The sequence below is a fragment of the Carica papaya genome, chromosome 3 (assembly GCF_054855325.1).
Source record: "Carica papaya isolate Zhongbai chromosome 3, ASM5485532v1, whole genome shotgun sequence".
NCBI classification, from domain to species: Eukaryota; Viridiplantae; Streptophyta; class Magnoliopsida; order Brassicales; family Caricaceae; genus Carica; species Carica papaya.
In genome coordinates, this window is record NC_142311.1 from 34,126,617 (window position 1) to 34,242,744 (window position 116,128).

At 35.2% G+C, this 116,128-nt stretch overlaps 21 protein-coding genes, 1 non-coding gene and 1 pseudogene across 39 annotated transcripts; 14 read left to right on the top strand and 9 right to left on the bottom strand.

Moving 5' to 3' along the window:
* Positions 1-2,253: 2,253 nt before the first annotated feature.
* Positions 2,254-3,591, top strand: LOC148268592 (LOB domain-containing protein 2-like). The gene is made up of 2 exons (XM_088214707.1): positions 2,254-2,993; positions 3,342-3,591. Exons 1-2 carry the CDS (start codon positions 2,378-2,380, stop codon positions 3,359-3,361), a joined length of 636 nt encoding a protein of 211 aa, XP_088070833.1. The 5' UTR covers positions 2,254-2,377; the 3' UTR covers positions 3,362-3,591.
* An 11,913-nt stretch (positions 3,592-15,504) lies between these two features.
* Positions 15,505-17,995, top strand: LOC110806565 (glucosidase 2 subunit beta-like). 4 transcript variants are annotated; one of them, XR_002538307.2, is made up of 6 exons: positions 15,505-15,728; positions 15,851-15,964; positions 16,112-16,207; positions 16,430-16,621; positions 16,750-16,867; positions 16,957-17,995. XR_002538307.2 is itself a non-coding variant. In XM_022031464.2 (6 exons), the coding sequence occupies exons 1-5, from the start codon at positions 15,629-15,631 to the stop codon at positions 16,816-16,818; spliced, it is 597 nt and encodes a 198-aa protein (XP_021887156.1). In that variant the 5' UTR covers positions 15,505-15,628; the 3' UTR covers positions 16,819-16,867; positions 16,957-17,995. The 4 variants fall into 4 exon arrangements, 2 of the variants coding, with proteins under 2 accessions (XP_021887156.1, XP_021887157.1); XR_002538308.2 differs by having other exon boundaries at positions 17,035-17,995; XM_022031464.2 differs by having other exon boundaries at positions 16,724-16,867.
* Positions 17,284-17,895, top strand: LOC148268593 (pentatricopeptide repeat-containing protein At1g06270 pseudogene; annotated as a pseudogene).
* Positions 17,746-22,177, top strand: LOC110806554 (LOB domain-containing protein 2-like). Of its 2 annotated transcripts, XM_022031453.2 has the most exons (7): positions 19,245-19,384; positions 20,351-20,543; positions 20,673-20,786; positions 20,936-21,031; positions 21,257-21,448; positions 21,551-21,694; positions 21,786-22,177. In XM_022031453.2, exons 2-6 carry the CDS (start codon positions 20,444-20,446, stop codon positions 21,652-21,654), a joined length of 606 nt encoding a protein of 201 aa, XP_021887145.1. In that variant the 5' UTR covers positions 19,245-19,384; positions 20,351-20,443; the 3' UTR covers positions 21,655-21,694; positions 21,786-22,177. The 2 variants fall into 2 exon arrangements, with proteins under 2 accessions (XP_088072843.1, XP_021887145.1); XM_088216717.1 differs by lacking the exons at positions 20,351-20,543; positions 20,673-20,786; positions 20,936-21,031; ... (1 more) ...; positions 21,551-21,694; positions 21,786-22,177 and adding exons at positions 17,746-17,886; positions 19,744-20,010 and having other exon boundaries at positions 18,762-19,384.
* Positions 22,024-26,124, top strand: LOC110806552 (Pentatricopeptide repeat (PPR) superfamily protein). Of its 8 annotated transcripts, none has more exons than XM_088216716.1 (2): positions 22,024-22,155; positions 22,738-26,124. In XM_088216716.1, the coding sequence occupies exon 2, from the start codon at positions 22,919-22,921 to the stop codon at positions 23,960-23,962; it is 1,044 nt and encodes a 347-aa protein (XP_088072842.1). In that variant the 5' UTR covers positions 22,024-22,155; positions 22,738-22,918; the 3' UTR covers positions 23,963-26,124. The 8 variants fall into 8 exon arrangements, 2 of the variants coding, with proteins under 2 accessions (XP_088072842.1, XP_088072841.1); XM_088216715.1 differs by having other exon boundaries at positions 22,026-22,155; positions 22,249-26,124; XR_015818081.1 differs by lacking the exon at positions 22,024-22,155 and having other exon boundaries at positions 22,324-25,821; positions 25,918-26,124.
* LOC110806555 (senescence-specific cysteine protease SAG12-like) lies at positions 24,542-26,034 on the bottom strand. Its single transcript, XM_022031454.2, has 2 exons — positions 25,578-26,034; positions 24,542-25,314 (listed from the first exon to the last, which is right to left on the bottom strand). The coding sequence occupies exons 1-2, from the start codon at positions 26,032-26,034 to the stop codon at positions 24,722-24,724; spliced, it is 1,050 nt and encodes a 349-aa protein (XP_021887146.2). The 3' UTR covers positions 24,542-24,721.
* A 2,452-nt stretch (positions 26,125-28,576) lies between the features above and the next one.
* LOC110806576 (basic leucine zipper 34-like) lies at positions 28,577-31,659 on the top strand. Its single transcript, XM_022031479.2, has 4 exons — positions 28,577-29,448; positions 29,543-29,633; positions 29,726-29,852; positions 31,362-31,659. Exons 1-4 carry the CDS (start codon positions 28,922-28,924, stop codon positions 31,526-31,528), a joined length of 912 nt encoding a protein of 303 aa, XP_021887171.1. The 5' UTR covers positions 28,577-28,921; the 3' UTR covers positions 31,529-31,659.
* Positions 31,660-32,331: 672 nt separating this feature from the next.
* LOC110806574 (glutamate receptor 2.8-like) lies at positions 32,332-37,595 on the bottom strand. Its single transcript, XM_022031475.2, has 5 exons — positions 35,666-37,595; positions 33,777-35,008; positions 33,370-33,685; positions 32,882-33,279; positions 32,332-32,789 (listed from the first exon to the last, which is right to left on the bottom strand). Exons 1-5 carry the CDS (start codon positions 35,925-35,927, stop codon positions 32,445-32,447), a joined length of 2,553 nt encoding a protein of 850 aa, XP_021887167.1. The 5' UTR covers positions 35,928-37,595; the 3' UTR covers positions 32,332-32,444.
* Positions 37,596-37,954: 359 nt separating this feature from the next.
* On the bottom strand, positions 37,955-40,642 carry LOC110806575 (uncharacterized). Its single transcript, XM_022031478.2, has one exon. The coding sequence runs from the start codon at positions 40,625-40,627 to the stop codon at positions 38,309-38,311; it is 2,319 nt and encodes a 772-aa protein (XP_021887170.2). The 5' UTR covers positions 40,628-40,642; the 3' UTR covers positions 37,955-38,308.
* A 312-nt stretch (positions 40,643-40,954) lies between these two features.
* On the top strand, positions 40,955-42,586 carry LOC110806578 (PLASMODESMATA CALLOSE-BINDING PROTEIN 5-like). The gene is made up of 3 exons (XM_022031481.2): positions 40,955-41,437; positions 41,633-41,660; positions 42,193-42,586. The coding sequence occupies exons 1-3, from the start codon at positions 41,107-41,109 to the stop codon at positions 42,347-42,349; spliced, it is 516 nt and encodes a 171-aa protein (XP_021887173.1). The 5' UTR covers positions 40,955-41,106; the 3' UTR covers positions 42,350-42,586.
* A 910-nt stretch (positions 42,587-43,496) lies between these two features.
* LOC110806591 (E3 ubiquitin-protein ligase ATL41-like) lies at positions 43,497-44,569 on the bottom strand. The gene has a single exon (XM_022031493.2). It carries the CDS (start codon positions 44,349-44,351, stop codon positions 43,671-43,673), a length of 681 nt encoding a protein of 226 aa, XP_021887185.1. The 5' UTR covers positions 44,352-44,569; the 3' UTR covers positions 43,497-43,670.
* Positions 44,570-45,390: 821 nt separating this feature from the next.
* On the bottom strand, positions 45,391-46,698 carry LOC110806581 (transcription factor TCP10-like). Its single transcript, XM_022031484.2, has one exon. It carries the CDS (start codon positions 46,465-46,467, stop codon positions 45,733-45,735), a length of 735 nt encoding a protein of 244 aa, XP_021887176.2. The 5' UTR covers positions 46,468-46,698; the 3' UTR covers positions 45,391-45,732.
* Positions 46,699-47,610: 912 nt separating this feature from the next.
* On the top strand, positions 47,611-49,188 carry LOC110806570 (senescence-specific cysteine protease SAG39-like). Its single transcript, XM_022031471.2, has 2 exons — positions 47,611-48,417; positions 48,526-49,188. The coding sequence occupies exons 1-2, from the start codon at positions 47,988-47,990 to the stop codon at positions 49,113-49,115; spliced, it is 1,020 nt and encodes a 339-aa protein (XP_021887163.1). The 5' UTR covers positions 47,611-47,987; the 3' UTR covers positions 49,116-49,188.
* Positions 49,189-50,446: 1,258 nt separating this feature from the next.
* Positions 50,447-50,517, bottom strand: TRNAG-GCC (transfer RNA glycine (anticodon GCC)). Its single transcript has one exon. It is a non-coding gene; the product is annotated as a tRNA-Gly (tRNA).
* Positions 50,518-50,563: 46 nt separating this feature from the next.
* LOC110806571 (dual specificity protein phosphatase-like protein) lies at positions 50,564-52,361 on the top strand. Of its 3 annotated transcripts, XM_088216720.1 has the most exons (4): positions 50,607-50,830; positions 50,934-51,080; positions 51,567-51,896; positions 52,004-52,361. In XM_088216720.1, the coding sequence occupies exons 3-4, from the start codon at positions 51,608-51,610 to the stop codon at positions 52,156-52,158; spliced, it is 444 nt and encodes a 147-aa protein (XP_088072846.1). In that variant the 5' UTR covers positions 50,607-50,830; positions 50,934-51,080; positions 51,567-51,607; the 3' UTR covers positions 52,159-52,361. The 3 variants fall into 3 exon arrangements, with proteins under 3 accessions (XP_088072845.1, XP_088072846.1, XP_021887164.1); XM_088216719.1 differs by lacking the exon at positions 50,934-51,080 and having other exon boundaries at positions 50,564-50,711; XM_022031472.2 differs by having other exon boundaries at positions 50,723-51,080.
* A 147-nt stretch (positions 52,362-52,508) lies between these two features.
* LOC110806569 (senescence-specific cysteine protease SAG39-like) lies at positions 52,509-55,836 on the top strand. Its single transcript, XM_088216718.1, has 2 exons — positions 52,509-54,739; positions 54,864-55,836. Exons 1-2 carry the CDS (start codon positions 54,298-54,300, stop codon positions 55,454-55,456), a joined length of 1,035 nt encoding a protein of 344 aa, XP_088072844.1. The 5' UTR covers positions 52,509-54,297; the 3' UTR covers positions 55,457-55,836.
* A 3,374-nt stretch (positions 55,837-59,210) lies between these two features.
* LOC110806568 (protein trichome birefringence-like 39) lies at positions 59,211-62,432 on the top strand. Its single transcript, XM_022031470.2, has 5 exons — positions 59,211-59,609; positions 59,710-59,881; positions 61,117-61,292; positions 61,370-61,528; positions 61,890-62,432. Exons 1-5 carry the CDS (start codon positions 59,275-59,277, stop codon positions 62,179-62,181), a joined length of 1,134 nt encoding a protein of 377 aa, XP_021887162.1. The 5' UTR covers positions 59,211-59,274; the 3' UTR covers positions 62,182-62,432.
* A 153-nt stretch (positions 62,433-62,585) lies between these two features.
* LOC110806567 (uncharacterized) lies at positions 62,586-64,876 on the top strand. Its single transcript, XM_022031469.2, has 2 exons — positions 62,586-64,369; positions 64,445-64,876. The coding sequence occupies exons 1-2, from the start codon at positions 62,753-62,755 to the stop codon at positions 64,619-64,621; spliced, it is 1,794 nt and encodes a 597-aa protein (XP_021887161.1). The 5' UTR covers positions 62,586-62,752; the 3' UTR covers positions 64,622-64,876.
* A 155-nt stretch (positions 64,877-65,031) lies between these two features.
* LOC110806583 (phospholipase A1-IIbeta) lies at positions 65,032-66,835 on the top strand. Its single transcript, XM_022031486.2, has 2 exons — positions 65,032-65,939; positions 66,130-66,835. Exons 1-2 carry the CDS (start codon positions 65,352-65,354, stop codon positions 66,724-66,726), a joined length of 1,185 nt encoding a protein of 394 aa, XP_021887178.2. The 5' UTR covers positions 65,032-65,351; the 3' UTR covers positions 66,727-66,835.
* A 604-nt stretch (positions 66,836-67,439) lies between these two features.
* On the bottom strand, positions 67,440-68,423 carry LOC148268595 (signaling peptide TAXIMIN 1). The gene is made up of 2 exons (XM_088216721.1): positions 68,013-68,423; positions 67,440-67,777 (listed from the first exon to the last, which is right to left on the bottom strand). Exons 1-2 carry the CDS (start codon positions 68,114-68,116, stop codon positions 67,654-67,656), a joined length of 228 nt encoding a protein of 75 aa, XP_088072847.1. The 5' UTR covers positions 68,117-68,423; the 3' UTR covers positions 67,440-67,653.
* Positions 68,424-75,798: 7,375 nt separating this feature from the next.
* On the bottom strand, positions 75,799-87,947 carry LOC110806564 (diiron containing four-helix bundle family ferritin protein, putative (Protein of unknown function DUF455)). Its single transcript, XM_022031463.2, has 7 exons — positions 87,436-87,947; positions 86,418-86,659; positions 86,240-86,336; positions 76,595-76,778; positions 76,411-76,492; positions 76,252-76,321; positions 75,799-76,161 (listed from the first exon to the last, which is right to left on the bottom strand). The coding sequence occupies exons 1-7, from the start codon at positions 87,829-87,831 to the stop codon at positions 76,084-76,086; spliced, it is 1,149 nt and encodes a 382-aa protein (XP_021887155.1). The 5' UTR covers positions 87,832-87,947; the 3' UTR covers positions 75,799-76,083.
* A 196-nt stretch (positions 87,948-88,143) lies between these two features.
* On the top strand, positions 88,144-93,523 carry GTE4 (global transcription factor group E4). 3 transcript variants are annotated; one of them, XR_015818089.1, is made up of 6 exons: positions 88,144-90,669; positions 90,799-90,844; positions 90,920-91,054; positions 91,191-91,266; positions 91,682-92,982; positions 93,108-93,523. XR_015818089.1 is itself a non-coding variant. In XM_088216722.1 (6 exons), the coding sequence occupies exons 2-5, from the start codon at positions 88,930-88,932 to the stop codon at positions 91,250-91,252; spliced, it is 1,983 nt and encodes a 660-aa protein (XP_088072848.1). In that variant the 5' UTR covers positions 88,145-88,592; positions 88,719-88,929; the 3' UTR covers positions 91,253-91,266; positions 93,108-93,523. The 3 variants fall into 3 exon arrangements, 2 of the variants coding, with proteins under 2 accessions (XP_088072848.1, XP_088072849.1); XM_088216722.1 differs by lacking the exon at positions 91,682-92,982 and having other exon boundaries at positions 88,145-88,592; positions 88,719-90,669; XM_088216723.1 differs by lacking the exon at positions 91,682-92,982 and having other exon boundaries at positions 88,155-90,669; positions 90,941-91,054.
* Positions 93,524-100,947: 7,424 nt separating this feature from the next.
* LOC110806592 (Pentatricopeptide repeat (PPR) superfamily protein) lies at positions 100,948-109,137 on the bottom strand. 3 transcript variants are annotated; one of them, XM_022031496.2, is made up of 4 exons: positions 106,665-109,134; positions 106,478-106,585; positions 106,218-106,268; positions 100,948-104,711 (listed from the first exon to the last, which is right to left on the bottom strand). In XM_022031496.2, exon 1 carries the CDS (start codon positions 108,983-108,985, stop codon positions 106,766-106,768), a length of 2,220 nt encoding a protein of 739 aa, XP_021887188.2. In that variant the 5' UTR covers positions 108,986-109,134; the 3' UTR covers positions 100,948-104,711; positions 106,218-106,268; positions 106,478-106,585; positions 106,665-106,765. The 3 variants fall into 3 exon arrangements, with proteins under 3 accessions (XP_021887188.2, XP_021887187.2, XP_088072850.1); XM_022031495.2 differs by lacking the exon at positions 100,948-104,711 and having other exon boundaries at positions 104,834-106,268; XM_088216724.1 differs by lacking the exons at positions 100,948-104,711; positions 106,218-106,268; positions 106,478-106,585 and having other exon boundaries at positions 106,999-107,139; positions 107,330-109,137.
* Positions 109,138-116,128: the final 6,991 nt, after the last annotated feature.

Consider the following 116,128-nt stretch of genomic DNA (forward strand, 5'->3'; position numbering starts at 1 on the left):
CCTATTTAAGCTAATATGTGGCGCCGACGTCAGTGTGTTCTAACACGCGACGTGCTCCGGTTCGTCGGGGCTGATAACTGCACCGTCCCACATGGCCTTTTTTTTGTATTTTGACCCATTGTTTCCAATTTTTCTTTTAAAAATATTTTTCAAACTCGATTTTTTACTTTTTGTTTCAAAATTGCTTTCAATTACGTCCCTAACATATTTTTTTCTCAAACAATTTAACAAAATTAATTTAATTTAATTTAAAAATAATTTTTATTTATTTTTTTAAATGCCAAAATTGATCTCGGTCCAAATCTCAAGGCCAAGTATTACACATTTCTTCTTTTTCAAAATTTATGAGGAATTTTAATATTAATTAGTTTTATTTTGTAACAAAATTATATGCATGAAAAAAAAACAGAGAACAAGAACAAAATAATTTATTATTTTTTTAGAATTAAAAAAACTAGTAAATATAATTACAAAGTAGACCATTTTTATAAAAAATTAATAACTAATCCCTTAAACTTTAACATTTATTACAACTTAATTTTAATATTTTTCTTATTATAACATTTATCAACTATTTTTAACAAAAAATGAAATAATTATTTTATATTTATATGTTTTAAAAATTAATTTAACAATCATATTAATTAATTAATTGTCATAATTATTCGTTTAGTTAATTTGTAAATCATTCAAAAATAATTCAACTATTTTAATTTTTTAAAAAAATAAAAGAAAACTAAACTTTTAAAATAAATAAATAATATTATAAATTAAATTATTAAAAAATTAATATTTAAATTTTAGAGAATAATTTAATAATTAACTCGAATTTTTATATGTAATAAAATCTTGTGTTTCTTCAACTTTTGGTCATATTAATCTAAAAAAATTAAAAGTTATCACGATTCGAATTAAAAATTTGATCATATTAATCTACAAAAAAAATTAGATCTAAAGGTGTATTCTATTAACACTCTCGATTTTAGAATAGTGTAATTTATACCTAACCTTCCCAAATGAATTTCGGATTGAAATTTTTACATATATTTTTTTTAGAATTAAGTATATTTTTCAAAAATATTTATAAATTATATAATGCAATTTTCAAAGATAGTATGCTAAATTTCCTTTCAAAAGTCAAAAATTTAGATCAAATATATTTTTGTAATTTTAAAGTTTTGGAGGGAAGTGTAGATATATCTTACTATATATATTTGGCATCAAAATTAAGAATAATATTTTTAAAAAAATTGTGACATATTTGTAAGAATAAGTTGGTAACCACTTAAAAGGTTTTAGACAAATAAATAAAAAATTAATTATGTAATTTTAGGTGACCGTTAGATATAGTTATGATAATCCATTAAATTGAGTCAGAATTTTGTAAGAGAATCTTAAATTTATAATATCTCAATCAGGTTCGATTTGTCTTAATTTCAAAATCTAACTTAATTTCAGTACCTATCTTCATCGGATTTGCTATTCTATATGCGCACCTAGGTTTCTCTCTTTTATTTTATCTCTGTGGGGGTGCACTACGAATTTATTTATCTATAAGTTATTTTAGTCGTGTTATTATTTTTCTTTATACATCATGATTTTGTAATTACAAAATATAATTGGGATTTGCATATCCATTCATGAGGATATGTTTTCATTGAATTATTTTTGTATTTTTTAGTTTTTTTATGTAAATTATTATGGATTTAAAATAAAAATATATATTTTCTTGTTTAATTTCCACTAGAATTATACTAAATTTTGCTATATACGGTTATATTAGGGTATAATCACCTCATGTCTTGACAAATTTGCATTCAAAAAGGACTCCTATACATAATATGTACATCCATACGTATATATTTGTTTTAATTTTTTGATTTTTTTATTACACAGATATCTAATAAACTATGATTTGTATTCTTTGAAGTTTAGATTTCTTTCCTATTGAAAAAACCTTCATATGTTTAGTAATATTTTACCTATATACATACATGTCTCTTCTTCTTCATATTCATATGAGCGACCTAAATCCTAATCAACCCTTCCCAGAAAGCTTTTGGTATCAAGGTAACAATCTTTTCATGCCCCCATAAATCTACTTTTTCTTTCTTTAATTTTCTTATCTTCCTTTTTTTTTCATATTGTTTACAAGACACATTCTTTTCATTCTTATCCAAACAATTTTTCAAAAAGTTCGTATATATATGTGTAATCATATATTATGGTTGAATTTCTTCCCTATATGCATATATATTTTCTTTTTATTTGTTAGTATATTCTTTCCTTTTTTCCTCTCTCATGTATTGTTTAACATATATGTTAAAAATAATATATATTTTTGTATTATTTTCATGATTTTTTTGACCGCTTTAGGATGCAAGGGGATAACGAAAACAATTCAAGCAATACCATCGGGGGTACACATCCACCATGTGCCTCATGTAAACATCAAAGGAAAAAGTGCAACAATGATTGTATACTGGCACCATACTTCCCTATAGATAAAAATAGGGAGTTTCAAGTGGTGCATAAAGTGTTTGGAGTGAGCAATGTTCAAAAACTAATACGAAATTTGAAAGGCGATGATCAGAAGAAGGCTGTGGAATCTTTGGTTTGGGAAGCTTCTTGCAGGCAAAAAGATCCAGTACAAGGAGCTTATGGAGAATACAAAAGAGTCTGTGATGAACTTACATTATACAAGAATCAAATTCAGATGATGCAGTTGCCGGGACAAGGAGCTACCATGTTTAAGCTCGGGATGCCAATGATGGGTTGGAATGGGAATCATGAAATGATCAATAATAATAATAACAACAACATGCTCAATTTTAACCAAGAAAACAATAAGTTAATATTTGACTCCAACACCTACTACTACCCTTCTACTAATATTGAGAAACTAAAGAATGATCATGTTGGTGTTACTGTTACTCCTCAAATTCAACAACAACAACAAATGCAGTATCCAATTAATCAGTTCTACCTTCCTGGTAAATTTTAATTAATCCCTATATATGTATTTAAATTATACATACTACATATATATAATAAAAAATTATGTGATTAATACATATTATATTTGACCTTATTATTTTAACTAATTGATTATTTTTTTGATGACTTACTGAGACGGAGATTGTGCGTTCCTACATCATCATTAGAATATTGTGTTATGATTGGCATATATGTGTCAATTAATGAAATATATAGATTTTCAATTTTTAAACTGAGATTTAATATTTGGGAATACATAATCTACACAATTCATAAACGTATTCTTGTGTATGTATAAAATAAATCATGGTTTTTATTTTATTTCACTTGCTTAATTATTGTAGGTCAATTTGGTCCGAACTGATGGCAAGATCAAGATGATGGAGAGTGGAGAATTAGAGAAAGAAAGCATATTTTGGATGAGGAAAAACATAGGACATGATACAAGAAATTCATATCTTTGTGTTTTTTTTTTTTGGGTTTTATATCTTTTCCTTGTTCTCCCTAAGTATTATGTTTAATTTTGGATAATGTTATTTTCTCATAAAATGTAAAGGCCCGAACTAAAAAAAAAAGATTTATTATCTAAATGCGGAAGCGAACAATAAAGTTAGGATTTAGATTCCTATTGGAATGCCCAATAAAATTACGGGAATATCCATTCTACATTGACTCATAAAAAAAATTAAGAGATAATTAAAAACAAATAAAGAAATATCCTAAGGGGTTAACCTCCACTAACATTTGAAAGGAGTTCGGGAGGTGAACTACTCACAACCCTCTTACTGATCGGGATCTGGATCTTGGTCTTTTTTTATTTGAAATGGTTAATAAAAGAATGAGTTATATTAGCTTAATAAGGATATCATACTAATCACTTATATGAAAAATCGAAGGTTGGTAAAAATCACAAATCAACAAATGGAGCCCTTAATTTAATTAAATACATTTAACATTAAAATATTTATTCCATACTTACCGTTACAGGTTTTTCAAAATCAACCTATGAAGATAAATAACTAGATGACATTTTAATTTCATGCATAAGATCTGTAACTCTTCCTTTTAACCTACTTATTAAGACCCCTGAGGGTTCATAAGGATATCCCCTTACTAATAAACTCAATATCTAGATTGACAATTAATCCGGCCGTTTTTATACCCCGTCTGGTGATGGGCGCCAAACATACTATGGTCTCGATACCGCATCTGGTATTAGGGTGAACCATATCTCCCAAAATATTTCGGTATGGAACTTCTCAATGCCGTCAGACTAAGATAATGTCCACAGTAGGGTTTCCTTTTCCTAAATACGTAATAAGGTGTTGGTATGCGATTGGTGGTTGTTAGGATGATGAGGATCTATAGATGTGAAAACTTATTGGGTACCCTGAAAAATGGTGGACGGACCCAGGTAACCAAATAACTAAATAAATAAATAAACAACGCAAGAGGAACAAAATAAAGCAGATGACCGAGGACACAGTTTAAACTACCAATTTAATGCACATAATTCAATAGTAAACATTTTAAGTAATACAGGAGAAAATAAACAGTAAACTAGGGCAATCGTACACGGACCAGTTTTGGCTCTACTATTGACTTGTAATTATTATTAGAATTTTTTTAATTTTCACAAAATGTGGAATTATTTATTTTTAAGCCTCAGTTCACTATAACAGAGAATAGTGTGAGGGATCCTTACCCAAATCAGTGTTTCGAAATGCTATGCTACCTACTACACCTCCTGACGGGCCCCAGATTTTCCTAAATTTTCTCTGTAGAAATCAAAATACTCGTCACGTACTCAAAAATACTCTAAAAATCTAAAATCAGTGTTAAAAACCCTGTCCAGCCAATTTTAAGGTTCTGGAACGGCAGCGTCACCGTGCTCCAGCGCTGATTCTGTCGCCACAGCGACAGTTCACCTCAATCTGGCCGGTTTTAGCTGATTTTATACGTATTCTTGTAAAAAAATAAGTTAAAAAGCCTTGGTTGGCTAGAAAGAATATAAAAATTGAACCTACCGGTGGGGGGGGTCTCCGGGTGCGAAGGCTCTGCCAGTTCTCCTTTGTAGCTGGGGTTTCTTCTTCGGCTAACATGCATAGAAAGGGACAGTGAACACAATGGTCAAAAAATCGTGTGAAACGGGAAACAGAAAGGGGGTCATCGGAGAGGGTTTAGGGTTTTGGTCGCAGCGGCTCCGTCGAGCTTTGCTCACAGTTTTCGGTGCACCCGCCACCTCTTTTGCTCCGATATGGTCAGAGGGATGCTCGAAATTGAATTCTGAGCAGGAAGGAGAAAATTTTACCCTTTTTGGTGGTCAGCGGTGACTCTGATGCAGGGGTGGCGAGTGGTCAGTCTCCCTATTCGGTGTCTAGTTCTTCTTCTCTAGTGAGGGCATGTGTGGCTAGGGTTAGGGTTCTTTGAGACACAATATTTAAATACTCATCCCGTGTTGATCTGGGCCATCCATTTCGGAATATGTGATCCTCTCTCGTCAGTTGGATCTATCTTATTCAGAAAATGAATCTGGGTCGCATGATTAGATTGAATCTAACCGTCCGATCTCATCTAAAGAGGGAATGTAACACCCCAAGTGTATTATTTTCTTTTATTTATTTTATTTTGTAAATATTAGAATTTTATTTGATTTTTTATTTAATTTAATTTAATGAAAATAAAAATAATAATAATGATAAAATTGTTTAAAAATATTATTTGGATTTAATTGAAATTGATTTTAGGAAAAAAGGGATGAAAATTTGGATTCTGGGGGTGTTTTTGAAAAGAAAATCGGAAACCGGAGATCAAAACGTAATTTAAAAAAGTTGTGCCATGTCAGCACCGCGTCAGCAGCCGCGTCAGCGGCCCGGTCAGCAACCCCAGCCAACCAGGACGCGCTGCGTGGCAACAAAATGCTGACCAGGGGACGGGCCACGTGGGCGATCCGCGTGCGCACGATCGGACAGCTCAGATCTATTCCCGCGCGCACGGACGGCCCAGATCAAACGTGCGCACGGACGGCCCAGATTCATGCGCACGGACGGCCCATATTCAATCAGGAATGGACGGTCCAGATTGCATCGCGATGGACGGCCCAGATTTAATCCCAATTAAATCGCGATCGAACGGTCCATATTTAATCTTGATGGACGGTTGAGATTAAAAGGCAAAGGGTATAAATAACCCCACCCACACCTGACACAAAAACCCTAGCCGCCAGTGCCTCGGTGAGGCGCCGCCGTGCCGGAATTGCGATATTGGCCGAAAGGGGCCCTAGGTCTGATTTGGGATTTTTTGGGACACGTGTAGGTACTGGTAGTGCGTTTCAGTTTTCCAAAAAAAATTCAGAAAAATTAGGGACAGCCCGTAGGCGCACTGTAGAGTCGATTTCAGACCCCGAAACAAGTAAAGACCCATCACCCTATTTTCTATCACGGTATTAAAGCTAAATAAATAATTAAACTGTACTGTGTGACTTTATAGATGTATAATTGATTAAGGTTGCCAATAGAGCCCGAGTCTTATACAGTGTTGGTCTGATTATTGTTTGATCTAATTTTCAGTATTAAATGTAGCATGACGTTTGATGTAATTATGTTATGGTCTCGTAAGCATGAATCATGATTTCTTTTATTATGGTTTGTATTATGGTGAACCCGATACTGTGTTGTCTTGTTTGGTGTCAATTACTGTTTTGCACGTTTTTGTATGTTTGGATGATTGAAATTAAGAAAAAAGGCAAAAAGGTTATGTGAATTGATAAGTGGATAATGTAGACAGCCTGACTAGATATCCTGGGAGATAGTGGACGGACCGGGTCCGTAGGGAACCCTACCGGGAACGTGGTCTCTCATACCAGACGGGGTATGGAGACTTTATGTATTTTGGCGCCCATACCGGATGGGGTACGGGGACGGCCCGTTTCACCCTCATACCGGACAGGGTATGGGGACGGCCCTGGGATCAAGTTGTAAATATTAATGGTTCACGTGTATAGAGGACCCCCTATGGATCCCCAGGGATACTAGTAGGCTGGTAAAAGAAGAAATATGTTTCCTGATGATTGAAATGTAAAGGTGTGATATATGTTATGTTATAAAGTGTGTATGATTTAATGATATTATAAGGTTATTATTTTCATATGTTGTTTTCATGGATATCGCCGAGGTAAGTGGACAGTAAAGGATTTTATTACTGATAAATGAATTTGTTATAAATTATGCTATATTGGTCATTTTTGTTTTTTACCCACCTTTACTTCTGTGGCAGTGAGATAGTATGATGTCTTTACTAGACTGGTGTATCTCATCCCTTATTTAAATATTTCAGATCAGGAAGACGTTGTTCCCGAGCCCGTTCCGCAAGAAGACGGCGAAGGGGACGCCTAAAGACTTTATAGCTATATTTATAGTTTTTATATCGAGTATCTCTCTTAGTTAGTTTGTTCCTTCATGTTTTGAGTACGTTTTGGTTATTGTGTAAGGGATGTTAATCAAAATTTTTATTACGCTTCCGCATTTGACATTTTTAATACATATATTCCATTTAAATTTTTAGGGCCGTTACAGGGAACGCATCTGGGCTGTTCACGAGCGCGAGATGACATCTGGACCTTCGAATTACCGAGCATGTGGATCGCTCGCGTGGCTTCCTACGTGGTGTTGATGTTAGTGAGGTTGCCACACGACTTGCTCTGGTTTGCTAGGGCTGTTGACCGGGTCGTCCCACGCGGCCAAACTTTTTTTTTTATGTTTTAATCTCATGTTTTTAATTTTTCTTTCAAAAATACTCTCGAATTTTAAATTTTCATCCATTTTCTTCAAAATTATTTTCAATTTCATTCATAATCTATTTTTTTTTCAAAAATTCAATAAAATTAAACTAAAATAAATAAAATTGATTATTTCTATAATTTAATTTTTTTATAAATGAAATAATAAAGAAAATCATCCCAGGTCGATTTTCGAAACTGGGTATTACGACTCTCCCTCCCTTAAGAAAATTTGGTCTCTCAAATTTGTCACCCTCTCTCTTAGTTAAACAAGTGGGGATACTATGCTTTGAAATCCAATTTTAGCTCCCAAGTGATCTCTTCTCGTGTGTGATTATATCATAGGACTTTGACGAAAGGAATCTCTCTGTGGCGAAGCACTCTGCTCTTCTGGTCTATAATACCTACTAGTACCTTCTCATAGGATACATCCTCCTTGGGTGAAGGGGGCTTGTGGGATAGAATGTGTGAGGAGTCTGGGTTGTAGTTGCGTAGCATGAACATATGAAACACATTATGGACTTTGGATAGTTGTAGAGGTAGTGCTAGTTTGTAAGCGGATGTAGCAATCCTATCTAAGATTTCAAATGGCCCAATGAACTGGAGATTTAATTTTTTTCTCTTACCAAACTTGCTGATTCCTTTGAAAGGAGTGACTTTAAGAAACACTCGATCACCTTTCTCAAATTCCAAATCCCTCATCTCAGTATCCGCATAACTCTTCTGTCAGCTCTGAGCTGTCTGGATGTTCTTCTTGATTTCAACTATCTTGATTGTAGTCTCTTCTACAAGATCTGGGCCAAACAATATTTCATCATCCATCGCTTTCCAGCAGATCAACGACCTACAGGATCGACCATATAATGTCTCATACGGGACCATGTCAATGTTTGCTTGATAGATGTTGTTATAGGCGAACTCTATCAAAGGTAGGTGATCATCCCAATGGCCCCCGAAGTCTTTAACACAAGCTTGGTGTAACACCCAAGTAAAAATAAAAATTTTATTTTAATTATTTTTATTTTTATTTATTTGATTTTTATTTAATTTAATTTAATTTATTGAAAATAATAATAATAATTATTATAAAATTGGGTAAAAATATTATTTGGATTTAATTGAAATTGATTTTGGAAAAAATGAGAGAAAATTTGGATTCTGATGGTGTTTTTGAAAAGAAAATCAGAAACCGGGGGTCAAAATGCAATTTAGAAAAGTTGTGCCACGTCAGCAGCCACGTCAGCAGCCACGTCAGCGGCCTGGTCAGTAGCCCCAGCCAACCAGGACCCGCCGCGTGGCAAGGCAACGCTGACCAGGGAACGGGCCACGTGGGCGATCCGCGTGCGCGCGATCGGACGACCCGGATCTGTTCCCGCGCGCACGGACGGCCCAGATCAAACGTGCGCACGGACGGTCCAGATTCACACGCACGGACGGTCCAGATTCAATCAGGCACGGACGGCCCAGATTGCATCGCGATGGACGGCCCAAATTTAATCCCAATTAAATTGCGATCGAACGGTTCAGATTTAATCTTAATGGACGGTTGAGATTAAAAGGCAAAGGGTATAAATAACCCCACCCACACCTGACCACAAAAACCCTAGCCGCCAGTGCCTCGCCAGAGAAGAAGAACCAGACACCGGAGGAGCCGGCCGCCGCCACCAGCCTCCGCACCGAAGAAGTTTTCGACCGCCGATCGAGATAAATTTTCTCCCCCTTGCTCGTTTTTTGATGCTGAGTCCATCTATGGCCAAACCGGAGCCAAACCATGGGCCAAACGGTCGGAAAACCCAGCCGAACCCAGCGGCGCTGCCGCGCCCCTCCGATGAGGCCCTTCCTGGCCTTCGTTCGATGCTAATTTTATACCACTGTGATCACCGTTCTTTTCTCTATAGGTTGATCGGAGCCAAACATCAAAACGCGACTCACGCCGGAGGAGCCGCCGCACCTGAGAGCACCGTCGCCGGTAAGTCTCGATTTTTCGTGATTTTTTGGCCCACCGAGGGCCCTAGGTTTGTTTTATCACAGGAACTGATGCAAGTGTGGCCAAATTCGGCCGAAAACAATCAACCCGAGGGAATCGTAGGTACCAGTAGTGCGGACACGTGCAGGTACCAGTAGTGCATTTCAGTTTTCCAGAAAAAATTCAAGGAAATTAGGGACAGCCTGTAGGCGCACTGTAAAGCCGTATTCAGATCCCGAAACAAGTAAGGACCCCTCACCCTATTTTTGGGTAAATATATGCTTCAAACACTTATAGTCTATATAAATCTTAAAAGTCTCCCCATATAAGTAGTGGCACCAGGTTTTCAAATATGGATAACGACAGCAAGTTCTAAGTTGTGAGTGAAATAATTCTTCTTATAATTCTTTAACTGCCTGGACTCATATGCTATGACATCCCCATACTGCATCAGAACACAACACAACCCCAAGTAGGAGGCATCACTATACATTATATATCCACTTGTCCTACTCAGTAGAGTCAACACATGTGCAGTAGTCAACTACTTCTTGAATTCTGTAAAACTCTTTTCACAATTCTCATTCTACTCAAACTTGATGTTCTTCTTTGTAAGTCAAGTCAATTGAGCAGTTAGACTAGAAAATTATTCCACAAATCTGCGGTAATATTCTGCCATTCCCAGAAAGCTACAGATTTCCTTAACTGAAGTTAATTTTTTTCAACCAAGTATTACTTCAACCTTTTTAGGATTCACTAACACCCCATCATTTGATGTTATGTACCCCAGATAGGTAGTCTGCTCAAGCTAAAACCCACACTTGCTCAGTTTTGCATATAACTTTTTTTTAGAACTTGTAAAACCTGAGTCTGGTGATGAGTGTGTTCCTCTCTATTCTTTGAATAGATTAGGATATCATCAATGAATACAATGACGAACTGGTCCAAAAATTACCTAAAAATTTTGTTAATCAAGTCTATAAAAATGGTTGGTGCATTGGTTAATACAAATGACATGACTAGAAACTCATAGTATTCGTACCCTGATCTTTACCTAATGGTTACCCGAACGAAAGTCTATTTTAAAGAAAACATTGGTACCCTACAATTAATCAAAAAGGTCATAAATTCTAGAGATGAAGTACTTGTTCTTGATCGTGACTCTATTTAATTCTCTGTATTTAATACATAATCTCAACATCCCATCCCCTTTCCTTGCAAATGTGACTCCAACACCCTAAGGAGATACACTATGTCAGATGAACCCACTATCTTGTAATTCATTGATCTGTTTTCTCAACTCTTCCATATCAACATGACTCATGTGGTAAGGACAACTGAGATAAGCTGGGTGTCAGGCTAAATATCTATGGTGAACTCAACTTTCCTGCCTACTGGCAGTTTGGGTAGTTCATTAGAAGACACATCTGGGAAGTCTTAGACTATAAGGAGCTCTTGAATACAAACTTCTTTTTAGGTTTGCCTAATATAGAGAAGACAACCGAATTAAAGCACTATATGATAAGAAAATGGCCTTGAGAAAATAATATTTAAAACTTTTATTAATTTGTAAATGACTCTTCGTTAGTAGACTTGAATACAAGTTTTTTGTAGAAGCAATCTACAGTGGCATGATACGCCGCTAACTAGTTCATTCACATAATTATATCAAAGTCTTCCATATCTATCTCTATCAGGTCTACACTCAGTTTTCTATCTACTATGTCTACGACACAAGCTTTGTATATAATCTCTTATAGTAGTATACTACTTTTAGAAGTAGACACAAGCAGCACAGAATCAAGTTTTTTAGATAATATATTCAATTTTTTTACAAAATTATGTGAGACAAACGAATGTGAAGTACCAATATCGATAAAAATATGTGAAAGGTAATTACAGATAGTGTACGTACTTTGTATCATGTCCGGATTGACTTCAGCATCCTGCTAGGTGAGGTTATAAGCTCCGCCCTTGGTAGGAGGTCTGACCTAATTCTGATTTCACGGGCACTCTCTCACGTAGTGTTGGGCACTCCCACATATGTGGTAGGTATTGTTGAGACGATAGTAAGGTCGATCCCCATAATCCTTGCCATAGTCTTTGGCAAGTCCTACCGCGTCCTGTTGTTAGAGCCTGAGGAGGAGCCTAAATTACTGGCCTAGACCTCTTGTTTTGTTGAACCGGTATAATGGGTGTTGGTCTACGGTGTGAAACCAGGAGTCTGAAATTTTTCACTGTTGGAGGAAAGATACGAGGGTTCCTTTCAACTAGTTGTGTCTTGGCCAGAATGACTAAGTATGTGTTGAGCTCAAATACGTACAACTGTTGTCTGATCTCAGGACGGAGGCCCCACTTGAACTTCCTTGCCTTTTTTCCTTCATTCATCATACTCTCGGGAGAATACCGACTAAACTCTTGAAACTTTCGGGTATACTCTGATACAGTTATATCATCTTAGACTGGGTGTATAAACCCAAGTTCCTTCAAATACCAAAGGTGTTATGGGAGGTACTCTGCATTGAAGGCCATTAAGAACTGTTCACAAGTGACTAGAACGAGCAGGGTGGCTTGCTTGAGCTCTAAATCTTTCTACTGCGAGGATGGCTCAAATTGTGGCAGCAGGGGAGGGTCAGACAACTCCCTTATTTCCTCCCGAACTTACTGGGCAGAGATAAGTCTCTCCATCATCTCAAATAGTCGATAAACATCCTCTTGAAACGACCTATCCCTGCCTGCTCGATTTAGTGGGGGTCTTCCTCTCCTCATATCCTTGTACCTGTATTTTATAAGGAATGGTTGAGTAATAGTTTGTATTTAGTATTTTTAAGTCTGTATGTAAGGAATGGTTCCGAGGAACGTGGCTCTGATACTAACTATAAAGGCTCGAACTAGAAGAAAAAAATTTATTATCTAAATCCGAAAATGAATAATAAGTTAATGTTTACATTTGTTACATAGTAAATTAGAATGCTCAATAGGCTTACAAGAATGTCCCTTCTATATTGGCTCATAAAAAAAATCAAGAAATAATTAAAAATAAATAAATAAATATCATAAGGAGCTAACCTCCACTAATTCTTGAAAGAAGTCCGAGAGGTGAACTACTCAAAACTCTCTTGCTGATCGGGATTTGGATCTTGGTCTTCTTGATATAAAATAGTTAATAAAATGGTGAATTATATTATTCCAATAAGGATATCACACTAATTATTGATAGAAAAAATTGAAGGTTGGTAAAAATCATAGAATAACTAGTGGAGCCCTTGATTTAAGTAAAGACATTTAACATTAAAACGTTTATTCCATACTTACCGTTATGGGTTTTTCAAAATCAACTTATGAAGACAAGTAACCAGATAATATTTTAATTTCATGCATAAGATCTATAACTCTTCCTTTTAACCTACTTACTGAGACCCCTGCATATCCATAAGGATATCCCCCTATTCTTAAACCCAATATATAGATTGACAATTAACCCGGCTGTTCCCATACCCCGTCAGGTGATGGACACCAAATATACCATCTTCTCGATATCCTGTCCGGTATGAGGGTGAATCATATCTCCCAAAACCTTCTGGTATAGGACTTCTCAGCCTCGTTCGACTGAAGTAATGTCCATAGTAGAGTTCCTTATGTACCGGACTCATCCATTCTTTCCTAGGGTGCCTAGTAAATTGTCACATATATAAATCCTCATCGTCCCAACTGACACCAATCGCATACCAACGCCTCATTACATATTTACAGATTAACCTAAAAGACATCTAAGTAAGCAATATAGTTTATGATAACCGAGTAACCGAATAATTAAATAAACAAATAAACAATGTAAGGGAACCAAATAAAGTAGATAACTGAGGACACAGTTCAAACTAGCAATTTAATGCACATAATTAAATAGTAAATATTTTAAGCAATACAGGAGAAAATAAACAGTAAGCTAGGGCAATCGTACATTGACCAGTTCTAGCTCTATTATTGACCTGTACTTATTATTAGAATTTTTTTAATTTTCACAAAACACAAAATTATTGATTTTTAAGTCTTAATTCATTATAATAGAGAATAGAGTGAGAAATTCTTATTGGGATTGGTGTTTCGAAATGTTGTGCTATCCACTACGCCTCCTGATGGGGCCCTAGGTTTTTTTAAATTTTTTCTACTGAAATCAAAATACTCGTCATATACTCAAAAATACCCCAAAAATCTAAAACTGGTGTTGAAAATTCTTTCCAGTCAATTTTAGGGTTCTGGCATGGCGACGTTGTCGTGTTTAGCTCCGGCTCTGCCACCACGGTGGCGGTTTGCCTTGGCCTGGTCGGTTTTAGCCGGTTTTACACGTATTCCTGAGAAAAAATACGTTAGGAAGTCTCAGTTAGCCAAAAAAAAATTAAAAAATCGAACTTACCGTTGGGGGAGGGGGGATCTCTGAGTGCGGCGGCTCCACCGGTTCTCCTTCACGTCTAGGATTTCTTTTTCGGCTAACCTGCATATAAATGGATGATAAATATAACGGTCAAAGAATCGTGTGAAATGAGAAATAAAAGGGGGTCATTGGAGAAGGTTTAGAGTTTTGGTCCCGGCGGCTTTGCTGGGCTTTACCCACAGTTTCTAACTCACCCGCTATCCCTTTTGCTCCGATATGACCACAAGGAGGCTCAAAATTGAATTCCAATAAGGGAGAGAAAAATTCTACCTTTTTTGGTGGTCGGCGGTTGCTCTGGTGTGGCAGTGGCCGGTGGTCGGTCTCCTTATCTGATGTCTGGTTCTTTTTCTCCGGCAAGGGCAGGTGCGGCTAGGGTTAAGGTTTCTTGAGACACAATGTTTAAATATTCATCCCGTGTCGATTTGGACTGTTCGTTCAGAGATACGTGACCCTCTCTTCTTCGTTAGATCTATCTTATTCGAGGAATGAATCTAGGTCGCACGATTAGATTGAATCTTATTGTTTGATCACGCCTAAAGAGGGAATGTATCTGGGTTGTTCACGCGAGCGAGATAAGATCTCGACCGTCGGATCACTAGGCACACGGATTGCTTGCATGACTTCTCGCGTGGTGCCAATGTCAGTGAAGTTGCCATGTGACATGCTCTAGTTCACTAGAGCTGCTGATCAAGCCATCCCACGTATCTGAACTTTTCTTTTTTGTATTTTAACCTGTTAGTTTCAATTTTTTTTTAAACCACCTATTGAATTCAAAATTTTATTATTTTTTTAAAAAATTATTTTTAATTGTCTATAATTTATTTTTAAAAAAAATTTAATAAAATTAAACTAAAATAAATAAAATTAATTATTTCTATAATTTATTTTGTTATAAATAAAATAATAAAGAAAATTATCCCGATCTGATTTTCGGACTCAGATATTACATAAAATATGCTAGATTTTCATGTATTTATATATTTTTGGTGTGATTTATATACTATATTGTCATGTATTTATATATATTAGGTGTGATTTTTAGTCTCAAATTAAAGAAGATATAATTATTGTCTTTCCCATTAGATTACGCATTACTAATAATTTTAATTTAAAAAATTATTAATTTAATGGTATTATACTTGGTTTATAATTTTTAAAAATTTTATTTATTTTTTACATTGTTAAAAAATAAAAAAGAAATTACTTTTAAATAAAATATAAAAAATTGTAATATTATTTTAAATTTTTAATGAATAAAAAAATGTAATTTAAGTAAAGTGTTTAATGTATTTTGAATTAATTAAATTAAACACTAATAGCCCGTTTAACACCATGACTTGCGCCCAATTCGTGTTGAATCAAGTGTTGACTTTTGGTCAACGGACATGAAGGTACAAGTTCAAAACTTCCAAGTCCAAGAAATTCACAAAGGAAAAAGAAGAAGAAACAGATTAGTATGACACTAGTCTCTCTTCTCGACTTACCTTTGTTCTTCGTTATCTTCATCGTTGCCTTCGTTCGCTCAGACCTGCTTCCCCAGGGTGTTCATCCTATAGGTTACTTTTCTCTCATTCTCCGTTTACATATAATCCAATTACTTGTATTTTATTTTGTTAATTGGATCAATTTGCTGTTATACTATCGAATTTTGATTGTTTTTTTGCAAAATTTTGGCCAGATGAGGAGTACTTTGTGTCAGAAGTGATAAAATGCAGGGACGGATCGAAATCGTTCACCAGGGACCGTCTCAACGACAACTATTGCGATTGCGTTGACGGGACCGATGAGCCTGGTTTCTTTCTCGTATTCTTTAATTGACTTACTTTGACTTTTATTTGTCTCATCTGATTTCGTCGCGCTCTTAATTTCATTGCCTTTTCTCTTCGTCTCGTTGTATTTGTCTCCGTTTTCTTGTGTTGAAATTTGAGGAACATTCCAGGAACTGCAGCTTGTCCAGGAGGCAAATTTTATTGCAGGAATGCGGGGAGTGTACCTAATTTCATTTTTTCTTCTCGCGTTAATGATGATTTTTGTGGTCTGTGTTCTTCTCTTGTATTCTAGTTACATACTGTAATTTTTCGTATTTTAATCCATTACTTGCCGAAGAATATTGATTTCTTCGAAGATTTTAGGTTAGGTTACTAACAAAATGTCCTAAACTAAATTGCATTTCATAGAGTTTAGTTTTTGTTTGAGTTACTTGTTTTTTTATTATTGAAACTTCAAAATTTTGGTTGGCAATTCAACACTTCTGTAGATTGCTGTGATGGAAGTGATGAGTATGAAAACAGGATCCGTTGTCCCAATACATGTATCATGGGTGGGACTGTTGAACACAAGTCTGAAAGTATTGGAATCTCGGTTCATAAGGACTTGGAAATTGATAATGTTGATGTAAAAGAAACCAAGAATGGTGTCAATTTAAAGGAATTGGTTCAGACGCTTGAAGGTGTAGTTATATCTTTTATGGTGTTTTGGTTTTGATGCACTTAAGAGGGCTAATGCATGTTAGTTCATGAGATTAATGGAAGTTGTGTCTTGATGCTTTCAGGGTTGACATTTGTGATATTCCTGCAGATGTCTGCTGTTGGGTTTTTGATGGTCCTGTGGGTATCGGAAAAGCATGATAGATCTAGGAAACGCTGATTTTGATGAAGGAAAAAGAATCAACTTTTAGCTCACTGTTTGATTTTGGGTAATAGTCCTCAAAGTACTTATCTTGTTTTGCTTTTTCGGATAGAATTTTGTGTGCGCCCTTATGTATGTTGTTTCGTGGCGTTTCAGGCTATATGATATGCATGTGTTCTTCTCTTGTTTCTGATACATTGCGTTCCTCTGTTTCCCTTGTCTCAACCCAAAAAGGGGCCAGACATTATCTGGATGTTGATTCCATTAGGTTTATAAAGCATCAATCTGAGAAACATGAGGAAAATTCATTCTAATGCACTGAAGAGGTTCAAGAGGATGAAGAATTCTCCCATGCAAAAATAGAAGCTTTTGTATGTTGTTGTAGTGAAGAAATTGTTGAATTTCTTTGCTTTGCTACTACTAGTCTGGTATGAACGAAGAAGAGCTGCTTGATTATATTCCCTTAATTATATGCGGAGTGAAATGTCAGTTGCAGTTGTGTCAACCAAGCTTCCAAAATTCTTATCCTTTCTCCTCCCATTGAATCGTGTCCGCTCAATTTCCTCACCTGCATTTCATACTGTTGAAGAAACCATCAGAGCTGCAGTTGAATCCAAGACTTACGAACAGATACCTGATCTTCTAATTTCACTAAAACAAATTTCCCAAAGGAATAATCCCTACTTGCTTCTGTCTAAGTTTTCTCAAATTCGGAGAACCCATAGCTTTGATGATATGTTACAAGCTTTTCTCCCACTCAGACCAGGTTCTCGTCCCCTAATTGCCTATTCCTACCTTCTTTCTCACACACTTCAAGCTCCCAATCCTCTTCCTCTTTCTCTTGCTGTCCTCCAATGTATTCTTCGTTCTGGGTCTAGCGCTGCTCTCCAGACCCACCTTCTTTTATCTTCTGCATGGCTTCACCGACGCCGCCAATCTCACTCTGTCTCCAACATCCTACTGGAGATGAAATCCATTCGTTATTTTCCTGATTCTGCCACCTGCTATTATATATGCGCACCAAGATTTCTCTCTCAGTTTTATTTCTGTGGACGTGTTCAGGCCGCACCACGAATTTATTTATCTGTAAGTTAATTTTAATTGTGCTATTATTTTTCTTTATACATCGTGATTTTGTAACGAAAATAAAAAATTTTTAAAATCTAATTGGGATTTGCATATCCATTCATGTCGATATGCTTACATTGAATTATTTTTGTATTTTTTATTTTTTTATGTAAATTGTTATGGATTTAAAGTAAAGAATGTATATTTTTCTTGTTTAATTTCCACTAGAATTATACTAAATATTGCTATATACAGTTATATTAGGGTATAATAACCTCCCCGTCTTGACAAATTTGCATTCAAAAAGGACTCCTATACATAATATGTATATCAATACGTATAAATTTGTTTTAATTTCTGATTTTTTTATTATCCAGATATTTAATAAATTATGATTTGTATTCTCAGCAGTTTAGATTTCTTTCCTATTGAAAAAACCTTCATATATTTAGTAATATTTTACTTATATACATACATGTCTCTTCTTCTTCTTCTTCATCTTCATATGAGCAACCTAAATCCTAATTAACCCTACCCATAAAGCTTTTTGGTATTAGGGTAACAATCTTTTCATGTCCCAAGAAATTTTCTTTTTTATTTGATTTTCTTATCTTCCCATTCGATTTTCTTGTTCATATTGTTTATAAGACACATCCTTTTCGTTCTTATCCAAACAAATTTTCAAAAAGTTTGTATGTATATATATATATATATATGTGATCATATATTACTGTTGAATTTCTTCCCTGCATGCATATATATTTATATTTCCTTTTTACTTATTAGTATATTCTTTCTTTTTCTCCTCTCTCTCTCTCGTGTATTGTTTAACATATATGTTAAAAATAATATATAAGTTTGTATTATTTTCATGATTCTTTTGACCGATTTAGGATGCAAGGGGATAACGAAAACAAATCAAGCAATACCATCGGGAGTACACATCCAGCATGTGCCTCGTGCAAACATCAAAGAAAAAAGTGCAACAATGACTGTATACTGGCACCATACTTCCCTGCAGATAAAAATAGGGAGTTTCAAGCGGTGCATAAAGTGTTTGGAGTGAGTAATGTTCAGAAACTAATACGAAATTTGAAAGGCGAGGATCAGAAAAAGGCTGTGGAATCTTTGGTTTGGGAAGCTTCTTGCAGACAAAAGGATCCAGTACAAGGACCTTACGGAGAATACAAGAGAGTCTGTGACGAACTTACATTATACAAGAATCAAATACAAATGATGCAGTTGCCGGGACAAGGAGCTACCATGTTTAAGCTCGGGATGCCAATGATGGGTTGGAATGGGAATCATGGAATGATCAATAATAATAATAACAACAACATGCTCAATTTTAACCAAGAAAACGATAAGTTGATATTTGACTCCAACACCTACTGCTACCCTTCTACTAATGTAGAGAGACTAAAGAATGATCATGTGGGTGTTGGTGTTACTCTTACTCCTCAAATTCAACAACAACAACAAATGCAGTATCCCATTAATCAGTTCTACCTTTCTGGTAAGTTTGAACTAATCCCTATATATGCATTTAAATTATACATACTACATATATATAATGAAAATTTGTAATTACCATCTATATTATATTTGACCCTATTATTTTAATTAAGTAATTATTCTTTTTTGGGTGATGAGTAGAGATAGAGATTGTGCGTTCCGTTCATTATTTTTAAATTATTGTGTTATGATTAGTATATGTGTATTAATTAATAAAATAATATAGATTTTCACTTTTTAAATCGAGATTTAATTATTGAAAATACATAATCTATACAATTCATAAACGTATTCTTGTGAATGTATAAAATAAAATAAATCATGGTTTTTATTTGGATTTCACTTGCTTAATTATTGTAGGTCAATTTGGTCCTAACTAATGGCAAGATGATGGAAGGTGAATGTATGGAGAAAGAGAACATATTTTGGATAAGGGAAAGCGTAGGAGATGATACAAGAAACTAATATCTTTGTGTACTTTTTTTTGGGTTTCATATCTTCTCTTTGTTTTCCCTAAGTAATATGTTTAATTGGATAATGCTATTTTCTCATAAAAATATGCTAGATTTTCATGTATTTATATATGTTTCGTGTGATTTATATATTAGATTCTCGTGTATTTATATATGTTTGGTGTGATTTTTAGTTTTAAATTAAAAAATATATAATTATTGTCTTTCCCCTAAGGGTTTAATTTCACATTACTAATAATTTTAATTTTTTTAAAAAATTATTAATTTAATGGTATTATACTTGGTTTATAATTTTAAAAAAAATTAATTATTTTTTATATTTTAAAAAAAATAAAAAAGAAATTACTTTTAGATAAAGTATAAAAATTATAATATTATTTTAAAATTTCAAGGAATAAAGTAATGTAATTTAAGTAGAGTGTTTAATGTATTTCGAATTAATTAAATTAAACACTACCGGACCATAACTTGGGCCCAATTCGTGTTGAATCAAGTGTTGACTTTTGGTCAACGGACATGAAAGCACAAGTTCAGAACTTCCGAGTCCATGAAATTCACAAAGGAAAAAGGAGGAGCAACAGATTACTATGACAGTAACCTCTCATCTCTACTCACCTTTCTTCTTCGTGATCTTCATCGTTGCCTTCGTCCGCTCTGACCTGCTTCCCCGGGGTGTTCATCCTATAGGTTACCTTTCTCTCATTCTCATTTTACATATAATCCAATTACTTGTATTTTATTTTAGTAATTGGATCAATTTGCTGTTATACTATCGAATTTTGATTGTTTTTTTTTTTTGGGCAAAAATTTGGCCAGATGAGAAATACTTTGCGTCGGAGGTGATAAAATGCAGGGACGGATCGAAATCGTTCACCAGGGACCGTCTCAACGACAACTATTGCGATTGCGTTGACGGGACCGATGAGCCTGGTTTCTTTCTCGTATTCTTTAATTGGCTTACTTTGACTTTTGTTTGTGCTCATCTGATTTTGGTGCCGCTCTTAATCTCATTGCCTTTTCTCTTCGAGTCGTTGTATTTGTCTCCGTTTTCTTGTGTTGAAATTTGAGGAACATTGCAGGAACTGCAGCTTGTCCAGGAGGCAAGTTTTATTGCAGGAATGCGGGGAGTGTACCTAATTTCATTTTTTCTTCTCGCGTTAATGATGATTTTTGTGGTCTGTGTTCTTCTCTTGTATTCTAGTTACATACTGTAATTTTTCCTATTTCAATCCATTTACTTGCTTAAGAATATTGATTACTTCGAAGATTTTAGGTTGGATTACTAACAAAATGTCCTAAACTAAATTGCATTTGCATAGAGTTTAGTTTTTGTTTGAGTTACTTGGTTTTTTTATTATTGAAACTTGAAATTTTGGTTGGCAATTCCAACACTTCTGTAGATTGCTGTGATGGAAGTGATGAGTATGAAAGCAGAATCCGTTGTCCCAATACATGTATCATGGGTGGGACTGTTGAGTACAAGTCTGAAAGTATTGGAATCTCGGTTCATAAGGACTTGGAAATTGATACTGTTGATGTAAAAGAAACCAAGAATGGTGTCAATTTAAAGGAATTGGTTCAGACGCTTGAAGGTGTAGTTATATCTTTTATGGTGTTTTGGTTTTGATGCACTTAAGAGGGTTAATGCATGTTAGTTCATGAGATTAAAGGAAGTTGTGTCTTGATGCTTTCAGGGTTGAAGTTTGTGATATTCCTGCAGATGTCTGCTGTTGGGTTTTTGATGGTCTTGTGGGTATCTGAAAAGCGTGATAGATCTAGGAAACGCCGTCTTCGATGAAGGAAAAAGAATCAACTTTTAGCTCACTGTTTGATTTTGGGTTAATAGTCCTCAAACTAATTATCTTGTTTTGCTTTTTCCCGTAGGAATTTTCTGTGTGCCCTTATATATGTTGTTTCATGGCATTTCAGGCTATGATATAGCGGTAAGGTCCTATTTTGCTTGTTTCCGGTGCATATCTGCTCTGATACGATGGATTCCTCTGTTTCCCTTCTCTCAACCCAAGAAGGGGCTAGACTTGATCTGGGTGTTGATTCCATTAGGTTTATAAAACGTCAATCCGAGAAACATCAAGAAAATTCATTCTAATGCACCGAAGAGGTTCAAGAGGATGAAGAATTCTCTCATACAAATATAGAAGCTTTTGTATGTTGTTGTAATGATTGTATCTAGTTAATCTAACTATCTACCGTTTCCTTGTGTCTTTGTGATATCTGCCAGCAGATAATTTGAAGAAATTGTTGAGCTTTTTTGCTTTGCTAGTACCAGTCTGATATGAAAGTAAGCCAATTTACTTCCTTGATATGTTGATGCCAACTTACTTTCCTAGCTGTTTTGTAGGATGGTAATCATTCTTCTTTTTCTTCCATGTAGTTCCCTCAACTACATTTTCTAAACGAACCGTAGTCAATCCAAATTGATCTTGTAAGAGATCTGCTACAAAACAAATACCTTTATTTTTCAAATAATTTATATCGTCTGAGTGTATCCATTCCAGTTAAATGTATTGTTCAAGAATTCTTTTTTGATAAATTAAAACAGGGTTGGAGTCTTGTAATAGACGTGGAAGAAAAGAAAAGTGGGGTAGTTGAATCGGATTGTACCAGTTCATATATAGTCTGGTTTTTGGTCCAGAATGTTAAGGACTGAGGAAACGAGTTTTGATTTGATTCCGTCTTCACCAGTTAAATGGTTTCTTTAGATATAAATAAATTTGATGTATAATAAGTATATATATTTATATATTATGTATATATATATGTGTTATATACATATATATTTTAAAAAATTAAAATATTTTTTTTATAGTTTATTTCACTTTGGTCGTAATCTAACTGAATCAGAAATTTCCGTTTTGGTTAGGATCAAAGTGAATACCGGTCCACCTTTTAGTCGGAAAATTTTTTATTTGACCCGATCTGAACCGGTTGAGGCTGGTTCAGTCTTGAGTTTTGTTCACCAGTTGCCCTGCCGAGTCTCTCGTTTACGTTGATGTAAAGTAGCAGAACAAAGAGGAGCTCCTCGATTGTATTCCCCTAATTATATGCGGAGTGAAATGTCAGTTGCACCTGGGTCAACCAAGCTTCCAAAGTTCTCTTCTTTTCTCCTCCCCTTGAATCGTGTCTGCTCAATTTCGTCACCTGCATTTCATGCTGTTGAAGAAACCATCAGAGCTGCAGTTGAATCCAAAAATTACGAACAGATACCTGATCTTCTCATTTTATCAAAACAATCTTCCCAAAGGAATAATCCCTTCTTGTTCCTGTCTAATTTTTCTCAAATTCGCAGAACCCAGATCATTGATGATATGTTACAAGCTTTTCTCCCACTCAGACCCCGTTCTCGTCCCCTAATTGCCTATTCCTACCTTCTTTCTCACACTCTTCAAGCTCCCAGCCCTCTTCCTCTTTCTCTTGCTATCCTCCAATGTATTCTTCGTTCTGGGTCTCGCCCTGCTCTCCAGACCCACCTTTTTTTATCTTCTGCATGGCTTCACCGACGCCGCCAATCTCACTCTGTCTCCAATATCCTATTGGAGATGAAATCCATTCGTTATTTTCCTGATTCTACCACCTGCAATTATATTATATCATCTTTATGTGGAGTTGATCAGTTGCCGGAGGCTGTTAAAGTTTTGAAGGGCATGGCCGCTGCAGGCTGTATTCCTGATGTAGAGAGTTATGGAACTGTAATTGCTGCCATGTGCTCGGGAAGAAAGACTGCTGATGCGGTAGATATGGTCAAGCAAATGGTGGTTAAAGTGGGATTAGTTCCGTCTCAGGGCACGGTGGTGAAAATGGTAGCAGCGTTGAGGGCGAACAGAGAGATTAGGCAAGCAGTTGAGGTGATTGATTTATTGGAGAGGGAAGGTTACTCTGTTGAGTTTGAGAGCTATGAGTTAACAATTGAAGGATGCTTGGAGTGCCGTGAGTTTATTCTTGCAGGAAAGATGGCGATTGAGATGACAGATAGAGGGTTTATACCGTATATAAAGGTCAGGCAAAAGGTAGTTGAGGGTCTGGCAAGTATTGGTGAATGGAAGCTTGCTTGTGCAGTGAGGCAAAGGTTTGCAGAACTGAGGTCTTAGTCATAGCTGCTTCCATGTCTTCTTAGTGGGACATGAAGAATTTCAATGGCGGATAAAACATGTAAACAAAACCCATATGGCGTTCTCTTCTCAGGAGCTAAATGATCCCTAGTCCGGGTTTATTATGTCTCCTAAAGGTAACTGAGTTGATCATGTTTTCCCTCTGCTTTTACATCTGAGTTTTTTTTTTCCTAACAATGTTTTTTCTGTGGTTAGTACTGTAGATTGGCAAATAAAAAAAGGGTCATCCTTTTTCTTTTTTCTTTTCTTAAAGTTGAAGCTGAAATTTGAAGGATGGGACTGTAATAGTTTGCTTCTGCCAAGATTTGCTGTCCTGATTTTATTCTTGCAGACCAATCGGCAGTTGACTAACATTTGGGTCCTGAGTAGTGTCACTGATATTTCTCTTAAGTGCATCATTCACATCTTCACTTGTCTCCCTTACATTATTCATGATTTATGCTTTTTCTTGCAGTCTCTTTCACCTGATAAAAATTATAATTTTGTTATACTAGAAAATTTCCCTAGGAAAGTTGGAGGGGAAAATAATTATGAGGCTGAGGAGGCATCAAGAATAAGTGATCATTCAATTAGATTTTTTTTTATTGACTAGGCTTTTATTCCATAATGATACTCATTCCCTGCAATTCTAACGTTTCAATCTTATCAATTTAAACTCCATGTTATAATTTAGAAATGAGGTTAATATTTAGATGGAAATCTAATGAGCAGCAGCGAATAGTTTTCCAGAAAATTTGCTTAGTCCTTAGTAGGGTAGCTAGCATCCATGGCAATGCCGCAGATACCTTTCTTTCTGATAAAATCTCGTTGCATCCTGATATAGCCAGATTCACCCCAACCAGTGCCCCACGAGTTCTTCACTGTCCAGTACTTCTTTCCATTATCATCACCATACCCAACTACTGTCACTCCATGGTTGAGATGTGTTCCACAGTAGCCACTGAAGACACCATGAGAATAGAGCTGAAAGAGATATCCACCAGCATCTACTGCAACAGATACTGGTTGATTGGCAACTGCAGCTTGCAAGCTTTTCTCGTCATTTGCAGGTACCTGCTCAAATCCAGTTATATTTGCTTCGTGGTCTTTGGCTTTCTCTTTGTCACAGGTACCATCCTTTTGCATGTAAGGGTAATTGGCTTCAGTGGTAATTCCACCATTCTTTATGATGAATTCAAATGCTTTCTCCATGAATCCACCTCTGCAGCCCTCGTTGCCTGTATCTGTGTCACAGTCCACGAGCTGTTGTTCTGATAGAGATACCAGTTCTCCTGTTTTGATCTTGTTGATGCCTTCAACAGCTGCCACTGCGGAGAATGCCCAACAACTTCCTGTATTTATTAAAAGTTAGATTTTGTCAAACTTCAGTTATCATGAAATTCTTGACTTCAAGATCCATGAATTGAGTTAGATTACAAAGAGAATCTGTGTCCAGCAATTGATGTAGCCATTGCTGACAAACACACACACACACACACATACAGATGTAGTCTCAATATCCATCAAATTAAGTTAGATTTGTCTCAACATGCAAATTCATAGATCTTGTATGAACTAGGAGGAAAAAAGTCCCAATTTGTTGAGATTGCTATACCACATTGGCCTTGATCTTTAACAGGAGTGACAGTCTCTTCCTTTCTCCAATCCACAGAGGTTGGCAGCTCTTGTAGTTGGTGATCAGTGGCATTATGATGTCTCTCTTTTAGAAGGTTCTGAGGGCTGAAACCCATGTACATAGATTTAAACTCGTCATTCGTCATGTCTGCAAACTTGTTATCAGTGAGCTTGAAGGATAAGTTTTGAGAATTGATGTAATCGACAAGGAGGACATTGGATTGGTAAATCCCAAAACGCATTAGCCATTCGTCTCTACTACTGTATTTTCGGCCATTGGATTCTAGCCACCTCTCATATCTCTCCCTCATTGAATATAGGTTGTCGAAATGTTCAGTGTTGCTCTTAAACCATGCTTGTGAAGGTACCAGGAGGACCACCCAAATAAATACAAGAGCAGCAAAGGTCTGCATACTAATTTTCAACTCTGTTGTCATTTGATCAACTGGGATGATGACTATGGCTATTAGTTGAAGCTTATATGTTTGAAATATCTATAAATGAAGACTTGAATATTGCAGTTCTTATATTTTGGGTGTTGGTTATTTATTTCCTTCAAGCAATTCCAAGCGCAGACATGCATTTATCATTCATGATTTCACATGTTTGGCATTCCTGATTTCAACTGGGGCAAGTATCTTTTGGTATTACTTGAGCATTTTTCTAAGCTTTACTTCAAATAAATGGGTGGAGTGGGGGTTGGAACTTTCACTTGAAAACTCCTTGAAAGAATTTTCTTTGCATATTATTGGCATTAGGGCTTGAGCAACCGCCCGGATTGGGCCAAAGACCGATTAAGAATGAGGATTCGGACTGAATGTCGAGCCATTTTGATTAGAGAATTTGTTCGTTCTATTTCTTTCGGGCTTTCAAGTAATCTCATGAGTTCATCTACTCTAATGAGTCACTAGTCTCTTCAATTGCAATTACTTATGCTCAAATTTTACTAGCAGACTCATACATACAATCTCAACATGTTTTTTTTTTTTCTTCTTTTGTCTTCTAGAGTATCTCCCCAACTCCTAATTTAATTAATCACTGCAATAACTCTCAAAACAAATTTTGAAAATTGGTCTAGTATTACTTGTTAGTAATTATCTTGGATTAAAAATTTATAAATGTGGAACCTAATGCTGCAATAATTTGTTTTAATGCAAATAGTTGTTGCTATATGTTCTAATAACAAATCATTAGTTTAACTGAATAATTAAATAAAATAAACAGATATTTTTGTTCGTCTCAGGTCGATGGATCTTTTCAATTGGAAGATCTTCTATATGAATAATGCATATTCTAATTCACCAAATATAATTATAACTGTTTTCTTCTGAAGCAAAGATATTCATTAAGTAGTTCGCACTATTCAATTATTCGTTATTAAAAAGTATTAGATTCTCTTTCGGATAGGTTTTAAAAGCAGAAGGAAGGTTGGAATGCCACCATGCATCTATTATTGAATTCACGCGATCTGATAGTACCAATTAAGTGAACTCACTTGTTATAAACTGATTCTTTCATCTAAAAATATAATATATTTGTTTAGGTGTAATTTAGTTTAAGTATTATAAATTTACTAATATATTAATACATTACATTTTCAATTTTATTGAATCAAATGTTATAAGTGGTCTACTTTTAGTAGTATTGAAGGAATAATATGTAACAGATGATAGACAATATTATTGCAGATGGGTTCGAAATGAGAGCATAATTTGTTGGCAACTGTGAAAAAACATACTAAAAGATACGTCGTGATAAATTTGTTTATAAATATATTTTTAATTCAAATAAAAAATAATATAATTTATAAAAAAAAAATACATATATATATTTCGTGTGGAATTCTATTTAAAATGAAACATAATAATTTGTCTCAAACTTAATAAATTTAAATAAAATTTAAAATGAGCTGTTATAATTTCACATATTGAGTTTCAAACAATATCATTTTTTTTTTAATAAAAAATTCCTAAAATTTTTAATTAACTTTTAACATAATTAAGATTGGGTTTAGAACAAATAAAAAAGAAATTTCAGATTAATTTGCACGAGAGTGTTTACGATTGAAGAATGGTTAATTTCCAAGATAATTAAGAAGTAATTATGGGTGTGTAGATGTATGTAATCATGATTAATTATAAATAAATAATAATAGAAGATAAAATTGATGGGTGAGTGGAAGGTGCCAAGAAATTAAGGGTAAGGTGGGCGGGCATGGGTGTATGAAATAAAAATCAATACTTTAAAAGATTAGGACAGTGTACCCTACATGTGGCTATAGTTTGGGAACAAAGCAAAAAGACTACCCAAACAATTCACATGCCCTAATTCTATTCAACCCACTACTTATATCATCTCCATTTTTATTGTATTGTATAGTTTAAACCAATTATTTTTTTTCGGGTCGAATGATTAATATTTTTCGAAAAAAAAATGACGGGTTCGAGTAAAATTTTGTGATTTTATTCAACGATAATTTTTTGAAAATTTTTAGATCTACGTTTATTTTTTAAAAATATTTTGTCGTTTATTATATCATTTATTGTGGTTGTAAGTGTTCGTGTGTTAAGAGTTTTTGTCGTGGTTATAAGTGTGGATTAATTAATTAGTAGAATGTTTTTTTTTTTTTGTTTTGTTAATTATATAATTTAAGTGGAAAGAGGGTTGAATTGAATGAAAAGTAAAAAAAAAAAAATGATGGGGATATTTTATGAAGGAATAAAAATTAGAGGGGTAGGAATGCAAATAATGAAAATATAAGGGACTAAAAGGAAAGGTCACAAAGGCACGTGGTTGCTGATTCCGGTTCTTAAATTAAACTAGTGGCGATTCTCCAGTAAGACCGTTGAGACCACCCCCCGCCCCCCCAATCCAGCTGTACGTAGCTGTCTAAATCGCTTCTCCCATGTGACCCCACGGGCCCCACATACTTTTTCTAATTATTATTATTATATTATTATTATTTAAAAAAAAAAAAAACCAAAAAATCTTTCTCCATAACCAGAAGAGGAGGTGGGGCTCTTCAAACATTTTCATTTTCCCACCTTCCTGCCTTCCCAACAATCATTCATTCATTCTCTCAACACTATAATTCAGGTTGAATTCAATATCTATATATATGTATATATGTATGTATGTATGTGTTATCAGTTAATCTGTTGAACGCCGACATTTTGGTTATTCAATTGCTTATCCGATTCCTCGGTGTTCCTTACTTTCTATCATTCAATTCAATTTCGAAATTCTCAGTTGTTTATGTAATCTAGATTTGTGTGTGTGTGTGTGCGTGCGTGTGTGTGTGTGTATAGAGATAGAGAGAGTTAAATGGCGCAATTGCCTCCGAAAATCCCAAACATGACACAGAATTGGCCAGAGCAGAAACTGGGATCCATGGCGGCCACCAATTCCCAAAACCTTTCTTGGGTGGACGAGTTTCTTGACTTCTCCGCCGCGAGGCGTGGGACTCATCGGCGGTCGATCAGCGACTCCATCGCCTTCCTGGAACTCGACCAATGTCCCTCATCTCAAAATCACAACCACAATCCAGATCAATCCAATGGCGGCTTTGATGACGAACACTTCATGTCCATGTTCAGCGATGATCGTCTTCCCAATGCCGTTGCTCCTATACTTTCCTCCTCCAATCCTTCTACACCGTCCGATCACAACAGCATCAACGATGATAAAGACGCGCCCTCATCTGATCACCCCCCCAAACACCACAACCAATTTAAGAACGAAGCCGAAGAGGTCCAGAGCCAATGCACCACCGCCACTGACCCGAACCCGTCGATTAACGCTCCTGCGAATGTTTCATCCGATCGCATTGTCGATCCTAAACGAGTCAAGAGGTAATCAATCAATTTTCATTTTCAAATCTATACGTTCATTGTATATCCACTTCGGTTAATAATTTGAATTTGCGTGTTGGAATTAATCGATCAGAATCTTAGCGAACCGACAATCGGCGCAGAGATCACGAGTGAGGAAATTACAATACATATCGGAACTGGAACGTAGCGTTACTTCATTACAAGTATGTATACTTTTGAATTTCTTTAACGTGTGCGTGTGCGTGTGTGTGTGTATTGAGTTTCTGATTATATACATATTTTCCGGTGAATGAAGGCGGAAGTGTCGGTGTTATCGCCGAGAGTTGCTTTTCTGGATCATCAGCGGTTGCTTCTCAATGTTGACAACAGTGCTCTGAAGCAAAGAATCGCAGCTTTGGCTCAAGATAAGATTTTCAAGGATGGTCAGTTTCTTTCTTTCTTTCTTTCTTTCTTCAACCCGCCTATCCATACTTCCTTTTTTCAACTTTTTAAAAATTCATAATTTAAAATTACATACTTTTTTTTTTAAAAGAACAAATTGCAATTTGTTTTGAAAATTTTTGTTGTATATATACATACATAAAGTAAAAATTACCAATAAAATGTATCACTTAATATGTTAATCAATATAGAATGAGTTGTGTTGATTAAATTATCTTAAGTTCGAGCAAAATTATTATGTTTTTGATAGAAAGAAGCATCTCTTGCACCCCCTTAATTAGTCAGAATAGATTGAAAATTAGATCTATCTTTTCTTTTGATGGCCTGAAATTATTAAATAAATTATTAGATAATATCGTTGGATTAGTGACAATTACACATTAATTACAAATGGTTAAAATTACAAGTAGAGATATGATATTTATATATATATAAATAGTGATCCCTCTAGAGAGCTAAAATCGCAGCTCTTCTATATATGTGTATATGTACATATATGTGTAGATTATATGTGTATCTGTGTGTGATACACATAAATGAATTTGTTGTGAATACCGATTTAGGAGGAATCTAGTTCATTAGGTGTTCATAATGAACTAAACAAGACCAAAACTAGATAAGAAAAAGTACATAGATATGCTAAGCTAGTCATATAATGTATATGTATATATACATATATATTGTAGATTTTCGTAAAATGGGGATTTGGGTTAGGCAATCGATCTATGTTTTGTATTCCCAAAGAATAAAAACGTTAATAATGTATAGGACAAATCACCCTACTATTCAAGATGCTTAGAAACACGCCACGAACACACACACGCAATATATAGATATATATATATATATATATATATATATATAAAGCTCATAATTAGTGGTTTAATCATTGTTTCTCCTTTTATGGTAAAGAGTACTATTGAGATCCAAATTTTAATAATTTCTCTAGTAGAAAAGTTGTATAATATAGCTTATGGTAAGGAAAAAAAAAAAACCCAATAATTCTAAACATGTGTGTGCTTAAATATATATATATATATATATATTATATGGCGATGAGGGAAACACGTCTTCCATAAGAAAAGGTAGAAGTAGAACCAATCAATTTTGTAGCCCATCAAGAAAATGAAAATGAAATGTCAATTAAAAATGCAATTTCATGGGTCCTACAAATTTCATTATAGAAATTTCTCCTTGAGATTATTTTTTTTTTACTTGACAATCAATTCATGTAATTCACCGACAATTCTTCAACCATAAATCTGTCTTCAATAAATTTAGGTTTCCTGCTGATGATAAACATACCAATTTATTTATACTACTCTGAAAAGTAGATACTTTTGTTTTTATTTGAATTATATTATCAACTGTTATTAGAATTGATATGCCTATGTGTATTATGATTGATATTTATGATTCACTTATTGATGGATGTAGGAATTTTAACTAAAAAAAAATTTAAAATGTAAATGTGAATGGATGCAATGCAGCTCATCAAGAAGCACTGAAGAGAGAGATAGAGAGACTGAGGCAAGTGTATCAGCAAAGGAAGCTGAATAAAATGGAAAGCAACAGTGGCGCACCACCACCGGCTGATCATCACGTAAAGCCTTCTACAGAGAAAGAACAGCAGCAGCAGCAGCTTCTCAATGTCTGATCAAAATATTATATAATCCCTGCCTCCTGCAAAACCCATTGATAAAATCTCTTTGTCCCATCAATCCATAACTTCATTCATTCTATTTCTCCTTTATCAATGAATTCCATTAATATATGTGTGTTCTTTTCTGATCATCTTCTTCAGTTTGGGACTAATTTACTGTCCAGTGTTGAAGAATTCTGATATTGGGTTAGTTAGGGTATTAATATTTGTGGGATTACACAAAAAGAAAAAGTAAGAAGAGAGGAGATCTGCAAATTGGGAAGGAGTTGGGTTGCAATGGTGATGATCACGTGATGATGTGTTTTGAAGGGACCACAAGTCCCAGATTTACATGATTGGTTTTGCAGGAAGAAAAAACACATGCAACTGTGGTTCCATTCATTCTTCCCAATAAACAACCAAATAATCATAATGTACATACATACATACATACATACATACATACATATAGATACGTACATAAACATTTGGGTATGTCTATTATGCTTGAAGTATATTACCAGAGTGGTGAGGATATTATCATCTTTTCATTTTTTTTATTATATTATACAGTTAAATCTTCTATCCTTTTCATGGTAACTTGTTCTGGGGATATACATATACGTGTATGTTTGAAGCCAAAGGATGATTATTTTGTGGTGGAATGTATGAAAGTAAGAGTTGTTGTCAGGGTGATTTCTTTTTCTTTTTTCCTCTTTAAGTGTTTACTTTTGCCTGTGATATGATATTTAATATAAATTTCAGAGCTTTCTTCCACCAAATTTCTTCAGGGAAGAAAGTTGCAGATATCCCATCTGTATAGTAAATTTTTATTGTAACAATTCATTATATATGTATCGGTGACATTATCGTAGCAATTTATTTACGAAGATGGTATAACGATTAATTTCATTGTAAATGTATGTACGTATTAGGGCCAGTGGCGCCTACGATTTTGTGTTTCCCAAGCAAAGAGCCAAAAGTCATGGACATTACAGTGGTTATGGTGGCGGCGGCGGCGGCGTTGATGCCAGTTTTTCCGAACAAGGCCAACCAGAAAGAGGAGAAGAGCCAGTGAGGAGGTTCCTCCAGTTATGACAAACAGACCCCAAAAGCTATCTAATCCTAGACGGAAGCCATTCTTGTCAGAGTCTGAGCTCGAGCATTTGAATGTGGAAGTAAGAGATCTTTCCAACTTTTCAAGTGTTCCATCCTCTGCTAATCTCAAAATTGCTTTTGATATGTCACCCAAGTATGGAGAACTCCTTGGAAAAACCTACCTCAACCAAACAATATAATCATAATCAATACATGTATTATGTATAATCCTAGTATATAAGATGTGGGTAGTATACAATATATACTCACAAAACCAAAGCCTCCAACTTTAAAAGGTTGCCCAGAGGTAATAAACAGGTTGCAGTGTTTGGCTAGAAAAACTTTGATGTATGGAACTTCAAGAAAGGCTGCAGATATGTCTCCACTCGTAAGAGCTGTAGCATAATCCTCTTCTGAATTTATCTTAACAATGTTTGAAGGATCAAAACCCAAGCCTACTTCTAAATAGTTTGCGACGAATGAGTTTGCATCACACCCGACTTTTTCTCCATTCCTCTTCAGTGTCTCCACATCCACTGATGCAGCACTCAGCTGTTCCAGTGTAAGTAAAGATGCTAAGCCCGCAGTGAAGCTTTGGACTAAGATTAGAGCTGCAAATAACCAAACTATCATCGCCATACGAGACAAATTGCTGTGAAGTCTATGTCCTGTATATTTATACAAAACCAGTTAACAAGGTTAGCCTAGTTAACATATATATATGTAGTAGAAAGAAGTTAATATGGAGAGATGCTTACCATGTTGAGAGAATAGTGTGTTGAAAGCTAGTGAAATCATTGTGCCAATTTGGTTATGTATGGGTCCTGATCTGAGTTCTGGGTTGTGATTACGCTCGATCAGCCAAACAACGATGCCATTATAGATATTGACAATTCCCGTAAAGACCCACATGATTGATGTGAAGGGTTCCTTGAACAACCATGGCCTGCTTAATTTCTTTGATTTGGCAAGTACCACCATTTGTAGACCTGAAGCAGAATAGGGTTGTGAGAACTCTGCGAACTCACAGCGTTTTGCCAAGATTGCTGTGTCCCCCACAACCGCATCAAACCGCTGCAGACGTGAAAATGTTCTTTTAGTTCACATATATGTATCAATGATTGATTTGTTATATAATACATTAATTTGGAATATGATCTGATACCTTCAAACCGACTTGTTTAACCAACGAATCATAGCTACCATTGAATGGCTGAAACTCATATGGGAAATTGTATGGCAAAAGTGCAATTGTGGCCTTAAAAACTTCAAATACAAACCCAGTAACACTCTTAGAACTCACATTTATAAATTCTTTATGAGTATTTTGAGAAGGGACTCCTATAACTACTGGCTCTGAGGTGTTAGGTACAGACCATCCTTTAGGGGTTAACCAAGGTCCTCCTGGCCAATAAACTTGTCCTAGAATTATCATCGACTCGTTGTATGTACCTCCATCACCATTATTGTCGATTGTTTTCGAGAATCCTAATCCATCTGACCAGTACCCTAGTTCTCTATAACTCTTGCCTACAACATTAACTATCCCAAAAATACTTGCAGGTTCTAAACTCTTTTTTTTAAACTTAAACTTACCAGTTAAACCCTCAAAATTACAATCGAAAATTCTACCCAACAACTCTCCACCATCCCTCCAATCTTTACCACCCATTGCAATAGACATAACCTTCATGGCATCATATGCTTCCAATGCGTGTATCCCAGGTTCTGTGTATGTTTCGTTGGGAAATTGTGAATGGAACATAACCCGAAAACGAGAAAGAAAGTGTCTCATGTCCTTAGTATCATGTGAAATATAGCTCCTAACTCCAACAACACCTTGCATTGAGGAAATGATGGATTCATCAAGAACATCAATCTGATCAGTAACGGTGTTGGTGGTGATCCACACAAACTCTTTCTCCATCATGCCTAACTTCTTTGCTTCCATGAAAATGTTCGACAAGCTTGTAGTCGAGTGGACAATGAAGATTCTATACTGTCCATTTTTGAGAGCTTTTAGCTTCTCAGACAAGGAAAAGTCAGGTAAAAGAATGGGAGGGAGAGGAAGAAGATCGCTGATCTCAACATCAACTTCTTGAAGTGCTGTGATGAGGGGAGCGATGGGTGAATGGTCAAGTTCTTGGTAAATGAGGTTGACTTTGTGCCATTGCCAAGTTTTAACAATGGCGGCTATGGCTTTCATTTGAGCAATTTGGCTACGAACCGCATTAACCATGAAAGGCCAATTTCCAGATGCCCAACATGGGACTTCATTTGCCAAGGAAAGAATTGGGATTTCAGACTTATTGCCTAGTTTTGCCACCATTGCCGTCTCTCCCCATGTTCCTAATCCCATTATAGCTCTTGCTCCATGCTTCTTGATTAGAGTTCTTGCTGCATTAATAAATTAATTGTATGTATGTGATTAACTCTAAATAATACTTCATTATATTTCAAAAAAATATGTGATTAAATCTATTTTTGCAAGTCTTTTTGTGATTTACCAAATTAATCAAATATTATGGAATGTTGTGTTTTATCTACTTCAATGTTGGAAAAGAAAAAAGAAAACTTGATTACTGAATTTCAAAGCTTATTGATTTTGACAAGAAAAACAGAACAAATAAAAGCTAGTTCTGTAGTATCATGTGTCTGCTATCTATATAACTCGGTTACAATTCCACCATGGTTATTATAAATCTATATATATATATATTTACACAGCTTATATTTAATAAATAAATTTGGATTATGTAGTTTAAAAAATTAACATACTTTTTATGTTAGAAAGGACTTACCAATTTAATTTTAAAAACTTAATATTGAAAATTAGATATAGTATTACAATAATATTTTTTTAAAAATATTCATAGATGATAATTTAATCTCAGTACATATTATTTTTAAAATATATAAAACAAAACGAAAATAACACTGAGTTACTTTTTAAGTCAAATTTTATAAACGAATCATGTTTAAGTTAATAAAATTTATCTAAAATCAAAATTTATGTTATTTTTATATATAAATACAGAGATAAACCGATCTCACCAGAATAAAGAGCTCGAACAGGATCTTTCATGGAATCTCTGAGAAGCAGAGTTGGACGAGAAGAGAGATGAGGATAGAAATCCTCCATGGCCAAATCCAATGCGACCTTTTCTTCTTTGCCAGCTCTCGACGACAAATCAAGAATCGCGCCTATTATCTTCTTCCTCCTCCCATCATCATCACCTTCATATGCTTTACTGTACACACTATTCGCGAACAATATAAACAACATCAACAATATACATTGTCTATAACTCCCCATTGTTCCTCCCCCTTTTGGTCAAACATGTTTGCACCTTCTAATTTGCTTTAAAACAACCCCTATATATATATATATATATACACACAAAGCATCATATTTATTTAATCTAATTCCGATTGTGGAAACCGGTTGGAAATTTTCTTCCAAGTCAAAAAATTCTCTGAATGTGACTGTTCTAAAAATTTGATATATATATATATATATATTACGTCTATATCCATATGAAACGTAAAACATTGTGAGTTTTATATATGTATAGATATTATTAAAACAGTTGCATCGCTACCGACCATGAAGAACCAAAAAAAACAAAAAGTTGACGACAGATATGACAGCAACTTTCATGCATATTAACATCACAAACTCTAATTTAAATATGAATGTCAATGGGGGGAAGTTAGAACTTGGTGAGTCCTGTATATATGCAATGATGCAAGAAAACTATATATATATATATACTCTCTAAGTTATTGACTGTTTCAAAGTCAGTCTTTTCTCTTTTCAAGGTAAATTCATGTTGAGTTAGAGAGGAGCTAACAAGTTTAGTTTAGACTGGATCAAACTATATAAAAATTTTGAGACCAGAGTTTTTTATTCATTCAGAGTTCAGATTTAAGCCCAGTGAACTGAACCTATTAATATCTTTTTAGTAATATTAAATATATAAATAACATATATATATATATATATACATAATGTATTTAAAACTTAATTTTTTCTGAATAAATTTAAGTTCATTTTGGTACAAGACCAGACTGGATTGATAAGTTTTAGTCCGATCTACTCCAATTTTATTCCTATAAAGGTTTACCAAATGGGTTTTACAAACACCCAAAAATTTGAGTAACATTTAGTATTCAAATTTCCCCACCTCTTAACAGTATTATCATATGACTGTATATGCATTATTTTACACGTAAGAAGTTTAGTAGCAAACTTCATTCTCAATAGACTATCTACTACATTTACTCTCTGTGATTCTTTCTTCCTTTTCTGCTTCTCCTGAGAAATTTTAGAGTTCCCAGACCGCGGCAACAAACAAAAGCATTGCCTGGTTAGTTTATGGCACAATGCATACTCTGCTCGTTAATTTGGATGATCTTATGTGCGGTTTTTCCAATATGAATAGATCATATGTGTAGGTAACATGCTTTTAAAACTGTAATTCACGCCCAAAGTAATAATTCAGAACAAAAAATTCAGTATAGCAAATACGGGTGCACACAATCTGATCCGGACCAGACTAAGTATGGTTTGGTTCTCGGTCTTCCCAGAATGTTAGGACTGCAAATTCTGTTCCATTAAAAAAAATTATATATATATACATACACACAGATTGATCAAGGACAGAACATGCTCCATCTCTGTAGATGAATTTTCAATTCTCAACTAATCCGGGATATAACCGAGAAAGTCTCATTTTCTTTACCTCTCATGCCCTGTTCATCCTTTCAACAGTTCAACCAAAATGAGTTAACAACTAACTTAAAATTATCAAAATTATCAAAATTGATAAAACTAAAATCTCTTAAATGAATTGAGTATAGATTTTCAAAATCAATTCCATAAACATAGACATGCTGCAGGATAGCCCGAACTCACTCACTCCCCTGTTGCAACACAGGTCATTGCCTGGTTGTTGATCCCATCCCAATCTGCACATCTATCTTGAACCAAACCACTACTCAGATCCAGCAGAATGAAACTCCCATCTATACTTGGAATCAAATAAGAAAGGCGACAACTAGATATTACTCGATGAACTTACTCTTCCAGTTACTGTAGCAATCAAAAGAAATGAACTAATAATATAGATGAAGAATTCATTTCCTCTGGATTTAATTCAAGAAAGTTCTCAAAATTTCAAGACTGTACAGGTTCCCATATATTCATGCTATTTTAAGAATCATTCCCAATACCTAATGATTGAGTGCAAATTTACATGGCTGAACACTTTGAAAAGCACAAACTTACTTTCGGTCTATAACAAACCAAAGCCATTCACTTCTGCTTTGTTCTGCCAAATATTGAAAACTAAAAGAGTCAAAGGCTCCATATTATAAATGAAACTCTTTAAATATCACAAACTTAACATGTGCACCAACCCACTATACTCCACATGTTAACAGTGAAGAGCATAAAATCCCATGGTAGATACAAGTAAGATTAGTATCTAGCAGTTTAGCAAAACTCAATGAGCACCAAGAAAAATAGTCATGATTCTCCGGCACTGGTTAAAGATATCCACATGCACTAAATCAGAATAATCAAACTAAAAGACACTATTAAGATTAAGCAGCAAAGCCATTTTCTTTAACATACGAACTGACCTTGTTGAGTACTGAGATTTCTATAGTCACAAGCAAGTACCTCATGAGCAGTTATCCTTCACTTTGTCCAGCAAATTCTGGCATACCAGAAATCTTACGGTTTGCAAAAAATTTCTTTAGGAGCTTCATATTACTTTCCACATTAAGATATTTATCCTGCAGCATATGGACATTATCATTAAGTGCTTCAAATTTTGTGATCCATCCTACTTCAAAGTCTTTAATATTTTTCTCTATTAACATCTGTTTCATCCTTTCCTCTTCTTCTTGTTTCAAACGTTGCTTTTCAATTTCTGTAATGCTCAAAACTAAACCCCCAGACCCTTCAAGATCCCTATATAGAGGCTCATCACGCTGCTGATTGCGTGCTCTGTATTCTGCAAATGCTTTCTGGGTTTCCTTCAAAGCCCTTCTATATCCCTCTAAAAGGTTTGTCATCATATGGAGTTCATGCTCAAGCCTATAAACCTCCACATGTCGCTTCTGTTGCTCCTCCAACTTGGCCTTATGCAAGTGGTCTATCATATTATCCCTCTGCTGCAACTCTGTAAGCAATATCTGTTCGTTTACGCTCGAATTCCCACAAGCCTGCTCTTTTGCTGCATACAAAATCCTAGCTTTTCCCACCAAATGCTGGATTTGCTCCATACATGCATCAAAATCTGAGGACTTGTCATCCCATGGCCCATCGATTCTCAACCTCTTATTGGAAGCATTAATGGAGTGTCGCAAATTATCATTTCCGTGATCGATCTCCCTCTTGTCACCATTACCGAATAGCGATGAACCACCAGGAACTGTGTGACCATCAGCCCTAGATGCAAGAAACTCGCCTGACAAGTTATCACGAATTTGCACCCCAGAACTGAAAGGGATTTGTGCTGCTTCCATTGCAGCAATAAGATTTTCCGATGCAACAGCCTCCAAAGCATTATCATTTGGTGAAAGATGGAAACCTCCTTCCTGCTCTTCCTCCTCCTCATCCTCCTCTTCCTCGACGTCTTCATTCCCTTCTTCCTCTGCTTCTCCTGCTTCTGCTTCCTCTTCTTGCTTCCTTTCATCATCACACTCCATACCTCCAACATCACCAAGATTACATGATTGAAGAAAATGTTCCCTCGCATTGCTCTTCCCATCCAGAAGCCATCTCCCCTGGTCTTCCTTGTTTTCCTCAATATCCATAACATCCTGAATGACAAGGCGCTCCTTCTCAGCTTCCTTGTTTTCCTCAATATCCTGAATGGCAGCACGCTCCTTCTCAGCATCCGCTTTGGCTAAATTTTCTTGCCCAAGACTCAACTCAATTGTATGTTCCTCCAACTCCTTTCCTCTGCAAAAATCATCAGCCTCCCCAACCATCTTCACATCCTGGCTACTGCCATCCTCTTCTTCAACCTCCTTCATATCCTGGCTACCTCCATTGTCCTCTTCCACCTCCTTCACATCCCGACTACTTCCGTCTTCTTCTTCTAACTCCTTCACTTCTCGATCCTCCTCTTCAACCTCCTTGACATCGTCTTCTACTGTTGGTCCCTCTCTCAACATCTCCTCTCTCTGGGATTTGATCAAACATTGTAAGTGGGAGGCGTAGTAACAGTTACCCAACTTGGGCGCAGCCATCAACTCCTTCTCTATCATGAACCAAAACAATCCCGCCCAGTCCACCTTCTCGAAATGACCTTCCTTTATAACTTTCGTCCAATTCAATACCTCTTTGGGCATTATCCAAGTATCTTCATGTAATAAGACCCATATGGAGACAAATTCTTCGAGGAAGGCGATCGACTCCTCCGATTCTTCTAATTCCTGGAAATTATCAGAAACGCTAACTCGATCCTTCTTGACAGGCAACTTCAATGCTCTAGCCAAGTCGGCCCGGTTCACTCCTATCCTAACACCATTAACGTAGCTAGCTCGCGTGCCAGGATTAAAAGTAGCGATGAGTTGCGCGAGGAGGTCACCACGAATACTCCGATCGAAATCCAAATTGATGAAATCCCAAAGGCCAATTCGCTTGAGAAGCTTCTCATGGCTTGCAAAATCTAGGGTTTTGACAGGTAGAAAGGGAATAGGTCTTAGAATTTCGACAAGTACCTTGAGTTTCTCCAAGGATCTTTTCTCCTGAGCGGCTCGTCGTTTCTGATTCCCCTTCTTACGTTTAGAGACGCAGGCAAGACGAGAGACTGAAAGCGTTGAAAGAGTGATATGGTGATCAGATGGTGGAGAAGGCGGGAAGTCATGTCCGTTTGTCGCTTGTTCTAGAGACGGATTTGGTAGGGTTAGGGTTAGGGTTTTGTCAGGAGAATCGGGGGTCTGTTGCTGAGCCATTGTAAGAGATTGAAGCGAAGGTTGAGCGTCCGTTGAAGTCATCGAAGACAATGATCGTTCTCTCTGTAACACTATTCTCACACGAAGTGTTTTTAATTTCCCTGACTGCCCAATGAAATTTGAACACGTAAGCAAACGTTTGACTGGGGGTTTTTATTGACCGGAGCAGACTATCCGTTTCCGGGTCAATTCAATTGGATTCAATTTGGGCACAATTTAATTTTTGCAGAATTTTGTTAAATTCACACATTATTATTTTTATTATTTAATATAAATATAAAAAATTAATTAATTCAATTAAAAAATAAAAAAATAAAAAAAAAAATACAAAGAGTTAACTGGTGTCTTCTTTATTAAAAAAAAGTTGGCAGCCATTTTCGTACCGCTTGAAGACAAAGGTAAAAAAAAATAGTTTCTCAGTCCCCATCCTTACTTCCATTAAACTTGTTAGATCTCTTTCTCTTCAAAACCTCAACGGTCATTTTTCTTCCATCGAAGCTTTTCTTCTGATTCCAAGCAAAATGTTCAGCGTTCTCTCTTTCTGGCTCTTCATATTCTCTCTGGTTTCACCGCAAACCGTCACGGCCCAAAACGGGGTGGTGGTGCAGACGGAGGTATGGTGCGTAGCCAAGAACAACGCGGAGGACGCCGCGCTGCAAGGCGCAATTGACTGGGCTTGTGGCGAGGGCGGTGCCGACTGCGGCCCTATCCAGAAAGGCGGACCCTGCTATGATCCGACTGATATTCAAACAACCGCCTCCTTTGCTTTCAATGATTATTACTTGAAGCACGGCTTGACTGACGATGCTTGCTACTTTCAGAACACTGCTGCGCTCACTTCCCTCAACCCTAGTAAGTATCTCCCATGATTGAGTCTGGAATTTTAAAAATGGGTCTTGGATCTGATGTAGTAAACCCAGTTGTTGAATTTGGCCGGCAGTAGGATTTGGTGATTTGGGTGTTTTAAGTTTTTGATTTTTGCTGGGTGTTCGTTATCTGGGTATGGAATTTTTGAATTGATTGATTGTTTGTTGATTTGAATTTCAGGTCATGGTAATTGCAAGTTCCCTTCAAGGTAATGTTTCATAGATTACTTAAAACATATGCATTTCTCTCGTTGCTTCATTAATTAAATTTCCTAGTTTGCTTGATTTGCTTTCTGGGGAGAAGATAGTTGAAGGAATACTCTGAAACTTCATGGTAGAGTTTGATGTGTATTTGATCATATAAGAATTTTTGCTATGTGGGTCTTTGGTGAGGAAAAATGAAAAGTAATTTATTCAAACTTAAGGGTAGTTGTTCAAAGAAATGAACCTAACATTTTCAAAAGATTTTTAAGAAATAAAGATGGAGTCTACTTTTTTAGTTTATTTCGAATAGCGAATAGCCAATCACTCGTTGGAATAGTTAGTACTTCTTTTCTTTTATATAAAATTACGAGTTCGAGTGTTACCATACACATTTTATATGTATCTTTACTAAAATATTTAGTTATGATTAGCGTGTAAGATCTAATTTCATAGTAATAAACTCGATAGTGTTTCTTAGTAAATTATTGGAGATCTTCTGAAGTATGGAATGTGGCATTTGTGGATTTTGGAATGCAGCAAGACAATGAGCAATGGGACCATATCCGGATCGCCAACAATTATAGATATGCAGCCACATACTTCCGATTTTAGTGGTTGCAACCACATTTCGAGTTCATGGTTTTGGACATGGATTATCGGTGTCACGATTACACGAACAATTCTACTAGACTAGATATCAAAAATTTGATTCTCCATTCTTGATGGAACCACTTCGAATAGTTGATTTTGTTTAGCCTCATTAAGATCATGTTTCTAATTGTGACATAGCTATGCCTCTTGTTTTTGCAGTCCAAGTGGACATTGTTGTTGCCTTTCCTCGTGGATTTTAATTGAGATTATTCTTTGTTTCTCGGAATCAAATACATATGAATTGTAACTTACTTCGATTCTATGTTCATATTTTTAGAAACTAGAAGTGTTCCAATTTTCTTTTATAGTTATCCGTAGAAGAATTGAATTATCCAATAAATTCCTAGAACGAAAACGGGTTTATTTAAAAAAAAAAGGGTAAATAACGAAATATAATTAAAGTTTATATAAGTCATTAAATAATAAAATTAATCGTGTAAAGCCATAAATTCATAAAATGTTACAAATTTGATCTAATTATAATTTAGAATTTAGTTCAAAGAGTTTGAATACTTCAAATTTGCTTCCTTAATCCCCTTTAACCATTCAAATGAAAAGACCAAAAATTTCATTGGAGTAGTCATGGTAAGTTCTTATTTGGAGGTTAATGGATCCAAGTTCGGGTTGATCCATCGCGGCGACCCAATCATCCGGCCCAATCCGTAGACTTTATCATTATCATCGTCATTATTATTTTCGAAATCTAATTATGGGATATATAGAAATAATTAATTATCTCCACTTAATTAATATGGATTTTTTTTTTGGGTGTTATCTAATTCGTCCTTATAAGAGCTTCTCTTCATTGCCAAAATATAAGGACAAGAGAAATCACCGACTAATTTTATTATTGTGATCCTCTTTTAGTTTTTCTTTGACATTCTTAGTTGACTTATAAAAAATTCATATATATGTATGTATGTATGTATCTATTTATATATAAATAAATGATAATCTCAAAAGTAAAAAACCCATTAAAGAAAAAGAAAAACCCATTGTGTATATGTATATATATATATATATATATATGTATATCACATGCGACCACCTAATACACCCTTCTTTTTTCCAAATTCTTCTTACTTCATATGTCCTCAAACCTAATCCTTTGGACCAAGTAAACATGCACCATTTATAATTACCATATCAAATTATTTAAAGAAAAAAGGAGAGAAGAAGTAAAAACAATCTCAAATTAATCTGAAAATTAAATTACGTACAGAAAATAAACACATACAAATCCCTAAGCAATTCATGTAAATCTCCAAAATCCACTTATCCAATAATCATAAAATGTAATTATATTTATATATATATATATAATTTAGAAATTAAATAAATTACCAAAAAAATATATTTAATTATCACTGTCTTTCTAAATCACGCATACCATCTTCTTCCCCACAAGACTGGACTCTCCGTGACGATGATCTTTCCCTACTCAGAATCCTCCGAAACGAACTCAGCCGCGAGCTCGACCCACTAACCATCTTCCCCGACGACGTTCCTTCCATGCATGACGTAGCCTGTTCCAGAGGAGGAGCACTGGGCGCACCACATACAGGACCCTCCCTGGGCTCAGGCTGGAGCCGTGGCTCGGCCTCGGTCCGGCAAATAGGGCAGGTCGAGTTCGAACTCAACCATTTATCAATACAATCAACGTGGAAACTGTGGTTGCAGTTCGGCAACACCCTCGCCATCTCTTCATCCTCCAGCTCGCTCAAACAGACGGAGCATTCATCTTCCCCGTCTGCTTTCTTGAACACGATAACGGGGAGTGAGTTGATGATTTCCTGATCGAGTCCGGTTTTGGGTGGCTCGCTGGAGTTGACTTGCGGCGCCGGTGACAGAGCAAGTCTGTAAATAATGGCTCGCCGCCGAGCTTGCCGTCGAAGGGCCCATCTTGCGTATATATGAAGGGCTAAGACGAGGAGAATAACGATTGAGAGAGATATGATAGCGGCGAGCATGATCTTGCTGTTAAGATCATATGAGTTTTTGTGGGTCCATCGAGGACGGTGATCATTGTCGTTGTCGTCGGACATGGTGGGTTGATTCAGAGGAGGAAGCCGGGTTGAGTTTGTGGGAGAGATGAGAGAAGTTGTGAATAAAAAGAGGAAGTTCTTGATGGGTTTTTCTTGGAGTTCATATGGGAGTTTCGTCACCTCCGAAGACAATTAGGTTTCTAAAACAAATTCAGAAGAAACCAAAAATTTCCTTCTGGTTGACTGTTGAATCTTGACTTGTGAATTTATATATGTTCTTTTTTTCTTGAATTATAAATTTTGTAATTTATATTTATATTATATTATATTATAATATATTAAGAGGTTGTTTTGTTAAGATGAAATAATACTTGTACATGAGATTAATTAATTTTTAATTATAAATTTTTTAATATTATATTATATTATATTATATATATATGTATTATTTTCAAAGTAAAACGTACTCGTCAACCTTCCACCTAAAACATAAACTTGTTGATTTATTTTAATATTTAATCAATAGAATATTACTACATTTAATTTAATTTTTACGCACTAAAACTAAATTTCTATGAATCTACTAGAACATCTACATATTTATATGTCCAAAAAGATTTTATATGCCCTATATGTATGTGTGTGTATGTATATATATATATATATATATATATATATATATCTCGAAGTGATTTGGAGGAAAGAGGGGGTTATGGGTATGTTTAAATTGTTAAAGAAGAAGACATAAAGTAGAAGAGGAAAATGTTGGGGAAACTTTCTTTGCTGCCCATTAGGTGAGACAAGAACCCTGTCTCTCTCTCTCTCTCTCTCTATATATATATATATCTACTAAAATATATATGTATATATATACATATATAGTTAATAAGTTATATCGAGTGTTTGTAGTTAGTATAATATAGTTAGGCTATTATAAACAAATAGAATATTGCATCATAAAAACACAGTTACATACTTTCAGCTCCTTAACCAGGATCAAACTAAATTAATTCTCCATCCCTAATATGTAAACATTCTGTTTTCAAGAAATCAGTAGGAGGTTTTCTGCTAATATTAAAGAAGAAGAACATAAAAACAATGAAAGAACACGGGAAGAGCCAAACCATTAAAAAGGAAATCCAAGTCTAACAACAGAAATAATTAGTCAATAAACAAACAAAAGTTGAATTGCAGAGCTCAACTTAATACAGAGATATCAAACTGAGTATACATATATATATATATATGTATAGATATAACGAAAAAGATGATTACATGATTAAATTATAATCTTTCCTCTGCATTTCATCTTCTGGATGATCATCTGGCTAGAATCCTTGAAGAAAGTACGCATTTTTACTTCATAGAAAGTGAGGTTCAAATCATTAGTTTCAGTAAAAATGGAGAAAGTACCTGATGAGAAGACGAAACAGTAGCCCCGTTAATGGTTTGAATCAGGAGGGGAAGAAGATGGTGTATCTGAAACACCACCACTTTCCTCCTCCCCATGAATTAAAAATGGAAAATGAAAGGCTGGCAACCCGTCTGAGACATATCTAGTCCCAACAATGGCGGACCCAATTGGCATATCATCACCAGATTGCGGGAAACTGGTTAGACCTTGGCCGAATATTTCTCGCTGCGAAGCTGGCAATGGCGAGGTACTGCTCCATCCCACCATTGATCTCTGGAAATTTGAAACGAACCCCACCGGAGCTGAATTTAAAAACTGGGTCTGATCAGTTGAAGAGATATGGCTTGTATTTAGGGGAGAGTTTTGAAAGGATTGAAGAGATAGACCAAGATCTTGGGTCCGGTTAGGGTTTGTTGAGATGATTATATCTTGTGGGTAGCATTGAAAATTGATGGTTGAGGCAGGATTGTATCCAGGCGATTCAGAATAGTTTTCTTGAGGGGGTAACTGGTTGAGTTTATCAATGGCGGATTTAGCCTTGTTGATAAGCCAATCAACAGCTTTACTGGGTCGGTCATAGCCAAGTCGGTCTTGAACATCGTAGAATTGAATGGCGGTGTGAGCTGATAATCTTACCCTACGATCTTTAGGACCTTTGGAAGTGAGGATCTTGCTATGGCGATCTTTTTTAGCAGTGGAACGAAGAATATTACCTCCATTAAAGTTTAAAATATTATCTCCTCCATTGCTCTTCATTCCCATTTTCTTTCTCTACTGCGCATAATTCTGTTTCTTGCTAATCCCCATGAAAGTTTATATGTCTGCGGCTGCGGCTGTTGATCCCGATGAGCTTCTGCTCTGCAGATTCCACTGGGAACACCAAGATACCAGACAAATCTGCAGAAGAAAGTTATGGTGTTCTTTTATTTTCTGTAAACCGAAAAGGGAAATAAGTAAATATAGGTGACTCATCTATCTCTATCTCTATCTCTCTCTCTCTCTCTCTCTCTCTCTCTATATATATATATATACATACATATATATATAGAGATAGAGAGTAAATGAAATTTTTTTTTTTATCAAGTGGGTAAATTTGTTTAACTATTGTCGACCACATTTACCTATTTTAAAAAATACTTAAACTAATAATTTTATTAAAAAAATATAGATATAAAAAAAAATTATATTCATTGAAATGGGTAAAATCCAACCTCTGTTCAAAATATAATTTGACCATGCATATATATATATATATATATATGCTATAATTGCAAATTGAATAATTATAATGATGAGAAAAAGTTAATTTTGAGATCACCAAGATAAGATTAAATAATTACAGCTTGGCTTTAACTTTAATTATATTGCTAATTAATATTTTCCATACATATATAATAAACATTCTTCTTTCCTTTTTCAGAATTCAGACCCCTCACATAAAAAAAAAAAAAAAGGCTTTCTAATTAATGACTCTTTACAACCCTGCAATACTATATATATATATATATATATATGTATATGTATATGTATATAGCATACAGCTCAACCTATATTTAGGATTTGGTGGTCTCAATTTGATTTTTTTTTTTTTTAAAAAGAAAATTAGCTTGACTTCTAGGTTGCTAGATTCCAGCAGTTTAACTAAACTCTTAAATGTATCATTTAATTCTAGCCAGATCTTTTTACCTAGGCTTTTTAGTTTCCCTTCTAGGGTATGTTTGGATGGGAGGAAAATGGGAGAGAAAATTATTATTTTAATATATTTATATATATTTTTGGCAATTCATACTTTTACAGAGCAAATAAATGGAGAAAGGGGATTGAATCTCACATCTCAATTCCCCTCATTCATCCCATAACATTATTTTTAAACATATATGTATATATATATATACAAGGTTGTATATGATTCATAATTTAAAGAGATGACAAAAACCCAGTCAAGAAGAAGCCTTTGTTTTGTCATTCATAAGCAGAGAAGCTCCAATTTCATTCTCTTCTCTTGTATTTTAATGCATATATATACACACAGTATATAGAACAAAGCATATTATACGCAACCCACAATTCTGCAGTCAAGATCATTTTTACTTTGCCGGGTACTCAACTTTCTGATTTTAAAAGAGAAAAAAAAAGATTGACATTGCCAGACTACCTCCATTAACAATAGCATATGTTTTCTCTATATATATATAGTTCTGGGGATCACGAGTCATGTAGTAATATTCCAAAACTGTAATCTTTAGTTAAGAACTTAAAGAAATCTATACTTACAGCGTATTATGGCTGCAAGTTTTCTCCAGAAACAATTGTTATTTTCTCTACTCTTGATTTTGGTAGTTTGGGAAGCCGCGGTAGCTAGCCGTGATCTCCAAGACATGTCTGTATACGAAAAACACGAGCAATGGATGGCAAAACATGGTAAGATTTATAAGGATGTCGCGGAGAAAGAAAGGCGGTTTGTGATATTCAAGCAGAATATTGAGTTCATAGAATCTTTTAATAAGGCTGGAGACGAGTCTTACAAGCTAGACATCAATGAATTCGCTGATCAAACCAACGACGAATTCAGGGCTTGGCGTAACGGATACAAGAGGTATGTTCATCGGAGATCGACACCATTTAAGTATGAGAATGTGACTGGTGTTCCATCAAGCATGGATTGGAGGAAAAAAGGAGCTGTTACTCCCATAAAGGACCAAGCTCAATGTGGTAAGAAATACTAAGAAAAATAATATATACTTTGTGTTTATAAGTACATACATACATACATATATATATATATCTTGATTAATTATGACTATTAAAATGTGAGAATAGGTAGTTGTTGGGCATTCTCGGCTGTAGCAGCCACAGAAGGGATTACCAAATTGACTACAGGGAAGTTGATCTCGTTATCAGAACAAGAGCTTGTAGATTGTGACACGCAAGGCGTGGATCAGGGTTGCGAGGGAGGACTAATGGAAGACGCTTTTGCCTTCATAGAGAAGCATGGTTTAACAAGTGAAGCTAACTATGGCTACCAAGGTTCTGATGGAAAATGTGACAAGAAAAAGGAAGCTTCTCCTGTTTCCAAGATTTCAGGTTATCAACTCGTCCCTGCTAACGACGAGGATGCCTTGTTACAGGCCGTGGCGAAGCAGCCTGTATCAGTCTCTATTGATGCGGGAGGATATGCATTCCAATTTTATTCAACTGGTGTTTTTACAGGAGATTGTGGAACCGATCTTGATCATGGAGTAGCAGCTGTTGGTTACGGCAGTACTCGAAATGGAACGAATTATTGGATCGTCAAGAACTCGTGGGGAACAGGATGGGGCGAGAAAGGTTACATAAGGATGCAGCGTGGAATAGTTGCTAAGGAAGGTCTCTGTGGCATCGCCATGGATGCCTCTTATCCTACAGCCTAATTTCAATATCAGTATATACATATATATGTCATACCATCACTAGTTGTATATGAATTTTATATACGAATCTCAGTTTTTCTACATTCAGAAAGTTTCAATCTTAATTTACGATATTGATAAAAATAGAATTATTGATCGTTATTTTTTAAAAAAATTATTATTTTTCTAAAGATTTTCTTAAGATTTTCAAGATCATATTGAAAATTTTAAATATGTATAAAGAATATAAATAATTTTTGTTATCTTATAATAAAAAATTAAATTTATATTAAATTATATTATAATAATAAAAAAATTAATCTTATGTAAAATTTTATATAAATTTAAAGTTAAATATTACATTAATTAAATACGTTTATAAATAATTCATTGTTAAATCAATCAAAATTTAATAAAATTTAAAGACGCGGCTATTCCGTCGAATTTCTTAAAAAGAGTTGTTTCGAGTTCCTAAGTATTCTTTACCTTATCCATTTATATCGATTTCAGGTATATGTACTATTTTATATGAATTTTTCTATAAGTATAACATGAGTTATTTCAGCGTCGTAGTGCTTGACACTTGAACATTAGTTTAAAACATTTTCTCCGCCCCTTCTTACCTTAAAAGAGTTAGGGCATTTTGTATCATTGAACTGATAACTATCTTTCGACTAATTTAGCCTCCTCCGTCCTTTGAGATCAACAAATGTAGTACAAGAATATTCACCTATGGTCTATCGACTATGTCTTTTAATATGATCTTAGGTCATGATTTATCATCTGTGGATGAATTTTGCAGAGAAACTCTTGATTTTTCGGGTCTAGCTAATTAAATAAAATTCAATAAATGAAATATTAAACAGGTTCTTTATCATGTTTATCAAATTCAATTCTATAACTTAAATTTATTCGAGTTCAATCGAACTAATTCATAAGCTTTGATTATCAGTCATATAAGTTTGGATTTCTCTAATACAATTATTTAAATCATCGTCAATAGAAAATTTGAATTCTAATTGATTAAGTAAAATTTAATAAATAAAATTTAAAAAAGGTAATTATCGAGTTTATCAAATTGAATTCTATATAACTCGAACAAGTTGGAGTTCAATTGAAGTTATTCTCACTTAGTTGTTGCACGAGCTGAGCTTCCCCTTTACAATTTTCTAAATCATCATCAATTAACATATGCAAATAAATATATATATATATATATGTATGTATAATATTTTCCTTCACCTTATATTTTTTATTGCCAGAAAATTGTAGAAATAGAAGGATGTAAATTTATTGGTCCAATTTTATTCCCAACTTTAAAGATGAAAAGCATAAAAACGTATTTAAAAGAGTGCACCAGCCGGGAATCGAACCCGGGTCTGTACCGTGGCAGGGTACTATTCTACCACTAGACCACTGGTGCTTGTGCGAAACCAGCTGTTTCCAAACATATAAGATAGAAAACAGACTGAACGATTGACGATTTCATTCTTCCTTTCTTCTCCGTTTTTCCTACTTCAATTTCTTGTTTTTCTTCGTAGGCTAAAATTTCAGATTCCTACAAATGGATTAATAGCAAATTTTCTACTCTGAAAATCCTAAGATCGATAACTTCAGGTATTACCCTAAAATTTTTAATCTTGAAATTCACTGATTGGAAAAGAAATACATATTACTCGTGCGCTGATCTTCAAAAAGGATTTTGGTTCTTTATGGTTGTGTAAGTCACCCATTAGGTATTGAGTTTTGGACTTTGGTATTATTTTTTCTATTTAGGTATAGATGTGATGTTTGTGATTATTTTTCTTAATTCCATGATCTTATGGATTGAGAAACCAGGCCTGTGGCACTAGAAACGAGAGCTAAGGGTTTTTCTTTCTTCCTGCCTATAACAATGAACGCATAACCCAGTTCTCAAATTCATTTTCTCTTGTGAGGACGGAAAGTACTAACCAACCCAACCGTGGGTAGTTTGTGAAATATAAGGTATCTGCTTAGCAAATTAGTGTAAAATGTAGTTGCTTTAATTGCTAGGTCACCTTCAAGTTGCTTATATCGAATCTAATACATCTTCTTTACAAACTTGTGTATAGTTCTAGTTGCTTGAATTTGTAGAGTAAATTGTAGTGTTTGTGAATCTAAGGTCTTTTCTTAGCACACTGGTGAGGAACCTAGTTGCTTGAAATTGCTAGAATACGTCGAAGTTCGTCTAAATTTGTCAAACATTTGAGAGAACTAATGTCCAAAATCATGTTTGCGACTTAAGCATTATTTGTCTGAGTGTAGCTGATTCGCTTATTGGGTGCTTGTTTATTAATTGTTTGAGTTGTGGTGGCCTTCCTATTTCTATTGTTACTCATCCGTCTACGTGGCACCAGTTTAGATTTGAAGTGCGAGAAGATTAGTACTAAGTGTGGTTTTGCAGATTTCTGGTTGTTTATACTGATATTTTCCCTCTTATTTTTTCCCTAGTTTGTGCATAGGTTGTTCAAAAGAAAATATCCAACAAGCATATGCAAATGGAAGCAGCCAATGACTCTTATCATGAAACTGTCCTGAAATCTCAGATGGAAAACCCCAATAACTCTGACCATGAAACTGTTCCCAAACCACAAGTTGTACACCGGTGTAAAAAATGTCGAAGGATTGTTGCTGCAGAAGAAAGCATTGTTCCTCACCAGCGAGGAAAGGGAGAGCAGTGCTTTAAATGGAAAAAGAGGAGCAGTAACCCCTGGGAAACAGATAAGGAACCACCAGAATGTTCTTCCATTTTTGTGGAACCCATGAAGTGGATGGAAACAGGTGAATTTAAACTCAGTTTCTTTGTTCTTTTATTGCTTTTTTTCTTCTTTGCTATTGCCATGAATACCAGTTGTGATATAGATGCTAATTTCAACTTAATTGGTTAGTGCAAGAAGGTTACGTGGGAGATAAACTTCTGTGCATTGGCTGCAAAGCACGTTTGGGTTCTTTTAATTGGGCAGGGATGCAGTGCAACTGTGGAGCTTGGGTAAATCCCGCATTTCAGCTGCACAAAAGTAGATTGGACGAGTGTCGAATGTGAGACTAGCCACTCTCTTTGCAGAAACCTTAGACAAGTGAGGGAAATGAAAGCTATTGTGTTTAGGCATATTTGTGAGTAGACAGATGACATATAGTTTATAGGAGTTGAACTACCTTTTCACTTGAGAGCATTGCTTCTCAAAATCACCTACTTTGTATTGCTTCAATTGATAATTTTAATTATTAAATTCAACTTCTTTTCAAGTGTGGTTCTTATTATGATTTCAGTTTCTGCATAGAGCAGTATTGTTCAAACTATCTACGCTAAAATAGGCTTTCTTTCCATTTATATTATGTTTTGTCTAGTTTAAATTAAATAATTCTCCCGCAAAAGACCAAACCAACTCTGTTAAATCTAAACATCCTTCCTCTACCAAAAGCTCAGCCTAGAACCCTAAAAAAGGAAGAAAAAAAATATTTCAGTACAATGGTGGTATTTTGCTGTAGGAAGCAAGCTTCTGTTGGAAGCTTAGAAGCCAAGCTTCCCTCTGAAGCTTCGCTTCTGCCCGAAAAAGAAGCGTGCACAGAGAGAGAGCGAGAGAGAGAGAGAAAGAGCTGGTCTCCTGATGCAGCACCCTATCACTGGAGAAGACAGCACAGCCCTGTGGTCCCTTTACCTTTCCATGTGATGTTTAAACTTGTACTAGAGAAGGAAACTTGCAAGAGGAGGAGCAGTGATCAGAAAAAATTTCTGGTCCATGTGGCAGAAGTGAAGCAGATAAAGAGAAGCAGGTAGCTTCATGTGATCAAGGTTCTCATTGAAGATGAACGATAGAGAAAGGGGAAACTTCAAATGGATTTCCTTTGGTGATTGTGCTTTGTTTGAGAAAGACAAGGAAGCAGGGAGCAATGCCAAAGCTTGAGTTTCGGCGTTGACTTAGCACAAGGAAGAAGAAAGCAGAAATCAATGAAAAATAAGGCAGAAAGAGAACAGGAGCTTGTAGAAGAAGCCTCTGCCTTGTCTATAATGCCGGAGATCAGAGGAGAAGAAGAGATATGGTTGAATAAGGAGAATGGGCGAGAATTTAAGGAGAAAACCAGGGCAGACGGTTTTGAGTGGGAGGTAGAGAGGAGCTTGATGAATAAATAGATTTAAGGTTTTGTTTTGGGGCTTTTAGGCTCAGACTCTCAGAGAGAATGGAAAAGGAAACAATGAACAACATTTTGGGTTTGTTTTGGAGAAGATACAGAGCGGAGAAGTAGGGTTCCGGAACTTGATTCAGGTTCACAATTCATAACAATCTTTTTTCTTTTACTTTAGTTTCCTTAATCAGTGTATTCCATGGTGACTGAAGATGAGAGTTTATTTGTGATCCAGCTTTCATGATTTTGTGCTTCTATTTGTATCATTGTTCAAAGGATACATGTTACTTGTTTAAATTTGTTTCAGTTGTTTATGAAGCTCTGGGAGCAGTGTAAAATTCTATTGATTATCACTTGTCAAATTCTATTGATTATCACTTGTTGAGCTGTGGTTAAATTCATGCATGACTGAAATGCTTAACAATTATTGGATTGGAAGGTTACTGTTGCTAACTGTGTCAAGCCTTTCTCTATAGTTGAAGAAGAGATGAAAGAAAAGCTACAAATGTACCTGAAGCCTGAAGCCAAGTACTTAATGAGCTTCAAAGTTTAATGGGTTTAATGACAGGCCATAGGATTGAATTTTAAGTTGGTGTATGTATGACCTATACAAACCAAATATTTTTCATGGGACATTTTTTACTAACAAAAATTCATCAGTTTGTAAAAGTTTTGTCTATACAAACAATTTCCATTTACATATGGTTATATCAACATGTAGAACTAGTTCTGCCAATAAAAGTTGGTGAGACACCCATATACCGATGAAATCTAGACCAAAGTATGCTTAAAAAAATCTTGGCCTGGATATATACATGTATAGAACTCACATCAAGAAAGCTGTTGACCACTAATTGTCAATCTCAAAGTATGATGAATTGATGATTTCAAGGCGTGAACAAGGTATATAGATGTTTACCATGTTCTTGTCTTTCTTGTCCTCCTCCACCGAAGCGGACAAAGGAGGACATAGGATTCATCATCTGCACATCTATATAAACCGGAGTGCTTTGCTACAACCAAACCCAATTCATTTCTAACAAAAACAAATTCAGACATGGCTGCATTGAATAGAAAGCAATGCATGATGATGGTTCTTTACCTGGCAATGGCAATAGGGATGATGTCTCATGTCATGTGCCGTGAGCTCAAGGAGGAATCATCCATGTTAGAGAGGTTCGAGCAGTGGATGGAGAAATATGGACGGGTTTATGCAAGTGCTGCAGACAAGGAAACCAGGTTCAAGATATTTACAGACAATGTAGATTACGTAGAATCATTCAATTCAGCAGGCAACAAACCTTACAAGCTAAGCATTAATGGATTTGCAGACCAAACCAACCAAGAATTCATGGCATCCAACTTTGGATACAAAAAGCCCTCTGGATCAGAAACAAGAACAAGATCATTCAAGTATGAAAACTTTACCGATATTCCTACAAGCATGGACTGGAGGGAGAAAGGAGCTGTTACTGCCATCAAGGACCAAGGCCCCTGCGGTAATTACCCAGAAGAAAACATAAACCAATTTCACACACACACACTCACACTCTTACATATAGTTGTATTTAAATCATTACTTGCTGTAGAAGAAACAACTTTACTTAAATCCGAAAACTGCAGGTAGTTGCTGGGCGTTCTCAGCTGTGGCGGCAACAGAGGGAATTGTTCAATTGGCAACGGGGAAGTTGTACAATCTGTCAGAGCAAGAGCTTGTGGACTGTGACAAAGGGGGGTTTGATGAAGGTTGTGCAGGTGGATACATGGAAAGTGCTTTTGAATTCATAGTAAAAAATCAAGGGATTGCCAACCAAACCCAGTATCCATACACGGGATCTGATGGAAACTGTACAGAAGAAAAAACAAAACCACCAGCAGCCACAATTACAGGTTATGAAATTGTTCCAGAGAGAGACGAAGAGGCTTTGTTAAAGGCGGTGGCAAATCAACCTGTGTCTATTTCTATTGATGGGGGAGGATTTGATTTTCAGTTTTACCACACCGGAGTTTTTACAGGAGATTGTGGTATTGAACTGAATCATGGTGTTGCAGCGGTGGGTTATAATGTATCAGAAGATGGGATCAAGTACTGGATAGTGAAGAATTCTTGGGGAACTGGGTGGGGTGAGGAAGGTTTCATGAGGATTCAACGTGATGTTCTAGCTAAAGAAGGTCTCTGTGGACTTGCATTGGATTCCTCCTATCCAATTTACTGATCAAACAATTCTCATTTTTGTTCATTTTTCCTTTCCTAAAGTCTCAAGAAAAGAGAAACCTTTCTTTTCTAGGCTGAGAATAATCTGTTTGTGTGTTTTGATTTTCATTATCATTCAGTTTTTTATTACTTAATAATAATCAATTAGCATGTTGGAATAAAGAATGATGTCCTATGTTAAAAGATGTTCTTCTGAATGATTTAGGACATGTTTGGATGGAAGAGACTGTATTTTTACTTGGTGGTAATTTCGAAATTTTTCATGTTAGATATGATTGTATTCATCTACATATATATATATATATTAATGTTAACTTTATTTACTATCATTTGAAATAAAATACAAGCTTTTATATATACTTGGTTAGCATTAAAAGTTTATGTAATTATTGAACTTTTGATAATGCTAATAATAATAGCATATATATATACGTATACAAAATAAATGATGAATAGATTCTCTTCCCCCCCCACCCACCGGATGGTGTCTGTAAGTCCCCCGCAATAGGTGGTGGTAGGCAGATTTGACTGTGTATTTTCCTGTTTTCCAGTGCCCCCATGTACATCTATCCTCTCTGTTTCGCAGACTGAGCGGCATATCAAGAATCAAGTTCACCCCCTCTTTAGCAAATAGTTCTTGTAACATATTTGTGTTTCAGAACTGTGAGTCCTCTGTCATAATAAGATCAGCTACCCTAAGCTCTTTAAAACCATCAACACATTGACTCCCAACATAAAAAATCTCGGTTTCGAGGTAACCACAGGTCTCGCCATACACTCACTTTCTCTCCAATTCCAACCACTCACGTGAAGAAACTTAATTTAGTTATCGCAGTTTCAATAACACAGTAATCAAATATTATAATTGTTAAAATGCTATTTACCGATTTTTTAAGAACGATTTGTTATAGAATAACGTATAATTACATTAACTAAACTCAAATTAACAAATTAAAAACGACACTTCAATTGAATTTTCTTTTGAAGTACCGTCTAATTCAATCATCAAATCTTCGTTTACACCCAAAGAATTAGGTCATCATTCTTCAACCTAAGGGACCCATTTGCTGGAATTTTCTATTCTACTTTATCTTTTTGATAATTCAAAATTTGTATTTTGGCAAATTAAGCTTTAATAATTGATTGGTTGATTTCAAGGAAAGTAACAAAGTCAAAAAAGTCTTCTTTTTTAGAAATAAACATCCCAAAATAACAAAAACAAAAAGGAACACTTTTATTTTATGTTAACAGTTGTATTTGATGCAAATGGAAGAAATATATATACATATATATATGTATATATATAACATTTTGGGTCACATAATACTTCTCTACTTCTACAAAAATAGGGGTTAGAGACTTGTGTATTTTCATAAAAGTGGATGCTAAAGATTTGAATTTTATCTAATACAAGAATAATACATTACGTGTGTGTGTATATATATATATTAGATTATAGACATTTATCACAAAATATTTTTAAATCCCAATACACCCAATATCAGATAGCTGCCAAAAAACATAAACCAAAAAACACGATATACGTTCCGGTTATACTTTTGTAACTTCAAAGATTCAAATTTGTTATAATCCATCATGTAATACACAAATTGCATTATCGAACACAGCTTATAACTTTTATCGTACTGTAGTTTTTTAAGAGGAATTCTTCTTAAAATTTTAAAAAGTGTCGAAAAATAAAATAAAATAAAATCAATTCAACGGACACGAAAAATTTGTAGAAATAGTAAAGATTCATGAGTTTTTTTAAAAGATATAAATATGTGATTTACAGACTTTTACGAATAGATTATTTTTTACTTGTTTGTAATGAAGAAAAAGAAAATGTTAATGGGAAGAAGGTCCTACGGTTGCAGCTTTACGAGGCTGTAAGCCATTATTGACTTCTCTTAAGTCTTCATCTCTCAAGTTGCACTTCATATAACAATACAAAGTGGAAAAAGATGGTCACTTCCCCCTCAATCTTTATATATATATATATAATATATATATATATATATTATACATAAGTATACTGAGATTTATATGTTGGGAACTAACTTTACACACATAAAACTTATAAACACTTTGAAATTTAAATACGAAATTAAATTCAAATTTTAATTTGACCCAAAAAAAAAAAAAATTATCTTTATAATATATTTGTATATGTTATTTATATATTATAAGATAAACAGTTATATAATAAAATTTGTAACTCTTAAAAAAAAAAAAGAAAAAACAGGGCAGCTTAACCCTACCTTCTTGGTACATTTCACCATGTGAATGCTTATATATATATATATATATACACACACACACACACACACATATATATACATAGACACATACACCCTTAAAAAATATCTTGGCAAACAAAGGTACCCTTTTTGAGTGATAAAAATATCTTCAATATGTAAATATTTTATTGATGATTTTTTTTTTTAAATACAATCTACTATATAAATATATATATATATATATATAGTTTTATGGTACCAAGAACTAAACTTTGATCTTCTAGAATTAAAGAAATACCAAATTACCAAAAATTATGGATAGTTTAATTAAATTTTTTTTATTTAAACATGGTCTTATCGAACTTATTTATTTATTATATAAATACGAATAAAATTCAATTATTATCGACTATAGATTTTATATTCGGATTATAATTATTCTAATTAAAAAAATATAATATTATTTTTATCGAAAATTATAATAAATTTATTATATATGGGATTAAATAAATTAAATTAGAAACGTAGAGGACAAGTTTTAGAATAAATTTGGAATTAAATTTGTACTTAAGACTTTGGTAGTGCATGGGCGCCGGTCGTAGTTAAAATTTTTTGCTTAATTTGCGGGCAAAGCAATGGTTTACTATTTATAACCCACATGACCACTAACATATGTTCATACATACATATATATATATATATATATATATACATACACACATACATATATGAATAATTTATTGAAACTTTATACTTTTGTGAGGTTAATTTTTAATTTGTGTAATTAAAAAATTGGTGGAGTTTTTTTTTATTATTTATAAATTACAAATCCAAGTTATAATTATCAATGATTACTTCTTTAGGGAAAACCAAGTTATTAGTAATAATTATTTCACTGTTATTTTCATTATAATTATAATAATAAATTTTAATAAAATTTGTTTCTTTTTTTTTGGGTAAAATAAATAAATTAAAATTTTATATCTCGTTATAATTATTTTAATTAAAAAATATTTTTAAATCAAAATAAAATTCAATTTAATTGTTATAATTTTATTAATATATTATTAGTTAAATATTAAATTTTACATAATTAAATATTATAAATTTGTTGTTTGTTCATTTATAATATATTATATAAAATTAAGGAGATCTAATGGTAGAAAATTAAGAAGATGTTATTATAAATAACTAATGAAGTCTTGGGAAGTAAAATTAAGAAGATAAATATATATATATATATATTCGTGTATATGAGAAAAATATGAAATTTTTTATTCAAAATTCATAATTTTTAAATAAAATATGATACAATATTTTATTATTATATCATAATATTCAAATTAATACCCATTTTTCAACATTGTGATTGGATTTGGATTGGATCCAATCTTCTTGAATTAATATTTAAAATTACAAAAAAAAAAATAAATTAAATAAATAAATAAAATAAAACTAGCAGTCTTCATCCATGTGCAAATTCTCTCTCTGTACTTTTTACAGTATATAATAAGCAGTGGTTTATGGTGAGTGTCAGAGTAATTTCGGCCAAATCAAACAACAGAGATCGAAACCCAGCATGGGTTTCCCTCTTCTTCTTCTCTCTCTGTCTCTGTTTCTGTCTCTGTTCAATATTCAAATATTACTGCTACTCGGCCAGGCCTCTTCTGCACCGAATCTTCACTTACATTTCAACGCTTCCGCCATTAACAGCCTGACTTTCAGCTCCAATTTGTTTACTTCCAGGAAATGTAATTGGTTCAGAGGCAAGTGGGTATACGACCCTTCATACCCTCTTTACCCCCCTTACTCCTGCCCCTTCATTGATCCACAGTTCAACTGCCAAAAGTATGGCCGCCGGGATAATTTGTACCTCAAGTATCGATGGCAACCTTTCTTCTGTAACTTACCCAGGTAGGTTCTAAATGAATAAATGTGTATGTTATTGATGTTGGGTGTGTTGTATGAGTATGTGGGTAGGGTGGTTTTTACGTTATGATAATTGGATTTGCAGGTTTAATGGGGTTTATTTCTTGGAGAAATGGAGAGGGAAGAAGATCATGTTTGTGGGTGACTCACTGAGTTCAGACATGTGGCAGTCTCTGGTTTGTTTGATTCATGCTTCCGTTCCAAATTCCAAATACTCCTTCATCAGAAGAGAAGGCCTTTCTTCTGTTACATTCCAGGTTTCTTCATTCTTCTTCTTCTTCTTCTTCATCTTCTTCCTTGAATTTTTGTCTTTTTTTTAAATTTTTTCATATTCAAGCATTAAAAGATGGGAACGTGATTACTGGTGGTAGACTTTCTTGAATTTTCTCTTTCATTTTCCCGGATTCAAACCTTTCAACACCCTCATTTTCTACTCCCATCAATTTCAACTCAAAAACCCTCTCTCCTTTTGAACATTCAAGCTGGAAGTGAATTAATTATAGGGTTTTCTGTCAACACCCTGTATACAGCTTGCAACACCATAAAATTCTCTTTTTTTTTTTTTTTTTTTTTTTAAAGTTAAAAAGGAAATTTCTTTCTTTCTTTCTTTCTTTCACTGTTCTTTTGTTCTTCTTTCTGCGCCAAGATTTCAAAGTCGTTGATTGGAGTTCTAAAAAATAAAAAAAAAAAAGCAGGAGACTAAAATTATTACAGTTGATATCTTCTAAAGTAAACTAGGTCACTCTGTCTAATCTATGGCGTGCGTCAATCCACCCCACTAACAGTCGCCATTTTTGTTTACAGGTGGACCAAAACTTTAACTTTTACTAAACCCCAAACTTCTTTTTTTTCTTTACAACAAAAAAAAAAAAAAATTCACTTTTCTCTACATCAATTTCGTAGTTTGTTAGGTACGAGTGAGTGAATGAAAATAAATTATTTTCTCGGTAAGTTCTTTTTTTTTTTTTTTCTTGGAGACCAAACATGTGCACAGGTAGATGAACTATTTTTGTTTTCTTCTTCGTGCTATTTAATTCTGAGCTTAATTTGTAGTCAGCCAAAATACATATTTTCCTGCTCATGAAATGACAGTTAATGTTGCAGGAGACATTTCTGATCGAACAGGACAAATTATATTATTATTTTCTCTTCCGAATCATTTGGGTGGAAAACAAAATTAAAGATTTGAGTTTTACCAAATCTGAACTCAAATTATTTTTATAAAAAGTAAATTCAAATCTTTCTCGAGTTTCTTCAAATCTTTTATTGGTTCTTGATGTGGGTTTGATTTAGATTTACAGATTATCTAATTCAAATTTGATTATTGTACTATATTAGGGTTAAATTCTTTAGTTTTTTTTCTATAAAAATAGTGAATTTTATGAACCACAAGAATTAAAAATTTGGATTTAATCATCCAAAAAGTATGATTATATGAACTTAATTGGGTTTATAAATTAAACTGATTAAATTAAATACCTGTTATATGCAGGATTACAGAGTTACAATACTGCTATTTCGATCACAGTTCCTGGTAGATCTTGATAATGAAAGGGTTGGACGAGTTTTGAAGCTGGATTCGATTAAGCAAGGGGAAGCATGGAAGGGGATGGACATGCTGATTTTCAACACGTGGCATTGGTGGACCCACAGCGGAAGAACCCAGCCGTAAGATCAGTTGACTCTCGATTTGACTAACACTTCAACTTGAAAAACACCAGAGAGATTGAACTTATGAAGTGCAGGTGGAATTACATGCAAGAGAGGAACGTATTGTACAGAGATATGAACCGTCTGATAGCATTTTATAAAGCTCTAACAACATGGGGAAGATGGGTCAACCGCAACGTTGACCCATTGAAAACCAAGGTGTTTTTCCAAGGAGTTTCACCTACCCATTACGAGTAAGTATATGCGTATATGCACTGTCTGTGTAGATGATGTATGTATAAGTGTTGGGAACTTGGGGGAGATGGGTCAACGTTAAGGTTGACCCATTGAAAACCAAGGTGTTTTTCCAAGGAGTTTCACCTACCCATTACGAGTAAGTATATGCGTATATGCACTATATGTATAGATGATGTATGTACAAGTGTTGGGAACTTGGGGGAGATGGGTCAACGTTAAGGTTGACCCATTGAAAACCAAGGTGTTTTTCCAACGAGTTTCACCTACCCATTACGAGTTAAGTATATTTATAACAACCACTATATGTATTTACATGTGTTGGGAAAGTTTCTAAAGGTGAAATCTTTGTGGGAACAGGGGCAGGGATTGGAACGAGCCATCAGAGTCATGTTACGGACAGACTGAGCCATTCTTTGGGGGAAGATACCCTGGTGGTGCACCACAGGCTTGGGTTGTGGTGAATAAAGTGCTGAGTAGAATAAAGAAGCCGGTGTATTTGTTGGACATCACCGGACTTTCCCAGTATAGAAAAGATGCTCACCCTTCTGTTTACAGCGGCGACCATCCGGGTACAGATTGCAGCCATTGGTGCCTCCCTGGCCTACCTGATACTTGGAATTTGCTCCTCTATGCGGCTCTCTTTGGCTGACTATACACAGCAGTAAACACACCAGTTATGTTGTATTTATATTTGTATTTAGGGTTGATTCAGTTGGTTGATTAAATTACTAGTCGAGCCTCAAAAAGAAAACCCATTGTTTTCCAGTCTAGGATCATTCTTTTCCATGTTCAAGTGGGGAATAAGAGGCTCTTTCAATTGTAAATCTAGATTATCACTCTTGTTGTAGCATTGGTATACAACTGTGTTTAAATGGAAGTAGAAACTGAGTTTGAAACTCATGATGTTTCTTTATATATATATATGTATATATATTTCTATTTTTAGAAATGTCCATGAATGGGGTGCGAAATTGAAGCAAACACTGCATCTACAGGTTTGGATAAGAAGGAAAGTATTATGTGGGATGCACACGTGTGCTGGGTTGACTCAACACGTGTCATCATATTAGAGTCACCCCCACGTGTGATCATGAGGTAGGCTGACTCATCTTCCCAGCTTGGACTCCATAACACGTTGCATTTCTGCAACCAACACATGTCCCTTCTCCGTTCTTCAATTGCCTTTACTTTCTCTTTTTAAATTCCGACAAAACCCCACCATGAACCCATCAAGAAATTTTCTGTTTGAGAGTTTTGATTTAGCGAAAATGGCGTCGGATCAAGTCGTTCGTGTAGAAACCACTACATCTGAGCTAGAAGTTCCAGTGGAGAAAGACAGAGTCCCCAAAATGACCAGTCACTTTGAGTCTCTGGCCGCAACTGGGAAACAGAGGGAAACCCATGAGTTGGGGACTAAGTTCGAGTCTCTGGCTGATAAAGTCAGAGACATGGATGTTTCTGCTGAGCAAAAGGACACAATTGAGGAAGGAGTTGATGAAGGAAAGAAAGAGCCTTATTATGCAGATAAATTTGAAGTGTGTGATGAAGAAGACCAGAGATGCATAGAGGAGGCTAAGAGAAGAGGAGCAGAAACGGAAGGTGGAGGGAACGGGGAGAGGCAACAGCAACCTTCTTTAGAAGAGATTTCGGAGCTTAGAGGAACTGCTCAGCAGAAATCAATGGAGGCTATAAGGGCAGCAGAGGAGCGTTACAACAAGGCCAAAGAAGCTGCGAGTGACAAGCTTGGCTCTGCAGCTGAGTATGCTAAAGAGAAGGGCTCCCAAGCAAAAGATACTGTGGTTGAAGGTGCTGAAAGAGCTTCCCAGCAAGCTGCAGACAAGGGTGCCCAGGCTAAGAGTACTGTCCTTGAAGGTGCTCAAAAAGGCTCACAATATGCCAGAGAGAAAGGTACACAGGCAAAAGACACAGTCGTTGAAGGTGCTCAAAAGGGCTTAGAATATGCCACAGAGAAAGCTACTCAAGCAAAAGACAGAGTCTTTGAAGGTGCTCAAAGAGCTTCGGGGCAAGCGAAAGAGAAGGGAGCAGAGGCCAAGGATACTGCCCTTGAAAGTGGCCAAAAGGCCACGCAGTATGTCACAGACAAGGCTGCCGGAGCAAAAGACACTGTCGTTGAGAAGGGTGCCCAGGCTAAGGACACGGTCGTTGGAAAGGGTGTCCAGACTAAGGACACTATCGTTGAAGGTGGTCAAAAAGCTTCACAATACGCCACCGAGAAAGCTGCTCAAGCAAAAGACACAGTTCTTGGAGGTGCTCAAAGAGTTGCACATCAAGTCACAGAGAAGGCTGCTCAGGCGAAAGACACTGTCCTAGAAGGTACCCAGAAAGCCAAGGAGACTACAACTGAGAAGGGTCAACAAGGTTACAATGCCGCAAAGGATACCATTTTGAGCGCCAGAGACTACACCCTTCAAAAAGCAACAGCAGCGAAAGATACTGCCGTCGACGTTAGCAAGAAAGTCACTGGTTACGTAGAGGAAAAGGCAATGGGGGCCAAAGATGTGACGGTGGAGAGTGGAATAGGAGCGGCTGAGTATGCGGGTAAAGTGGCTGAGGATTTGAAGAACAAGGCTGCTGTGGCAGGTTGGACTGCCGCACATTATGCGACAGAGAAAAGCGTAGAAGGGACAAAGGCAGCAGGGACAGGGTTGAAGGGAGCAGCAGAGTATGTGGGTGAGAAGGCTTCAGGGCTGGTGGGTAAGCCATTGAGTGCTGCTAAGGAAGCTGTAGTTAGCAGCGGCGACAGCATGAAGGAGTACACTGGTAGGAAGAAAGAAGAGGCAGAGATAGCAACTAAGAGATCAAGTGAACAAACACAGGTATATATATGTGTGTATAAAGGGTAAGAGTTAATTTATGTTGTGGTTGTTGAAACTAATGAAATTTGATTACAGGAGGAAAGAGAGAGGCTTGAAAAGAAAGAGGTGAAGGCAGAAGAGGAAGGAGGAGGAGGAGGAGGAGGAGGATCTATACTCGGTGCTATTGGGGAAACTATAGTTGAAATAGCTCAATCAACGAAAGGACTTGTATTGGGACAGGACTCATCAGAAGCAGAGACCAAACAGGAGTGAGATATAAAATTTTGAGTGTTTGATGTGAGGAAATGGGTGTTTTCTTCGTTTGTTTTTCTTTTTGGGCTTGGGGAGAGAGAGTAAATAAGCTGGAATTATGTGTTGTAATTTTATTTGCCATGTACTCTTGTCTCGTCGTGGGTGTTATGATCTACTGTAGAATCATGGGATAGCTTTACCACAACTCGTCAAACTAGAGAGAATAAATGAATCTGGAATTCTTAATAAAGAAGTCTACCATAAACTTTTGGACTATGTCTGAGCAAGGTAATATCATTCAAAGTCATTGAGTTCGAATTTGAGAGTTGGAATGGTATTTATAAATTCTTGGGATGGTAGTCTCTGTGGGTATTTTTTGAATTTTCGGTGTACAACATCTAAACCGAAAGAAAATGAGGAGGTGAGCTGAGGGCTTCTAGTCTCTACTGAGTTGACTCACCTTTGCAATTGAACACAATGCAGAACCATACCATTGGTGTGACAAATCTACACCACCTTGAAAAAATAGAAATACTTGAAGTCCAATTTAAAGAATGATTAAGATCACCATCTTTTTCAACTACCCAACTGTAGGCACTTTTTGGATGATCAGTATTTTCAGGACCAACATAATAATTCTCCATGTTGTATGTTACCCTCTGCCTTCTAATTGCTCTTCTTCCCAGTTTGACTGGGTTCAAGATCAAATTTGCTCATCAAGCTTGTACTACTGCAACACTTGGCTAAGCAAATGGCAGGAAACATAGCAAGGAGATGGAAATTGCTTAGCGGACAAGACAAATGGACGAACCTGTTGTATCCTCTTGACATGGACCTCCGCCGTTATCTCCTTCATTGTGGGAACATGGCGCAGGCGACATACGATGCATTCAACTCAGAGAGAAAATCAAAATTTGCAGGTGATAGCAAGTATTCAAGGCCCAACCTATTCTCTAGAGTTGGATTAACCAAAGGCAATCATTTCAAGTATGAAGCAACCAAATATTTCTATGCAACTTCTCAAATGAAGCTGCCTGCCTGCATATTTTTGAATTCATTGTCAAGAGAAGCGTGGAACAAGGAATCGAATTGGATGGGGTATGTTGCTGTTGCCACTGATAAAGGGAAGGCTGTGTTAGGCAGGAGGGATATCTTGATCGCCTGGCGAGGATCAATCCAGGCACTTGAATGGGTTAATGATTTTGATTTTCCTTTGGTGTCAGCTTCGACGATTTTCCCCGAAATTGGTTCAGATCCCCATGTGGCTAGCGCTTGGCTCTCTGTTTATACTTCTGATGACCCAAGATCACCTTTTAATACAACAAGTGCTAGGGAACAGGTAATAAAAAATTTTAATATGCTTTTCTGAAAGAAAAATGTTGTACTTCAAGATCTTCTAGATCTGGTAGATCCTCTTCTTTTTATATCTCCATTTACCATAGAGGGAAAAACAAATGTTGTTTCAAAAGTTACTTTAGCAAGAAAAGGCATAAATGGGATTTGAAGGAATGTTCCAATGCTGGTGTTAGGTTCTACTGGAGGTGAAGAGACTGGTTGAGAAATTCAAGAATGAGGAGATCAGCATTACAATAACAGGGCATAGCTTGGGTGCAGCACTGGGAACACTCAATGCAGCTGATATTGTTTTCAATGGATACAACAAGACGGAAGATCAACCCAAAAAGCCATGTCCTGTCACAGCTTTCCTGTTTGCCAGCCCTCGTGTAGGAGATAACAGCTTCAAAAAACTCTGCGACTCCCTGGGAGATCTGCACATCTTACGGGTACGGAATTTTCCAGATCTTGCACCTACCTATCCCGGGCTGGGATATGCAGATGTGGGTGAAGAGCTTCTGATCAACACTACACTTTCAGAGTATTTGAAGCCTCCGGGAGAGTTCAAGAGTTGGCATAACTTGGAAGTCCATCTACACGGAATTGCTGGTACACAAGGGAAACAAGACGGGTTTAAACTAGAAATTGAGAGGGATCTTGCACTAGTGAACAAATATACTAATGCCCTGCAAGATGAACACTTAGTGCCTGGTTCTTGGTGGTGTGAAAAGAACGATGGAATGGTTCAAAAGAAAGACGGGCATTGGGTGCTGGAAGATCATGAAAAATAGAGAGGATAGGCATTGAACAGTGCCCTGAGTACTTGGAATGAAATTTGATTGGCTAAATAAAAGTAAATAAAGCTAAAAGCAATAACTAAGTCCTGTCTATTTCGATTTTTATTCAATCCCTACCATATTCCATCATTTCATTGCTAATCTAATTTCTATGTAGAACTAACTCATACTTTTCATATTTCAAATGCCTCTACTCAGTTTCATCATGAAATTTTGAGTGTTGAATTTCTAATTCTCACTTTTTACCTAGGAATTGGAAACTTAACCCTAAAGGACTTCAAAATGGCAGTAAGAGTTGCTTCAATATGAAACTCACGATTTTATTCTACATATGAACAGCAATGCCCTAGTAATTAAGTCAAGTAGAGTAAATTAACCCAACAGCCTACAAGAACCATCTAATTTTTACGCCTGACAAAAGGTTGGAAATTTCCCTTTCCTAAGTTCAACTTTCTAACAGGAAGCTCTCGTATCAGGTACCCAAGTGAGAAAATGCCTTTCATTTTTGTTATTATTTTATGCTATCCAAAGGCATATATTCCACTTATAAGTCTAAAGGTAAGTGAGAAGCTTTCCAAAGGAAAGCAAACTCAAGTGAAACCCAGAAGCTAAACTAACTATACTCTTGTACCTTGAATCTGGAAAGAAATCAAAGATATAGAACTTGAAAATTACAGATGATTAGAAATAAGCAAAGCCCACAGAGATAGAGAGAATTCATTCTTTATGTAAAAAAAGAACCAGAAAGTCAGAGAAATAAAGCTCTATCTATCTCTGTATACGCCAGTCCAAACCAAGAAAACTATCTCCCATTCTTTTTCCTCTTACCCATAAGGATGAACCCAAAATCTAAAATCTCCAGTTACTAACAGCTCTAAGAACATATCCAAATCAAGTAATACCAGAAGAATAAAATCAACATTAACAAGGGATCTGCGAAGTGAACCACTCCATAACATGAATTGGCGCTTTTATCAACTCCAGTGCCACCTCCACTAGTACAGTTATGCACAAACAACAAGGGCACAGACATGTTAACAACAACCTGCACAAGTTCAATCAGATCCAACATTAAAATGTTTATAATTTTCCGAACAAGTGACAAAACTCCAATGAATTAAAAGCAAGGAACAAAAAATTTAAGAGCTAGGGACTAAAACCCAGCAGCATCTCGCATTTCATGACAAACAAAACGAGAAAGGAAGGTAAAAATCGAATCAATAAAGGCAGGATTGAAGAAAGCCAGAACCAAAATTTTAAAGAGAGAGTGAGTGACTGACCCAACTATCCAAACAACCAAACCGATAATGGAGATAAGAAGAGAGAGGAAGGCAAAGGGAAGTCCCAAGAGAAAGCCTAATGGCCTGCAATCTCCGTCACACATGGTTCCTTGCTGTAGAATCGAACACTAAACTCCCTTTCTTCGCTTCAAACTACTCTTGTTCTATAAATACAATCAGAGAAGACGCCGACTGATCTTTGCTTTACAGTAGATTATTTTCTAAGCGTCCATGGATTCTTCTTCATCAATGGTATGAATCCCCGGATTATACAAAAATCTGCGAGATTTTCCGTGTTTTATCTATTTGGGAATCGAAGTTACGTAAGTGTCAATTATCAAGATGCTTCCGAATCAATCCAAAAATAGTAAGACTTCGGATAATCAGGATTCCTTCTGATTAATTAATTCTCTTTGTTTTTTTTTTTTTTTTGTATTCTATAAACTCCCAATTATGCAAATTAAGATTATAATTAAGATTATAATTAAAATACAACAATCCGGATGTTCTTCCTTTTGGATGTACTATACGTCGACGTTTTAAATTCTTGGACAAGGTTAAATGTTTGGAATTTTCAAGATATTAATTTATTTTTATGTAAAAAGGAAAAAGAAATATATAAATAAGACTTTTTGAAAAATTATGGCATTACCTTTCCTCTACGTTACGTGGTGGTTGAATTAGCTGGAGACACGTGGACGTAAAGATTTTATAATTTTTTTATTCACCACCCATCCACTAATCTTGCTCTAAACAAATTTTTTAAATCACTATTAATTGTCTTAATCATTAAATTATGATTATATTAAAATATTATCATTCAATATTAATATTCACATTATAAATATTTTAATTTAAAGTATATTATGTATTTATTTATTTATTTTAAATATAAAGGAAAGCAATCAAGAGAGCTAACGAAAACAATCAGATATGGATATTACATGGTCTGAGTCAGGAAACACCAAAGATATCCTTACGGAGAATGTTCAGGAACACAGGAGGGAGTTGTAGTAAAGAATGGTCCCCCCATGGGCCTTTCATAAATCAGGTTTGCCAAGTACTCAACATCTTTATTGCCCTCCTAATATGTATGTTGTACTCCAACAGTCCAATTTTTCGTGAGCCAAGTCTTAATTGCAAGCAGAAGGTTGAAATTTGCATTTGTAGTAACTATCTCGTTATTGATCATCTTGTTCAAAAATTGAACAGCGAGGTTATTATCCATCTCTAGGATAACACGGTGCGACCTAAGGTTCCACACAAAGCTTGAGCCCCTCCAAAGCGTCCCAAAGCTCCGCTTGGAGAACAAAACAATACCCAATTTTTTGGAGCTAGTTGCCTAGCCAATGTCCCACACTATAACGACCCAACGCACCAGCACATGCGACGTCACTATTCTAGCAGAGGGCCCCATATGTGTTGATCTTGATCCAATTTAGGGGCGGCGAATGCCAACTGACTAACTTCTTGTTCTTTTGGCTATGGTGGTCCGACAACTTGGAACTAAAGCTGGAAGCCTGAAATGTACACTCATGTCTCAACTCATCCACACTGAGCAGTTTGCCATTGAAGACCAGGACATTCCGTTGCTTCCATAATAACCAACAGATGATGCTAAAAACCGTCGTCCAGTCCTAAAAAGAAGAGCACCAACTATATTGATTCTGTAAGTTAGTGTAGACCCAATCGTCAAAGGTCATGCTGAAGAATGTGTGGGTGCCCATGTGCGAAATAATCTTCTACCATAGAGCTTGCACTTGATGATACTCCCTCAGGACATGGTTGACGTCCTTAATGCCACTACCACACACCATGCAACCTGGATCATCCGCCATATGTTGTCAGACCCTCTCTGCACTGGTAAGGAGCCCTCTCCTAAGAATCAGCCATAAGAAATGCTGAATACACTGTGTGCCCAACCAACTCCATATGAGACTCCACCTCTTATCTGCAAAAGGAGAAGAAATGTCAGTAATCATATGATAAGCAATTTTAACAAAAAACTTACCATCTGAGGATACTCCCAGTAGGATACATCGGCCCCTAAGCCCTCCTGTAAAACCCTCGCTGCGGCCAGTTGCAGAAAGATCTTAGTCAGGAGCTTGTTCTGTAGCCAGTGCCAATTCTATTGACCAAGTCAAGTGACCAAATCCCTAACTGTTTGAGCTTTGCTAAAATCATCAAGTGGTTGGTAGGCAAGGAGCTTAAGTGGCCCGCAACCCCCCAACCAATTATCCTCCTATAACTACACCGTCATGTTATCCCCGATGTGTCAAGCCAACCCTAGGTGGACATCCTCCAAAGGCCACTTAATTTCCTCCAAAGGTGCGAGTAAGGACTAGAGTATTTGGTCACACTATCAAGAAGATCCCACTTATACTTATGCTGCAGAAACTTGACCCAAAGGAGGTGCGACTGAGCAATAATATTAAAACAAACTTTCATAAGGAAGGCTTTATTGCGGCTCTTAAGATTCATAATACTACCGCCCCCATGTGTGATAGGCTAGCACATATCATGCCAGCTAACGAGACTCGTCTTCCTCGCACCACTAGAGGAACCCCAAATGAAATCTCGCACTAACCAGTTGATTTGATAACACAAAGAACTAGGGAGCACGACAGTTTGCATGGCATAGGCTAGGATCGCCATGAGCACAGACTCGGCAAGGGTAAGTCTGTCAGCCATAGACAAGCTAGTAGCCTTCTACCCAGAAAACCTCATACGTATATTGTCCAAAATATACTTGTAGGTAGCTTTAGTAACCCCACCATGCAGGAGAGGAACCCCCAAATACGTACCCAGGTTATTAGAAGCTTGGAACCCAAAAATAGAACTAATACGGGAAACCTCCCCATCAACAACATTGTGGGAGAAAAGATGGTCTTGGATGTGCTGATCTTGTGTCCGGAACTCTAGCAAAACTTGTCAAACACCCGATTGATAAGTTGCACCTGACTACTGGAGACCTCACTAAAAAGGATCAGGTCATCTGCAAAAAAGAGGTGCAAAAGTTGGGGGTTCCCCACGTTTAGGGTAATCGGGCGCCAATCACCATGACGGACTAACTGATCGATGTATTGAGACAAACACTCCATACACAAAATAAAGATATACGGCAAGAGGGGGTCACCTTGCCAGATGCCTCGCGAAGGAGTGAACTCCTTCATGGCCACACCGTTCCAAAGGTGTTGCATGAAGCTGGAACTGATGCAATGCATGATGGTCTGAATCATATTATGGGGGAGGCTGGCATCACAGAGAGTTTCTTCAATGAACCCCCAGTTGAGCCTGTCGTAAGCCTTCTCCAGGTCTACTTTAATCATCATCCAACCTATCTTGCCCTTCTTGTGCTTCATCGAATGAATAACCTCCTAGGCCATGATAATATTATCCGAGATACTCCAGCCCTCAACAAAACTTACTTGTGTTTCACTAGTCAGTCTAGGCATAATATTCTCGAGTTTATTAGCAATGACCTTGGTGATAATTTTATACAAGACATTAAACAAACTTATAGATCGGAAGTCTTTTATAGATTTGGGATTATCCACTTTAGGGATCAGAGTAATTAAGGTTTTGATATGGTCAGGCTCTAACTCGCGGCGGCCTTAAAAGATTCTAGTAGCTATGGCATTAACCGAAACACCAATAACGTCCTAATAATGCTGAAAGAAGGTGGTATGCAAGTCGTTCAGCCCAGGAGCCTTGAAGGGTTTCACGTCAAAAAAAGCCACCCAAATCCCTTTCCTAGTGACAGGACTACTCAGGACAGCGACAGTGTCAGAACTGAGAGCGAGGAACCTACCTCGAATAGTGAAAACAAACTTATTAGGCGCCTCCTCGCAATATAAGTTCTGAAAAAATGCAATAGCCATGTGGCTGAACCAACTCTCATCTGAGATCCAATTCCCCGTCTCGTCCTAGAGTATAAAAATCCTACTGTGTCGCCGCCTAGCCATCGAGTATTCTTATCCCCAAAGAGATGAACTCACACATCGACTTCTACAACTAATAGATTTCCTCTTATAAGAGGAGCACCTCGAGTTCATGACGAAGAGATGCCTCAAACCTACTCAGATACTCATATAAGGAAGATTCAAGAGCCTTCTAGATACCATTGATATGAGCCATTAGCCGCCTCTTCCTACGAAATATATTACAAAAAACCATAGTGTTCCAAGTCTTAGTGTAGTGAGAAAGTTATCCATAGTAGCTTAGAATGAAGCACCTCCTTCCCATCTTCTCCGAGTAAAAATAGGAAACCCGAGGTGGGTAAGTCAAACGGCAAGGAAACAAAAAGGCAGGGAGCTTGACATATGGTGCATCCTAGAACAGATGAGAAGAGGTCTGTGATCAGACTAGATCTTAGGAAGGTGTTGTACGAAGGAGTCCGAAAACTTGTCAAGCCATGATGAATTAACGAGGGCCCGATTAATGCGTTGGAGCAGAGTTCCCCATCGCCAAGTGAATTTAGGTCCCATAAAGTCGAGCTGAGAGAGGCCATTATGGCCGATAAACTGGGAGAAGAGAGGGCAACCACCACTACCACGAATGGCTCCACCCTGTCTATTAGATCCCTCAATAATTGCATTGAAGTCCCAGACGAGCCATTAAAGTTCCTGGATTATACTACTAAGTTGAGAGAGATGACACCATAGGTAGTGACGCTTCTGTGATTAGGGACTCCCATACACAGTAGTAAAGAGGACACCTTGCTCACTACCATTGTAATGAATCTGGGTATGGATAAACTAGACATTTTTCCCCAGAATCTCCACCCGAACCAAATCATTCCATAGAAGCCAAATACCTCCAGCGAAGCCATGGGCTTCCACCCTATTAGAGGAATTTGAATCAAGGCGACCAATAATGTTATCCGTTTTTTTCCCGGCAACGTGCGGCTCCATCAAAGCGAGTATCAACGGTTTGTGTTGTCGGACAAATGCTTAAAGAATGCAGCTGATTTTGGGATTAGCCACACCTTGATAATTCCAAGTAAAGATTCTTAAGTCCATAAAAAAACTTAGTAAAACATACAAAACCCTACCCCAAGACAAATTTTAATCGTCAACAGCAACGTGGCTGGACTTCGTTCTGGTTGCCGTCAAGGCGTCAACCACGCTCATTCCCACACGCGCACAACTCAGGATATCGGTCGCCGAAGACGTCGATGCATCCAAGACCTCATCGTTCCGCTTCTTTACCTTATGGTCACGACACGATATTTTGCTCACCCAGATTCCTGAGCACTGCCAATCCGAAGGCTAAACCCTCCTCTAGGTGCGAGAATTTGACAGAAAAGTGTCGGATTCCCTAATTTTGGTAAGGTCATCTTGGGAGGTCGTTGCACCCCAATCTTCGATCCAGATAACCGAGTGACTGACCGGGTCAAGGAGAGTTTGACCATGATTTATCGAGGCCGTCGGGTCTAGGTTGACTAGGAGAACCATGTTCTCATCACTCGGCCTACCCGATACAAGCAGCTTAGTCCCAGGCATTCCAGTCATTTCTAGGCTTGGGTCGACGGGCGTGTTACAGGGGCCCTGTCCATATTCAAAAACCCGGCCCCCCTCGACCTTACTTCCTTCTAATTTTTTCATGCTATTAAAACCCTATTCCTCATCTTTCACCCTCTCACCGAGATTGCCTAACTTTCAATTCCTCTATTCCTCAACATTAACACCCCCCACGCATAATCCCTCTAATTCTGTATACAAATCAGTATTAATGTTATCTTCTTCCCCAATCTCTGCAATCAGCTCAAAGCGGGATCCTAAACCGTTATAGTATGCAAATCCGAAGCCATTCCTCTTCATAGAGTCGTTTCCTTTTTTGTTGTTCCTCCGTCCCCACTTCATCACCTGCATCTAAGGTCTGAAATTTTCTCTTTCTACCACCAGTTGCAGTGGCACAAACTGATTCCTTCCTTCACCTTGAGTGGCTTCTTTAGCCAGGACTTCCGTGGTTTTCCTAGGGCAGTGTTCTTAGAGGTGGCTACAGCAGCCGCACTCAAAGCGAATCGTTGGAAGCCCTTTATATTCCACCCGTTAAAGGTGCCCTTCTATCCAGATTTTGGAAACCAGGGGCTTGGTAAGGTCCACTGAGACGGCCAGATGCATAAACTTCCCCCTCTCTGTTGACTTCGTGTTATAATAAATCCTCACCACCGAACCAATTGTCTTGGCAATGGTTCTCAACACCCCCATGTGGTAATACTGGATAGGCAACCCCGAAAAGCAAATCTAAGTAACCACCGAAGTAAGTCTGTCCTTGTCGACTAAAAAAGAGGTCATCCGTGGTTGCACCGTTAAGTAGTGCCCATAGATGACCCAAGGACCCCCCAGTCAGTGCATGTGAGTAGTCATTAGGATCGGTAAATTTTACTAGGTAAAAATTTTTATCAAGATCAACTAGTTGAAATGTTCCCGCAGGCCGCCAGAGGCTTTGAAAGCGGTTGAGGAGAAGCCCGGTAGCCGATGGCTTTGCCCAACAGATGAACAACCGCTGAGTTCCTCATGGATTGAGCCAGGTAATTTTGGACCCTATCCGAGAAGGTCATTATCAAGTATTCCCCATCTGATGCCAGTATCACATCCTCATCTATAATTTTAAAATCGTCAGCCTTCCTTTCCACCAGTTTTGCATTAGTAAGTTTGTCTTTGAAGGACACCCAATTACGCTCCTAGTGCCTGTAAAGTCCCCTGCTTTGCTCCTCATCCTTTGATTCTGTCAAGTCCATGTCACTAGCCTCTTCCACATTCTTGCATAAGGTTGTGGCGTTAACGTCTGTCCCCGCCTATATCAATCGATCGAGACGTTCCTTTATTCTCACATTCTTGGTCAAGCGATCATCATCCAAGCACGGCAGCGTTGTGCCTTTGTCAAGCGGTGAAAAGTCATTTAGAGAGAGCAGTTTTCAACTCTAAGGGATTCAAAGTATATTATGTATTTATTTATTATTAATTATAAATACCGAGAGGGTGTCAACCCATGTACATAAGATATTTACATGTTAAACATTCAATCAATAAAACTACTTAAATCTTCTATGAAATATAAAGAATTTGCTCATACTTAAAAAAATCCGAGGTTTAATACTATTTAGTTTTAATATGATTAACGTCATCTTCTATTTTTTAAAAATTTTTATTCTCATTTCTTTTAATGTTACCAAAAAGATAATAAGAGGAAGAAGTCATAAGTGTTTTTTTTTTTTTTACCATTAATACTCTTTTGTGCCCATAACTTCTTTTTTAAATATCATATATGTAGTACTGCTATGTCTATAATATCTATTGATTTCACTAGTTGAAAATGGTATACAAACATCTGTATCCACCGACATTTGAATTTAAACTGTTACACAATTACTGTCTAATAACTCATAAGTTATATATTATTATTTATATATTGTGAGATATTGTAGTAAAATATGATAATAAGTCTTTTCCACTCACTTATAAAGATAACACACGGTCACTAAAATTTTTTTCCTTCTCATGAACACGTCGATGATCAAACTACGTCTATATCTTGCTTCCCAAGTGAAGAATGCGATTCTTGAGAGAGCATTCATTCTCTATATTTATCGGAAAGAGAACTTGTTCTCCATTGAATCATTTTTAATCAAATATTTAAAAAAATATTTTAAATTTAAACAGACTTCCTTTAACTTTCGAATCTGTTTTTTTTATAAAATTTAAATTAATAAATATTTAATTCAAATGTCATGATATTTTTATTATAAAAATAATTATTTTAAATCTTAAAAAATCAATGATTAAGAAAAGCAATAACCCTATATTATATATTATATGTACTGTTAAATTTACAACAAAAACAGAATTTAACAGTAAAAACAGTAGAAATTATGTAAATATATATTATTAATAGACACTTGATACTCAAACTATACAGCTGATAGAACTAAAGAAACAAGAAATTATACCAGCTAAGAACATCACATGATCAATCAATCTTCAATGAGGCTGCTGCTCCAAATTGCTGAGACTCACCTGACCTGAATGCCAAAAGTGAAATTTCCTCTGCTGCCATTAATTGATTATCATCTACATCTAGGGGGATTTTCTAAACTTGAATTCTCACATTCCATTGAAATGATGCAAGCAAGCCTATCATAAACCTGTCAACCAAATTCAAACAACCCATAAATTCTTTTCATCCCAAAGCATCAAATTTGTTCTCTTAGAACCCTAAATTGACTATCACTCACCGCAGAAAACTGCTCATTTGTATCCTCTTTCCTTCTTTCATCCTGTTTATTTGCATGCGATAGGTCATACCTGGACAGCAAGAAGACGTTTGTCAAGAAACAGCCAAGATTCAATTCTAACCAAAACGGTGAAAACTGTTCTTATATAAAGATGTCCACCAGTCTCGAGGAATGCCAGCCTCGTCTCGAGCGGAGTAATTAAATGGCCCTTTTAACTCAACATCATACTCTTTAAGCAAGTCTGCATGGTCAAATGATGAAAGTCAGCGTAAAAATTCTTCGAGAATTTTTACTACACAAACAAAAAAGTATTTAGCACTGAAGCTAGGAAATGTTCCTCAACCTTTAAATGTGGAGCAAGGGGCTCGACCCATTGTATTACAAACTGAGACAAACCACCAAATTCCAACAGCAACATGGGCAACTTCTTCATCAGCAATCCTAGACACGATTTTAGAGGTCCTATTATCACCAAATCCGACTAATTTTTGCACCAAGCGTGGCCCAGCATCAAGTCCTCTAGCCTCCTGTATCAAAAGCATACAGCAACTACAAGATTTTTAGTCAACTATGGGCCAACTAATGCCTTTCCATCTCCGCAAATTGGAGGTTGGAGGTTCAAATGTCCTAGATTCTGAGTCGTTTAAAAATGAGCATTGAAGCAAAAATAATACTAATAATAATAATAATAAATAAATAAATAAATCAATCAATCAAACAATTTTGCCCCAGAATAAGACATGAGCAGTCCATAATATTAGGAGTTACCTTCAATTAGATAAGTAGAAAAATGCAGTTAAAAATCCAGAGAAAATACAATATAATCAAGTTTTTATAAACACCACACAGGAAAAATGTATCTATGTTCGGTGGTCATAGAAGATCTTTCCATTACCTATTTCCATTTTCGGGTATGGTCTTCAATAAAAGAGATCTTATATCCATTATATTTGTCTTCCAAAAAAATCATCCTATTTACTGAAAAAAGTACGGAAAGGATGAGGACAGATGTATCGAACATAAAATACAGACATGGTAATCCAACATTACAAGCATATTATGTAGTAATGCCTTGGCAATCCATTATCACATGGATCAATAAAACAACCATAATAATAAAGCTTCCGATGCACTAGATAAATGAGATAAGTTTAGTATATTTTATTTAACCAGTCTGACTAATACAGAAGATTCATCCTATAATCAAAGGGTATGTATAAATCATAATTTGATCAGGACAATGAAACAGTATAATGCTTCTATCTCCGTAAGAATTAAAATCCTATTAACAAATTCTTATCCTATAATAATACATCTTCCGATACAACAAGGGTCCCAGATCATGCCTCCCCACTTCAAAAGGCAAAAAGAGAGATGACACTAACACAAGAGGTGACCTAGTGTTATAGCTGTCGTCTTTCATGCATAACACCTATTCACAAGGATCCTGCTTGTTGCTTCCCAAGCAAATAAAGCAATTCTGGCAGGATAATTAATTTTCCAAATTTGCTTTGAGGGAAAATTCCCATGCCCAGTAAAATGTTGGCTACCTGCAAATAGAAAAATTTCACAGAAAAAGATACATCATGACAAAACTTCCAGTTTGACTTATTAATATCCTTGTAAGGACCAGTACATTGGGAAAGATGCTAGAAAAGTCTGACGTATTCATACACCTCTCAGTCATTAAGGTTTCTAACAAGATCAACCGTCCACAGCCTAGATCAAGAGGCAAAAGAGAAATCTCAGTCAAGGTGGGCATCCTTATATCTGGCAAAGGCAAATACACTAGGAAATTGTTGTTGGAAAGCCCCTTCTTTGCTCCAATTGTCCAACCAAACCCTTAACCTCTTCTAGATTTGCCTGGACCTCCACCTCCTCGTCTCCATCCTGAATTTTATTTTGATCACCCTCCGGACTGCCTTGATCATTCATAAATCTTCAAAATCACCTCCCAAAAAAGAGGTTTGTCGAATTCAACAATTCATCTAATACCAAACCCACCCTTTCAGAAAGCAGGCCTCACCTATGCACTACCAAGTGAAACCTCTTGCAGTCCTCAAAATTACCTCACTAAAAATAGCATTGGATTGCCTCCAACTTTTTAGCCATATTAACAGGATTGGGAATAAAGATAAGTAATCAATAGGCAAGGATTGCAACAAAGATAAGTAGTAGATAGGCAACTTGGAGATGGTACCCTTGATACCAATGAGCCTGACCCATTTCAAAAGTAATCTCTTTTTCAACCCCATCAGTCCCTTCTAACATCTGGTCACTGCTAGTTCCCGTATAGATGTATCTTTGAACTTGGCTCCAATAGGTAACCCCAAATATTTTCGAAAGGGAGATTAGAAAATTTACATCCTAGAATCCCAGCCAAAGACTCAGTATCCCACTCTTCACAAAAGAGACCATTTTAGAATTAGTTAAGTTAATTTTAAGACCATAAACAACTTGCAAGCACCAGATGATGCATCTAATATTTTTTTTTGAGATAAAATGATGCATCTAATATTAGATAAAATTTCAGAATTTAGTTTGCAAAATAAAAAGGTTCCATCCACAAAAAACAAGTCCATTATCTCCACTCCCTCCTTTGCTCCCGCACAAACAAAACCTGGAGTAACTTGTGGTCCTTCATTCTATCAATCAACCTGTTAAGAGCCTCCATAACAAAAGATGGAAAGAAATGGTGAAAGAGGATCCTCTTGTCTTCAACCTAAGACGCCTTGCAAAACTAGAAGAGCCACCAAGACTATAGTTGCAAAAGAAGAAGAAGAGTTGCAAGACTTCGTCCAAAGAGCACCATTTGTTACCAAATCCAAGTCTCCTCTGTGCATCTAGAACAAAAATCCCCCAGAAACATGGTTGTAAGTCTTTTCAACATCTAGTTATCAAACCCTCAACTCTTTTTCCTTGCAAAAAGTCCATAACCTCATTGGGTAATCAAAATAGCATCCTAGATATGTCCCCTCCACAAAAGCATGTTGAAGTTTAACCACCATGCTACCCAACCTCTAGCCAACACTTCTACAATAAACCTGCAGATGCAACCCACCGAACTAACTGGTATGAAATTCTTGATGTTTGAAGTGACTAAGATTCTAGGAATGAGCATGAAGAATGTGAAATTGAGGCTAGACACAAAGGATCCCCTTCTGAGAAGTCAATCAATGCAGCCAAAAAGTCTTCCTTCACCTTTGTTATATTATTCTAAACGAACACCATAGAGAAAACATTTGAACCTGGGTCTTTATCCTCCATAAAGCTCATGAGTGCCAGAAAAATCTCCTTAGATAAAGTCTCCTGTGCGGAGCTAAATTTACAAAAGTAGTGTTACGTAAAGAATTACAAAAATATCACCCAAATGGTCAATCCTAGATATAACAATTAACACCCAATTATTTCTACAACACCCAGTCTAATTAATGCTATCCGTATCTGTTGACACTAATGAATAACTTAGTAATATGAATTGTTATTATGTTTTACTACAGTGATTAGAAAAAGTCACATTCTAAAACACATCCACAACTACTAAAACAGAATCTTGACTTCCAGGTGTCCTAGGTAACTTCATCCCAATGTCCATCCTCAAACCTTTCCAAAGTTCATGAAAAACGTGTAAGCAACTTAAAGATCAATATTTTGTTTCCTTACCTTTGCTAACTGACATGTTAGATATTGGGAAACAACTTTAGCAAACATCCCTTCGAATATAATAATCTTTCCTTTTATATTTCAATGTATATATATATATATTACTCTTTCCTGACCTTTGCTAATTAATATGTTGTGACATGGGGAGACAAATTTAGCAAAATCCCTTCCACTAGATAAACAATCTAGCATAACTTGGGCCAAATCAAAATTTTTCTCTCTAGTAAGATGACTTGCTAGCTGTTGTGGTCAATAGAATAAAACTAGAAAAGCACAAAAAAGGGACCCATGAAAAAAAACCAAGAAAGCATGGTGAAGTTAAAGCTAGTTGCTATTTTGGCTTGGGGCTTTATTATAGGAATCATTCAGGAATAAAATTAAATGTTAAATTTAAGTTACTTAAGAATAAAGTACGTTGACATATATTCACCGACTTTGACATCAAAATAAGAGACTGTACGAATTCAGTCTCTGATTTTGACAATTTGTGAGCACGTTAGATTCCGTCTCTGATTAGTCCAGGTCCACTACATATTGATTTTGTGTCTTCTCTCTCTAGCTTTTCATTCATTACTGCCTTATATCATTATAGCTGTGCATTCATCCAAAAATGTTTAATATCAAGGCAAACGCATATATCACATAATATCATAATCAAAGTACGTTGAGAAGTTCAGTTAAAATACTAAATCTGAAAAGATGACAACACATAATTCACCCTTTCTTGGGTGATATTGCCATTTGGAACAATTAAGTAAAATAGAAAGTTGAATTATTTAGAAATAAAATAAAATAAGGAATAATAGAGATTGGTTGTTTAGGAACAAAATAAAATAGGAAATTGAGCAATAACAGGGATCAACCACATCTTAGAAATTATGAAACTGGTAGCAATGCTCTTCTCAATAAATGTAGCTATCAATAAAATTATGAATAAAGAATTTATTACAAAAGGTTTTGGAGCACCTAATTCGAGAGAACAAAAAGTCCTCTCTAACGAGCACTAACTCTAACTATTAATACCCATAACTCAATCTGAAACCTGTGACCATAACATATTGCTAGAGCAGGAGTCACTAAACGCACGAAAAACTTTCAATAATAGTTTGAGGCCTTCCTCAAACTCTACCATGAAGATCATGTCTGGATGGAAAAGAGAAAGAGTGTTAACAATGGATATTAACGGCCTCTGCAAATAGTTGATCCCAGGTACTTGGAAGGTACCAGCACCACCATTCTGGCCAGCAGGAACAATTGCCAAGATAAAAGGCCTCTCACCGAAGATAGCACAAGGGAGGGGAACTGTCCCATGGTTTTGAAGACTGAATCTTCCATATCTAGACGGGACCATGGATCCAGTGGCTTCTAGGTTATACAATGACCAGCTGGAGGCTTTTAAAGGATCTCTTAACAATAATAATTAATCTCCTGTGGTCACATCAAAAGTTATAGCTAATGGTGAAGCTATTAGTGATAATATAAGCTGGCTAACAAAGAAGTTATCAGCTGCTCCAGTCAATTTAGTACCAAGAATGACCTAGTTGAGAAGCTTCCATAGTTGTTGCTGGTTAGATAAGCCTGAAAATGAAGTTGCAGCATGAAAGTTAAAAACTTGAGACAGCAGTTAAACCATCAACATTGAAGGTCAGGTTACATCTTGATGGGGCTGTCAAGGAATGTGCAAGGCAGCTAAGGCAAACAAGAGAGAAGCAGGAGAAGAAAATCCATGAACCCATGTTTAAAAAGAGGTATGAGAACAAGTCTACTAAGCTTGAACTAGAATACCAGATTCTGCAGCAGTTTTTTTTTTTTTTTTTGAAATAAAAAGTGTTAAGTATCTATTAACATGATACCAATAAAACAGGAGTATCATCCATATACATAAGCAATTACAATAATGTCAGAGTATCAATGACACTCCCAAAATTCAACTCACTATTGATGTCATGACCTAACAAAATAGACTCAAAATAGTGTATCCACCTATCTTTAATTCTATTAAAACTATTCTCAACACTATCAAAAACTCTACTATTCCTCTCTTTCCAAATGACCCAAAAAACCGTCAAAGGAATCATATTAGCAATGTTTCTTTTTACAAGTAAACCATCACAGGCCCAAATCTCACCCCTAACCGAGCCCGCAATAACCCAATCAATCCCAAAGAGCCCATATGTAGTAGGACACCACAATAATAAATGATTGCATGTTTCCTCATCCCTTAAACAGCAATAACAACCACTGACAGTAATCCTAACCAAACTTCTAAGTCTGTCCATAGTTAATATTCATTCCCAGCAAGCCTCCCATGCGAAAAAAGCTATGCAGGGAGGGATTTTAGTCCTCCAAATGAGTTTGGTCGGAAAATCGCTGCTGCCAGCAGCATCCTTATAACACAAATGCTTATAATAGGACGAAATAGAAAAAGTTCCATTATTTTCCAGCTTCCACACAATCTGGTCGTCACTATTCAAAACCTGCTGCACGTCAAGAGCCTGAAACAAACCATCATATTCGCCTGGACAACCTCCAGATTTTGTACTGTTGCTTTTGGATGGCTCTTTACTCCAGGCTGACTCCATTTCTCATTTTTGGTGCTTGAGGACAAGCACCTTAAGAAGGATTATAATCTTACAGTCAATGTCATAAAAGAACATAAGAACAAAGCAGGGACCCATGAACCAAAAGCAAAGAGTAGGGCAATGTGAAAGCTATCCGCTATTTTGGCTTAGGTTTTCGTTTGAAAAATTATTTAGGAATCAAGTGAAACAAAAGAGCAAGTTATTTAGAAATAAAATAAAATAGGAAATTTGATTGTAACAGAGATTGGTTATTTAGGAACAGAACAAAATAGGAAATTGGATTATTTAGGAATAAAATAAAATGGGAAATTGGGATGTAATGAGGATCAGTCAAATCTCAGGATATTGGAAAACCAGTAGCAGTGATCTTCCCTATATATGTAAAGAAAGAAGGTTCTTTGAATGAACGAAGGGCTCTTTGAATGAGCCCTAAACCCTAATTCTACTTATTTGATTCTCAATAAATCCATGACTGGGTCCTAAATCCACAACCTCAACGCTAGCCTATCTACATGCATTTCTAAATAAGATAACTCCTAAGAGAAATATTTGGGATGCATAACCTATTGGCTTTAAACAAATACCTTTCATATATGAAAAGTATACCACAATCTTCTACAACAATCATACTTAACTTCTTGATAGATGAAACCATAGTAGAGACAAGTAGAATATTTATCCTTGATCCTATCAAAGCCAATGACCTGAGCACTGACTTTATTTAAGAAAATAATTGCCTATCAAGTGCATAAAAAACTAAATATCCAAACAATTCTTAAGAACAAAAGTATTTTCATTATCAAAAGGCAACCCACGTAGCATGTTTATGCTCAATGCTTTTGCGAGGTTGAATTATTTCAAAATTAAATGGTCAAGATACAAAATAAATTCTCTGGGAAGGAGGTAATAACTCCAATTGGAAAATTATACTACAAAACAGAACTCCTTTATCATACATACAATACCTTTGTTGCACCTCACATAATCTCTATTTAATAATTGCTATCTGTCTTATTTCAAAAAAAAATAATTGCAATCATGCCCCTCTTGTCTTAACATTCCCCCTACTGCAACTCCTGAGTCATCACAAGGAACGTCTAATAATTTATCAAAATTACGATGCCTTAAAACAAGAGCTCCAGAAACTGTGTTCTTCATTCCAAAATGCTTTAACTGTTGAAGAGGACCATTAAAATTCCTTTAATTTCACAAAGAAACTACGACGGAAGCCATAATGTAACTAAATTGATGAATCTCACATGAAAGTAGTAGGAGCATGAAAATTGAGACTCTTTGTAATATTTCTTGAGATTCATAAATATAGTTATATTATGGCTTCAGTCACTGATTTGAGAATTTTTTTTTTCTTTTGGAAAGATTCTTGTCTCCGGACCAATGCTTTAGTCTAAGGATGTTCATCTTCATATTGATAAGGATTCAGGAGATCTTTTTAAGTTTTCAACTGAGCAATAAATTATCTTCCTACATATTGGTGGCCTTCCCTTGCTGCCTTCGATATATTAATTCCTTTTTTTCCTCTAAGAAAAGCTCAACCTCCATAAGTGTTTCAAAAAATTGCCTCAGTTGATCTGGATGATCATTCCTAGATTTCTAGAAACCAGGGTGCCATCAGAATAAACTACAAGGAATTTTCCAATAAATGGTTCCAAGATGTGAATCATCACCCTCATGAGAGTACTAAGGGCATGAGAAAGTCCAAAAGTCATGAGTAATCCTTCGCCTGCCATATCTGAAAAGGGCAAGAGCATACAATTTTTTTTTTCATCTATTGATGATCCTCTTCAATTTGATGATTTTGTAATTGTCAAATGCTGACCAAACTTGCCATATCCTTCTTCCCTTGGCCTGTTTCCCCTCCTTCAAAAAATATAGATCTAATACGTATCTTCTTGACATAAGTAACCATTCGAATATAGATCATATAAGTAACCATTCAAATATAGATCATATAAGTAACCATTCGAATATAGATCATATTCTAAATAGTTATGGATTTATCACTTATCAAGGTTTCTTGGAGCCTCTTAATTTGAATAGAGATCATTACCACCTCCAAAGGCAATTTCAACGAGTATAAGGAAAATTCATCCCAAGTCTGCTACTATTTGGATTGATGAAGATCCATCATGGCACCTTGAGCTCCAAGTTCTTAGATTGTTATACATTCTAATTCATCGATGTCAAGTTCTTCGTAAGTGAAGGAGAATAATGTAAAAACCATCTAATCTACATATATAAATTTGTTTTAGGAACTTTAAGAGATCTTATTTTATTTGGTTATTTTGAAAATAGACATTTAGGAGATTCAAGTCTATTTGCTTGTGTAGGATTTTGGAAGCTTTAGATTTTTTTCTTCTAATTTATTCTACATTTTAGTTGAGGTTAGACATATCAAAGGTTTCTTTAATCTGCAGGAAACAGGGCTCGGATTTGATGTTTTGAGTGATAGAATTTCGTGTTTTTTCTTTACCTGTTGCATCCATCTCTTGCTTTGCTCCTCTTGCCTGCTTACTATTCCTCTTTCCTCCGTGTTACTTCCTCACCACCAATCCCCCTAGTTTCTGTCTTACCTAGTCTTCTATCCCAGATTTTCTTCAATTTCTATATTGTGTAGGGTAATTTGGACTGAAACTCTTTTACATTAGCTAGTGTTGCTAAAAAATTGTAAATGTTAATGTAAGTAATTATTGGAGACAAGACATGTTCGCTGCTGCAATTGACAAAGAGAAAATAAAGCTTTAGGCTTGTGATTTCTAAGAATTTATTACCTGTTGCTAGCTAAGACATCAATGGAGATACACGTCAATCCCAATATATTCTTTAACTCAAAACTGTTTGATTGTTATGTCAATCATAGAATTGATCGATAGCAAAATATGGAATATCAATAATCATGTACATATTAAGAAACTATTAAATTAATTTCACTGCATAAACATAATGTTCTTTTTTGATTTGGTTCAATAAACATAGTGATTCCTTATGGCTTGCTTATTTCAGCTCAAAATTCAGATTGAGATAAAGACAAAATTGAATTGGCTTTTCCATGATCAAAGATACTTAAAGCAACATTTTTGGTTCCAAAAGAAGGCACCAAGTGGGTATCAATATAGAAAAAGTGTAAAAATTCAAGAATTTTTAGCCCAACAAAAGAAGCTCCTAGGACCATCCTTTTGTACCCCGCATTCTTGAGGTTTTGGTAGGTAGCTATCAACCATTTTGACCATATTTTTCAATTAATATACCCCTTACCAAACTATAAACTCCATTAAGATAATTTTTTAATTAAAAGAACAACTAGTTATCCATTCATTCAACTAAATTTTTAGCTTAACTCATAATTTAAGAAAGATATAAAAGGATAAGAAAATCCAATCTATAATTGTAGAAATTGGCTATCCACAACCACGTTGATCATAAAATAATGACCACAATCATAGGCCTCTTAATGTATTCATCAATTAGCGAATATTCCTATATTTTTATTACCTAAACTACTAATTTAATCAGCCAATATTCCATCAATGATCGAGTATTCCAATTTGATTAGCTAATATGAACACGATAAAACTTCCAATTGAAGAAGAGATGAAATCCTTCTAAAATATAAAAATCCATGTTAGTAAGGCTGCTAAAATAGTAATTTACTTAGAAGAAAAATTCCTAATCCTACGGAAATATACCTTCACAAGATTGTTTCATCGCTTAGATTTAGACATTACCTGGACTAGTGGAATGACTGCCAAACGTGCAGCAACATTATCAGATGATTTTTCGCACTCCCTCCAAAGCAAGTTATGAGCAGGCATATCTCCGTAGCTAAATTAAAAGTAGTTCGAAGTCAGCCAACTCAAACATAAAATAAGAATTATCTTAATAAAGTATAACAGGTTTCCCTACGTGAAACCAAGCTCCACAAGTCGCTGCGAACACCATGCAAAATGGCGACTCTCATCATCAGCAACATGAGCAAAATCAGCAAAAAAACCCTTGCCAAGAATCTCAGAGAAGGGAGAAAACCGAACTACAGTATCCCATGCCAAATCAATTGCATTTAGCTCCACATGAGCAAGATTATGAAGCATATAAGCATTAAGAGGCAGGCCTGAGTTTTTGGGAGCAGGAATTTCCTTTGGCGACACCTATATTGAAACAGGATACATGAAGGATAAAAAATTATTTCCATCTCAAGGTCTTGAATCAGCCAAACTCCTTAATATGTTCATAATATCTTAGCTCTCATATAATCCACAAAAATAAACATTTGCCTCTTGAATAATCAGAACCTTCAGTTCAAGTGTTCAAAATCATGAAAACAGAAAAAGAAAAAACGTCTCAAACCACAACTAGTCACTGATAATGGAGAGGAACACCTCGACCCAATATAAAATGCCTCTGTAGTAAGCACTAACTTAACTAGTGACTACAAAATCACAAACACAGTTGACAATTTCAAAGCACATAAATCATAGATGTCATATGAAAGACCTTATATGGTCTCAAGAGACAAGTCACCAGAATGAAAAACAAAAGGTGGGTGGTACATGTGGAAGGAGGATAAGCTTTACTAAGATAAAGATTCATTGATAAGCTTTACTTGGCTTTACTAAAATATATTTTATCCAAGTTCTAAAAGTAAAATATAAATTTGCAAATGAGTGACACTTGTTTGTATCCATTTGTTCTAAACATTGCAATGAACTAAAAAGTCAGGAAGCAAGAATGTAGTAGAGCAAGGTAAGATTCAAAAGAACAGTACACTACAATATGCAGAAAGAAATTTAATTGAGACTGCAAATTATACTTCTAGATGTTTAAAACCAACCTCATAAAATAGCTCAACAGCAAAGCCCAAAAAGTAGGAAGCTATTAAAGAAGGCTAAAAATCAAAGCTTCCACAGCTTTAGAATAAACGAACCAAGATAGGTTTAGGAGGGCGAGCGGGTCTGGAAGGCGGGTCAAAGACCCCAATAGGCAAATTCTCGTTCCGCCACCGAGAGAAAGCCAAATGAGAAAGCTTGGACTTGGCGAGAGGATCACTGGTGGAGAGAACCACAGCACCAAGCTCCGCAAGAGACGAGGCAGACGAAATTGGGTCGTCACTGTGGTCGTTTGGATGGAGAGGCGACTCTGGTACAGGTTCAGGGCCACTGGGTCCCCAAAAACGGTTCTCATTGAGCGGGCTCTCTCTCCAGTTCTGGAGACCTGACCACGGTCTGTACTTATCTACAGAAGAAGAAAAAGAAGAGTAGGTTTTGGGTTTGAATAGATGAGAAGATAAAGACGAGCACCTCATTAGAGCTGGAGAAAACATGGCTTTTCATTCCAGTTTGCAGATGGCTTCCTGGTTCTCAGGCTCGGATGATTTACAGTATGAGAGAAGAATGGGAAGAATTAGCAGAGAGAAATTACAGGGCTATAATTAAAATTGATTTTATTTTTTAAAAAAAAATAACTATTTAGTATTTTTTTATAAATTAGATTATAAAATTATATTAAAAATAATAATTTAATATTTATATTATTTAATTAATCAATTAGTTAATTTTGCTCCTTTCTTGTGGACTGAAAATGGGAACAAGAAATTTTCTGACATTAACGGAAAGTTCTGAATGACCGGCGCGTGTAAAACTCCTCCGTTCTCCCAGTCACCCAACAGTTCGGGAGGTGAGGTTCACGTCAAAGCTCAGCGAATGGGGAACCCTTTCGAATTTCCTCAATCAAAACTCCCCGCCACAATTCAACACTATTCAGCCGCACCGGCGTCCACGTCACGCTACATGCATTAAGCTCTCTGATTGGTTCGTGTTCCCCACGCCGAACATATTCGCGTTAGTCCAACACACCTCGCGTGCGCTATGATACTTCCCGAGCACGGCTCTTTTGGTGCATCCACACGCTTCTCTCAATTCGTGGCGGTTCACGAAGCCTCTCCTACCGTACACCTGTAAGATAAGGATACAGTGCACGAGCGCCAGACCGAGAGAGAGAGAGAGAGAGAGGAAGTGTTTAGAGAGAGAAAGTGCTAGAGAGAGAACATTGGGAGTCTCGGAGGAGATCTGATCGAAACGTGAGGTAAAGAAGCTTGAAACTCCGTTGTTCTTCTTATGCCAAATTTCCTTTTATGTGTATGCATGTAGACATATATATATAGGTCATATTTATTTGTTCATCTGTTTCTTCTTCGGTTATTAAATAAAGAAACCAGATCGGAGGAGGTTTGCGTTAGGTTTTGGCATTTTCTCCACTCGGTGAGGAAGCCCTAATTTAATTGCGTTCTTGGTTCGGGAATTAGGGTTTTTGTGGATCGCAAAACCCTAGTTTGTAGCCAATTTTAGGAATACGTTCCCGTGCGAGGGAAAAAGGTTGAATCAAGTGAAAAGGCGTGAATTAGGGTTTTTCAGTTACATGTATGGCTTCGGGGCCTATAGTTGGAGAAGGAAATGATGGAGCTAAAGAGAAGCAGAGATACACGGAGAGCAAGGTTTATACAAGAAAAGCTTCTAAAGGTCCCAAGAAACAGAATAATAATGTTGTCACTACCACCACCACTGCAACCACCGCCGGCGATGCTACCACTAACAACAACAGTACCGTAAACAATCCCGATATTGCCACAGTTACTACGGCAACGACGACGAACGATAAGAACAACAACAGTACCGAAAACGTAAACCTAATCGAAGCGCCTCCGCAAGCCCTAGCGTCAGAGAATGCGAATTTGGCTCAGCAACAGATCATATCTCGAATTGATGCTACTTCTGATGACTCTTCGAGCCTTAATCGGCCGCAGCTTGTTGCTGCAAGTGCCCAGGACCAGGCACCTGGGAACAGGATGGTAAAGCAAGGTTCCGATAATAGAATTAGAATCAATTTGGCAACAAGATCGAAACAGGAGATGCGGGAGCTAAGGAAGAGGCTTGAAAAAGAGCTTGATTTGGTAAGGAGTTTGGTGAAGAAAATAGAAGCGAAGGAAGGGCAGATTAGTGGGTTGAGCAACGCTCTTTTTTCTGTTAATGAAGGGGTTGATAATGGAGTGAAGAGGATTCACTCAGAGGTGGCTTCAGGCGGAGTTCCTCGTGAGGTTATTCGACAGTCTAGGCCTTTGAACCAACTGAGTATATCTGTGTTGGAGAATAGTCAGGGTGTTACCGAGAATGTGGAGAAAGAGAAAAGGACTCCGAAGGCAAATCAGTTCTATAGGAATTCTGAATTCTTGCTTGCAAAAGATAAGTTCCCACCAGCAGAGAGCAATAAGAAATCAAAATTGAACGGGAAGAAACAAGGAGGGGAACTGGGACATGGCTTTGGGCCTGGCTCCAAGGTTTTCAAGAGTTGTAGTGCGTTGCTAGAACGATTGATGAAGCACAAGCATGGCTGGGTTTTTAATGCCCCGGTTGATGCAAAGGGTCTTGGTTTGCATGATTACTTCACCATTATTAAACATCCAATGGATTTAGGATCTGTGAAGTCAAGGCTGAACAAGAATTGGTACAAGTCACCAAGGGAATTTGCGGAGGATGTGAGACTTACTTTTCACAATGCTATGACATATAATCCCAAAGGACAGGATGTTCACATAATGGCAGAGCAGTTGTCAAAGATATTTGAGGATAAATGGACTGCCATAGAGGCTGACTATAATCGTGAGATGAGGTTTGCTTCAGAATATGATATGGTTCTTCATACACCTACAACAAGAAAAGCTCCTCCATTTCCTCCACCCCCTCTTGATATGAGAAGAATCTTGGACAGATCAGAATCTATTACACGACCTGTTGATATGAGGTCGAAATCCATCACTACTACTCCGTCTGGTAGGACCCCTGTTCCAAAGAAACCGAAGGCTAAGGATCCACAAAAACGGGACATGACATATGAGGAGAAACAGAAACTTAGTAATAACCTTCAGAGTTTGCCTTCAGACAAGCTTGACAACATAGTACAAATCATTAAGAAGAGGAATTCAGCCCTCTTCCAACATGATGATGAAATTGAAGTGGATATTGATAGTGTTGATGCGGAAACTCTTTGGGAGCTTGACAGGTTTGTGACCAACTACAAAAAAAGTTTGAGCAAGAACAAGAGAAAAGCTGAACTTGCTATTCAAGCCAGAGCAGAAGCTGAGCAAAATGTCCAGCTCCAGGAGGAGGTAAGGGCAATGAGACTTTGAATGAACTCTTCTGTTTTCTCATTTATTTCCTCCTTCCAATAAGATTATAGTTCATCATTTTCTTAAACAAAGTTTGCAAAATGAGTCACTGTTGCTTTTCTCTTGCAGACCCCAGCTCCAGCGACGGTGGAATTGCCGAAAGAAACAAAAGCAGGTAGGATGAAATTTTATATTGAGAATGCTTTATTAGACTTGTTAGGTTTTATTTTTTTTAATCCTAATTTTGTAGTTAATTTTTGTCATCCGGCAGATGAAAGGAATGTTTCCACATCATCATCTATACAAGTGCAAAAGCACGGAGATAATGCAAGTAGATCAAGTAGTTCAAGCAGCTCTTCAAGTGATTCTGGTTCTTCATCAAGTGGTACTGCTCTCATTTCTGACTCTATTTGACCAATTTCTGATTATGTGGCATATATTTCTGGGAAACTGAGAATTTTTATTTTTGTTGGGATAACTTCATATGCGTCTTCTTAAATGGACCTATGTACTTCTTGCAGACTCTGATAGTGAAAGTTCCTCGGGATCTGGATCTGATGCAGGGCATTCTCCTAGGACATAATCTTGATAAGTTAGGTATGATAATATCGTTGAAATCGGTTTTGTTTCCATGCTTAATGATTGTTATTTTGTTGGAAATAGAAGACAAAGTTGACTTGTATGTAGAACCAGGAGGGCTTTGTATATGTTGTGGATGAGGCACGAATGATTAAACTGAAGTTTCCTCATTGCTAATGTCATCAATCAACGTAGATACTAATGAATAACATGACTCTGTGATCATGTTTGTTTCCATTCAAAAATTACATATTGAAACTGGATCTTTTATAAATCTTTTGGTTCTTAGAATTTTGTGTCTGAAATCTGATAAGTTTTTCGGCAGTCACAATCTCGTGAGCCATCAGGTTGAGAGTTGTGAATTTGCTTTATCAAACACATTTAGTATGAGGATTACTGAGTTCCCTGTTTAATAGCTCTTACTTTGTCACAGGATAACCTCCTCTATGAGCCAAAATTGAATTATTTGGATTTTTATGGGAGGGCATTAAAGACAGACTGAAGATATACCCCCGTTTCAAAAGCTAAATTGGTTTTGCTTCGATGTGCATTTACCTCATTGTAGTGCCTTCTCTATGTTGAGAGTATGTATTAACATGATTTGCTAGTTACTCTCCTTGTGTCTATTATATAAGCTCTAGAAGATATCCTTGTAATTTGGACTTCTAGGAATAACAAATTTTATAGAAAAGTTCTTTATATGCCAGCTGCTTTTGATTTATGGAGCTTGTAAAATTTCCGTGAACTTTCCCACTTACGCCTTTCAATATTGTTCTTTAGGCGTCACTGAGTCCAATGCTCATGGCTACAGCAATTGTTTAACTAGTCTTAGGATTGGGAACAGCTTGGTATAAATGGATGGTAAATCCAATAGATTAATTTCATGAACATTTTTTATGGTGGTTGAGAAGAAGAAATGCATACTCAAACCGCGCAGCTACTGATATCCACATTGCCTTATCTTCCTTTCATGACAAGTTGATCAAAAGTCTCATGCGTTACTTGAGTGCAATAGTTAGTTGATGCTAATTTTACATGTAATGATCATATTTTTAGCTGTGTTCTTGTCCAATGCTAATTTGCCTTGTCACATGCTAAGAATGTATTTTAGAAGAATATTTTCTTCTATCTTTTCTTAAAAAAAAATAAAAATGTAAAGTGTATGTACAAGGTACCAAAAGAGGGTACCAGCCGTGGACAAAAGATTTACAAGATAGTTATCATGTCAATGACATTCCTAAAATTCTCATCACTAATATTTTTCTTCTACCTTTCTACTTATCATTTTGAGTTGTCATTTCATTACTTGCTTTGCTTGTGTTCCTCTTGATATTGCGAGGATGATTTTGCCATTTGCTTATCCTCTGTTAGAGTAGATGTTTGGCTTGACAATAATTTTGCTATTCCTTATGTTTTCTCCAGTAGATCTTGCCAGATTTAGCATTAGCATTTTGTTTGCGCAACATATGTGTGTCATTTAGCTGATTGTTGACAGAAAGGCATGCAGAAGAGAGTGTTGAGACATTGCCTTTAATACCCAGGATGATGGACATCAAAGATAAGTAAATAGACCAGTGAGAATGGTGGTCGGAAAGGATAGGCAATGCATTGTTTAGGAAGAGTTTCCTCCATTTGGTTAGTGTCATTAAGGAAATCTAATGAATACAGCAGCCTTGTTTGGGCTAAAGCAGCACGTGAGAGCATTCCCAAAGATCATCATTCTAGTCCTGCATAGTATGATATATTCACTCAAAAAAAAAAAAAAGATAATGTGATATTGTTTCTCCGATAGTCTAAATAGTGTGAGAAAATTGCTGATCTTCCCTTTTTTTTTTTTTTTTTTATATTTACGGTGGCAGATTTAAGAAAATATAGGTGACGTGTTACGGCATTGAAGCTTTCAAGTTTGTGGAGATGATTAGAATCCGAGAAAAGATGTAGAGTGGGTAAAACTGTGGAGGTGTCCAACCCATAGTTTTGCCATTGCAGAGGGTCTGTTTGAACTGGAGCCAGCCTCTCAGTGTCTCTCTGCCAAGTAGATGTGGAGTATCCATTTCCACAGAACAGATTTGTATAATAGGTGGTAGGATGTGGTTATGATGATTTTAGATGGTCTGGTCAGTTTGTTTGGTGTACATTGCTAACTAATATTTACTACTACACTCATTGTAGTCCTTCTTTATGTTTTTGGTCGTATGCAAGCATTTGAGATTCATTCGGATTAGACTGTCAGATAGTTGTAATTCAAGCTCATCAAATCATTATTGCTTCTTCATGTCCAATAATTTCCCCTGGGAATCATGGTATGGTATGCTTCTCTTTTCCCTTGTTTTTTCTCGATCGGGTGATCTGACTCTCGGTTATTTATTTTTCAAATTGGCACTTTAATTGTTAAAATAGATATAAACATTAAGACATGCCCTCGTTGATTGTCACGCTGATCGAGTGTAAACAGTAAAATTTAAATTGAATATATACATGGTTTGGTTTGAGAGGCAAAAGCCAGAGCATATGGTTTTCTGCATCTAAGACTTTTTCATTAGATGCAATAGGATCAAAAAACATATATAAATCATGATGTAGAAATTAGGTGGCTCGTTAGTAATTAGATTTCTGTCAGGAATTGAGAGAGCTTTTCTGGTTTATCTTGGTATAATATCTAAAGACCCAAGAGGTAAAAAACGAACGACCAACTAAGATCTTCAACTACCAAGTTGCATTCTATATAGTTCAGGAGCTTGTGGATTTAGCTTCCATGACCATCTTCTTCTGTAGTCCTCTGCGACACAAATAGAATATCTCTCTTTCTTTAGAATCTACTTGTAAAACGTGGATTGGGCTTGAGAAATGCGTTGGGCCGAACCTGCCCCGCCAACTTAGCTAATCGCTCCAAGAGGAGAGGTCAAAATGAGAGAATCGATAAGCCTGAAATGTATGTATGTATGTATGTATATACACAATATAAACTTCACTCACAGTTGAACCGAATTGCTAATATATAAATATGTCTAAAAAGTATTAGACAATTGAATGGGGAATTTAGACAAAATGGCTTTTTGCTTAGTGTCGTCTACTTCTATCCACAAAGATTGACGATGGAACCTTTTTCAGAGTTTGTTGTCTTATACATACATATTATATATAACACCAAAGTTGTCTATCATTTTTGTCATGATATATATATATATATATATACATATACATATTGTTATGTTGTATGTATTGTCTTATTAAAACAAAGAACACTTTTAGCTATGATAAAGATTTCTTTTCTTGTCTTAATTGAAAGAAATAGAATTGTAAAAGTAGAGGAAATTTTGCCTTTTATAATGACGCATTTGATACCTTTACAAATCAAGCCCTGTCAAATAAGCCCACTTATTGCCTACATGCAATATGCTGGCCATGGATAATCCACATGATTTCTTGAAAAGATTTAAAACTTTGTCCTAATTAACTGTGTGTGTGTGTATATATATATATACACATATTATATAATATCATGTATGTATTTTTTTGTAAGTATCTGTATATACTGCTCTGCTTATCCTGTATCCCATAAATTATAATGAAACTAATCGATATTGGTTAACACGTTCTTGTCAGAAAGGTAGGCATGTAATGTTAATATATCTATATATATATTTATATATATATTTTTTTAAATTATATATTAACTATCAATTAGTTATAACAAATCTTTAAAAACATAATTAAAGACAAACATTCTTTTGTCCTCTACTGTTTCTTTTCTCTTTCCTGTTCTTTGTATTTAGTTTTTAATTTTTGATCTTCATTCCATGTTTGATTATTGATACCAGGCTTCATTTTCTCTTGGTTTTATGTAATAGACATCAGTCAAAATTACCCACAAGTTCTTTTAAAGAAAAAATTAGACCCTATATTTTATATATATATATATATATCAATCTTAATGATATGGTGATTTGGGTTTGTCTTGGAAAGTACATATGATTCAAAAATCTACAATTTTGACAAGACCCTTTTGATATTCTACTACATGGTATCTTTTTTAATATATATATATATATATATATATAAAATTAATGAAGTGGTCAACTGAGTTAGTGCATTTTATTAGATGGCAAAAATCACTTTTACATGAGGAGAAAAAAAATATTAATGATTTGTAATTGTAGTGCAAATCCTATACACTTTCTTGGTCGATTCTCGGCTAATAATTAAGTATGGCTTTCAGGATATGAATCCAAAAATATTAAAATACATTCATACTTTGGACCATAAAGAAAGATCTGCTCCATAATTAATGTAATCCAAACGTAAAATAACTATTAATTGCATGTATTTATCGTAGAAGTCATGACATTTTTTTTTTCTTTTGAAAAGTCAGACATATACATATTGTATGTATCATCATGAGTTGGCTTTTCTTTAATCATTGAACATGACAATGAAAATATATATACACACATATATGTATGTACGTATGTATGACTTGAATAGAGAAGCTTGAGTTATCCCCCCTCCGGAGCTTTATAGGCCACCTTCATGAATACATACATATACTAGGTTTTGGTTTTTAAATTAACAAGATTTTTTTTTTTTTTTGATATAATGCAGTGGCGGCGGCAAATTGCAGTATATATAATATAATATATATATATATATAGGGTGTATGGATCTATGGGTCGACTTTGGATGGTGGTGACTACAGGTGCCTATTCTAGCTAGGGTATGTTTGTAGTGAGGTTCATGTGGAGGAGAAGAGAACAAAAAAGGAAAAACATAAACAACATTCTATGAAGAAGTAAGAAGAAAAGTATAAGTTGAATTCATAACAATTAATTTTTATTAGAATGTAAATAATTAATTGAATTATTTTTTATCTATATTAAATTTTTCGAATTCTTAATTTAAATACTATTTAAAATTATATAAAAACTAGATATCTCGTATCTGATTTCTAATAAAAATAAATAATTGAACATAATCCAATATAAAAATATGCTGGTTTAGTTCAACTCTCACCAAAACTAAAAATATCCCGTCTTTGATTCAAACTCCTATCCTTGATCGGTTCCTATTACAATTCTCGACCGACCAAAGGACACTCCTACAAGCTGCACCTTTTTTGTGACTCTCCAAGCTTTTTTTGTTTCCTTAAAGGAAACTAAGTTTGATCACATACCTCGTATACACCATTATTTTCCTTGATTGCATGCATATTCTCTACTAGACTTTTTTTTTTGTAGGTTTTTGAGAGACTGTGAACACAATCTGGAAACCTTCTATTCCACAAATCAACATCTTCTACCATTCCTCCATGAGCTTTTGCATGATTCCAGGGCAAACTAAAGCTCCTCTTTTCATTTTCACAGTCATCAATTCTTGATCATAAGGGTCTTGTATTATGCGTATATGATACTTAAAGAATACTTAATTTCTATCACTTGTCCAAAACTTGCCAGGTTTTCATCTAGTTTTAGGTACTTAAGAAATACTAGAAATTACTTTAATAGCTCTAGGAGTCTATTTTTTGAAACATCCCTCTTGCCTTCAATTTTCAAGCATTCACAATCGTCAATTCTCACCTTAGATGCATAGAATCTGGAAAGCCTTCAAAATAGACTTTGATCAGGTATCATATTATGGCTACATCCACTATCAATTAGCCAAGAATTAGTACTGGTGTTGGTTTGAGTAAGAAGTTACTACAAATAGTTTCTCATCCTGTGGTTCTTTTTTTTCAGTAGCTTGAGCTATCTGTTCATGTTGCAATTTCTTCCCTTTTGCATACTTTTTTCACATGTTCAAAAACCTTACAAGACCTGGACTGAACTCCAAACATAAACCAACAATACTTTTTTTTTTAATATTTAGTCTTCTTTCATCTTAACAAATACAAGCTCTCTCCCTCTCTTGTCTCTCTTTCTCTCACTTCCCTAGAACTCCTTAATTCTCTCCGAAGCTTTTTTGCCTATTTTACACCACATAATCCTCACAAGCATTGTTTCAAACCAAGTGATCAATAAAGGAAAGGCATGGTGCTTCACTTGTGTCACAGTTAGGTCTGCTCTTAAGGGAAAAGGTGAGAGTATCTGCACCAACTTCCACAGCTTCTCACAGGTTGGGGCGCCTCAAAAGGGCCTTCATCTTCACATTTCAAAGCCAGTAATTTTTCCGTTGAAAACTGGTGGAGAAACACTCTCTTAACTGCTTGAGGCCATGTTCAACAAGTTATGATTTTTGGTGGGTGGGTTTTGGTGGTTTTCCAACATAAAAGGTTCGTATTTCCAGTTCTCCAAAGAGTTTATGAGTTTCAATATCACTTGTTGATTGTTGGCTACGTGTATGTATATGTGTATGCAGAAACTGAATGACAAAGAAACTAGAGAAAACAAGAAATCTAGAGAAAAAATAAAGAGCAGAGAAGGGAGTAACGAAGAACAATTTTGGGCTGACACCACTATTTTTCCTTCATTTCATTGTCAAAAACCAAATACAAGTTGTCATCCATGACAACTGCTATTCTACCAAAAATAGTAAAGATGATTTAACCTTCTTAAGCTAACCTTAAACATCTCAAAAAGAAGCTAGTTCACTAATACATGTTTTACAGAAAACATAAACTAATGTAAAAAAACTAGATTGAAGGCAAAACATTGTTTCAAGCATTGCCCACAAAATGTCAACCCTTTAACAAAACATACATATAGATAATATATATAGAACATGACGACGTTAGAACTTTGAAGCTATGACGAACCAGAGTCCGCAAGTTGTTTAATTAGTAACGTTGGAGTTGTTTCTTCAATTCTTCTTTTTCTTCTTGTAGATCCTATGTCCTCATGACTTTAGTCACATAAGCAAAATTTTGGGGGTAAGATCCTTATTTAGAAAGTAAACTATTATATAAGCTCTATATATAGCTTACAGGTAGCTGTATAGGCAAGATGTAAGAGATGCAGTGAAACAAGCACTAAGGTGATATTGTTTCAAGGTATTGGTCTTGGCTGAGAATGATGTTCAGGATCTGGCCCTGATGGTGAAAGCCTATCAGGGGTCATGTTTTGGAACGTGGAAAGACGCTGGTAATGTTGTATCTTTGACACATTGTAACCTAATATTTCGCTGAGAAGAACATTGCTATTACTTGTCTTGGACAAGAGAAGTCGAGCTTGACAACTCGTGATCATAATTAGTGCCAAGACAAGAAACACTTTTGTGGGTGTTGTTGCTGGTTTAGTCATCTTTAACTTCTTCAGTTGAGCTTAAGTGAGTTCAAGACTGAAAGAAGAAAGTAAGAGATGGTGTTTCCAGCATGCAGGAGAAGTGAAGTAAGTAGTTGCGATAAGTCATATTACCTATTTATAGATGAAAATGTGAAGAGAAGAGAGATAGTGGTGGCTTCACTAGTGAGTCAATGATTTTGTTTTGTATTGAACTTGTATGGTTTTTTACTCAAATGGCTTGTTTGTGGGTTTCCCATAATTATTATTTTAGGCTATATATATATACACACATGATAAGGTAGAACTGTCTCCCACTCCTTCTCGAGTGCCTACCTAGCTCACCCTCTTCCATTTTCTGAATTGATCAGAGAGAAATGTAGAATTTTTCATTTAACTAGCTTGATCCAAATTATCACTTACATATCTATATATATAATATGGGAAGAGGGAAACCTAGAGTAAACATAGACCTGTTATAATAAATGGTCAAAAGATGACATGCAAAGTTGTTAATTTGTTCTATACCTATGCATGTGTAAATGCGTGTGTGTGCGTAGGGGGTGTATATATGCATGCATATATATTTAGAGAGAGAGAGAGAGAGAGAGAGCTTGAATAATATTTGTTTTGATCCACCCAAAATTCTCTTCCTATCAGTTCGCCACGTACAAAATTGATTCTTCCATTAGATTATTGAGGGGGTCACTTTTACAAAGTCTTTTGGAGAAGAGAATTAGAGAGATGAGAGAAATTGGAGGCATTATAATAAGCAATATCAACTATTGTTCAATGTAGATAATCTTAATTAACAATATATGCTAATTTATATATATAAACATATACAAGAATAAGATACTAGTGGAATCTTGTATATATATATATATATATATATATATAAACTAACATGTCGCCTGATAACAACAAATGGAACATGATCATCAGTCCATAGTCCTTCAAATATCATAATTGTTAAATCAAATACTCCAAATCATATCCAGGTCAGATATTTTGCTTTATGCATGTGCTAAACCAAATTATCCATCGTTTTGTTTTGTTTGTATATATGCTGTTCTCTTGTTTTCCTCAAATATTAATTTTAAATATTAGCAGAAAAGAAATATTAATTTTCTCTATCTCGAACACAGATAACATGCGATACACCATAAATTTGTCTGATGTGTATAATATATATATATATATATATAGAGAGAGAGAGAGAGAGAGAGAGAGCTAATGAAGCATTATCACTTTACTGATATGCTTCTCAAAGGTCAACTTGGTTGATACTAATAAGCCTATTGAGATCATCACATCCATGAATGTCTTACCTTTTTTTCTTAAAGTTATTCAATCAATACTAATCAATTACTATTTGATTGAATAATATGTAAATTCACCTCTCTCTATAAACATGTAAATTTAGTTGTAAATGCGTAAATTTAAACTATTAACGGTGAATTTTCATTTATTTTTTATTAAGATATTGTGTTATTTCAATATAAATACTATTTAATTAATAAAATATATAAATTTTTATTAAGATATTCTTTCTAATGAAATATATATATTATTCCTATTTGAACAAATTTAATCATTCAAATATAGTATTTTTTTTAAGTATGTCAATCACACACAACATAATCTTTCGTGTATAATCAAGAAGTTATGTGTTGATGGATTAAATTTTTCCAGGAACAGAGATGATCAGAAGGTGAGATGGAGTACTGAACTGTATTTTGCAGACGAAGAAGAATATGGTACGAGGAGAGTAAAGGCAACAATACTAAACTTATCTTTATCAATAAAAATAGACCATAATTACGTTGTTATTGGTCTATAGACGTCATTTAATTATTAAAATATATAAATTTTTAACTAAAAAAGAAAAAAGAAAAGATTGCATTTTGTTGAAAAAATGAACATTTGCTATGCATGCATTCGAGTCCAGAGAGAGAGAGAGAGAGAGAGAAATATTATTGAAAAGAACTAGAAATGGCGAGTAGTAAATTTGAAGAAAAATTAACATAATACATGGAATCTAAAAACTTATAAACTTGATCAATCGGCTTCCATGGAAATATGGTAGCTAGCTACAACTGCGGCCTGCTCTACCTAAAGGCTAGCAAGCTTTAACACAGACAGATATAATAGGAAGAAAAGAAAACAATATATATGTATAAGGAAATATAAGATAGAGCATAGCATATATATATATATATATATATATGCATATGTAAGGTAGTATTAAGGGGCGGCTTGGGGATTGGAGTGATGATGCTGAGGATCAGGTCCTGCGGGAGACAATCTATCAGTTTTCACTGTAGAGGAAATGCTTCGGTAATATTCCAATTTACTTTGATCATACCCAAGTTCATGCAGAAGAAGACGACTTTCAGTCCTCTTCCAAACATGGACTCGCCCCTCCAAACTTGTAACAAAGAATACCAACATAATCAACACAACTGCAACTGACCCTTTTCCTCCCATTAAGCACTTTTCTTCTACTTCTACCGACCCAACTATATATATATGTGTGTGTGTGTGTGTGTATTAATATGGAAGCTTGTAGCTTTAGGTACCAAACCAAATGCTTGTATTTATAATACCATATTGACAGTACTACTACACCAGATTAACCCAGCTATGTGCAAGGAGGAAACAAAGTGATCACAGCTGAACAATAATATATTCAATTAATATTTAATATTATAATAGTGAGCAATCTTTTAATAAACTAAAATATATATGTACATATATATTCAATGTTAATGTATAGAACACGAACATATACATTTCTTATCGTCTCATCAGCATATAAACTAAACTATTGATCTCTTCTGTTTTTTTTCAAATAGGATTTATATTTATTTAATTTTTTTTATTATTTTACAGTCGTATGATTACAACATAACAGCAAGAGAGCAGCTCCTCCTTTAATATTAATAAAATTGCATAGTTTTAACTTTGTAATTTTAGTAATTTTAACCCCTCTATTGGTTATGAAATATGATAATTTTGACACAATGGATCATATTTAACCCCACAACTTTTAGGAATTTTGACATTCTCAACCGACATTTTTATCTATACTTTGATTGAACCCACAAAAACTATTCCAGCACGGTCTTTATTTGACAAATAGTATAATTAAACATTTGTTTTAAAAAGTGAATTGAATTTCAATTTATTTACCAAAAATAAATTTTGATCTACCAAAAACAGCCTTGATATTCTTAATTTTCTTTTCTCATTTTTTTCCTCACTATTAGAAAAGAAGAAAACTAAATTCCATTTATTGCATTGAGTTAAAATATACTACATAGCAGAGTTTTCTACTTGACTATAATTTTTTGCTCTCTTTACTCCTCTTCTTAGCAAGGATTCTTGCTCTATCAGATGCTCAATGCAAACCCTAAATCCTACCCTCCTATTTTATCATTCATGTCGTTCTCTGCAGCTTTTTTGGTGTTTATATAATATTCATCCAGTTAATGAATGTTGATCTTCAATTATTTAGGGCCAGAACTAATCTTGTCTTTTGATCTTGTATGAGTTGGGGCGGATGTGATAGACTAGGATTGCTCTAGGAAGTGGATTTTTCCTTATCAACCTTTCAGTAAACCGAAGCGAACTGGATGATGCCTAAGATGAGGAGCAGATGCCTAATGCGAGTCCTGTTAATTGGCATGACCATAAAGACTATTCTGTGGTTACTATCAGAAGTAAGGCTATGTTGAAGCTTCTACCCAAAAGAACTTATAATTTGACAAATATGCAATATGTAATTTTACTTGCAAATATTAATGCTGAGAATCTAGAAGCTTATCGGGTATGCTATTGCATAAATGGATTAGTGGTTCAGTTTGGTCTTCTCATGTAGGCTAACTATTTGTTTAATGTTTCCATACTAGACACATAGATTGATCCCTTGTGGAATCAAATGTCGAAAGGCAGAAAGTGATACAATGTTAAGGAGAAGATCTAAGGTGAGTGCTCAATCGTGCATAAGAACTTAAGATCATTAGCTCGAGTTTTCATTCATGAAATTTTTTAGTTCATTTTTTACTGTGTGCCTGTCCAATGACTGAAGATCTTCTGGTTATCTTATGGCTGATGAAATATAAATATAGAATTGGTGATATGATGATAATATTTTAATAGCATGGTTCTTTTGGGAGTTATAGTAAATATTATCCAGCAAAGCAAAAATGTCTAATCATTCTATATATAAATATTATCCAGCAAAGCAAAAATGTCTAATCATCCTATATATAAATATATAGACACACACACATATTACTTCAAAAGAGAAAAAGTACTAGTGGTTTCACATTAGTGAATGAGCAAGTTCCATTTTATCTCTAAGGAAAAAGCGTTAATCCAAACCGACAATCGAATAGAAATCAGTTTGAGAAACCCTGAAAATGGACAGTTGTTGGAAAATATATAATTTTTACCAAAAGCTCCACATAAACTATAGCTAATTAATGGATCCTTTGATCCACATAAAAACTAAAAAAAGGAGAGACTGAATCTTATGATTATATTTCATCCACTACAACCACTTCCTTCCTACTTTATCGACTGCCACATCAAATTTTTCAGAGTTAACTTCATCTATCAACAAGTAATTAAAGGAGGATAAATGAAAAAACAAAGGAAAACAAGTACCCTCGACTAGTTTCCTAATTGAGGTATGTGTATGTATATAACTAATTTGTTTGAGAGATCTAGTAAGTTCATAATAACCTAGTGATCAAGTGATAATTAAACAATTATTTTTTCTCCAGTAACTTAAAATTTAATTAGTAACTTAAACTTAAGAGTGTTAAAATTTAATAACTCACAACACTTAAATTCCCCTTAATCACTACCATGCATAAAACCTGCAGACCATAACACTCAAAAAGAGCCTAATTCCTCTTTGAGTATGTTTGTGTGAGTTGTGTGCTACAGTGGGATGCGGAAATTGGATATATAACTCTATGAGGTATATGGCAATTTATAACTACCAAGGGTTAGCAAACGAATACAATAATTCTGAAGGGTCAAAGGGTGCCTCAACCACATTCTGTCCACTTTACTATAGTTAATTCTTCTTAAACATAATATGCCAAGTCTATGTGCATTTTATAAGTCACTGTGATAAATTATGCTAAAAATTTAAATTGATAGGAAAATGTCCAATACATCATTTACACATTAAGATGCATCCTTAAGAGTAAATCTGGTAAACTGCTAAATGTTGATCAAACATAAATTCCCCTTATCTTGTGACAATAAATTAATATAAATGAGGCGGCAGCCATCATTTGAAACCTAATGTTCTGCCTTTAATGCTATACAAATAATAAAACTGAGTTGATTTCTGTGAAAAAAACTTAACTTTAAAAGAAATAATTTAACACATTATTTTTACATTAATATCTTTTGCACAAAAAGGTTCTTTTGCAAAAGGGGTTTAACCAACTGGAAGAATTTCTTATTGTTTTTTTTATCCTCAATATTCTTTCCTTTGTTTCCTTTCCTATTGGCATACGGGCCCGGAGCAAATTATCTATGGCCAGGAGGCCATAATGATAAGAAATGGAGTCAATGAAAAACAACCAAACACGAAATTTGGTTGATCTTCGGGTTGGATGCAAAGCAATTAGGAACAAATGGGTCCCAATAATTAAGATAAAATTTAATGTTAATAATTTTTTCTTCGAAATAAAAGTATAAAGTGTGATATTAATACGGACATCCCGTACCAATCAATTTATCAATTAGGTCCTCAAAATCCTCCAACGAACTTGAAGGATGACACAATAACAAAAAACCAAAAATCTAGACTATTTATTCGTAAGTATATCAAATCCATTCGCATCTTCTATCCCTTCAAAAGCAAATTTTTGAATGATGATAAACACACACACTGTATATGTACTTGAATGATGATAAAAACAATGAATATATATGTGTACGTATATATATGCTTGATATATATGATGCTAAAAAATATGTTTAGTAGACCAAAATGACCTACTCAAATAGGCAATTGCCCCCTAACATCTTCATAATGTGCAAGGATGAGTCTATTTTAAGTAAAAAGAAGAATACGCATAAAATTTAAAACAGATTGCCATTGAAAAGGAATCAGGATTAGGTCACCATGAGAATAACAATATACCGATTGTAATAGATGTTCTCATTAAAGCAATAAACACCATGCCGACCGACAATTTGAATTTGGGACAGGGGCCATACCTACATGTTTACCATGAATTTTAGTGATCCTCTCCAATTTATTGTTATTTTATTTTCTATACAAAATTATATATACACATAATAATAATAATACTAATAATAATAATAAAATTATACAAAAATAATGAACTACTTGATAATTTATACTTAATGTAGGTAACATACATATAAAATAAATAATGTACACATAAATATTTGGTTTACAAATACATCTGACAAACTTTGAGAATTTATAATTGATAGCAACTGGTCCAACTATTGACCAGTATTTATACCATATTGGTACTGGACAGGTATAGTATGTACAAGCTAATAAGAACAACTGGTATGACATTATTTACCATACTAGTTCTCCTGTATAACAAGCCTTAGTTCTTAATTAATTCTAAAAATGCTAGGCTAGTTGAAGAACTCAAGTTAAAGAGTTGAGAATGGATAAACTCGTGTATATATATGACATACACTTCTTGAGAAAAAGGAGAATAATATCTTCGCACATGGTTCACAGTACATATGCAAAATTGACCATAAAGGATAATAGAGAATGAATTTCTACTTCTTCACTGTGTGAAACCCTTGGGACTACAAAATTATCAAATAGCTAATGATAAGACTTTGAAATCTTTGTGGTTTTAACTCAGTATCTGGTTCTTTACGTGTCATAAATATGTTGAAGTGAATTAAGGTTAACATATTTGTAATTAATGCACAAATTTGGAAGAACATAGATACCTTATCTAAATTTGAAATTATATCCTATTAATTGAAGGATTGACACATCATGACTTGTTACTACGAAATTAAATTTGGGGTCCTGCAATTGAAAGAATTTTCTGGTTTGTCATGCTTTAGTTTAATTCTTTAAGAGGTTAGTGGCAATAATTGGTCATACTTTCGTCAATCGTTAAACCTATTTTACTAATATGGGAGTAATTGAGATCAAAGAGAGATTAAATATTTATAGTAAAAATGCACTTGAGTCCATTATTTGCAAGTAGGAGATGTTCATATATGGGTTCGGACTAGACTATGAATATTACCAAGGATGAGGTAACCTGGATCAGCCCACATGAGTGAAATAACTACATAGTGTTTACTTCCTGAAACCACCTATTAAGTGGTAGATACCAATTGGTCATCTGGAAGTTGTGGACTTTCGAATGTAATATCTCCAAGCATTCTTGGATGTTTTTCCTCTTCACTCTCTCAAAAAAAAATTCCACATTCTTTTGCTCTCTAAATCTAACCTAGAGGTTGCGGAAAACCTGTTAATTAATTCACTTTGATGGGTTAAGTGGTCAGTATGCAAATCTAATATGACACTCTTTGTTGCTTCAAAAATCTAGGTATTTATTTCTATTTTTCTTGTATAGTTACTAACTTATTTTGTGTGTTTAGCACACGTAAAATCTAAACTTTCTACCATAGCCTTCTAATGTCCCAAATAATGAGTAACTTAAACCTGAATCACCTCATGAGTTAGGAAAGTAAAATTAGCTTACTCACCAGGAAGATCTTTTGATGAAATGTTGACCTTGCTCAGATATACAATAGATGCTGCAACAGAAGAAAACAAAAGGTTAGATCTGTAGATCTTCAATTTCCATTTCAAAAAATTATCATACTAGATAAAGATGCAATCTGTATCCAAATGGCTTAATTTTGCTTGTGCTGGGTTTTCTCCTTGCCAAGATCATTTAGTTAACACAAGAACAGCTCCAGGACATGCATTAAGTTCCACTGGACCCTGAGGGCTAAGCTGTTACCTTGAATAGTGTGAATGAGGCATTGCGAAGCCCCAGATAATGAACAAGAAGTAGCATAATCTTGGTTCCATTCTTGCATAAAGCAAGGTTTTCACCTAGTCTGCTAGCCTGTGTTTGTAAAACTGTCCTTGTCAAACAAAACCACAAATCAGTTGGCAAAAATCTGCTAAATTATGAACTTTTATACCTTTTCATCTTGGCAATGAGAATCCGAGAGGTGAAAAAAATGTAAGGATCCAACACTGTCCAATGCAGATGATTCCCCATCAGTCTAAGAAACAGAATGAGTTAAGTTTCCATTTTGGCTTCTTGAGTCCCAACAGTTCCATATCTCTTGCACCCTCCAAGAAAGCTGCGCCAAATAAGGGCATTAGGTGGAAAAGGCATGCTAGAAATCAGTTGCTCCGCATCCCTAAGGCATCCACATCTGACCAACATATCTATTACACAATGATAATGATCAATATCTGGTTCAATTCCATAACTTGAGTGCATTTTTCTGAAAATCTCCATCCCTTCTCTCACTAAACCTCCATGCCTGCACACACTAAGTATTGAAAGGAAAGCAACCCCATCAAGGTCAAAACCCAGTGATTCCATTTCCCTGAACCGATCAAATGCCTCACGAACATAACCATGGACTCCGAGAGCAGAAATTAGAGCTGTCCATGTGATAAGGTTTCTATCAGTCATTTCATCAAAGATTTTCACTGAACTCCTAATGCTCCCACATTTTCCATACATGTCAATCAAGATATTGCACAAGAAGGTATCACAGAGACTGGAATTAGTTTTTATAATAAGACAATGAATAGAACTACCCAAAGCAAGGTTGCAGAGTTTACTACATACGCATAAAACACTAACAAATGTGTAATTATCTGGGAAGATTTGAGCCAGCTGCATGTGTCGAAAAAGTTCAAAAACCTCTGCGTAATTACCGCTTCGAGCACAAGCAGCAATTACAATGTTCCAAGATACAAGATCAGGTTCTTCAAGCAGAGAAAGCAGCCTTATCGTTTCATAGTACTGAGCAGATCTGTTATATATTCCAGCAATGATATTGGATTGGACAACAGAAATTGGTGCTTTAGAAAAATCAACAAAAGACATGGCGTCAGTCATGAGAAAATTCTTTGCATATGAAGCCATGAGGGAGCTCAATACATAATCATTATTTTCATAGCCCAGCCTTGTAATCAAACAATGAAGCTGCCGGAGTTCTAATGAAGATGATGATTTAAGGACAGCAGAAAATGTAATTTCATTAGGTTGGAAACCTGATTGGAGCATTTCCACTAGCAAAGAAACTGAATAAGAACAGAATTTATTAGCATAACCTAAAATCAATGTATTCCAAGATACCACATTCTTCTCATGTATATCATGGAAACAGCAGTGAGCATCTTCCAACTGATCACATTTAGCATAAAAGTCGACCAATGCACTACCCAAAATAACATCAGATTCAAAAGCATTCTTGATTATATTAGCATGGATGGATTGTCCAAACTTTGGGATCACCAAACTAGTGCAAGAAGTTATAACACTTACATAAGTTGCCTGGTTAGCCGACATATCACCAACCATCATTCGTATATAGTATTTCAATGCTATTTCAAGGCTTTCACTCTTTGCTAGCGCACCCATTATCGTATTCCAAGATACAATATCCCTAACAGGCGCTTCCTCAAATATCTTCTCCGCAAAGCCAAGGCTTGCACATTTGACATACATACTGAGGAGAGAATTCACAACAGTAACTTCATAAATGAATCCATTCTTAACTACTAAACAATGTATATGCTGTCCTATTTCCAAATCCCTCTCACTTGATAAACCAGATAAAACACCCAAGAAGGAGCATTCAGAGAGAGAAGACTGCATTCTAACAAGCTCACGAAACATGGACATACAATCATCAATAAACCCATATTGTGCAAATAAAGATATAATAGCATTCCAAGTCACCAAGCTCTTTCTAGGTATATCTTCAAAAGTCCTTACCGCTTCATCCAAACATCCAAGCCTACCATACAAACCCAACAAAGCGGTCCCAACAAAAGCATCAGCATAAAACAAGCCATTCTTCACACTTAGTCCCTGCAGCTGAACCCCACGGAAAATGTCAAAAGAGTCACCGGACAACAACCCCCCCAAAGTGAACTGACTCGCAGAAAACCCATAACCTCTCATCCCACCAAAAAGTTTCCAAGCTTCCTCTTCATCCCCACATCTACCATACGCACTTATCATTGAGTTAAAGGAGACTAAGTTTCGGTCAGGCATTTTGTCAAACACTTTACTCGCAACGTGTAACTGACCCATTGATCCGTAAAGAGAGATAAGATTGTTGTAAATAAAGATAGGTTGGGCAAGATATGGTGCCAAGGTAATGGTGAGTGCATGAAGAGCTTTCGTTGCTTTAATGGAAGGAGTTTGCGTGCAAGCTCGGAGTAAGTTACGGACATATTGATCGTGGTTGAAGAAATCTCCATGGAAGTTCATGCATGCAACATAAACACCAATGATTAATAAATTTTCTAAGAAAAAAAGAAACTCTTGCTTATGATCTGCTCGACATGCATTGAGACCCGGATAATCAAGTATGGACTTTGGGCCAAATTTGAAGATTAAAATTGGGGAAGGTTAGGTTTTGATTTTGGGCTAATGGGTTTAATTTAGGGCTTGTTTTAGGGAGGGATAGTTACTTGATCAAAATTAAAATATGACAATAACTTAATCTTTATTTTGATTAAAAAATACTAAATATAATAATAATTGATGTGTAATTATATATATATATATATATAGTTTAGAAAATAAATATTTAAAACAAATTTTGGAAAACTCCTTATATGTGTTTAAAGTTTGATGAAAAATTAAGTTAAATATTCAAAATTCTAAAATATTTTCGAAATTATATGAAAACGTTCAAAATTTCTTTCAAAGTATTGCTTTTCAAAAGTTTTATAAATTTTTAAATATATAATAAAATTTATTATTTCTATTAATTTTTTCCAGTGATCGTTGACTTAACATAAGACCATCTATTTGCATCATGTTTATTTCAAAGTTCACGCTACGTGAGAGAGAGAGAGAGAGAAAATGCCGAAATCTTATAAATTAAAGCACAAATGTTTTAAAGACACAAACAGTTAACGAATAATCATCAAAAAGCTTCTGAGCATAATAAATATGGATTTTGCTTAACAATTATCGATTGCTCACCGTACCAAGAAGAAGATTCGCTAACATAGCCTCCACGTAAATAACTATGTGAAAGATTAAAACATAATATTGATCGTAATGCTTTGTGACATCACAATTATTTTATTGAGTTATAAGTATCAGAATCCATTACATATTATTTATTGAAAAAAAAAATGATTTATTAAGAAAGTCAAATATATAGTTGTGGATGTCGTGCTTGACGCACCAAAAAATTTAAATAAATCACAAAGATAATTAAATTTCATTTAAATCCTTCCTTCTCCTTTGACTTTTTTTTTTTAAAAAATAAAAAATTAATTAAAATTTTTTAACCCGTCATAACTACTATAATTAAAGAAATATAGTTATCACGTAACTTTTTTTTTTTTGTTTAAAAATATAAAAAATTCATTGAAATTTAATTCAATTTAGTTATCACAATATTATTAATACATTAATAAATCAAAATTTTAGGAGGTGAATTTATCACACGGGATGAGAAGTCAACGACAATGAAGTCGGTCTGGCAACCCTTGGCTAAAGGGGTATGGAAGTGCAAAGTAGATGGCGTTGTGTTTGACAGGGGGCTCGAGTGGAGGGCCACGAGACAGTTCTAAACGATGAGAGCAGCACAATTTCGAAGACTTTTGTTGACATATTACTACGGGGTTGCCATTCTTCCTACCTCGCGAAACTCCTTGGCTGCCTTGATCCGTTGCTATACCTTTTGAACAACATTTTCGAGCCAGACATTCTAGAAGTTAATACCCAATGTGTGATGAAGGCTCTTGTGTTCCCAACCGAAAATAATTTGAAATTTAGTCTCGTTAATGTAGAACTTTTACACGACATAACATTCCGCTAGACAAATAAATACGGCACATAGATTAACGAGAACAACGAGTTGGTACCCTGAGTTTCGTGTTTAGAAGCACTTATCTCCGAATGCTATTATACTAATCTTTATTGAAGTTGGTTTTCTTTCAAAAATAAATATTTATAGCAAACTATATATTATAAATGGATACTTAACAAACCATGAGGTATCCACTTTCTTGCCTTTGACTTGTAGAGAAGTTTCTTGTGCGTTATGGGTGCGGCGAATGAAAAAGGTTTGGATATGCTTTGCGTGAGTGCTACCATCACTTATAAAGATTATAATTAGATACATACATCCACCTTTTTTTGAATTTTTGTTTTTTTTTCCCACTTAATTATAATTATATAATACACCAATTGATTATATAATCAGTTGAAATCAAAATGTATAAAAAAAAATTAATTTTTTGTAAAAATTTATATATTCATCAATTTAAATAACACGTAAAATTAAAAGAGAGCATAAATTCGACTTAAATTTTTGTAAAGAAATAAATGTATGAATCGTTCAGTTAAGTTGTGATCAGTTAATATCGTCATTTATTATTCTGAATAAATACGCTCAAATAATGGTGTTTTAACTATATTTTACGAGATTTTTTTTAATAAGTGTGTATTATATCTAAATTTATTATAATAAGATACGTCGATCAATTTATTAAGAAAAAAAAAGCACAAGAGCAATATAAGAGAACTCCATAGCCAATGTCTCGTGAAGGGACTATGGATGACTAAAATGAAACACAATGAACTCACCGGCCTCAACCGATAGAAGAACCAGGACATTCTGGGTTAGTTTTAGAAATTGAGAGAGCTAGTGCAACCGAAACCTCTAGCTATTGAATCGAACATTGATTTTAAATAACCAACAATTGTCAATATTAACGTGAAGATATTTGATGTTGAGTCTTGTTATAAAGAGAATGTTCTTTCGGAATCAATAATGACACATTCTTCTAAGAAAACAAGATAAATTGAGACATTTGACATCTTCTTCGATCTAAATTCGACTATTAAACTCGTTATTGAGATAAATTGTTGAACTAGTTAAAAAAAAAAAAAATTGAATCACGAAATATCAATATTTATCGACTATTGTATCTAAGTATAAAATAACTTCTAAGTGTATAGATTAATCCGCGTCGATTGTTCACGTATTCTCTAAAATTTCAAATTCGACAGTATTTTAGTTTATCACGTAAACTTACACTATATTTTCATCATCGATCATAAATATATAATAATAAATATTATTGTAATTAATTGTTAGAAAGAAATGTGAGAATATATATATATATATATACAAGTTTCTGTCCCTTCGGTACTTGATAGGGGGACACAGTTCTGAGATGAAAAAAAAAGTAATTAGGGTTTAGGCCAAGGCAAGTCTTAGCAGCTCCTGAGAGATGGAAGTGGTACAAAGAGGATCTGACTAGACACACCACTTTGTTTTAATCTCATTTACAATAGATATATACGAGAAAACATCTCATACGATGTTCCTTGTTTTTTTTTTTTTTTTCTTCTTTTCATTTTTGTCTGTCTGCACATGAATATTCACTGATTTGGACAGCTCATACCTGAATATATATTGGTTGTTAATGATATATACATACATATAACCCTTGTTTTTATCTTCAAATTCTCAATCAATTATATAGCAATCGACTTATATGAGTATATATATTACTGGTAAAGACAAAAGCTAACCCATGAATCTGACGTACCCCATTTCTTTCTTTTTTCTTTGGTTCTTCAACGTAAGAACATTATGAATAGACAACTGATCAGGCTGGACTATATATACACACATCCAGAACAAGGGTCTTCATATCAGATTAAAAACTTTAATTTGATTTATGAAAAGAAAAAAGTAAACGTAGTTTGACATATATTATATATATAATTACCAGTAGTTCTATATAGGAAATTAATGGCTGGATCCAAGCTTTTTGTGTTGCTTATTCTGCTGTTAGTTGTATTCTCCAAGTTAGAATGTAGACCTCTTGATCATGGTGATAATCGAAAATTAGAGAGCAGTGATAGCAAAAACTTAACCCGAATCCATGAAGCGTTGCAGGAAAGATGGAAAGGTTTAAAGGCCATGAACTTGGGAGATCACGAAGACGTGGCTTCGAACTCTTATTATTATGACTCGAAGCGTCTCAGCCCCGGGGGACCAGACCCGAAACACCATTAGCATGTCTAGCTAGGTACTTATAATTATTGTTTCTATGAGTTGCTTAGTGCAGAGGTATGGATAGAGACGATGATGGTGGTGATGATGATGATGGTGATGATGATGATGGTGATGATGGTGATGGTGATGGCGATGATGTAGTTACTGCTGACATCTTGAGAGACTTTTCCTTTTTTTTTTTTTTTTTTTTGTGATCATCTTCTGATTCCGCCAACTTTTTCTTTTTCTTTGTTAATCAATGGAAACAAAAATGCAAGTTTCAAGAGAAACAAGATTAATAGTTGTCCCAATTCTGGATCTTTTCCTCTCTTTCTTCTTCTGATAAAAAGATCTATATATATATATATATGTATCTATGCATGTACGTACGTATGTATGTATGTACATATATATGGCGTCTGGATACAGATATATAAGAAATGGAATGTATTTAGAACTCGACGTAAGCTAATTGGCATGAAGTGCATGAAAAGATTTTATGACCTATAATGTCCTTTTACTACAATTTTTATATTGAAATTATTTTTAAAATAAATTTTAGTAAAAATTTTGAATTTAAAAGCTGTTTTAATTAAAAATTATTTTTAAAGCATTTTTACTATCTAACGTAAATATCGATGGAACAAAATATATAATTATTTATTATTTTATTAATTTAACAACCAATAAAAATAAATAATATTTCATTAAAATTTTTACGTTAAATCAAACTCTAATTTTAAACGGTAAATTAAACGTCATAATAAATTATTATGCTTTTAAGTGAAACGGATTGAGTTTGAAAATGATTCCACTCTAATTTTTTATGGTAATCGCTAAATGATTGAGTTATTTTAAATAGGTGAGTCTTGCAGTCAAATTCTCTTCTGCCTTCACACTCGATGGTTTAAATCTGTTCGGCCCAAAGAAATATTTATACACCTTTATTATTTTTTGGGAGGTCTACGCTCCATAAAAATTATTTATTTGAAACTATCTCTTGATCCGTAGATCCTGACACAAGATTAATATTCTAATTTTTTCAGATTAGGCTCGAGCCTCTCTAGAAAGAGGCTTTCTTCGCCTTCCACCTAATCTACGTAAAAAAAAAGCCCAAAGCCAAGCCTAGAGAGCAGTGAAGCTTCATAGGATTTTTCTGTCCAAGTGCGGATAATCCGCATTTTCACAAACATGTCTATTTCATTGAACTTTTTCTCTGAAACAGTGCTTAGATCATTACGTTTACGTATGATTGAAATATTGTAGTTTACACTATATAAATTTTTTAATATTTTTATTAAGATCACATATTACACAATCATAAATTATTACTAAACCGACATACTCTGACACAAGATTAATATTCTAATTTTTTCAGAGTAGTATGTTACTAATGGCTCGAGCCCCCCTAGAAAGAGGCTTTCTTCTCCTTCCACCTAATCTACGTAAAAAAAAAAAAAAGCCCAAAGCCAAGCCTAGAGAACAGTGAAGCTTCATATGATCTTTCTGTCCAAGTGCCGATAATCCGCATCTTCAGAGACATGTTTATTTCGTCGAATTTTTCTCTAAGACAGTGATTAAATCGTTACGTTTACATATAACTGAAATATTATAATTTACACTATATAAATTCTTTAATATTCTTATTAAGATCACATATTAGGCAATCATAAATTATTAAAATAACCATAATAAGATTAAAAATTGTATTGGTCGAAATTACTAAATCGACATACTCTTATACAGTTTATAATACTCAGAATCCAAACACTACTGAGCTAATAATCTTTTATGTCTAAACTGTTAATCTTATAAGTTTAAACTCAAATTCTTAATAACAAATGATTTAATAACTTCACTTCTTAGAGTAATTTACTCAAAAATTAATTGAACCCAAATTTAATTTAACTAATATCTTCTATTTTTTCACTAAAAAAAGAAGAACCTGCAGCAATCCACAGAAGAATGGAGGTGGGAGATGTTAAAGAACAAAAGAGAAATCCATGTAATTGACTAATTGAACATACTGATGTATTATTCTCTGGTATGTATGATGGTTGATGAGCACGAATCAACCATTCAATCAATTTAATAATTGAAAAAAAAAAAAAAAAGGAAAAGAAATCCCTTAGATCTGATCTTACAGATCCGACCAATTATCTAAACCCCATTCTCAGCGACTTAGAGCCCATCCCTTCCACCGACTCAATCTCCGCATCTGCCTTTCGCTTCCGACAAATCGTTGTAGAGACTGGGAAAGACAAAGGCGTTGATGTAGCTTGCTGTAATTGTTGAACCGAGTTACAGAAGAGATGAGTAATATCAGCCAGAGGCCTCCTAAACCTCCTAAAACCTCTCTTCGTCGAAGCTGGATTGGCAGGAGTTGAAGATACAGGAGGGATATTCTCTTTGTTGTTCTGCTCCTGCTCGGAACTGATCTTACCAATCTTACTCTCCATTGTTCCCTGCTTCTGTTTGAGAGAAGGAAAATGATTCGATGGAGAAGCTGAGATTAACGGAGGTATATGTAACGAGTAATGAGTGAAATTTTTTGGAGGGATGTACAGCATAGGTAAGATTTTCAGAGGGAGAGAGTTAGAGAGATTTGAAAATTTTAATGGCGAAAACTGAAATTTCTGGTGAGGGAGGGAGGGAGGGGGAAGAGGGAGATTTTGAAATTTTGAGGTGGCAAAATAAGATTTGTCCACCAAATAAATTGCTTTGGGCGCGGAGTGGAAGTAGCCAAAAAAAAAAACAATGAAATATTTATTTTAACGCCACTCCACCTGACAAATTTGTCATAGGATTTACAAAATAATATAATTTTAATTTTAATATATAATAATTTTATTATATAAAAATTTAAAACTATTTTTAAATTTTATTTTATTATGGAAGTATCTCTATGTCAATCTTTTGCTAGTTCTATGATAATATTTTTTTATTATACAAATTAAAAGATAATATTTTATTATAAATTACATATTTATTATTTTATAGAATTTATTTATTAATAATAGTTGGATTCAATCGTTACAAATAGTGTTATGGGTATAAATTTTTTTTTAATATTAATATAATATAGAAATATGTATTATTAAAATTATGTTTTGTAATTTCATTTAGGATTAAGAATAAAATCTTATATATACATATATATACACACACATATATACATATAAGAAGGAAAAAGAAAATGCTGTTGCAGTTAATGCAAGGATTATGCTTTATTAAAACATTTTAATTAATTTTGGCAAAAGTATTTGTTGAAATTTTAGACTTAGTATATTTATATTAAATAATTAATAAAAAATAAATTAATTGTAATTTTAATATAACTACAACTAGAAATATTATATCATAGATAATATTAATCAGAG

Coding starts and splice junctions, on each gene's coding strand:
- LOC110806564 (XM_022031463.2), bottom strand. CDS start 87,831: ATGTTTTCTCCAGCTCTAATGAGGTGCTCGTCTTTATCTTCTCATCTA. Junction 76,779..86,239: donor CAGTCATTCCACTAGTCCAG/GTAATGTCTAAA, acceptor CTTTTGATACAG/GAGGCTAGAGGACTTGATGC. Junction 76,322..76,410: donor GCTGGCATTCCTCGAGACTG/GTGGACATCTTT, acceptor CTTGCTGTCCAG/GTATGACCTATCGCATGCAA.
- GTE4 (XM_088216722.1), top strand. CDS start 88,930: ATGGCTTCGGGGCCTATAGTTGGAGAAGGAAATGATGGAGCTAAAGAG. Junction 90,845..90,919: donor GCCGAAAGAAACAAAAGCAG/GTAGGATGAAAT, acceptor CTAATTTTGTAG/TTAATTTTTGTCATCCGGCA. Junction 91,055..91,190: donor TTCTGGTTCTTCATCAAGTG/GTACTGCTCTCA, acceptor TACTTCTTGCAG/ACTCTGATAGTGAAAGTTCC.
- LOC110806554 (XM_088216717.1), top strand. CDS start 18,763: ATGCAAGGGGATAACGAAAACAAATCAAGCAATACCATCGGGAGTACA. Junction 19,385..19,743: donor TAATCAGTTCTACCTTTCTG/GTAAGTTTGAAC, acceptor TAATTATTGTAG/GTCAATTTGGTCCTAACTAA.
- LOC110806567 (XM_022031469.2), top strand. CDS start 62,753: ATGAACCCATCAAGAAATTTTCTGTTTGAGAGTTTTGATTTAGCGAAA. Junction 64,370..64,444: donor GATCAAGTGAACAAACACAG/GTATATATATGT, acceptor ATTTGATTACAG/GAGGAAAGAGAGAGGCTTGA.
- LOC110806574 (XM_022031475.2), bottom strand. CDS start 35,927: ATGGGGAGTTATAGACAATGTATATTGTTGATGTTGTTTATATTGTTC. Junction 33,280..33,369: donor CACACTATTCTCTCAACATG/GTAAGCATCTCT, acceptor ATAAATATACAG/GACATAGACTTCACAGCAAT. Junction 32,790..32,881: donor AAGTTGGAGGCTTTGGTTTT/GTGAGTATATAT, acceptor TGGTTGAGGTAG/GTTTTTCCAAGGAGTTCTCC.
- LOC110806565 (XM_022031464.2), top strand. CDS start 15,629: ATGACACTAGTCTCTCTTCTCGACTTACCTTTGTTCTTCGTTATCTTC. Junction 15,729..15,850: donor CCAGGGTGTTCATCCTATAG/GTTACTTTTCTC, acceptor AATTTTGGCCAG/ATGAGGAGTACTTTGTGTCA. Junction 15,965..16,111: donor TGACGGGACCGATGAGCCTG/GTTTCTTTCTCG, acceptor GGAACATTCCAG/GAACTGCAGCTTGTCCAGGA.
- LOC110806583 (XM_022031486.2), top strand. CDS start 65,352: ATGGCAGGAAACATAGCAAGGAGATGGAAATTGCTTAGCGGACAAGAC. Junction 65,940..66,129: donor CAACAAGTGCTAGGGAACAG/GTAATAAAAAAT, acceptor TGCTGGTGTTAG/GTTCTACTGGAGGTGAAGAG.
- LOC148268595 (XM_088216721.1), bottom strand. CDS start 68,116: ATGTGTGACGGAGATTGCAGGCCATTAGGCTTTCTCTTGGGACTTCCC. Junction 67,778..68,012: donor TTGGTTGTTTGGATAGTTGG/GTCAGTCACTCA, acceptor GAACTTGTGCAG/GTTGTTGTTAACATGTCTGT.
- LOC110806576 (XM_022031479.2), top strand. CDS start 28,922: ATGGCGCAATTGCCTCCGAAAATCCCAAACATGACACAGAATTGGCCA. Junction 29,449..29,542: donor GATCCTAAACGAGTCAAGAG/GTAATCAATCAA, acceptor TTAATCGATCAG/AATCTTAGCGAACCGACAAT. Junction 29,853..31,361: donor AGATAAGATTTTCAAGGATG/GTCAGTTTCTTT, acceptor GATGCAATGCAG/CTCATCAAGAAGCACTGAAG.
- LOC110806575 (XM_022031478.2), bottom strand. CDS start 40,627: ATGACTTCAACGGACGCTCAACCTTCGCTTCAATCTCTTACAATGGCT.
- LOC110806592 (XM_022031496.2), bottom strand. CDS start 108,985: ATGAACTTCCATGGAGATTTCTTCAACCACGATCAATATGTCCGTAAC.
- LOC110806555 (XM_022031454.2), bottom strand. CDS start 26,034: ATGACAACAGAGTTGAAAATTAGTATGCAGACCTTTGCTGCTCTTGTA. Junction 25,315..25,577: donor TAAAGATCAAGGCCAATGTG/GTATAGCAATCT, acceptor TAATAAATACAG/GAAGTTGTTGGGCATTCTCC.
- LOC110806578 (XM_022031481.2), top strand. CDS start 41,107: ATGTTCAGCGTTCTCTCTTTCTGGCTCTTCATATTCTCTCTGGTTTCA. Junction 41,438..41,632: donor GCTCACTTCCCTCAACCCTA/GTAAGTATCTCC, acceptor TTTGAATTTCAG/GTCATGGTAATTGCAAGTTC. Junction 41,661..42,192: donor AATTGCAAGTTCCCTTCAAG/GTAATGTTTCAT, acceptor TTTGGAATGCAG/CAAGACAATGAGCAATGGGA.
- LOC110806591 (XM_022031493.2), bottom strand. CDS start 44,351: ATGTCCGACGACAACGACAATGATCACCGTCCTCGATGGACCCACAAA.
- LOC110806571 (XM_088216719.1), top strand. CDS start 51,608: ATGCAAATGGAAGCAGCCAATGACTCTTATCATGAAACTGTCCTGAAA. Junction 51,897..52,003: donor CATGAAGTGGATGGAAACAG/GTGAATTTAAAC, acceptor TTAATTGGTTAG/TGCAAGAAGGTTACGTGGGA.
- LOC110806581 (XM_022031484.2), bottom strand. CDS start 46,467: ATGGGAATGAAGAGCAATGGAGGAGATAATATTTTAAACTTTAATGGA.
- LOC148268592 (XM_088214707.1), top strand. CDS start 2,378: ATGCAAGGGGATAACGAAAACAATTCAAGCAATACCATCGGGGGTACA. Junction 2,994..3,341: donor TAATCAGTTCTACCTTCCTG/GTAAATTTTAAT, acceptor TAATTATTGTAG/GTCAATTTGGTCCGAACTGA.
- LOC110806570 (XM_022031471.2), top strand. CDS start 47,988: ATGGCTGCAAGTTTTCTCCAGAAACAATTGTTATTTTCTCTACTCTTG. Junction 48,418..48,525: donor AAAGGACCAAGCTCAATGTG/GTAAGAAATACT, acceptor ATGTGAGAATAG/GTAGTTGTTGGGCATTCTCG.
- LOC110806568 (XM_022031470.2), top strand. CDS start 59,275: ATGGGTTTCCCTCTTCTTCTTCTCTCTCTGTCTCTGTTTCTGTCTCTG. Junction 59,610..59,709: donor TTCTTCTGTAACTTACCCAG/GTAGGTTCTAAA, acceptor TTGGATTTGCAG/GTTTAATGGGGTTTATTTCT. Junction 59,882..61,116: donor TTTCTTCTGTTACATTCCAG/GTTTCTTCATTC, acceptor TGTTATATGCAG/GATTACAGAGTTACAATACT.
- LOC110806569 (XM_088216718.1), top strand. CDS start 54,298: ATGGCTGCATTGAATAGAAAGCAATGCATGATGATGGTTCTTTACCTG. Junction 54,740..54,863: donor CAAGGACCAAGGCCCCTGCG/GTAATTACCCAG, acceptor CGAAAACTGCAG/GTAGTTGCTGGGCGTTCTCA.
- LOC110806552 (XM_088216716.1), top strand. CDS start 22,919: ATGCGGAGTGAAATGTCAGTTGCACCTGGGTCAACCAAGCTTCCAAAG.